We start from the raw sequence: 125563 nt of genomic DNA, 5'->3' as shown, positions 1-125563 counted from the left end.
TGTTTTTACAAAAATACAGAAGTTGCATTTATTATGAAAATGTCCAAACACTTGTTACTACTCGAAATTGGCTGCAAAGTTTTTCCCAAACTCAAACTGATAATATTTTTTTATGTGAATTTAAATGTTATTAGTTTTTAAGATTTAATTATTCTTAATATTTAACTAATTAATATTGCATATGAATTGTAGATGTAGATGAAAGTGAAGATGTTAAGACAACCTTGTCACAAGCGGATTCAAATATGTTTGATTAAGAAGATGTGTTTGTATATCCCATAAGCGTCATGGACGTTCTTTTGAATAGTTTATTTTGAGTTTTAACTTTTAGTGAATGAAATATAGTTTTATCTTTTACTTTTTTTAGTGTTTATTGTGATATATTGGAACATTATAAAAAGTTATTATGTTTTGCGAAAATTTTTCAATAAGATATTTTTTTAACTTTTAAATAATTATCTTTTTTTAGGTCAGAACTTAAAGAAAAATATAAAATTACATTTTTAAAAATTATGGACCGGTCCGTGGGGGCCCACATCTCACATAGGAATGGGCGGACCATTATAAGGCCCATCAAAATGATGGACTAGCCCAGCCCAGTCCGTCAATTACTAAAGTTCACGTGAACTGGACTAGCCCGGCCCAACCCATATTGACCGCTCTAATTTTGATATTACTAGTTGAATTTGCTAATGTTACATGAATGATTAAATGAAGAAGTGGTCATTTAATAGAACATTGATGCCTATGCTTTATCCTAGCAAACATTTGTCGATATCTATTGAGTTCAAGGATGATCTAACTAAAGAGATATTTCAAGTCGACCTAACTCAATTAGATTGGGACTTAGCTCTTTGAAGCATGTGGTTAAGAAAATCTCAAATGCTTACTTGAAAGAGGAAGAAAGTAACGACAACTTTTATTTGTGGCTAATAATTTAGGTTACCATATAAGAGCAAACTCTTGGTGAAGTGTTCGATAAGTAATCATTACCTCCAATACATCTCTTATTTGGTTTTATAAACTTGTTACGTTGTTTTTATTCTTCACTTTGTTTCACCAACTTGTTTATTTGTTTAGTACATAAAGTCTCTTGGAATGATCAATTTTCAAATTGGTACCTCCTTTGCTTTGTCGGCCAATGAATAAAATATTCTATCGTTTTGATTAAAAATAAAAATAAAAACTCGTCTATTTGGAAATGAGGACAAATAAATTTGTATATAACGCATGCAAAACGGACATGGACGATATGCATTTCCTCTATAATTGTCACATTTTGCAGGTTGGTACTGCAGAGAAAAAAAATACTTTCACCTCCTACTTTTTTAAATGAAAAGTGGATCTTTTTCTCAAGTATTAGGAAAGTTTTTTCATTCTTTTCGTTATCAAACATCAATTGACATAATTTGATAGACGATTCATTGGGACATATGTAAATGAACGAAATCCCAACGTATAGAAAGCTTATTTTGAACGTTCATGAAAGATCAGTCGTAAAACTTTTATAAGTGGCGTCAACATTTAGTTAAGAAAGAACATGAACTAAATCAAGAACACAGCAGATGAAGACATAAAACAAGACATAGCTTTAATGTATATGACAAGTCTTAAAATTTCTACACTAAGCAAATTAAATGCATACAAATAAAGTAACTGCAAACTATAGCAAAAGGATACATCCTTTCGATGAAGACACTCATCATCTCATTTAAACATTTAATTATTAACTATACTAAAACAGTTTTTAAAATTAATTAATTAGATGCAACTCAAACACATAAAAATATAAATGTCCTTGACAAGCTTTTAGACTTATCAGTTTAAGCGATCATGATCATGCTGGCTTTAATGCCAAAGCGAGGTCGTAGGTTCGAATTTTCATTATTTGCTATTCTAATATTGCAATTTTAATTTTTAAACAAATTAGTCCGGAGTTATTTATCTATTTCTCAATATATATAATTCTTTTAATTTGTTTGAACAACTTCTTGCTAGTCCAAATGAATGAGATAATTTATTGACACAAGGATCCAATTGAGGAAGAAAGTTATAGAAAACTGCATTTGTACGTGGAAAGGATAAATTCGCTTTTTGCTTTCCGAGATTCAAGGTTCTTAATTTTGATCGGATACTTGAACATAGAATCTTTAAATTTTTCGAAATAAAATTTATATATTTAGAAATTACGTAAAAGTACTAAGTCACAATAATTAATGAATTAAAATATTTAAAAGGCATATAAAAAAATACAATCAAATTAAAGAACAATTTGTTTGGCTCTCAAAATCCGAACATCTTCACATAAATTGAGACGGAAGGAGAAGTAAGTATTGCCAAAAGAAAGGATCATGACACAAAATTATGATCAACTTGAAACTCGAAATTATGGAACACAAAATTTTCTAAGAAGCTACCACATGATCATCGATCTTCTCATTTGACATGCATGGAAAAAATGTTTCTTTTCTTTTTCCATGGGAGTACACATTCAGGAGAAGCCACTATTTCAATTTATTGTTATTTTTTTCTTATTGCGAAATGAATGACGAAATGGGCAAAAGCTATTCTCTCTTAAAGTTTAATTTTTTTCAATCATCGAGTAATAAGAGATCAACAAGCTCCATCTCCTCAACGAGCTCTTTGCAGCCAGGTACAGGCTTGTCCTTTTGGAAGAAAAGTGGGTTAGTAAATCGAACAGCATTGTGCATTCCAACATTTTTACTGCACACAACTCTTCCCTTAACCAACTCACTAACAATTTCCTTGCAATCCTCTCTTGGGCTATTCACCACTGTTACTTCGCAAATGTCATTCTCATGATCACCTTCTACTGTGAGTGTATATTTGCCAATCATGTCGGTTTTGCCCTCTGTTGAGTATGTTTCATTGTGTGTCTCTATGTCTCTGCATGTCAATCCCACGGTCGCACCTGCAACCAAAAACAAAAGTGATTTTCTTTAAGGAAAATAAAAAGGGTATCCTAGTGTTAGTGGCAAAGTCAAATTTCTAGTAAGGGGATTCCAAAAAATATAACAATGTCAGCTTTAGGTTTCAAAATCTACAATCTAAAGTAATTTTTGAATCGTCTTTCGCCTACACTAGTATTCTATTTTGTACGGGTATAAATTTACAACAAAGGGGTTCAATTGTACCCCAATCACGCAAGGTAGCTTAGCCCCTGTTCAATACATTAAACTTTCCTTATGCACGAGATCCAAGAAAAAAGTAGCACCAAATATTGTATGCAATTTTGTATTTTTTTGTAAGAGGTTATTTCTATAACTTGTACCGGAGACCTTCTGATTACGTGACGACAACCTGTTATCGCGCCAATGATTATGTTCTCTTTAAGAAAAATAAAAGGGGTTAAGGAACACTTATTATTATTGTTCATACCTTGAATAACCTCGCTAAGGGAGGTGGCGAAACCAAGACGGCATGTGTCACAGAAGACTCTGCCTTCAACATCAAAGACTTCGGGCTCGGCGACGGCGAAATTGGCAATGGCCAAAAAACAAAGGGCAGAGAGGAGAACAATAGCTTTTGCCATTTTCCCTTTTTGTGTCTTTTTTTTCTTTATTGTTTGTTCTCCTTTTCTGATGTGTCACGGATGTTTGAATACAATGAAATATCCTATTTATAGGAGGAATGGATTTGTAGGAAATACGGTTGAGCGTTATTTCTGGTTTTCTGTTGTCGCAGTGGATGATCACATTTCTTCTATGAGGTTACAAAGCAAATGACCCGTTCTTTTGTTTTACACTTGTATTTAGTGCTTGAGAATAAGTAGTACTTTGCATTTGAAGCCATGAATACTAATTGGTGGAGACCTGTGTGTACCTATATACACAAATGTTCAATTTTATTTTTATTTTTTAAAATTCAGAAAGAAATTAACAGCCACGAAAGTGAAAGTGCTTGTCAAGTAAAAAGCTTATGAAAAAGATTTAAAAATAAATAAATTAAAAGGGTATTAATTAACTTATCATTTTTATTTGTTGCATGATAACATGAAAGAATGTTCAAACATAGTGAATCTAAGCTTTAGAAAAATTGAACTTAGCGTTTCATTAATTTTCATTGCCCCATTGTGAGTCATAGTACTCTCTGTTTAATTAGTTTCTCTCTCTTTGGATAATATAAATTGTTACTGATTTCTCTTATCTTAGTGTGACAACAAAAGTAAACCGCATGAGTAGGAACACGTAGAAATTTTAATATGTGAGTCACATAAACAACATTACTTATGATGGCTAGTTTATTGCTTTACAAGTGTATTCATGTTTCTATTTACTTGTTTTAAAACTGTTTACCCTAAAAACGGATAACAATTGAATTTATATGTGTTTTATAGGATATGTAAATTAATTCAATACGATTTGATTAGTGATGTTAGATTAAGCAAATAAAAAACGTAATAAATGACCAAACCAATGATAAGGGTGACTCCTAGCTCAATTGATGGCTCGATGAAGAACTTGTCCTCGATTCCAAGCTTATACTTATGAAAAACTTAAGAACAAGAATAAGAACTTTAAACAAAGAGAATTGAAATAAATTGCCTTGATATGCGTGTTACAATGTGTCATGAATAATAAGCTTTTCCCTTTATATAGTAGGGGAATTTTACCTGAGTACAATTTTAAGAAAGGTAAAAATCTTTCGTTTCGCTAATTACTGATTTTCTGATGATACGGGCTGAGATTCACGCCATGATATCCGGTTAGACATGGACATCACGACCATTTGTTAGTCGTGTGCAGTTATTTGGTAATGCTCTCCGAAATCTCAATCCTCAGATCGGGCCCGGAGGATATGGACCCGATATCCCCGAGGGTAAGTGTTTTGCCCGAGCCCTGATACGAGGGGCTCCTCGCTCTGACTCTAATCTATTACGGTCACGTTCCTACTCCGTTTGACTCACTGGGAAGTCGAGTCACGCAGTGGGCTCATTTTTACCCGTATACAAATAGTCCCCTCATTTCTCAGAGAATAGGCTTGCCGAAATGATGAAAAACGACACATGACTCTGGTTCCTTCCTTTGTACGTTACGACGGGGAAGCCGAAACGTCCTATCAATCGCGTCGTTCTGATTTCGGACACGTGTCGCTCACCGGCAGGTCGCCTCCGAATGCGAAGCGTCGACTGTTTCCCTATAAAAGCCTTCTTCCTTTGTCCTTTTTCTACTTTCCGACCAAACCGCTATCTTCGAGCTTTCCAGCCATTATCAAAACCCTCTTCAAATATTCATATCTCCATACCTATTCTTCAATCTCCATGGCAATCTCCAGATTTCTACCCAAAATTTCTTCAAATCTTCATACTTTGTTCTTCATCTTCAAAACTCGTTTTTCCAAAACTTTGCATTATTTTCTCAAATTTTCAAACACTTCCCCAGATGACAATGGCTAAAACATCGAAAACCGTTCCTCAACAAGTTGCCTCTTCATCTTTTAAACCGGTTGTTGGTACTGAAGCGGTCGCCCCTGAGGTGGTTGCCCTTGAAACGGCCTCCCCCGTTATGGTTGCTAACGAACCGACCGCCGAGCCTCCGTTGTCGGCATTCGTTCCCGGGGGTTGCTCAATTGCAGATGACTTTAAAGTCAAGAAGCCTTCACGCAAACAAGACCGGGGCGAAGGAGTCTCGAGATATATATGTTTTGTGACCGAAGACGTTCTTCCCATAATTTGTAAGGACGGCAATTGGGAAGGCAAGGATGTAGTAGTCCCCGGGCCCGAGGACGCGTTACTACCCACGTGGAGGGGTACTTAACTATTTACACTTATCCCTTTACATTGGGCCCGATGGATCCGATTGTTTTAGATTTTTACAAGAGGTACGAGGTGTGCCTCAGGCAAATTCACCCATCATTGTGGAGGATCGTGACCCTCCTCCATTACTTTGTGAACAAAATCGAGTCTCGTCGATTCACAATCGATCACCTGCTTCGATTATACAGTCCCCGGATGTTCTGAGGGGGACTGATTAAGCTTACACGCCGGGCCAGCAAGGCCCCCTTCTCCAGTATCGACCAAGACCGAGATCGGGGATGGCAGGGATGCTTTGTCCGAGTGAAGACTGAGGATTTTATCCCCCCGGAATACATGTCATTCCTTGAGAAATGGAATACGTCTCGTAAGTGTAGCTCCTTCTTTCAACATCAAAATTTCTTCTTCTTTCATTTCTATCTTCCCATTTATGCTTGTGGTTGTGCAGCCGTTGCCCGGGTTCCGAATGTGGTCCCCGGTTAAAGGAGTGGATCGAGGACATTTGTACTCAGATGTCGTACTTTGAGCGCACATGGCACGGACTATCGACGTGCCGATGAGAGACATGTTCTCATGGTAAGGCCTCTTTCTGAGTAGCCAATACTATATCTACACCTTTTATTTTGCTAACTCTTTTTCCCTCTTTGTTGTTGCAGGTTTGCCTAAGACTATTGAACTTAGGCCTTCGGAAGGGGATGAAGATGTGCCCCGTCCGTTGATCCCTCTATTGCTGCCACAAAGGGAAAAACGAAGAGAAAAAGAAAACCCTCGGGCTCCCCGAGTTCCGAGGTGAAAAAACAAAGAAGTGGGTGCTCCGCAAGCCCAGGAGGGGCTCCAATTCCTGGGTGCTAGCCTCCGACTCCCTCCTCCGTCATAGGGATGAGCCGGAGGATGAATCTATTTTCATAACCCACGGGACAACCTATCACGTGGATTAGGATGCATCCGAGGGGGAGACTCATGAGATCGACCCCCCTCAAACTCAAAAAACCGATGTGAATACCCGAGGTGAAACTTCCTAGGATGCCGGTATTGCTCCAAAGGAAGCACCCGACGTAATTGAGATCTCGGGGACGCCCTCCTACACCGAGTTTATGCTCGAAGAGGCCCAAGCGAGGAAGGAGAAATCTAACGAGGGTGGCCAGGGTGCGGAAGATCCCCTTCACTTCTTTTTCGATGGAGTGGATTCGTCCGAGTTTGGAAGACTTCTCCAGTCTGGGTGACTTGAAAGTTCCAAAGAAAGACATTTCCTCGGAAGCTGGCAAGCTGAGCTCAAGCCTAAAATTAGTCAATCAGTTCCCTATTCCGAGCGTGGACCCTGGCCGCAAGAGGTCGATTATACTGACCGTCCCGGAGGATGCCCGAGTTTTGTCCGCTCCTTTGGGGATAGCTAGCTACCTCCGATGCCTGGTGACCGATGAGGACCAGGCGAAAATGAACGTTGTGAACGTGCCATGCTTTTTTAATGAGGCGCAGTAGGGGCTGAACCGGGTAAGGCATCGTTTTCTTCCATCTGTCTATAGTTATATGTGCTTGATGTTTCTCATATTTTCTTTATCTTTTTTCAATCCTTGGTATATCACCATGAGAGTTTCCTCCGATACCGGGTTGAAGTCAATCAACTCGAGCTCGAGATCAAGGAGCTTGCCCAAAAAGATACATGTACAAGCTTCTTAGCGAGCAGTAGGAGGGGGTCGTCAAGAACCTCCAGGCCGAGCTGGATGTGACTCATAAAGAGGCATCGGCCTTAAGACATGAACATGCCAACTTGGTGGAAAATGTAAAGGTTTTCGAAGTTAGAAACGAAGGTCCGGTCGCAGAAGATCGACCAACTCCGCAAGGAGATGGATGGGATCCAAGTGATGGCCGCCGGGTGGAAAAACAAGATGAACCTGCTGGCCTCGGAGAAGGAGACTGCCCAGGCCAAGTTAGCTCCGGTGGAAGTTCAGTTCCAGGTGGCAAAGGAGAAAGCCGATGTACGAGCTCGACAAATTGAGGACCTCCAAGCTCAACTAGGCTTGGCCATCACTGAATGGGATGCCCTTGGCAAGAATCTCGAAATAACGAGGTCCTAGTTGGAAGCAACCTCGGTTGATGATGACTTGATGGTGGCCCAATATAAGGCCTATGTTGAAGCAGCCGAGGCTCGCCTAAAGACTACTGCTGATTATGTGAGGCGGCTTTCTCGAAGGGAGACCCTCGAAGAAATACATGCCCGAGGCTAAGAGGCTAGTTGAACCCCAAGGTGAAGAGGGCTCCGAGGGCTCTGAAAAATCTGAAGCCCCCGAAGGTTCTGGTGATGAGTCGGGTTCTGGTGAAGACCAGACGGAAATGCCTTGGGATTTCTTTTTGTTTTTGTATCTATTACATTTATTTTGTTGAGGCCATTTTTAATTGGCCTTTGTAAAGATATTCCAGAATATATGAAGTTTTCCCTTTTGGCAATTTTCAAGTCTATTATCTTCTGCATCTTTTTACAATTGCAAATATTTCTAATTCCTTATCACAGAATCAAACGTAGTAATAAGTCATTTTTTGAAGGTCCGAACAAGACCTGTCCTCGATGCAATTTTTGTTCGAACTTATGGAGGCTCGGGGTGACCGAAAATTTCCCCAAGATGCTTGTTTAAATGTTTTTAGACTATATCTTTGCCTAGGGTAACCTTTGAACTTGTTTAGAATTTGTTGAAAGCCTTACGTTTTGATTATGGGTTTCGTACGTCTCCGAACCATTTTTTAGGGCGGCTGTAGCCTTTTAGGTTTAGACACTGCCTAATAGGTTTTGTGCCTTCGAGTTTCGATAACCCAAGGTGCCCGAACTTGTCTCAGATGGCAGTCCCCGAGTGGGGATAGCTTTTTGGGCTCGGATAAGGGTGGTCCTTGGGCTCGAAAGTTCCCGGGTAGGAATAGCCCTTAGGCTCGATACTTTAAATAAGCAAAAAATGTTTGTTAGCAAGGTAGAAACTTTCTTTCATTTCTATGCATAACATACAAGATTGTAAGCGTGTAAAAGCTTGTATTAAGGATGAGGTGGCCTACGCGGGCACGATTTACTTGACCGTTTGGTTCTTACAATAAATCCTAACCACTGAGCCTAGATCGTTCGAGCACAAAAATTCCTTCCTTGCTAAAAATCTTGACCCGAGGGTGATGGCCCCCAATATTCGAGGTCGATGTTCAAGAGGGCTCGGATACTATTGATGCAACCATTGACTCCGATTTAAAATCGGTTTTCGACTCTAAGTTAGCATGGTTTATTGTTGTCTTATTAAAAACCTTGTTGGAACACCTATTTGGGATAAAACCGGTTCAAAGGATAAAGAGTGCAACGCGTGCTTTCAGACCTAGCAGCTACATTCTCCTTTGGTTATTGCCTGCAAGTGTTAGTCCAATTCGCAATATTAAAAAAAAGTGATTGAGGTTGTACCTTAGCAGTAGTATCATTTTAAGTGGGTCACGTTCTAGTTGTTCGGTAGTTGTGCATCGTTTCCTGCTTCGAGTTTGTACGAACCTTTATCGGTAATCCCGATGACTCGATATGGACCTTACTAATTCCGTCCTAGTTTTCATTCATTCGGGGTTCGGGTGTTCAGTGTTACTCTTTCTAACACCAAGTCCCCGATATTGAAGTGTCGGAGATTGGCTCTTCGGTTATAATATCTTTCCATCCGCTGCTTCTGGGCGGCCTCGCACCTCTCATCCATTAGTTCCAGTCTCGTGATCATGGCCTCACCGTTTGATTCTTCGGTTGCATATTAGAACTTGAGGCTCGGTTCTCCCACCTTAATCAGTATTAGTGCTTCGGTACTGTAGACCAACGAAAATAGAGTGGCCCTGGTACTGGATTTTGAGGTCGTGCGGTATGCCCACAAGACTTCGGGCAAAATTTCCTTCCATTTTCCTTTGGAATCGGTTAACCTTTTCTTACGGTTTTGAAGGATAGTTTTGTTCATCGACTCTGCCCCATTAGGGTGATACGGTGTTGACAAGATCTTTTTGATCTTATTGTCCTCGAAAAATTTGCTTACCTTGCTGCCGATGAACTGTTTCCCGTTATCATATACTATCTCGTCCAGTATACCAAATCGGCATATTATGTGGTCCCAAATGAAGTCAATGACTTCTTTTTCCCAGACCTTCTCAAATGTTTGAGCTTTGACCCATTTAGAGAAATATTCAGTCATAACTAGTATAAATTGAGCCTTACCGGGTGCCCATGGTAGGGGACCGACGATGTTTATTCCCCATTTCATGAATGACCAAGGCAACATGACTGAATGTAGTAACTCCCCGGGTTGATGGATCATTGGTGCGTGCCTCTGACAACCGTCACATTTTCGCACAAAGTCCTTTGCGTCTTTCTCTATGTCGATCCAGTAAAAGCCGGCTCTGATTATCTTACGAACCAACGATTCTGCCCCCGAATGGTTTTCGCACGTGCCTTCGTGAACTTTCCTCAAAACATATTCGGTGTCTCCCGGTCCCAAGCATATGGCGAGTGGGCCATCTAACGTTCTTCTAAATAGAGTATCTTCGCACATGCTAAACCTGGCTGCCTTCGTGCGCAAAGCTCTCTATTCTTTGGGATCCGAGGGAAACTTCCCAGTCTTCAAGTAGTCTATATACTTGTTTCTCCAGTCCCAAGTTAAACTTGTTGAGTTATCTAGGCATGGACTTCTTCCACTGCTGATTTCATGAGTTGTACGACCGCTTCCAAGCAGAATTCATCGTCATCAACCGATGACCCCAAGTTAGCCAGAGCATCAGCTTTGCTATTTTGATCCTGGGGCACGTGTTGTAGGGTCCATTCCTTGAATCGATGCGGTGTTACCTATAGTTTATCCAAGTATCTTCCCATTCGTTCCTCTTTCACTTCGAATGTCCCATTGACTTGGTTTACCACAAGGAGGGAATCACATTTAGCTTCGATCACTTCGGCCCCTAGTCTTTTAGCAAATTTGAGACATACAATCATGGCCTCATACTCAGCCTCATTGTTAGTCAATTTCACAGTTCTAATAGATTGACTAACTACGTTACCCGCAGGCGGCCTTAACACGATGCCGAGTCTGGACCCCTTTGCTATCGAGGCACCATCCGTATAGAGGGTCTAGATTCCCGAGGAGGTCCCCGAGGTTAACAACAATTCCTTTTTGACTTCGGGTATTAAGGCCAGCGTGAAGTCGGCCACGAAGTCTGCCAAAATTTGAGATTTAATGGCGGTTCGGGGTCGATATTCGATATCGTACCCGCTAATTTCTACGGCCCATTTGGCCAATCATCCTGAGAACTCGGGTTTGTGCATTATGTTCCTCAATAGGTAAGTAGTTACAACACATATGGGATGGCCTTGAAAATATGGCTTTAACTTCCTGGAGGCGCATAGCAAAGCGAGCGCCAATTTATCTAGGTGTGGGTACCTAATTTCAACCTCGCCTAGAGATAGGAAATTGCGTACCTTCCTCTTCCCGGACTTATCGCTATCTCAGATACAACTAAGTATAGGTACAATTGCTCGTCTGCCTTTGGAGTATGAAGCAAATGTGGACTCGAAAGGTACCGCTTAAGTTCTTCCAAAGCTTGCTGGCACTTCGGAGTCCACGAGAAGATATTCTTCTTCTTTAATAATGAGAAGAACCGATGGCTCTTATTAGAGTATCTTGATATGAACCGACCCAGGGCGGCTATATGCCCGATTAGCCTTTGACCGACCTTGACATTGTCCACCACAATGATGTCTTCTATAGCTTTGATTTTGTCGGGATTGATCTCGATCCCCCGGTTGGACACCATGAATCCAAGGAACTTCCCGGACCCGACCCCGAATGTGCATTTATCCGGGTTCAGCTTCATATTATATTTCTTCAGTATGTTGAAAGTTTCCTGCAAATGTTTGAAATGGTCCTCTGCTCGCAAGGACTTAACTAACATGTCGTTAATGTAAACCTCCATTGATTTTTCTATTTGTTCTTCGAACATCCAGTTTACTAGGCATTGGTAAGTGGCACCGGTGTTTTTAGTCCAAACGGTATTACGTTATAACAATATGTGCCGAATTTAGTGATGAAGGAAGTTTTTTCTTGATCGCCCGGGTCCATCCGGATTTGGTTGTACCTAGAATAGGCGTCGAGAAAGCTGAGTATCCCGTGGCCGGCCATCGCGTCGATCATGCGATCGATGTTAGGAAAAGGAAAAGAGTCTTTAGGGCATGTCTTGTTCAAGTCTTTGTAATCTACGCACATTCTTAATTTATTTTCCTTTTTAGGAACTATCGTTTTTAGCTAACCAATATGGGTACTTAACTTCCCGAATGGAACCTATTTTAAGGAGTTTGGATACCTCATCTTTGATGAATGCATGCTTGACTTCGGACTGAGGCCTCCTCTTCTATTTAATTGGGTGGAACTTCGGATCCAAGCTCAACTTGTGAGTAGTTATTTCTGGCGGGATCCCTGTCATATCAAGTTGGGACCAAGCGAAACCATCTATGTAGCTATAAGGAATTCAATGAGTTTTTTCCTAAGCTCGGGAGTTAACCCTGTGCCCAGGTATACCTTCCGATTGGGCAAGTGTTCGATCAATATAACTTGCTCCAGCTCCTCGACCATTGACTTGGTGGCATCAGAATCGTCAGGGGAGATGAACGACCTGGGAACTTCGTAATCATCATCCTCGCCTGCTTTTTGCTTCTCCGGTTCGGTCGGGGCCGGTATCGGTGATTGCTATTTAATTTCTTCCTTCCTAACCGACTCTGGGTTTTTTGATGTCGAGAGGGTGGAAATCGGGATCACCTCATCGACCGCAAACATTTCTTTTACGACCGGCTATTCTCCGTAAACTATTTTGATACCTCCTGGTGTGGGGAACTTCAATACCTGGTGCCGTATCGAGGGTATTGCCCTCATGTTGTGAATCCATGGCCTTCCGAATAGAACGTTGTACCTCATATCCCCCTCGGTGATGTAGAACTTTGTTTCCAAAATGGTTCTGGTGGTGTTTACTGGTAGGGTTATCTCCCATTTAGTAGTTTCACATGCCATGTTGAACCCGTTTAAGACCCGGACCGCAAGCATTATTTGGTCTTGTATACCCAGCTGTTTCACGACCCTCGATCTAATGATATTGGTCGAGCTACCTGGATCAATCAACACACGCTTAACTCGAGATTTATTTATGAGTACAAAAATTACCAGGGCATCGTTATGCGGTTGCACGATGCCTTCAGCGTCTTCATCGTTGAAAGAGATGGTCCCCTATAACATGTAATCTTGGGTTCATTTTTCCCTTATAATGGATATCTTAGTGCGACTCAGCATTGGCCCTTAGGGATGTCGACTCCACCAATGATCATGTTGATGACGTGCTGATGTTCCTCTCGCTCAGTCTGCTTGTTGGAGTCCCTATTCATGAAGTCATTTTGGGCTCGATCGCTCAGAAACTCCGAGAGGTGTCCGTTATTGAATAACCGGGCCACTTCTTCTCTTAGTTGTCGGCAGTCTTTGGTCCTGTGGTCTCTTTGGGCAAGATCAGACTGCAATGGTCGAGGCCACTTGGTGTCTTTGATGCTTCCGATGACTGATACGATGCCGACAACATAGACGCTGAAGTTGTACTCCGATAACCTTGGTGCCTCCATGTCCCCGATTGGCATGTAGAAGCCGTTTTTGCTCATGAGTCCTCGGTTATTATGACCTAGATCGCTTCTTTTTTCATTCCTCGCTGGGTTACGTCCAGATCTGTTGCCCTTTCAATCTCCGCTATACGGTTGGTACTGATCTCTGCCCGATCTTGGTTCATGATCGACGACTCTTTTAGACTTGTCATTAGTTCTGATAGGATACACGGACCCATAACCCTCCCCCCCCCCGGAACTAATCATCCTCCACTTTGATTTTTGATTGGTACCTATTATGGACGTATACCCAAGTTACCATCGGGTACTCTATCAAATTCTATTTCAGCTGCTATGAAGCCAAAGAGCTTTGAGGGTTGATCCCTTCAGTGAATGCTTTAACAACCCAATCGTCCGCAACCGGGGGCAGATCCATCCTTTCCATTAAAACCTTTACACGAACTCCCTGAGCATTTCGTTATCTCTTTGTTTGATTTTAAAGAGGTCTGATTTTCTGGTCTCCACTTTGATGGCCCCAGCATGAGCTTTTACAAAGGCATCCGCAAGCATAGAAAATGAATCAAGGGAGCACGTTGTGATACCATATCATTGCTCCTTTAGACATGGTTTCCCCGAACTTTTCCAGTAGAACCGACTCAATTTCATCATCTTCCAAGTCATTTCCCTTGATGACACACATGTAGTAGGTCACGTGTTCATTCAGATCCGTAGTCCCATTATACTTTGGAATTTCGGGCATACAAAACTTCTTTGCGATCGGTTTTGGAGCTGTGCTCGGAGGGAAAGGTTTTTGGACGAACTTCTTGGAATCCAAGCCTTTTAATATCCGGGGTGCTCCTGGGATTTGGTCAACCCTGTAGTTATAAGTCTCCATTTTTTTGTCGTTGGCTTCGATTTTCTTTTCTCCCAATTCCACCCGTTTAGTCAGTTCCTCAAGCATCTTTATTATCTTGGGGTTGATCTCAAGTTCAACTTCACCCGGCCTTTATGTGGCCGGTTCATTTCTGCGAGTGTTTTTGTCACGACCCAAACCGATAGGCCGTGACGAGTGCCCGAGTTCTATCTATCGAACACCCATAAGCATTCGTCTAAGATATAAATATGAAATAAGTGTAGGTCATGCATAACGTCTGGAAATAAACTATTAATTCATATGAACAACCTACGTGGGAAAACAGGCCCAAAAGACATATATACATACATATATATATACCGTAGGGAGAGCCGACAAGGCCACATACTATAAAACTATACATAACTGTATACATACCTCTAATAGAGTGTACAACTGTATAAAGGAAGAGACTGGGCCCCGTCGTACCCATATATATATATATATATATATATATATATATATATATATATATATGTAAACACACCGTACCAAAACTCAAAGCAACTCCGGATCAAATGGAGCACACCAACTCTCGCTGATCAAGGATCCTAAGAAGGAGGACCGTCAGCCTGTCTACCTGCACCTGCGGGCATGAAACGCAGCGTCCCCAGGCAAAGAGGGACGTCAGTACGAATAATGTACTGAGTATATAAAGCATAAAAATCAGTACATAAAAGACATAGATGAAACATGGGGTAAAGAATTCCACCTGTGAGTCTAAATAACTTTGTGAATCCTGAAATATTTATAATATTATGCATGTGCGTGTAAATGTCATATCATGCATAGGTATAGGTGTACATAACATCATCAAGCCTCTAAGGGAATCCCATCATATCATCTCGGCCACTGTGGGCAAAATCATCAGTATATACCAGCTGATCAGGTGGTGGTGCATATATAACGCCTTAACCTTTTCCCATATCCCATATACATATAATATACTCGTATATAACACCTTCTGGTCATGGGTCAATGTATATGTATAAATACCTGAAATGCGATAGAAATATGTTAATAAGATTTTTCGAATATCATAAAATCAATATGCCTTTCGGACAAACTTTATCAAATACGTATTTTTCAAAGATGCATGAATAGAGGATATAATAATAATTCACATGGGGAATCAAGAATATAGACACTTCTAGTATTTCTATGAATAGAGTCATTTATGAACGTTGAGTATTTTGCTCGTTTCGTTTGTATCATTTGGATCATGCCAGAAAAAAAAGGGATAGCCTTAACATACCTTAAGTCGTCAATGCAACTCAACAAAAAGCTTATGACAACTAGAGCGCCAACCCTATAGCAAAGAAATACATGTACAATTTAGATGGCGGTAGTATATTACGTATCTCAAACGATAATTCGATTCTAAAATAAAATGGGCAGCATTTTCCCTGATTTTACTGCTCCCTCAAGCCTACTATAGGCGAGATACAAACATAATACAATCAGCAACTCAAAACCAACCTAATTACAATCTGGGACCTTTAATACAACAAAACCCCCAAATATACCATAATACACCCAATCAACAAATTATCAATTAGCCTGCAATTACAACGACGAGCGACCAACCTACTACCCTACCACATGTGGCGTTTCTCCACGCCATTTTTATCCTTACAAAATCCATAAATCAGAAGCACAATAGACATCCCAAAAGCAACACAAAACAGCCCACAAAATAGTCCACTACAATTCAAATAACTCGAACTCACGGCTTCCGATCATCGTCCCGTGAGGTCTAACTATTAGGAAACGAATTTATCAACTTTTCTTGATATTTTAAAGCTTAAGTACAGAAATTAAATTTTTTTATTAACTAATAAATACATTCCAAAACTTAAACTACAAAGAAAAAAAAAGGTGATATAGTGATACTTACGTCGTAGGGATCGTTCTGATGTTATCGCTTCTCGATTTCGTACCCGGGATGTTAGTATTATTTGAAGCTATTAGAGAGCTCAAGGACCATTATTTTATGGTGTCTTTGGTCAGATTCTATGTAAAATGAAGAGAGAGAGACGAGTTAAAACATATTTATCAAACTTTTGAAAAGTTAAAAGGTGCTAGCTTGGCACCCTTTGATTCGCCCATTTTTCAATGCTTATATATTTTTATCCGGATATTGTATGAATGAATGGTTAATAGCGCTGGAAACTACATTCCAAGACCTTAAATTTGGTATATAATATGTCCCAAAAAGACCTCATATAGCATATGAAATTTATTTCTCAAAAAGCTCTCTTATAGGGCAAATTCTTAGTCGGCTTTTCCGCAACTTTAATCCGATTTTTTCCAAACTTTATGTGTTTTGTCCAACCATAAAATATAGTCATATTATAACTTTAAACTCATTTAAATCAGTATTAACAAGTCTCATATTCATTATACGTCACCTTCGGACGTATAGGGTGAAACAATCTTCCCCTCTTAGAAACATTTGTCATCGAATATTAAACTCCTAGAGATTTATAGAAATTTAGGCAGAGTCTCCTCTGTAATGGTATCACTACCAACCTATCAAACATAAACCCAACAATACAAAGCCACACAAGTCCACAATCATCAATAACACCAATGGTCTCTCACAACCAATGACAATAACTAACATAAGAATCAAATACCATATACGTACCTAAGGTTGTGATGTCTCAGTACGATCCTCCTTCGGAAACGAAAACAAGTAAGGATACCTAGACTTCATGTCTTCTTCAGCTTCCCAAGTCATCTCATCCATATTATTGTTCCTCCAAAGTACTTTAACCGAAGATACGTCTTTAGTTCTCAATCTCCGAACTTATCTATCTAGTATAGAAATGGGAGCTTCCTCATATGATAGATGCTCTGTGACCTGAATATCGTCAACTGGAATGACTATAGAAATATCTCCAATACACTTGACACGTGAAAAACTGGATGTACTGACTCCAAGTTGGAAGACAAGTCTAACTCATATGCTACCTGGCCTACTCTACGTTTGATCTTATAAGGTCCAATGTACCGAGGGCTAAGCTTTCCTTTCTTACCAAATATCATAATGCCTTTTATCGATGATACCTTTAGGAATACCCAGTCATCTACCTGAAACTCCAAGTCTCGTCGTCGATTATCTGTATATGACTTCTGACGACTCTGAGCTGCTAATAGCATTTCCCGTATAAGCTTAATCTTCTCAACTGCATGTTGTACCAACTCTGGTTATACTAACTTAGTTTCCCCAACCTCGAACCATCCGATAGGTGACCTACACTTTTGTCTGTAAAGAGCTTCGTATGGAGCCATATGAATGCTGGAATGATAACTATTATTATATGCGAACTCAATAAGTGGAAGATGATCATCCCAGTTACCCCTGAAGTCCATCACACAAGCCCGTAGCATATCCTCCATTGTCTGAATAGTACGCTCCGCGTGATCGTCTGTTTGGGGATGAAATGTTGTACTAAGACTTATTTGAGTCCCCAATCCTTTTTGGAAGGACCTCCAGAAATTAGCTGTAAATTGAGCACCTCTATCTGAGATAATAGATATAGGGACACCATGAAGTCGTACTATCTCCTTAATGTAAATCCTTGCATAATCCTCTGCTGAATACGCAGTCCTGACAGGCAAAAAATGGGCTGATTTTGTAAGCCTATCAATAATAACCCATATAGAATTGAACTTACGCTGGGTACGAGGTAAGCCTATGATGAAATCCATGTTAATCACTTCCTATTTCCAAGTCGGAATCTCTATTGCCTGCAATAATCCACCAGGTTTCTGATGTTCAATCTTAACCTGCTGACAATTTGGGCACTGAGCAACAAACTCTGCTATATCCTTCTTCATTCCGTCCCACCAGTATATTCCCCTGATATCATGATACATCTTCGTCGCTCCTGGATGAATCGAATAACGAGAATAGTGAGCTTCTTCCATAACCTGCTGGCGTAACCCTGCTACATTAGGAACACATAATCGACCTCGATATCTGAGGACTCCATCTCCTGTAATCTCCAATGGTGTCTTCTCCTTTTTAGGGGTTGTATCTATGTAGTGAGCTAGCACAAGATCTTCATATTGGCATTCCTTCACTTCAGTTACTAGAGAGGATGTTGCCGTGTCCTGAATAGTAACTCTGGTACCACCTGAATCTAATAATCGAACTCCAAGATTAGCTAGTTGATAAATCTCATAAGTTATCTCACTCTTCTCTGGCTGTAAATATGATAAGCTACCCGTAGATCTACGACTGAGGGCGTCAGCTACTACATTCGACTTTCCTGGATAGTATAAAATATCAACATCATAGTCTTTTAGTAGCTCCAACCATCGTCTCTGACGTAAATTCAATTCCTTTTGCTTGAATATATACTGAAGGCTCTTATGGTCAGTATAGATATCAACATGAATGCCATGCAAATAGTGCCTCCACATCTTTAGTGTATGAATCACCACGGCTAACTCTAAATCGTGGGTGGGGTAATTCTTCTCGTGGTTTCTTAGTTGTCTAGAAGCATAAGTAATAACCTTACCATGCTGCATCAATACACAACCCAATCCAATGCCCGAAACGTCACAATAGATAGCATAACCATCGGTCCCTTCTGGAAGTGTCAGAACCGGTGCTGAAGTCAATCTGTCCTTCAATGCCTGGAAACTCCGCTCACAAGCATCAGTCCACTAAAACTTGGTTGCCTTCTGAGTCAACTTTATCAATGGTGCTGAAAGGGAAGAAAACCCCTCTACAAATCTCCTGTAATAACTTGCCAAACCCAAGAAGCTACGAACCTCTGTCGGTGTCGTGGGTCTAGGCCAAGTCTTCACTGCCTCAATCTTCAGTGTATCGACTTGGATACCCTCACCCGAAATAATATGACCAAGGAAGGCTACATAATTCAACCAGAATTCACATTTAGAGAACTTTGCATACAACTTACTTTCTTGTAGACCTCTGAGCACAGTACGCAAATGATCTGCATGCTCAACCTTTGAACGAGAATAAACCAAAATATCATCTATAAATACAATCACGAACAGATCTAGAAAGGGTCTGAACACACGGTTCATCAAGTCTATGAATACCGCTAGGGCATTAGTCAAACCAAATGACATAACATGAAACTCAAAGTGTCCGTATCTAGTCCTGAATGCTGTCTTCGGAATATCCTTCTCTCTAACCCTTACCTGATGGTACCCCGACCTCAGGTCTATCTTTGAGAAACACCTGGCACCCTGCAACTGATCAAATAAATCATCAATCCTCGGGAGTGGGTACTTATTCTTGATCGTCACCTTATTCAACCGTCTGTAATCAATACACATCCGTAAGGAACCATCTTTCTTTCTCACAAATAATACAGGTGCTCCCCACGGTGATGTACTGGGTCTGATAAAGCCTTTTTCAAGCAAATCCCTCAGTTGTTCTTTCAACTCTCTCTGCTCTGCAGGTGCCATTCTATAAGGAAGAATAAATATCGGCTGAGTATCTGGTAATGTGTCAATAGCAAACTCAATCTCCCGCTCTAGCGGAAGGCCTGGAAGCTCATCGGGAAACTCATTAACCACCAGAATAGATTGAAGGGTCGGTGACTCTGCTTTCACATCCTGTACCCGAACTAAGTGATAAATATAGCCCTTTCTGATTATCTTCCTTGCCTTGAGATAGGAAATAAACCTACCTCTCGGCGATGCAGTATTACCTTTCTACTCTAGAACTGGCTCCCCTGGAAACTTGAACTGAACCATCTTTGATCTACATTCAACGTTAGCATAACAAGAAGCCAACCAATCCATACCCAGTATAGCATCAAATTCTACCATATCTAGCTCAATCAGGTCCGCTACTGTAGAACGACTAAGAACTCCTACTATACAATCTCTATATACCCGTCTAGCTATCACTGGATCCCCAACAGGTGTAGACACCTCAAAAGGTTTAATCAACTCAGGTTCTATCCCAAACTTGCTAGCAACCAACTGAGTGACATATGATCAAGTGGAACCTGGATCAATAAATGCATATACATCATATGAAGAGACTGATAATATACCTGTAACAACATCAGGTGACGACTCCTGATCCTGTCGACCCGCTAATGCATAAATGCGGTTCTGAGGACCGCTCGAGCTAGATGCTCCACTTCTGCCTCTACCACGACCGACTGGTGTCTGTGATCCTTGCCCGGGGGGCGCACTGATGATGACGAACCAGTTATAGATCCCATTGACTGAACTATACCTGCACCACCTCTCGTTGGACAATCTCTCATAACGTGGGCTGGATAACCACAAGTATAACAAACACCCAACCCCACGAGACACTGCCCGACATGATGCTTACCACACTGAGCACATCGTGGCAAGGGTGGCCTCATCTGACTTGACTCACCCCTATACTAAGAACGAGAGGCCCTGGAACTCTGACTGGGCCCTAAATATGTGGAACGATCAAATCTCCTACCGAAAAACTAAGGGGGTGCACTAGCTGATGGTTGAGCTGGATACCTCGGGTACTGCTATCTCTGACCACCTCGAAACTCACCAGAAGTGCCTGAATATCTCGCTCTCTTACTCTAGCCCCTATCATGCTCATGATCGGCCCTCTGCTTCTACTTACGCTCCTCTATACCCTGAGCGTATGCCTGAATACGAGAAATATCAATGCCTGGATGAAGTGAGACTGACATACAGTCATTGAGCAGGTGTGGCTCTAACCCCATCATGAACCGGTGAACCTGATCCTCTATCTTAGCTACAATAGTGGGAGCATACCTCGCCAAAGAATCAAACTGAAGGTTGTACTCCCGAACACTCATATTACCATGTCGAAGGGTCAAGAACCTGTCAACTCTGGCCCGTCTAAGATCTGGTGGCAAATAATGATGAAGAAAAGCCTTTGTAAAATCCTGCCATACTGCTGGAAGGGCATCCTCGCCTCTGGACAACTCCCAAGACTCGTACCAATTAATGGCAGCATCCCAAAGTCTATAGGAAGCTAGCTCAACTGACTCAGTCGCATTGGCCTTCATTACCCTCAAAGTTCTCTGCATCCTATCGATAAATACCTGAGGGTCCTCATTTGGATCTGCTCCAGTGAATATCGGAGGGTCCAAATTAATGAAATCACGAACCCTCGCGCTAATGGCCCTATCTGCATGACCAATACCAACCTCCTAACGTCGAGCTTGTGCTGCCACTAACCGAGTCAATAACTGAATAACATCTCTCATCTCCTGACCTGGTGCATCTGGATGAGGAGCTGGGGGTACTGGAGCGAGTGCTGGAGTTGGTGCCCCTCGTATTTCCTATGGAAAGGGCAAGGTATGTGAAGTCTGAGATGGAGTCTCACTATGCGACTCTCCTCGAGACCTGGTAAATCGTGGCGCTCTACTTGTAGTCTCATCATCCACGGACCTGCCCTTCTGGGCGGCTGTAGCCTTCTTGGGCATCGCTGAAAACATAACATGTCGTTAGGAAAATGAATTCTTATATCGCACGATCTAAGATAAGAAAGAATAGTAACCATCCTAAATATCTTGTAGCCTACTGTCTATAAATGTGGTGTACAACACACCCATAAATAAGACTCTACTAGACACGGTCTGTAGACAACCCTAGGACAAAACTACTCTAATACCACTTTTGTCACGACCCAAACCGATAGGCCGTGACGAGTGCCCGAGTTCTACCTATCGAACACCCATAAGCATTCGTCTAAGATATAAACATGAAATAAGTGTAGGTCATTCATAACGTCTGGAAATAAACTATTAATTCATATGAACAACCTACATGGGAAAACAGGCCCAAAAGACATATATACATACATATATATACTATAGGGCGAGCCGACAAGGCCACATACTATATAACTATACATGACTATCTACAGACCTCTAATAGAGTGTACAACTGTATAAAGGAAGAGACTGGGCCCCGTCGTACCAATTGTATAAATGACAGTACTGGGCCCCGCCGTACCTATATATGTATGCAAACACATCGTACCAAAACTCAAAGCAGCTCCGGATCAAATGGAGCACACCAACTCTCGTTGATCAAGGATCCTAAGAAGGGGGACTGTCAGCCTGTCTACCTGCACCTGCGGGCATGAAACGCAGCGTCCCCAGGCAAAGAGGGATGTCAGTACGAATAATGTACTGAGTATATAAAGCATAAAAATCAGTACATAAAAGACATAGATGAAACATGGGGTAAAGAATTCCACCTGTGAGTCTAAATAACTTTGTGAATCCTGAAACATTTATAATATCATGCACGTGCGTGTAAATGTCGTATCATGCATAGGTATAGGTTTACATAACATTATCAAGCCTCTGAGGGTATCCCATCATATCATCTCAGCCACTGTGGGCAAAATCATCAATATATACCAGCTGATCAGGTGATGGTGCGTATATAACGCCTTAACCTTTTTCCATATCCCATATACATATAATATACGCATATATAACACCTTCTGGTTATGGGTTAATGTACATGTATAAATGCATGAAATGCAATAGAAATACGTTAATAAGATTTCTCGAATATCATAAAATCAATATGCCTTTCGGACAAACTTTATCAAATATGTATTTTTCTGAGACCCATGAACAGAGGATATAATAATAATTCACATGGAGAATCAAGAATATCGACACTTCTAGTATTTCTATAAATAGAGTCATTTATGAACGTTGCGTATTTTGCTCGTTTCGTTTGTATCATTTGGATCATGCTGGAAAAAAAAAGGGATAGCCTTAACATAACTCAAGTCGTCAATGCAACTCAACAACAAGCTTATGTCAACTAGAGCGCCAACCCTATAGCAAAGAAATACGTGTACAATTTAGATGGCGGTAGTATATTACGTATCTCAAATGATAACTCGATTTTAAAATAAAATGGGCAGCATTTTCCCTGATATTACTTCTCCCTCAAGCCTACTATAGGAGAGATACAAACATAATACAATCAGCAACTCAAAACCAACCTAATTACAATCCGGGACCTTCAATACAACAAAACCCCCAAATATACCATAATACACCCAATCAACAAATTATCAATTAGCCTGCTACTACAACGACGAGCGACCAACCTACTACCCTACCACATGTGGTATTTCTTCACGCCATTTTTATTCTTCCAAACTCCATAAATCAGCAGCACAATAGACAGCCCAAAAGCAACACAAAATAGCCCACAAAACAGTCCACTACAATTCAAATAACTCGAACTATATATATATATATATATATATATATATATATATATATATACGGCTTTCGATCACCGTCCTGTGAGGTTTAACTATTAGAAAACGAATTTATCAACTTTTCTTGATATTTTAAAGCTTAAATACTGAAATTAAAATTTTTTATTAACTAATAAATACATTCCAAAATTCAAACTACAAAGAAAAAGAGAGGTGATATAGTGATACTTACGTCGTAGGGATCGTTCTGATGTTATCGCTTCTCGATTTCGTACCCGGGATGTTAGTATTATTTGAAGCTATTAGAGAGCTCAAGGACCGTTCTTTTATGGTGTCTATGGTCAGATTCTATGTAAAATGAAGAGAGAGAGACGAGTTAAAACATATTTATCAAACTTTTGAAAAGTCAAAAGGTGCTAGCTTGGCACCCTCTGATTCGCCCATTTTCCAACGCTTATATCTTTTTATCCGGATATCGTATGAATGAACGGTTAAGCACGTTGGAAACTACATTCCAAGACCTTCAATTTGGTATGTAATATGTCCCAAAATACCTCATATAACATACGAAATTTATTTCTCAAAAAGCTCTGTTATAGGGCAAATTCTTAGTCGGTTTTTTCGCAACTTTAATCCTATTTTTCCCAAACTTTATGTGTTTTGCAAACCATAAAATATAGTCATATTATGACTTTAAACTCATTTAAATCATGATTAAAAAGTCTCATATTCATTATACATCACCTTCGGACGTACATGTTGTAACAGTTTTCCCGGGATGGTTGGGGCTCGACTCTGCTGGGTGCCGTATTTGGTTCTACAACTGGGCTATCATTTCCTGTTGAGCCTGTAACATTTCTAAGATCACCCGCAAATTGATTGCATCACCTTCGCTGTCGTGTGTACTCCAGGCCATCGATTAGGCTCCCCCACGAACGTTATTTTCGGGGTCGGTAGGCAAGTATGCGTCGATAGCTACATGTGAGTTAGCATCGATCGGGTCCACGACTGGAAATCTGTTGGGATCAATAAGGGGCACTTCGTTGCTGGGCACTACTTTGTTGTTCTCGCCATGGTGGCCAAACTCAGCATTAACGTTCAAATGAGCAGATTGAGAGTTTGACATTTTTAATTTGACCTGAAATTAAAATCTCAAAAAACAAGTGTAAAATAGAGTGCATTGTGAAAACTTGTATCAAATTACCACTATTATCCCTTTCTCCATGGTGGGCGCCAAACTGTTTACCCTAAAAAACAGATAATAATTTAATTTATATGTGGTTTTAAAGGATATATGGATTAATGCAATACGAGTGATTAATGACGTTAGATTAAGCAAATGAAAAATGTAATAGATAACCAAACCAATGATAAGGGTGATTCCGAGCTCGGTTGATGGCTCGATGAAGAACCTGCCCTCGATTCTAAGCTTATACTTATGAAGAACTTAAGAACAAGAATAAGAACTTTGAACAAAGAGAATTGAAATAAATTGCCTTGATATGCATGTTATAATGTGTCATCAATAATAAACTTTTCCCTTTATATAGTAGGGGAGTTTTACCCTAAGTACAATTCTAAGAAAGGTAAAAATCTTTCGTTTTGCTAACCACTGATTTTCTATCGATACGGGGCGAGATTCACGCCGTGATATCCGGTTAGGCACAGACATCACGACCCTTTGTTAGTCGTGTGCAGCTATTTGGTAATGCTCTCCGAAATCTCAATCCTCAGATCAGACCCGGAGGATATGGCCCCGATATCCCCGAGGGCAGGTGTTTTGCCCGAGCCCCGATACGAGGGGCTCTTCGCTCTGACTCCAATCCATTACGGTCATGTTCCTGCTCCGTTTGACTCACCGGGAAGTCGAGTCATGCAGTGGCTCGATTTTATCCGTATACAAAAATACAAACTAAAAAAGATAATCTTTAAGTCTACTTCCCCCTAATTAGATGCTTACCTGGTGGACAATAAAAGAAAACTAAAACTGAAAAAGATCTCCCAAAATCGACAATCATTGGAATGTTAACAAAATTAGCAAATACTCTTCCATTATATTATTAGGTTTACTCAAATAAAAAAAATTCAAGAGTAAAATTTACTTTACCCCTTAAGCTTTAAGGATTGTGAAATAATACCCCTTCACTTTTTGAATGGGAAAGGCAATCCCCCTTATGCAAGATTTTTTTAGTGAGAGTTTATTTTTTAAAATAAAGATTTTTTCTCTCTCTATCCTTTTAAAGGTGAAGAATAATATTTTTTATCCAAACCAATACTTGAATTTCGTCTTTCTTACTTGTAAAATTTAAGATATTTTTCTATTATATTGAGGTTATATTGAAGCCATTATTAAAAATTTTGCAATAAAGAAAATAATTTTGCATACGAAATTCAAGAAATATGTTGAACGCACATTCACCATGGATGCTTTAGCATTTCATAAAGGAAAAAAGATACACTGAAATAGTCAATTCTCTAATATTTATTAGCTGAAAAAATTGTTGCTATGAGTATTAGTAATTTATTTATGTATTTTCTTTGAATATTAAAATTATTATACTAAAGAGATTATTAAACTTTACTTATTTTTAAAACTCTTTATTGAACAGAAATTATAGTTGATAATGTCATATTTGAAAATTTATTATGAAAGCGTTTTTATATTACATCATATCTTAATAAACTATGCAGGAAGAATGCTAACGGGGAACTCCATAATTAAATTATATAGATCCTAATGTTTGTCATATGTTGAGATTTTGGCTATAATTAAAGAAGTTGGTTATTCTAAAAATTATCTATTAAAAAAAGAAATTTTTTTTGTTAAGAAAAATTGTTTCACCGAAAATCTATTGCACAAGGGGTTTCTTTTCCCATTCAAAACGTGAGAGGGGTATTGTTTCTCAACCCTTAAAAAGTAAGGGGTAAAGTGGATTTGACTCAAAATTTAATTGAAAAACTTGGATTTGAGGATCCAAGTCAATCCATAAATTTGCAAGATTTAACCCACCATATCTTGAGCTATTGAACCAAAGTAATTTTTTTGGTAAAAAGCTAATACAATAAGTGAAAGAGGTAGAAACATAGAAATGTTATTGGTAACTTTCAATCAAAAAATATTTCTTTTATTGTCCACCAGCTAAGCATCTTAGGAAAAAATAGACTTGAATTTTTCTTTTTTAGTTAATGTCTTAAAACAAGTAAATAGAGACCTGAGCATACTTGTCAAAAAATAAACTAACCTTGCATAAATAATGTTGATTATGTGACTCACATAATTAAATTTCTCGTCACCACTAACTAAGAGGAAAAAAGAAAATTAAATAGTTCAAGTCAATTTATTTTGCCAAAACAGAAAAGTGTGTCGTGTTCTATTTTTCCTAAAAATAGCAAGTCACACTTGTAGCTAGGGGTGTTCAAACCGAACCGAAAAATCATACCAAACCGAAAAGTCAACCTAAATCGATTAAAAAACCTGAGTAGGTTTGGTTTGATTTGGTATTAAGTAAAATAACCCGAACCAAACCAATATATAAATGTATAATTTTTATTTATACTTTTAAGATTTTATATAAAATTTTCTTCAAAAAATATCTAGAAATACTTGGGATCCTCTCATGAAATATAATATTTAATAGAACTATGAAGTGCTTCTATTTTTATTTAATTTAAATTATGGATTCTATCATCACTTTTTTATCACGTGTTATTGAAATGCGTCAATCTCTTTATTTTTTCATATTCATATATCAAGATCTGTTAATTCTTATATTTTTTCGAATTTGAAATAGTATTTAAATATTTTTAAAATTAAATAGAATATATCATTATTTAGGTTTCATATTGATTTTTATGTTTAATTATTAAATTCGGTTAACTTTAAAAATATACATCAGCGAAAAATTATTGTTAGACGATTAAGAAAATAACTATCATGTGTTACTAAAACAATTATGCCATAAGAATATATTAGTAGATCATATGATTGTAAGTTCTTTCGATTTTTATTAAATATATATTCATTTATTAAAATTTTACCTATAACTTTAACAGATTGAAATAATATTTATATAATAAAAAAATTTAAAAAACCCCAAAAAAAAACTATAAAATCGAACTAATCCAGATCGATATACATTGGGACGAAAACAGAACCAACCCGCTCAATTGCACACCTGCTTGAAGCCGTGCTCTTCAAAACTTCAACTCCCACCGACTTTCCAGATCTCCCTGTCTCTTTGTCTTTTCAACTAAAATCTTGAAAAAAAATTCTGGATTTCAAAGAGTACTATTTCTTGCTTCTCTCCGTTAATGGCTTCTAAGTTCAATCCTCTCCAATATCACCCACCTCCAAATACCTGCGCTTGCTTAATCCAGGACCCTAAACAACTCACTCCTTCTCCCAAAACTCTCATTCAAGATCCAAAATTAGTTATCAATGGGGGGTCCACACTCAGTGGCCATGTCAGCATTAGTGGGTCCAAGAACTCAGCTTTACCTATTCTTGCAGCTACCCTTTGCTGCTCTGGATCTTCAAACCTTAAAAATGTACCCTGTTTATCAGATACTAGAACAATGGCTTCAATCTTGAAGTCTTTGGGTGCTCAAGTTACGACTTTTAATGGAGAAATAGTGGTTAATACTGATGGACTGCTGTCTTTAGAACCTGATTCGACTGAAATTGGGAAACTTAGAGGTGGGTTTTTTGTGTTAGGGCCATTATTGGCTCGATTTGGTGAGGCTACTGTTGGGTTACCTGGTGGGTGTGACATTGGAGCTCGGCCTATTGATCTTTATATTCATGGTTTCCAAGCTCTTGGTGCTACAGTTGAGTTGAGGTTGGTGTGAGCTCATTGAATTTCTATTTTTTTTTTCACACCAGGTGTTTTCACCAAAATAAGCAAATTTAACCTTAGTAGGCGTTTGGACATAAAAATTACATAATTTTAAAAATATTATTTGAAATTTGAAATTATGTTTGAATATGCATTTCACTTGAAAAAATATTACAGTTTTGTGCTGTGAGAGGCGAAAAAAGTTTTTCCAAAAAATTTGAAAAATTGGTCAAAATCACTTTTTGATTTTTGAAAAACTCATTTTTTTTTTAAATCTCCAAAAATTTATAAAATTTTATGGACAAACACATTTTTGAAAAAATATTCCGGAAAAAAGGAAAAATAAATCTATGGACAAACGGGTCCTTAGTACCTAAGTCCCAATTTATGTGGCACCGTTTTAATTTCAAGAGTCAAACAAGTTTTTCTTTGACTGCAATTTTTTATACATGCTTTTTAAATATTTTGAATTGTTATTATTGTGATTTATAGTAGTAATTTTTACATCATTTTCAAATGTTTATTTAAAAAAACTTAAAGATTCCATGTCAAATTCACGGTCAGAATTAAAAAAGGTTGACTCAAAATCCGAACAGTGCCACATAAATTGAGACAGTGGGAGTAGTAAAAGATTAAACTGAGAGTATATTGGTTTGGTGATAAGTGTGGATGCCAGACATATTCTCTTCTATTTATTGGTTTGGTGTAACACCGGGTGCGATAATCTCTTACCGGCAGGAAGTTCCAACTAGACACTTAAATTGGAACTCGTGACACTACAATTTGAAACTGAAACTGGCCTCCTTAGGGACTGTTGGATTTCTTATATGTGAAGTTCTCTTTTAGCTTTTTGACATGGTATTATGTCCAATGGTTTCAGTTTGATTGTGCCATAGTACTGATAGCATGTGAGTTTCTTCAGAATGAGTAGTGATTAACTTTGTGAGACCACATAGGGATGGAAAAGTGCAAGCACATGTATCAAATGGTAAAGGTTTGACTGGTGCAAGCTTCCGACTCGACTGCCCCAGTGTAGGAGCAACAGAAACTCTTATGATGGCAGCATGTTTGGCTGAGGGAAATACTGTAATCTCAAATGCAGCTCAAGTATGAAAGTGTATTGTCTTTCAACTTCTATAATAAATCTGTAATCTTTATTATTAGCCCTTCATTCTGAAATGCACCGAGCATTTTTTTTTTTATTGTTGTACTTTGATATGTACGATGCAGGAACCAGAGATCATTGACCTTGCTGGCTTCTTAACAAATTGTGGGGCAGTTGTGGAAGGAGCAGGAACAGACACACTGTATATTAGTGGAAGGAGAAGGTTGTATGGTTCTGAGTATAGTATAATGCCCGACAGGATTGAAGCCGGAACTTATATGTTAGCTGCTGCTATTACTCGGTCATATATCTCAATGTCGCCTGTCATTTACAGCAATTTGACTTGTTTATTAGACAAGCTTTCATGTGCTGGTTGTAAAATATTACAGCTTAGTGATGACACTTTGGAGGTATACGAAATGTGCTAATCTCTTAATTTTCTTCCATCTCGTGCACGTGTTCGTATGATAATTTGGTTCATGAGACCAGCTTTCAGCAGTACCTGGGGCAACTAGAGACAATTTGCAAGGGTTCAGTATCAAGACACATCCATTTCCTGGATTTCCGACAGATCTCCAGCCTCTGACAATGGCATTGCTTTCAACATGCAAAGGCATAAGCGTTATTGAGGAAACTGTCTTTGAAAATCGTATGAGCCATGGTATGTGGTAATTATGATGCCCGGCTACTTTTGGTTGTTTGTACAGTCTAGTTGTTTCGAAAATCACCTGCATAGCTCATGTCAGAAGTTTATCCCTGTAGAAGTTATTCCACAATCTGGATTATTGACTTGTCTAGTTGACCCCTTAGTGATGAAATATATCACTGTACTGCTCAATAAAATGTGACTACTAAATGCTACTCATTGTGTTGATTTCCATCTTTCTTGAGAACTACTTGGAATCATGAAACCCCTATTGCTTTGGTAATTTTAAGTTTGTACCCCAATGAATCAACATTGATCTCTTTATCGAGGAAGCAAACATGTTATTATGTGTATGTTGCATGATCATGACTCTTTCCAAATGTACTGCCAATTTTTAGCAAGAAGAGTGTGCTCAAGATTCTATTCTGTCCTAGTTTTCTTTGGCCTCTTTACACTGACACATATGTATTCCATTCCCTTTCTCTTATTCTGGTGCTTTGCATTCACCAATCAGGGATGCGGTTTATGTTTTCTCCGTAGAATCTGAGTCATCTCACATGATTGTCTTAGAATATCTGGTCAGAATGCATAGAAAATGTTTGATGCCTTTTCCACTGATTATTTTACTTAAAATATTTCTGAAGTGTTTCATGATTTTCTACTGTGCAGTAACAGAACTGCAGAAATTTGGAGCTAAAATTCAGGTCTGCGGAAGCACAGCATTAGTTTTTGGGAAGGGAAATGCAAGGTAAGTCTCTAGTCCTTGATTGATTTCCTGAAACAATTTATTCAACCGAGTATGGGAAATTGATTATATTCTTGTATGGACCTTTTTCTAGTTCACTATGTGGTTCTCAAGTTATTGCAACTGATTTGCGTGGGGGGATGTCATTGGTTTTGGCGGGTCTAGCTGCTGAAGGATGTACTGAAATCAGTGGAATCTCCCATGTAGATAGGGGCTATGAAAGTTTGGAGATGAAACTTCAGGGTCTAGGTGCCAATGTCACAAGGATGACTTCCAGTAGCGGTCCTAGCTAGAATTTTGGTATCAGCTTTGCAAGTCGGTAATTTATCTTTGATACAAGACTTCAATCGCAAAGCTCATTGTTCACTAACCTACTAATTGTACTGTTTGTTTGACCACAGAGATTGATTAGGGGAGGCTCTTTTCTTTTGAGTTTTTTTTCGAATTTGAACTTGAACTTGAACTTGAACTTGAAAGGATTTAGGATAGATGTCATGAGTAGTAGTTTTGGCAAGAAGTAGTATATCAGAGGAAATGCAAGTTGATTTTCTACTTCTTGGTTGAATTCCAAAACATGTTACTCAATTGAATAGACATCAATAAATTTTTGCTATACCCCCTAAAATTTTTGTTGCTCCTTGGTTTGCTTCCTACTTTTGCCAATTGATATTTCACCTTCCTGAACGATGTCAGAATGAGGCAATGGAGCCATTGGCCAATCATTTGCTAACCTACTAATTTATATATGAGCATTTGCCTGACCTTACGAATTTTGTGGTCAAGGCATTTCTGTGAGTTGTGACTTTATATTCTGTTGTTGTTCTTTTTACAACTACTAGCAGTACATTTGGAAAGAGTCATGATCATGCAACATACACATAATAACATGTTTGCTTCCCTAATTGTAGTTTACTAGCCCTCCCCAGTCACAAAATTGTACTGTTGGAGATATATGGTCCCCAATGTCAGATAGTAAAGATCGTCAAAGGGATTTAAATTAAATTACTTAACTTATTACCTTCTTGTCATTCGAGTTATTTCAATCAACTCATCAGTTAATACAGTATTCGTTTCTTCCACCAATAGCAACTAATGCCATTAAATGCAGAACCTCTAGTTTTACTTGAATTCTGGTTTTATGGCTGTCGAATTTACCCAAATATACAGAGGTCAGATATGCTATGAAAATAAAATAGCCCTGGAATTCCATGGAAATGAACTACGACTGTCCTTTTGCCGTCCAGCTTTGTAGAACCGGTGATTTTTAGTTTAAATTTGAACAAGTTAAAACTGTTGAATCAATAACGAGTTGGTTATACAAAAGTTTACTTTGACAAAATGGCTTAGATCAATTTAAGCTAAACATTGGGTCATAATTCAACTAACCCAGGTTCCAATTTTTTCATGTTGTTTGTTATCTATATAACTTGTTCAATTACAAAACCAAAATAATAAAAAACTTTTTTCCTTTATCATTGTATTTATAAAAAACCAAATCATGAACGCTTGTTTCTACTGCCGATAAAAGACTTTGACATCTTGCTTCCACATTAAAGTTCAAACATTCATCTGTGTAATCTACACTGATAAAAAGAGTACAAAATCTGACTTTCAAACTAATGGAAAACTTGATCCAATTACCAAAATCAACTGGCTGCTCTTACAAGAGCTACTAGCTAGTATCAGACTACAAATGTGACCTAGTCGATTTTAAACTACTAAAGCTCAGGCACATCAAAAGTTGCTGGACAATAGAAAATTCAGCTTGTACATCTGCAATCACTTTGGTATTCTCCTAAGTAATCTGTACTGGCCAAATACATTCTTCTGCTGCCAGTGATATGGAATAAAGAACGACCGATACAATGGAGGAGATAACTCCCTGTCCAGATATGGAAGTGCTGCAACAATCTGCAGGCAACATTCTTAAAAGTCAATAACATGCAGCATGGTAAGAGAGAGATGAGCTTACGAGGATGAGCCAGTACCTCCCATGTAGACAAGTCACTTCCTCGTGTAGGATAAGGCCGTTGAAGTTGCAGCTCTATCAGAAAAGTGCATTGCTCAGGATCCGTAAGCTGTAAAATTATTACCAAACAAAGCTGAGTGTCATCCTCGAGTTGATATAAATTGTACACTACAATAGAAACAAAATACAGACTTGCTAATATGCCAAACTGTAAAAGATGGACATTGTTTCTGGTTAAACATAATAGGAATTGTCCGCTTACATATTGCTCCTCTGATGCCTTGTTCTTATTATTGAAGTAAGATGGTGCTGCCGAGGTCCCACCCAAGCTAGAATTGAATGGAATTGGAAGAAGGCCCGTGAATCCATCATCCAACCATCTAACTTGGCCCACGTAATCAGGAATGAGGAACGAAGAAGGGAACCGGTGCCACTCACTTCCAACGCAAAGGACAGAACCTGAACCACATGGGGAGTTTAAAATGTAATGGAGAAATGAATAAAATGTAATGGAGAAATGAATACTGCATGTGAGTCTTTCAGAATATGAAAAGATGCAGCATGCGTCCAGCCTCGTATGCTAAACAAAGCACCTGGAATGCACTGCATCTAGCAAGAACAGGGTAAATGGAGAAAAAAGAACATAGCTGTAACTTTAAAATGAAAAATATCACACATAGATGTTCTTAGTGTTTCTGCTCGCATTTGACAAATGCTGATATTAAAGGGCGATTATCTAACTGACCAGATAAATGGAGAACCACATGATAACAGCAAATCACCTCTCATATCTCGACCTTAATAATTTCATCTAGGTTCAAATCATTAAATCAGGTATTCACTTTCAACCCTATGCCAGAAAGGCACACCTTTGGCTCCCAAAAATCAGATTTTAAAAGAGAAATCGTTTCATCTGCTCGTTTATCCAGGATTTGCTAATGTTACTGGATAAAAATACTTTATACAACAAAAATAAGTTCAAGAAATAATTATAAGGTCTTTTTAATCCAACAAATAAAGATCTTAATGCCAGGATCATAGAATACATGTTATCCTCAGGAAAAAATTAACTCATGCATCAAGATTTTTACACCATTCACCAGAGTCTTAAACATTCTAAAGATGAAAATCTAACAAACAGATATTCAACTCTTCATTAAACAGGCTAATACTCACCTGTTCCAGCGTCATCGTAGTAGTCTAAATGCTTGTAAATCTCAATAGGAGCTGAATAACCATTAATAAGGGAAAATGTCCGAGCATGGGAGGAACAAAGAATCAAACCAAGAGCTAGAGGTCGGAGAAATTTTGCTATCTGCATAAGCAAAGCAAGTGAATACTATAGGCACTGAAAATTGAAGCTTGATAATTTCTCTTCGGGCATAGGAAATTACCATAACTAGAACGGATGTATCGTTGGGATTATACTTATCCCTGAACAGATCAGGAAAGCTCTCAATCACAGCAGAAGCAGCAACACAGATAAGTGGATATATTGGGTACAGAAATCTGCACAGGCAGTAAACTATGAGTTGCTACATCAGATTCCAATTCGCAGTTCATGTTACAACTTTCAATCTCAGATGCAGTTAAAGATAGATTCACGTTTCTTGGCTACAAATATGATTGCCTTATCATGAGCAATGACACTAGCATCTTCCGGGCAATTATCATTTCGTGTGAAAAAAGCTAATGCATCAGCTATCAAGAACAATGCCAAAATTTAAACGCTAATATGTGGATTCCATACAACCCGAACAGACATACAAATCCCTGATAAATGAAATTTCAGTATAGTACTGCAAATAAGAAATTTGAAGAAGCCAAATATAGCTCCACTTTTCCTAAAAAAGGATTTTGGTAGAGCATGTTGACCAAAAATATCTTTTCAGCTAGCAACTTGTCATAGACGAGCCACTATAAAGGTCCTACCGGGTTGAACTCGGGAAATCAGGAGTTTTGGCATAACAATTTCAGTCTGACTTTTAGTTATTTGCTATGTTACCTTGCCATATTCAGAAAACATACTTATTTCCTCTTGTTATATCTTCAGCGGCACATGAAGCTCTACAAGTAGACATGTAATATATGATCTCTCTCTCTCTCTCTCTCTCTATATATATATATATATATATATATATATATATATATATTATATTCTCGTGGCAAGAAGAAATCTTGAAGAGGACTAACCTTTCTTCTTTGTGCGGCTGTAAGGACATAAAGGCAATCCAGATATAGACAGGTGAAACAACGACCAACAACTCAGGAGCATACTTCTTCTTAGCAATGGGTAGTATTGCTAAGAACAGTAGAGCAAACACAAAACAGAAGTTGAAATTGTTAAAGCCATTCCTCAAATAAAACGATGGCCCTTCAGTACCATAGAGATGACTTTCACCACCCCCTAAAACATTGTATACCATCAAGTTGATAACAGAGGATGTCCACCTCTTATAGTAGCGGTAGTCAACAAGAAGTGAGAGTACCTACAACAATTTGTACAACAAGTCGAGTCATCAGGCAGCACAGATATGTGTTCCAGGGAGGGAAAAAAGCATGCCAGCAGCACTAAAACGGGCAAACTAATAGGTTAAGTGGAATTTTGAAATTTCAATTTAGGAAGATGGACTTGCATATTGAATTTTAGCAAAATGACCATTTGGTTGGCGATCTTCCTGCATCTTGCACAGTAAGCATGAATAACTCCATATGTTGGAAACTAAGTTGCTCCGACAGGGCAGTTTATGTACCGGATCTGGTCAAACAATTTTGGGTACTTTGACCATAATGGACGGAAAATTTCAAGACGAGATACAATTTGATTCACGAAATCAGAACCAAAACTAGGGTAAATTTGAAGAAAATAGCATACATTATCTGTGAAATCAATCCTTTACTTATCTACAACTTGAGAATAAAAATAAATTCACACTTTACAAGTTATATTTAAGTATTCCACAAAATTTCTCATAATTTAGAGATATTCTTTTTATTTTTATATTTTTTTGAATTATTTTTAGCCGGATCCCCGCACCCTTATCTGTACTAGGATCCGTATCCCCGAATCTTAAAATTTATAGCTTGAAGGATCTGACCTCTAGATACGCACCCCTATTGGACACCCACACCCATGTCCGAGCAACTTATGTTGGAAATGTATAATTTTGATTCCCTTTAAAGAAAACTTCCCAAGTTTTAAGTTTGAAACACGAGAACTCAACATCACAAGAGACTTAGCTAGCGTTTGGCCATAGATTCCCAAATTTGTTCTGAAAAATCTGATTTGGGTGAAGTTTGGTTTGAAGATGAAAATGTGTTTGGACATCAATTTTCAAAACATATTTCTTAAATTTATTTTGGAAAAACATGAAACATGGCTTATACCCACAAGTTCTAAAAACTATCACAAATAACCAACACTACTATTATCAATAACATTCATTATATTATCGCAAACCATAGTCCTGAACATAAATAAATTTGATACAAAATTATCATTTTTATAATGAACTACATAATACACTATTAGGTGACCGAGAAGACGAAGCAACATTGTTACAAAATAATAAATGGTGGGCTCTTTTATAAAATACAAAAGTTTGGGGCAATTTTTAAAAAATATAATAGTGATATTTTGGCCCAAAACCAGCTATTGGGATTTAGGATTTTGCCAAAATGTAGGCAAAATCTATGGCCAAACATGTGTTTGCCAAATAAAATCCAAATTTATTTTGGCAAAATCTATGGCCAAACGGGTCCTTAATATGATCAAAACTTACCATAAGGATGACAGAAGTGACAACACCTGTAAGAAACACAGATTTGAATCTCTTAACCAGTGAGTAAATTGTCAGTGGAAGAAAAGCAAGGATCGAAAACGGCCAGCCCAGAATCACTCCAGTGGCAGCAACAGAAACTGCCATGGCAGGCTTATTAAAGAGGAATAGTGCTGAAGAAAGAGACATGGCATACATTGAGAATGAACTCGGCAGGAAACCTGCGCAAAGGACACATAATAGGCCTTAGTATTATGAGAAAAACGGACCCAATGTACATGTGGTTGAAAGTTGTGAGCAAGACCAGATGTGTTAGCAACCAATATTAAGGAGTCACCAGTGCATGTCTAGATCACACATAGTATGAAAGCACACAGAAAAAGCTAAAATTTAAAAATCATTAATTGTTTAACACCAGAAAATGAAAACCTCAAATATAGTTCACAGAAAGAACATACTTGTGCTTCATTAATTGTTTACCACCAAAAAAGGAGAAACCTCAAATATAGTCTAGCGAGAGAACATACTCGTGCTAGCAAAGAAACAACCACTTGCTAAGCATAGCATTGCGAGTGTATATGATGCAAGACGCTTTCCATACTTCCGGGAAAGGGCTACAACTAGAGCAGCATCGCTGATCACAGAGAGCACTGCAAGAAAGATTCTCACAGCATAAAATACTCTCACCTGACATGTTGAAAGATGGAGAAATTTGAGAAACAAATAAATGAAATGACTAACGATGGGAAATATTTCTGGAAACAAAAACAATCTCACCTTCTCCTCCCCAAACCACAATGAAGCAGGCCAACCCACCAGTTTGTGAAGTAGGATATAAAGATATGACCGCAAGGCAAACTGTGAACTGCAAATAACATGTTACCCAACTTTGTAAAGTACCATCAAAACAAAGTGAACTCTAGTTACTAAAAGGGAATCATACTAATATCATCAACCAATCAATTGTGCTTCAATCCAAATCAAAGTTGGGGTCGGCTATAAGGTTCCTTTGTAACCATTCCTCTCTATTTGGCCATAAGTTATTTCAATACCAATTTTCTTATAAATAATTCATCTAATAAGGCAAATAATGGGTTCTCTAGGTCACACACTTATCCCCACACCAGCACACAAGTCTTGAACCAAATTAAAGGACTCTCGTCAACTACTAACCTAATGTATGTGTGACAACAATGACTAAACCTTAATCGAAACTACTAGTTTGTATACTCTATATGAATCACTTGCTGCCAATCCCAAAATATATGTCTTGTCATATGTGCCAAAGGATGAATATTTAAACTACAATATGTGGTACTATAAGTAAAGTACATACTTGAATATTTAGATATCACAAGGAAGTAGAGATAAAGTACTCCTTCCGTCTCAATTTATGCGGCACTATTAATTTAAGAACGAAAGAAACAACAACAACAACAACAACAACCCAGTAAAATTCCATTAATGGGGTCTGGGGAGGGTAGTGTGTACGGAGACCTTACCCCTACCCCAAAGGAGTAGAGAGGCTGTTTCCGAAAGACCCTCGACTCAAGAAAACAAAAAGACAAGGACAAAAGGAGACAATATTAGTATCACCACAACAATCATAGGAAAAATAGAAACATCATGAAATGCAGAAGAAAGATGCAAAGCAAAAGCGATAGCTAGTAAATAGGACATGCACTGAAAAGCGAAGTAGTAAAACACAACATTGTCACTAGCTATCTTAGACAAAACTCTACCTGGCTAGTCCCACAATGGTACGAAGTAAGTCAAGACTCAACTATTGTTGGGATTTTAAGCTTGTGTAGCTTAAAGAGGGTGAATGAGAAATGGGGGGAAAATGAAATATTTGAGTTTCTCTCCTTGGCAAAGGGACATTGTCCTATATTGGAGGAAGAAAAGGCTTTTGATGGGTATATATATAATTGCTCTTCTTCTAGCTCTTAAAGAGTTAAGAAGAAGGCAAGCCTCGCGCCGTCGTCGTCGCTCGCTCGGCTCGGCTTCGGCTTCGGCTTCGGATTTGGTCAAAGGTCGATTGACTGATTAATATTTTTGGACAAAATTCCTTTCAATTATTTAATTACTTAATTAAATAATTAAAGAAAAATTCAATCCGGAATAACCCATGACCCGCGATCCGGTCAGGGAACCGACAAACCTTTTGCCTCCAGGCATCTCCAGAGAACTTCTCTAGGAACCTTGTCATACGCTTTCTCTAGGTCAATAAAGACCATGTGCAGATCCTTCTTCCTCTCTCTGTACAGTTCCACCAACCTCCTAACAAGGTGTATAGCTTCTGTAGTCGAACGACCCGGCATGAACCCGAATTGGTTGTCGGATACAGACACTGTCATCCTCATCCTCACCCTCACTTCAACCACCATCTCCCACACTTTCATGGTATGACTCAGTAATTTGATACCCCTATAATTGTTACAACTCTGGATATCACCTTTGTTCTTATACAATGGGACCACCGTACTCCACCTCCACTCATCCGGCATCCTCTTCGCCTTAAAAATAACATTAAACAACCTAGTCAATCACTCCAAACCTGCTCTCCCCACACACTTCCAAAATTCCACCGGAATCTCGTCTGGCCCGGCCGCTCTGCCCCTACTCATCTTACGCATAGCTCCCACGACCTCATCAACCTCGATACGCCTGCAGTACCCAAAGTCACGGTGACTCTCGGAATGCTCCAATTCGCCTAGCACAATATCCTGATCCCCTTCTTCATTCAAAAGTTTATGAAAGTAAGTCTGCCATCTCCTCTTAATCTGGGCATCTTCCATTAATACTCTACCATCTTCGTCCTTGATGCATCTCACTTGGTCCAAATCCCGAACCTTCCTCTCTCTCAACTTGGCCAGCCGGAATAACTTCTTCTCCCCGCCTTTTTTACCCAGTTCCTCGTACATACGACCATAAGCCGCAGTCTTAGCCTCTGTGACCGCCAGCTTAGCCTCCTTCCTAGCTGTCTTATGCCTCTCCATGCATGCTCGCCTCTCCTCCTCATCTATGCTCCCCACTAACTTTAGGTACGCCGCCTTTTTAGCTTCCACTTTACCTTGAACCACTTCATTCCACCACCAGTCTCCTTTGTGCCCACCAAAGATGCCCATCGAGACTCCTAACACCTCTCTCGCAGCCTCCCTAATACAGTCTACTATCGCTGACCACATAGTGCTCGCGTCACCACTGCTCTTCCAAGCTGCCATAGCCGACAACCGCCCCTCCAACTCTTGGGATTTATCCTTAGTTAAGGCTCCCCACCTGATTCTCGGACTTTCTCGAATAGACCTTTTACTCCTCTTTAACATAATACCAACGTCCATCACCAAGAGCCTATGTTGCGTCGCGAGTATCTCACCCGGAATCACCTTGCAATCCTTGCACAGTCCTCCGTCACCTCTCCTGAGAAGGAGATAGTCAATCTGAGTCTTCGCCACCACATTTTGAAAAGTAACCAAATGCCTCTCCCTCTTTGAAAAGCTAGAGTTCGCAATCATCAACCCAAAAGCCTTAGCGAAGTCCAACAACGATGTACCTCCTCCGTTCCTCTCCCCAAAACCGAAGCCTCCATGCACCTCACCATAACCACCTGCAGTCAACCCAATATGCCCATTGAAATCCCCTCCTATGAATAGCTTCTCAGTAGGCAGAACCTGACGCACAATCTCATCTAACCCCTCCCAGAAGCGTCGTTTAACCTCCTCATCTAGGCCCACATGCGGCGCATAGGCGCTAACAACGTTTAGAGTGCACTCTCCAACCACCAACTTAATAATCATCAATCTATCATTCACTCGTCTAACCTCGACCACAGACTCTCTAAGTTCCCTATCCACCAAGATGCCCATTCCATTCTTACCTTTCTGGACTCCTGAGTACCAAAGTTTATACCCCTCCGCGTCCTTCGCCCTCGACCCTACCCACCCAGTCTCCTGGACAAACGCTATATTGACCCTCCTCTTCTGGAGGATCTTCGCCAACTCTATAGACTTACCCGTCAATGTACCTATGTTCCATGACCCGATTCTCAACCTACAGACACCCTTGTTCCCTTTACCTCCTTTGCCTCCCGCCCCACCCCCTAGCCTGCCCTACCTCCCGTCCCACCCCCCGTTCCCCCGAGGACATGACCTCACTCGACCATCCCAGACCACAGCCACTATACCTACGACAGAGTAAGAGGAATCACTATCACACACAATATAACCGACCAAACCAGAAGAAGACAAGTTGCAACTACAGGCACACTAATACGGTGAATAAACTAATACGAACTAAGCTGACAACAATTTAACTAACACAACAAAGGGAAACTGGAAAACGGGAGGTACCAACTCACACGAGTCCAATATTAACAAATAACAAATTCTAAGCAAAAACAATAGAACCTGAAGTCACAACGAGTGCCGAGAAAGGTGTTGTCCACAGTAGCTATGTTTTGGAAGTTCCCGCCCGCTTCGCTCGAGGCTCGCTGGAAAATTGTCTCAGCCGCCGCCGCCGCTAGGCTAGGTCAGTGCGCCAGAAAATAGGGGGACGAGGTGGAAGAGACGAGGTATGTGGGAGAGAAAGAAGGGAGAAGAAGAAAAGGGAAATATAGGGGAGGGGGGGGAGGGCAGATCTGGAAAGCAAAAGGGGGACAAGAAAACAAGAAAGAAAGGGAGGGGGAAAGGGAAGTAACGGGGAAGAAGGAGAAAGCAGGAGAGAGAAAGATAGGAAAAGAAGACAAGGGGTGGGGTGGGGGCCGGGGTCTTACCTGGTCCGGTGTTCGCCGGAGGTTCGGTGATATGATGGAGCGACAAGAGAAAGACGTTAGAGAGAGAGAATCAGACGTTAGAGAGAGCTCAATCTCATTACTCGTAATAAGAAGAACGAAAGAAAGACTTCTGAAATTTGTGGTCTAAAACAAGCCATAAACATTTTTATAGTTATAAATCATCTCATTAAGGTTAAAATAAAAAGTTAAAAGGTAAATGTTTCTAAATATAAAAAGGTGTCACTCTTTGAAATTTTTACACCATCTGGTCACCTTTACTTGGTCACCTTTACTTGTTGTAGTAGGTAATTTGTCTTATTTTCAAGATTACAACTCTCACAGTGTAAGGAGGATTACATGTAGCTATCCTTTGGATGACCTTATAGTGCAAGAAAATGTTTACATTGACGGTTATATAACTAAACTCTTCTTTTTGAGACAAAGTGTGCCACATGAAATGGAACAGAGGAATATCACTTAATACTACATCGACTTTGTTTGATGGATCCAGAAATTATCACTTAAGAGACAGAGAACAAAAATGCTACGCATCAACTAAAATAAGATATTCCAAAAACAACATTTGACTATGCATTAACTGTATAGTACTATGTAATTGAAGAAGGTGAACCTGTACTCCCAAGTTTGGAAACCGGACTTATAGAGCAAGTAGTGAAGAGGCTCCCAGTAATTGAACACCTCATCACAATCGTGAATTATATTTGACGTAGCGCTCATGTGCCTTAGCATCCCTAAGCAAATCAACGGCAGAAGCCAACCTAGTCCTTTATCGACGCCCTCATTCTCACCATCCGATCTCTTCGGCTTATCTACCTTTGAATACGACGTCGTTGGCGATGACGCCGTCGCCGGAAGATCCGACGGTAAAGGTCGTCTCTGCCTCGTCGCTAGAGCCATTTCACTGCTTAGCTTCTCTCTTTTCTGAAAATTTGTGCTTTCTTCTCCTTCTTGTTCAATAAGCGGCTTTCCGGTTGTTTTGAACCGTTTGGGGACTCCGGTTCAAGGAGATCCTTTGCTTCTTCTTGAAGTTAAACTCATGTTTGAGCTAAAAGTGATATCCTATTTTATTAAATTGCATATGATAGGTTGAAAATTTCCATCAATATTATGAGTTTATGTTTAATATCTCAAGTTTTAAAAGGTTATAGTCACACAAGGGCTAGGACATGATAAAATCACAAGTTTCAAATTTTTTTTATTATTTTGTCAAATTTTGTGACGAATCAAGTTACATCACATAGATATTGAAACTGATGGAATAATTTTCATTGGATTAAAGTAACAAAAACCTACTACTCTGTCACAAAATCACTTATTCGAAATTTCAATTGTGACGTTGTCTAAATTAAGAATACCTTACTTATTCGGGGTGTTCAACTTTTTTGATAAAAAAGAAAGGATTTCTTCTTATTTTGTTACATCATATAAGATTGACTTATTCAACGTATGTACATATTTATCATATATTGGGTAATTTAGGTATTAAATTTAGAAATACCAAAATACGCATTATTTTGCGAAATTAATGGCTAGACTAGGCTCTGATTATGGTTAGCATAGATTCTTTTGGGTCAAATTGATCAGTCTTTGGACACATACTACATGCAATTCAAAAGTACAACAATTAAAATAGACAGTTCTTTTCTCACATTTCTATCTTTCGATTTTTATCCATTTCTTGGGTAAATGTCCTAATTATATTTTAAAATGAAATGGTTATCCATAAAGATAAAAACTTAGTAAGATACAAACTCGAAAATAAGCTAACACTGCTGAACTCAGGGCTGTCTTTCATTTAGCAATTAGTTTCTATTTTAATAACCGCTAAAATTCAGGACTTCCAAAATCATTTACTCCAATTAAAAACCATAAGGCAACTGGAAAAGATTCTTGAATTTTGAAGCATAAAGAATAAGAAAATCAAAAGGAGAAAAGCTAACATAAGGTGCTAACTTGTAAGGTTGGAAGTGACATTGATTATTCTGCACAGAGAAAGCATTTGGTATAAGAAAGAAAAGTGCTCTTCTTGCAGCATACTTGTATTCAAGAAGCTACAGTAAACAAGAGGCAATAATTATTCAGCCATTAGATGTATTACTAAACTAGAAGTTGGAAACAAAATGAAGTTGAGAATACATGATTCTTAATGTATACTTTCAGGTAATAGGGTGGGCAAATACTTCACCACCACAAAACACAAGAGGAGCAATGCTTTTTAAGTACAAATACTAAAACATAAAACAGAATAGATTTAACCAGTGTTCTGCATTCCAGCAGCAATACCCTTCATGGTCAAGATGAGTGTATCTTCCAAGCCAGGGGCGTAATCACTTCGTGGGTTCAGTTTCACAAGTTCGGCAGCAGGCTTTGATTCCATATATTCCTTGGTAATGTGAGGCCTCAGTGTAACGCGGTAGTTTGGATCACGAACTCGCTTTAGTGTGTAAGCTTGGCACACATTTAAGGTAGTGATATAGGAATCACGCAACCTGAGTCGTTGTTTTAAGTAGGGGTCTCCCTCCAGAAGATCCTTGTGTCCAGCAATCTATATAAAAGCAGCATAGAGAAAAAAAGTTGTTACGCGACCCAAACATGATAAGTAAAAACGCATGCCAAATGCAAGAACTTAAGTCATAAAATATTACCTGAAGCAGGAGGCTCTTTGTCTCCTCATAATTGGCCCTCAAAAGCTCACCGAAGGACCATAAATCTTCAGAAACCAAAAGCTTGTCGTACAAAGCAGCAATGCCTGGGTCTCCCTTTGCAAACACCATCTCAACCAAATCAATAGTAACTCTAAAGAATGGCCATTTGTTGTACATATCCTGCAGTATATGGAGATTCTTGACATCCTTGTTAAGCGCATACTTAAATGCCGCCCCAAAGCCAAGCCAGACTGGCAGATGAAACCTAGTCTGAGTCCACGCAAAGATCCATGGAATAGCTCTAAGTGTTTCTATGCCTCCACTGGGTTTACGCTTTGATGGACGGCTGCCAATGTTCATTCGACCATACTCCAGCTCAGGTGTTGCCTGCAATTATGATCCAAAAGAAAAAAACAAAAAAATTAACTTACTAAAGTTAAAGGAAATATTTGTTACCCTTTGGTAACACATACTGTTTGAGAACGAATATAATGCATTTTCCCAGCACACTGACCAGGCGGAAGTACTCAACAAATCGGGGTTCCTTGAATACTATTGACCTATACTTCTCAGTAGCAATGACTGCAATTTCATCCAGAAGCGCACGCCATTCCGGTTTTGGAGAGAGAGGTGGATTCATCCCATGTTCTAGGGTGGCAGAAGTAAAACGCTGGAGTGTCCTAAAACACAAGTGTTCCTCCCCAAATGATTGCTCAATAACCTCACCTTGAACTGTTACACGGAGAGATCCCTGAATTGTATCAGGTGGCTGAGATAATATAGCAAGATGGCTGGGACCACCTCCTCTTCCAACTGTACCCCCTCTACCATGGAACATAGTTAGCTTCACACCGTATTGTTTGGCAACTTTTATAAGCTCCTCTTGAGCCTTGTATAGCTGCCATGCTGCGGACATACGGCCAGCATCCTTGCCAGAGTCTGAGTAGCCAATCATGACCTCATGCTTCCCATTAATGCGGTTTTTGTACCACTCAATAGAAAAAAGACGTGCAACAGCAGCAGGAGCAGCCTCCAGATCATCCAATTTCTCAAAAAGTGGAACTACCCGTAAAGGTCGCTTCACATGGCATTCACGCTGTAGAAGCTCAACTGCAAGCACATCAGATGGTGCAGTGGCCATTGAGATGATGTATGCGCCGAAACAGTCTGATGGAAGTTCTGATATGACATGGAATGTGGCCAAAACATCAGCAATTTCTTCGGTTTTTGGAAGATCGGGTCCAAATAGAGGTCGCTTGCCGCTGAGTTCAGACAGAAGCCACTCCTGTCTACGTTCCTCAGACCACTCTCGATATGAACCAATTTCCAAATGCTGGGTAATGGCATCAAGGACATCAGTGTGGCGATCCGACTCTTGTCTTATGTCAAGTCTCACAAGTGAGAGTCCAAAGGTGGAAACTTGTCTTAGAAAATCTAGAAGGCTTCCATCGGCAATGGGTCTATCACCACAAGCACAAAGAGATCTGTAGCAGAGCTCAAGAGCCTCTAAGAACTGCGCAAAATGCAACAACATTAGCACCTTAATATTGATGCAAAAGGAATCATTGTGTGACAGCGTTTCCTCTGTAAATCCTCTGCAGCATTTTGCTGCTCTCTATTACATATTCTTTACCAATCAAAAAAAAAAATCATTGTGCGGCAGAAAATGGAGATTGTACAATTCTGGTGGAATACAAATGAGCATGCCAATGCCTAGACAACAAATTGGAGATAAGTACAATTCTGGTGGTACTCTGTAGTCTTTTGATCAGGAATAACATGTCAAGTTGTTCAACAAAGAATAACAACGTTGATTAATTCTGAATTCTACATATTGGTCACAGGAAACGATATAAAAGTAAGAAAGGTGAGAAAATACTGAAGTGTTGCCCACCTGCTCAATATTAGTATATGTTGCCTCCTCTGGAATATCAGAGAATCCATTAGATAACAGTTGGCGAGTACGCTCACGCGTATGATACAACTTATCTCTCACATCGCCGAGAATTACACGATATGGTTCACTTGGTGGAATTTGTTTCCAGAACTCTACATCAAAGAAAAGTTTGCAGGTCAGGAGTTATCAATTGCTCTGCTAAAGAGACGTATACAGACAGTCTCATGCGACTTCTGAAGACTGACTGAGCAGAAGACGATGAAATCACTTCTTTGTTCTCTCTTTAAATCATGCGACAACACCCTTTGCTCACTTGAAATGGAAAACATAGAAAGCATCCATAAAAACAGCATCAACGCAGTGCATTTGAATTTATATGGAAGTACGAAGTTCTCTTTTTCTTTATATTGGCATTCATGGAAAACCTCAAGAGGACTCATGCTTAGTTACCTATGTTCACATGAAGTGGAGAACATGCAAAAGGTTACCTCAGGCCAGAATTCTGTGCAATGCTATCAAATTTATATGAAACTAGCAGGTTATCTTTATGTGATTCAAATATAAAATAAAAACCTCAAAGGTATTCAGGTTAGTTACCAATGTAGTGTTTTTCATCTCTCTTCGATGAACTGTGGAGTTCATCTGCTCGAACGCGAAGCTCATCATTGCAACGCCACATAGACATCTGAAACAATGTGCTAGTTCGAATCATATGTTGGAAATGATGCAAGGTTTTCAAAATAGACCAAGAGGAAAGTCAGAAAGATATATGAGTAGTTAAATACCTCAAACATTAGATCATCAATTTGAGAATAGTACAAATTAGCTGCCATCATTCGGGCCAATAAGCAAACATCCCTAGTGACCTCTGGAGTTACTCTTGGATTACCTGCATTTAATAGAAAACACATGCTGAGCGAGTGATGGAAGAAGTATTTATGAGATCTTCTACCAAAGATATCTAGTAATCTTAAAACCCGACTTCCATTTCAAAAGAGAAATTTATGTAGCAAATCCTTCCAAGTGCCCTTCAAATAATGTATCATGACAATATCAAAGGTTTCGAATGGTTTGTTTTCTCAACTTAGAAAATAACACCATTAAAAGGAGAGGAATTGTACCGTCACGATCGCCACCCATCCAAGAGGAGAACTGAATAAGAGGAGCACTATAAGGAACTCGTTCATTAATCCCTATGTTTTTAAGAGCTGTGTCTACACGGCGCAGAAACTTTGGAACACCCTTCCAAATTGTTTCATGGAAGTAGCTCATTCCAGCTCTCATTTCATCTTGTGGAGTAGGAGGAGTCCTCCGAATTTCATCAGTACGGAAAGCAGCTTGAATCTGCACATGTTGTAAGCAGGATGCATTGTGAAAAGAGAACATATCATTCTTCTAGAAATGTTCAAGTTCAAAGCTTGAGTTCTTTTCTTTTTCTGGAATGTCACTCGTAGAGTATCAAGTAAAAGATTTCAGCACTGCTTCATTTTCCAACTTTATTGGATTCATGTAGCAAGACAAAGTTTTCCCAGAATTACTCGCTATTTCCAGAGTGAATTCAGTCATTCATCACATATTCCACAAGTATCATGAAAAATGAAAGAAGTGAAAGACAATAGTGGCACTGTTGGAGTAGAATTTGAGTATGACTATATGAATATATACTAACACAGAGACAGAGGCTGAGAAGCAGTTACGAACCTGTATAAATACAATACATAGCATCCATATTCTGGAGAACGACAGAAATGGCCTAAATTCTAAAACCTACTTGAACTCTCTACTTTCATAAAATAGAACACCTCATTTAAAAAATGCAACTGATCGTGATTGAATTTAACTGAATAGAAACAATGTTATATAAGCTTCTCAAACTAAAGTTTTACAAAATTCTTTTACTTGGAACAGAAATCTGACACCCTAATAACTGAAAACCAAAGCTTGGTTGCTATATTATTAGTCGAGGTGACTTATATGTCTATTGGAATTAAGTTAAATAAGTGGTGAGAGATGACTTTGGTTCGACCAATTCCTCATATCAGCAGTTAACAAACAATATGTTTAGTGTGGTTCTATGTGGGCTCGATTGGCTAAAAAACTGGAAAGCTTAAATTTTTACCCTTAGTTAACCTAGTAAATGCTTTATGATGTTGTTGTTGTTTAGGGGGTACAGTAGTGCTTGAGATGATGCCCAGTTTTAGTGCTGTTTTTTTTCTTTTGAGCTGTACAAAGATTACTTGGTAATTAATAAAAAAATTATTTACCAAAAAAATATGTTTAGTGCATCACATTAAGAAAGCTTAAAAGGTACTGGACTTTGAAAGTGCACAAATAGATAGTGACAGTCCGACAGATGAAGACAACTTTGATAGGACATTGCACCCATGTATCTACTATAAGAGCCGGACAGTCTACAGAAAAGCATCAAAAAATAAAGAAGCAAAATGATATAAATCAGTCTAGGCACTTCACTTGCAGCTAGTAAATGCACACTGATATTTACCTCCCTCTGTAAAGCCTCATCAAGCTCCTGTTTATCATCAGGTGTAATGTCCTTAGCATACAACTGCGCCAGGCAATTCCGGATCCTAAACAGAAGAAAAGTCAGCACTAAACAAGTAAAACAACTGAATAAAAAGGGAATAAGAAGATTCCCATGGATTATGACTAATACTATAGAAGGAATAAACAAACAAAAATCAAACTTGTATAAAAGTGTAACAAATCTAAGAGTCCTCTGGTATTTAGTAAACAAGAGACCAGACCTTGCATGCTTTTGAAGCAAAGATCTTCGAATGGATTGAGTAGGATGAGCAGTAAAGACCAAATCAACAGTCTGATTCTTGAGAGCATCAAACACTTCTTGAGGAGACTTCTTCAAGTCCACCACAAGTCTCTTGAGAGTTTCTTCAATGTCTGATTCAGTCATCGCATTGTTCTCGTCTAAAAAATCACCTTTTTTCAACTTTTGCCTCCGACGATAAGCAATCTGAACTTCTTCAGCCAAGTTGGCCAAGTTAAGCATGTGAGAGATAGATTTAGCGACAACAATTGAATCCCCTGGATCCAAACTTGTCAACACATTGCCGAGCTCCTCAAGCTTCTTCTTATCACGCTTGCTTTCATACTCAGCAGAAAGCTCATAACACTCTTGGACCTAATATCACATTCAACAAATGAACTTTAAAACTTGACCAGTTTTTTCTACTACCTATCAATTAATTTACGTAGATGAAGTAACAACTATTCAAAAATAACTTTAGGATCCCCAATAACTACACAAATGTGAACTTTTTCTGAACCTCTAATATAGTCAGACTACTCAAAAACCAAACAGACTTTTTGTTTCACCCAAAAGCTTTCTTTTGTGATATGAGTGGTGTTCAGGACTTGTGCACACCTCGACTAATTCCATCAGATACCTAATACCTCCCACCAACACAGTTAGCACGTAACTCTATCTATCCAAACAACGTTGTAAGATTACTTTGTTTAAAGCTCATGTTTATGTTCAACTTTAAGTGCTTTTAAGCTCTTTTTGTCGTTGTCAAACACCACAAAAAGTAGAAAAGTGCATAAAAGTCAATAAACACTCAAAATAAGCTAATCCAAACACCCTCCAAAATCTGTACAAACATAAAAATAAAAACTTTAGTTCAAAAAACAAAAAACAACATTAAAATAATGAAGAAAGGCACGAACTTGTGGATCGAAAACCAAGCAAAATCACAAAGCTTTACTCCATACAAAACTCCGGGTACACAGCATAAAAACAAAACACCTAGTATTATGAATAGTTGAGGCTAAACATAGTACCTGAAAAATCACAAAAAATAACGAGAAAAGAAGAATGGTATTGGAAAATGCATACAGTTTCTTTGAGACCCTCGCCATGCAAATCCTGAAGAATGTCAAGAAAGCGATCCAAAAGCAAAGCATCATACTCAACCAGCTTGTCATCCTCAGATACCTTTGCTGGAACCAAAAGCCTTAACTGCGCATCTATTGATGCCAATTTCTCCAAATTACGAGTCGCCATCCTTTTAAGTTAAACTACAAAATCAAGATCCTGTAAAAAAAAGTGGGGCATAACATGAAAAACTGAAAATAATGGATTTAGTACAAATCACAAGCCCCACAGTATCTGATCATATGACCCCATAAAAACAGAAAAAAATATGTGGGGGCCCCACAAGATATGAAGGAGTATCCTTTTTAATGCCACGTTCCTATGGCTCAACAGAACCCAGATGCAACTTCATATGAGTTAAAAATTCTTATATTGTTATTTTTCCAATTAATTGGATTTAGAAACATAGGTAAACAAAAACAAAAGAATCATAGAGAAATGATGTGCAGAAAATGAAAGATCAAGCTTGAACATTTTTTTCTAATTTTTTTTTTTTTTTGAACATTTGAGAATGGACAAGTGAGTCTCAAGTGTAACATAAATTACCTGAATCTCGGTATGTCAGAATCCAGACGAAGAAGATGAAACGAAAAAAATACAGACGAAGAAGTAGGAAAGAAAGAAACTCCTCTTCTTCTTTTTTTTGGTTTTGAGTGAGAGGTATGATCTAAAGTTACGGAACTGGTTCGATATATATAGACAAAGTGGAACTCTTTTGTTCTTCTTTGTGACATGTGTTGACGGATAGTATCATGTGTTGAATTGAATTAATGCGACTGCCTGGTTTCACGCTTTTACTCTAATTTGAAAAAAGAGGATGGTCAAACTAAAATAGTTACAGTAGTTCAGTTTACAGTACTGTCCTAACATGCTAAAGAAATGCCACTAATTTCTCTTCCGAATATACCTAAAGATCCTTCATTTCTTTTCCATAGGAGGCCACCTATATATGCTAGTAGTAATTTTAGATGGTAAGGGAGAAATTATGGGCATATATATTCCGTATACAGTGAATGATTCACAATTTAATTTTGAAATATTACTACAACTCATATGTCTTTAAGATTTGAACTTCATGAATTTTTGTTTGGAATTAATTACTGTTGCAACTCATTTGATTTATTATGTTTGAAATTAATTATTTATACTTGTAAATAAATTGTTTAACACATATGTCGGGACCAAGCCAATATTATTGGGTACCAATGATCCCATAACTTACGCTCTGCCCTAGTTAATATCACCGGGGTAAAGACAAAAAAAATTACTTACACTTGATATTTATATAAATTAAATTAATTCAAGATATGTGTAAGTTTTAACTTTTAATTAATTAACCATGGTTAATGCATTGTACTCATATTTTAATGAAGTTTGTAGGTTGTTTAATAGAGTAGAAGACTTTATGAATTGTGTAGGTTATTAGTTAAACCACAATTTTTCTTAACTGTGACATCTATATTTATTTTTCAAGTGTGGTGTTGCTGATCCAATCCCACAAGCTAGTTATGTTGTTCTAAATTTTCGAAAATATCGTCGGATCCGTGTTGGATCTTTTAAAATAGTATATTTTTATAGGATCCAACATAGGGGTGCATCCTGTGCAATAGCTACAGGTTCCTATGAACCTAGTAACTTTGTTTAGATTTTGAATTTATATTGAAAAATCCGTTGAATGAAAAAAAATAATTTGTTTGGAATCCAGTCCGTTAATTCAATTATTATTGTATATTAACTTAAGATTTTGTAGGAATTTATAAATTTAAAATCACGGATCCTCCTCTTTCAGGCTGAGGTGCAACAAAAAAATGAAGAGTCCACTTAACATAGCTAGCTAGTAAACTAAGTAAGCAGTAGATGTATTAAAAACTAAAAGAGGCACTTTTTTGGGTATTCTGCTGCTCTATTAACATAACATGTGGCCTAACCAGCAAGAAAAAGTATAGGTTTTTAATAGAATAGAATATAAAGTCTAACCCAAGAAAAAATTAATTTGAAAGATGGTTTATACGTGACAAAATTAAAGCAGAGGCTGATCGTTTACTAATGTGAAGCATAAAAAGGACGTAAGACTCTTGCAACTCTCTATATTTTAAAGCGTAGTGGTATGAATCAACGCATAATTGTGATTTATGACACACTTTCAATTATCAGTAGTCAGTTATTCTCATTGTAGATTTTTTATTTGAAAAAAAACACAATTTTATAGGGCTTGTAATAACTTTAAAAGACAAATAATATGGACATATATAGAATAACATCATCTATTTCTTTAATTATGTCATACCCAAATACATCTGACTTTTGCTCTTGGACTTAACCCCCAAATAATAGTGTAGAGTAATCTGTACGACTCCTTATACTTTTTAGGCTCAGCTTATCAGGGGTGGACCATGTTAGGCGCATTAATTTGATTGTCTAATTAACAACTTGTTCCATGTCTTAAGTTTGGATCACAAAGTTGACAGGAAAAACAATTGAAAAGCAATAGATGTGTGGTCTATTTTACTAGCATGAAAAGGACATCATAAAAAGGAAGTCGAATTGAATTATGAACGTCGCTGGTTTGATACTCTAGCCTCAAACCTTACTTATGACGTTCTTATATTTACACGTGCCTTTGTTACGTAATACCATGTAAAAGATTACAATTACAACACTGATTAAGTCCTAATCTCAAGTATATTGAAGTTGGTTATATGAATCTCAAATATTCATATTATCAGTGGCGGATCTAGAAGTTCCACCGAGGGGTATCAAAATATTGAAAAATATAAACACTGAAAAGTTTAGGAAAGTCAACGTATAATAAATATACATAAAATAGAAAAATTTATCTAATAATACAATGTAATTTATCTTATAGTTTACTGTGTTCGAAATAAACAAAAACCAAAATAAACAGAATAATTGGGAAAAAAAGAATAAGAATGAACTTGAATTAATCCGAGCCCATAAAATTCATTATGTATCCTTAAGGAATTTAATCCTCTAATAATTATCGATGTGTTGAATTATTTTCTCCCACGATAAAACATATTTACCTTCGTTGGAATAGTGGTACTTCAAATTCCAACAAACTTCGAACGAAAAGATGGTAACAAATCACATACCCACTGACTATATATTTTTTGTTCGAAAAATTAAATAGAAGTTGGAAAATTTATAACCTACGAATTGGTTTGAAGAAAAGGTGCAATTCAATTTGCAACCTCTTTTGGTACCTTTCTGGTACTGAGCACCTTCCACTAGTGAGTTGCTCTAGTGGTGAGCACCCTCCACTTCCAACCAAGAGATTGCGAGTTCGAGTCACCCCAAGAGCAAGGTGGGGAGTTCTTGGAGGGAGGGAGCTGAGGGTCTATCGGAAATAGCCTCTCTACCCTAGGGTAGTGGTAAGATCTGCGTACAAACTACCCTCCCCAGACCCCACTAGTGGGATTATATTGGGTTGTTGTTATTGTTGTTTTAGTGCCTTTCTGGAACAATCAGGTGTTTTTATGACAAAAGTCATGAAATAAAAGAAAAAGAATTTGTTAGTCTACTGAATCGGAATCCAAGTTTAGCAAAGACGATACAAAGGCTTGCCTTCTTCCTAAGTTAATGTTAAAATTTCTTCTCGAGGCAATATTCCTTCCTTTCCTATTGACAACTCAAATGGCCAAAACATAAGCTCCAAATATGTAAGTAATTACTTGCATAAAAAACTTCCTTGTAAATTGGGCACACTTAAACTTGCTGGCTGCTGCCTTGGGTTCTCAAGCAGCTCAATCGAATAAGGGAATACCAAATTGCGAAGGTTTTAACTTTTATTTGTACTGTTAGTATAACAACAATTTCACGTTATTTGTAAATTATATACATGCAAGTTGCAACTACATAGTAATTAAATATGAGTACAAACCTTGAAAAAGATAAATCATATACTCACCTCTTTTTTATAAAACATTAATTAGCCTAATGACGGAGACAAATCAACTTTAAGTACAGTTTCAAAGTGTCTTGAATTAGAGAATTAAAGTTGTTAAGCTTCAAATATTTCAAGTACTACAATAACTAAATTTCGCTCCTCAAAAATTATAATCAAGACAAGAAATATAGCGACAAATATTATATTCGATTTCAAGTGATAGGTTACAATCTCTAAAATATCATAAATCTAAAGAGATGTAGTCCTCTGATTCTTCTCCTCACGAACGATGGTTCAAGAGCTTGAAAGCTTGATCTTGAACTTGACGGACTTCAGATTTTTAGTATGTCACGAACAATTTGAAGGTCGTCACGAACCAGGATTTGGTGTTGGGTTATCACAAACGGAAGATTTGAAGTCGTCCGCCTATGATTTGAGTTCGCCTTTGGTATTTGACCACAAACGACGATTACAGATGTGGATGGAGACTTTGATGCTATTCTTCAGAGCTTCTTTAGCCTTTCCTTCTGCTTACTTGATTGTTGTACTTTCGGCCGTGTGATTTCTTCCCCCTTCAAATGAGGGGTGTGACCTATTTCAGTGGCGGACCCAGAACTTTATGCAAGCGGGTTCAATCTTAGAAGTACATAACTTTAGTCGTAAAATAGTAGTTGTCAAGTGGGTTCAAATAAAATATTTATACAAAATTTATGCAACTTTAATCGTAATTTATACATATACACAATATTATTTTTTGACAAAGCGGGTTCAGTTGAACCCGCTTTCCACCATGTGCGTCCGCCACTGGCCTCTTTATATAGACACGCGGTGGAGTAGCCAGCAAGAAAACCTCATAGGTCATTGGGCTTGGGGCTTTATATGGGTCGATCCATTTGGTAGCCCAATAAAATGGGTTAGTCCAATAGTATTGAACTTTTATTTAAATCAATTTAATTAGATTTAAATAAATAACCCAATTATACTAGTCCAAAATATTTGGTTGGACCAATATATGGTAAAATCCAAATTTATTATGGATTTAAACTTAGTAAAATTTTAACTGTTTATAAATGCCCCTACTTTAAAGTTTATCGGGATGTAGGCTTGCTGAAATGAGAGACGAGGCTTGAAGTACCTGTGAAGACAACGTCTCTTTTGTCGTCCTTTTTCTTCTCGTGTCTCCTTCCAAAGATGCCCTTGTCACATCCTCATGTACACTTTAGTTTTTTTTTTTTTTTTTTGTGTTGTGTCTTGGTGATCAAATGAAGAATTTGTAACTTGGAGCAATTTCAACGCTTTAGTCACGGAAAATTCAAACCACAACTTAAACAAATCGACCAGTATCTTGATTTAACCATGTATGACTTCATTCATGTTATTTCCATATAAGAAAAAAAAGATCCTAAATTCACACGGGACATAGTTTCCGTCAACAATTGCTTTCCTTCTTAAAAAGTAACTCAGTTTTTTCCTGCCTTTTGAGTTATTTGATTTGCAATTGTCTCGCACTTGATATTTATTGTGCAAGTCATTAACAATACCAAGTTCACATTCATATCAAACTTTCCGCGTTCCACGTCGGACTTATGGAAAAAAAATCTCAATACTTAGATTTATAGAACTTAAAATCCTTTCCTTTTTTGTTGCTGGTTTAATTTGACTAATTCCCGTATGAACACGACAATTTCCTTGTTTGCACGCCCTGGTGACTTGAGTGCCAAGAATTCCTTTAATTTTCCCCCCTTTCTTTATATAAATTTAGACCTCTGCCTGCATTGTAGTCACAACAGAAACCTTCTGTATTTGATGAAAGCAGTACTATGTCCTCCTAAATTTTCTTTTGGTTCATGTTTCCTTTGTTTTTTTTTCCAGGAAACTGATGGCATCAGCAAAGAAAGCTCAAATCAGCAAACATTGTGCAACTGTTTTGACATTAAACTTGGTCATAGCTTGAAGCTTCGTGTCGTTGGGCACCGTTGCCTGTCACGCAGATCCGAAACTTCGAGTCACTAGTACCTTTATCTATCGTGACGAGTTGAAACCTCGTGCCATTGGCACCGCTACCTGCTACTGAATTAAAGCTCCATGTCGTTGACACCGATCAATTAAACATGACCAAAAGGTTCGTACTGTTAGCACCGATGGCTCCAAAATTTTCTCTTTCGCTGCAAAAGCTGTCTGGGATATCCATCTTTGCACATCTGTGGAGAAAACAACCATATCTTGTCGTAGGAGAATCAGAAATACAAGACGTTTGATTCTTTTGAAACTACACTTCAAATACTTCAACGTATCAAAATTTTGGGGCAAAATTCCTTTTGTAGCTTCTCATGTATTCTTTTGAATTTTCGTTTCAGATGCTCCCGCGCTCGACTTTACAGCTTTGTGCGCCTTCACCAAAATATTCATATCTTGACGTAGGAACGTCGAAATCATAAGCGGTTTACGATTCCGAAAATTAGACTTATAGAACTAGGACATATGTGAAAATCAAAATCAGACTGTGCATAGATCTTCCCAGATACTTGTCAGAAGTTAGGAGACGAGTTCCGACCAGCTAGCTCCTTCAGCTTTGTGCGCCTTCACCAAAGAATTAGTATCTTGCTGTAGGAACGTTGAAATCTCAAGCCGCTTGATTGTACTAATTCTAGACTCAAAGGACTACAACATAACAAAATTTCACCCCCCAAACACTTTCTGGATCGGATGGAATTAATTTTTGACGTTGACCAATGCATCTGGCCTGCTGATCTCACAGCTTTGTGCACTCTCGGTGAAAACGTCATATCTCGAGATAGGAGCGTCCAAATCACGAGTCGTTTGTGCCGTTGAAAAGAAGACTCTGAGAGATATAATATATATGAAGCTCGATGCTCCACCATCTTTGATCTAGTTAGAGTAAATCTTTAAATCAAAGGCCGAAATTGGAAGGATTATTCGGGCAACATACTTCTTATTCCTTTTTTGTAGGTTTGGCGAGAGAAAGGTTGGTGCCTCCCCATCCTTGTGGATTTGGTGACAAAATTATATGGAGAACTTCTGTTTGTAACCTTTGGCTAGCGAGTTCGTGGAGCATCCCTCACCTTCAAGCTTTGGCGTGGGATAACTCCTTCTTGCAACTTGGTGAAGAAGTTCATGGAGCTTCCTATTTTTTAAGTTTTGACGGAACAATCTGTGGAGTATTCCATCCTTCAAGATTCGGCAAAGAAGTACACGTCACAATGATCACCATCCGTATTGAAACGTCATGTCGCCGACACCATGGGTTGCACTTTTTTTCTTATCTTGCAGGTTTATAAATAGGCGCAATCAGTCTCAATATCAGTCCAAGAAGACGAAAGTGATGTCCACATGATTGGTGGGGAACCACTTGGTGTCTCTTCTTTACAATTTTGTGACTTTGGCGAGATACTAGTTGATATGTCACCTCTCTCGAAGAAGTATATTTCGCGTCTCCTCTTTGCTGCTTGATAAAAAGACACATGATGCATCCCCTCCTTGCGACTTGGCGAGAAGGAGGTTTGGAGCGACTATATACCATCCTTGGTAGGCGAGCATGTGGCGTATCCCATGCCTTATGGAAATGAATTACATGTAGTGCCTCAACCTTCAAGATTTTGGTGTCGAACCACATCTTCGTTCAGTTTGGAGAAGTCCATGGAGCGTCATATGCTTCAAGCTTTGGCGTAGAACAACACCTTCTTGCAACTTGATGAAGAAGTCCATGGAGTGTCCTAACCTCCAAGCTTTAGCATAGAACAACGTATTCTTGCAATTTAGAGAAGAATTTTATAGAGCATTCCATCCTTCAAGCATTGGAGTAGAACAAGCTCTTCTTGCATATTAGAGAAGAAGTGCATAAAATATTATTTTCATAACTCGATGAAATGATAGATATAGTGCTCCATATTTCTAGCTTTGGAGGAGAGCATCATCAACTTCTCTTTGTCATCGTGATAAAATAGACTTTTTTTAAAAAATTTATGTGATTGAACTTAGAACAAAATTCTAAATTGCCTACGTACCTCCGCAAAGAGGATCAAGTCATTACGTAGTTCAAAAGAAGTACAATTTTTTTTTTGTATGCAGTTTATACTCGTGCAGACAAGGAGTATTGCAACTTGAAGACTTTGCTCAAATTTGAATAGCTTTACATCTTGAAGACTTGCTTAATTTGAAGAACTTTGCATCTTGAAGACTTGCTTAATTTGAAGAGTTTTGCATCTTGAAGACTTTGCTCGAATTTGAAGAGCTTTGGACCTTGAAGACTTTACTCGAATTTGAAGAGTTTTGGACCTTGAAGACTCTGCTCAAATTTGAAGAGCTTCACAACTTAAAGTCTTTTCTCTAATTTGAAGAACCTTGCAATTTGAAGTCTTTGCTTGATTTTGGTGAGCTTTGCAACTTGGAGATTTGTTTGAATTTGAGGAGTTTCGTAACATACAATCTAAGCTCGTGTATCAAGGAGAATCACAACTTGCAGTTTAGGCTCGTGAGTTGAGGAGCATTTTGCAACTTGCAGTTTAGGCTCATGCGTCAAGGAGCGTGATGACTTGCAGTTTAGGCTCATGCGTCAAAGAGCACTGAGACTTGCAGTTTAGGCTCATGCATCAAGGAGCGTTGCGACTTACAGTTTAGGCTCATGCGTCAAGGAGCATTGCGACATGCATGGACTCTTCGATTTTAGTTTCTGATGAATACTTTCCCCCATTCTCGGCATCGTCTACTTATTTTTCGTCGTGAGTCTCAAAGACAGACAACTTTTGATCTCCATGTGTAGCCATACTCAATTCCATATCATATACACGGTTGGGCAACTTTTCAAAAGTTTTAAACTTTATACCTTGCAAGATGTAGCGAAGGCCCCAATGCATACCTTAGATGCACATTTCGATGCCAAAAATTTCGCTAAGACGATCTTTGCAGTTGAGGCTTAAACCCCTCCAGCGATTGATGAATTCGATAACTGGCTCCTCCTTCTGTTGGCGGGAATTTGTTAGTTCAATCATGCTCACAATGCGCCTTGTGCTATAGAAGCGATTGAGAAATTTTTGCTCGAGTTGTTCCCAACTATTAATGGAACCAGGTTCAAGATCTGTGTACCAATCGAAAGCATTTTCTTTAAGAGATCGAACAAACTGCTTGACAAGGCGATCATCATAAGTTCCAGCATCATTGCACGTCTTGACGAAGGGTGTAACATGTTGCTTGGGATTCCCTTTACCATCGAATTGTTGAAGCTTAGGAGGTTGATATCCGCTTGGCATCTTCAAGTTATCAATCCTTTGTGTGTATGTCTTTGCGTATGTAAGGAATGATTTAGGCGAAGGATCGATTTTATCTTTGATGGCCCCTATGAAAAAGTCTTTCAATTGCTCAACATGAATCTTTCCATTAGAAGAGACTTGGAGCTCTTTGGTCATTGTTACTAGCTTTGCAGAGGACTCTCCCTTTTCTTGAATTTCTGGAAGCTTCATAGGTGCTTGGCTTGATTTTTCCTCCGTCATACTCTCCACCTTATTCATCAACTTGGAAAGTTTATCATCTTGATATTTCATGTATTTTGTCAGGCCTTCAACTGCTTTTGTCAAATTTGCAAGTTGTTTTTCTATGGTAGAAGCTTCAATCATCGTCGTTTGCATGACCAACACAGAGGACGAAGAATGGTATGGATCATCACTTGGATAGAGAGCAGATTGTGGAGTGAAATGAGGAAAGACTGGAGAAAATGGGCTGGTCAACACATCATCATCTTTCTGCATGAAAGTATTGTGGGACTGGCAATGACATTCTTTTGAAAGGCTAAATCATGCCAAAGTTCGTTCAACCACCTCAGCGATGTTGATCCCTTCTTCTAGCATGTACGAAGAGGATCTTACTTCTTTTGGAGAAGATGAACCAAAAACATGAGTTGTGGACGATACTTCAAGCATTTGTTGTCCTAGCATCTTGGCGTTTCTTCTTTTGATTTGGCTAACAATCTCCATGGCAACTTCCAATCCGCTTTTGGAGTGAGATCTAGGGTTGATTTTCATTAAGATCATCTTGGTGTTCTTAAACTTCGAAGAGAAGAGATGAGAGGTAGAGATCGTCCCACTGGGCATGCCAAAATTTGTAACAACTAAATTTCGCTCCTGAAAAATAATAATCAAGACAAGAAATGTAGCAACAAATATTATATTCGATTTTAAGTAATGGGGTTACAATCTCTAAAATATCATAAATCTAAGAGATGTAGTCCTCTAATTCTTCTCCTCACGAACGATGGTTCAAGAGCTTGAAAGCTTGATCTTGATCTTGAACTTGACGGACTTTAGATTCGTAGCACGTCACGAACAATTTGAAGGTCGTCACGAACCAGAATTTGGTGTTGGGTTATCACGAACGGAAGATTTGAAGTCGTCCGCCTATGATTTGAGTTTGCCTTTGGTATTTGACCATAGACGACGATTGCAGATGTGGACGGAGACCTTGATACTTTTCTTTAGAGCTTCTTTAGCCTTTCCTTCTGCTTACTTGATTCTTGTACTTTCAGCCTTGTGATTTCTTTCCCCTTCAAATGAGGGGTGTGGCCTCTTTATATAGACACGTGGTGGAGTAGCCACCAAGAAAGCCCTCATGGATCATTGGGCTTGGGGCTTTATATGGGTCGATCCATTTAGTAGCCCAATAAAATAGGTTAGTCCAATAGTATTGGACTTTTATTTAAATCAATTTAATTAGATTTAAATAAATAACCCAATTATACTAGTCCAAAATATTTGGTTGGACCAATATATGGTAAAATCCAAATTTATTATGGATTTAAACTTAGAAAATTTTAACCGTCTACAAGTACAATTGTTGAAACATATATACTCGTATTGACCTTTTAAAAAAATATATATGATTCCGTTTTTCCAAAATTCACTTTTGGTACTGCAATGATTAGTAGTGTTAGTAAAAAAGACATTTAAAAGATAGGTAATGAGTATCTTAGACAAATGTTCTTATAAATAATGGTATAAAATGTCTTTTAAAAGAGTCCAGTAACTTTAAAAGATAAGTATGAACAGAGAATATCAACGTCTATTTTTTCAATCATGTCATACGCAATTACATCTGACTTTTGCTCTTGGACTTAACCCCCAATTAATAGTATAGAGTAATCTGTACGACTCCTTATACTTTTTAGGCTCAGCTTATCAGGGATGGACCATGTTAGGCGCATTAAATTGATTGACTAATTAACAATGCCTTAAGTTTGGATCAGAAAGTTGATAGGAAAACAAAAAAGAAAAGTTATAGATGTGTGGTCTATTTTCCTAGCATGAAAAGGACATCATAAAAAGGTAGATGAATTGAATTATGCACCTCGCTAGTTTATACTCTAGCGTCACATCTTATAATGTTCTAATTTTTCCACATGACTTTGAGATCTAACAATAACAACAATAATAATGAGTAAGTCTTAATTTCCAGAAAATTGAAGTTGGTTATATAAATTTTAACTATCTATATAGCTCAAAATATTACTTGCATAAAAGACTTGTAAATTGTAAATTGGGCACACTTAAACTTGCTGCCTTGGGTTCTCAAGCAACTCAATCGAATAAGAGAATACCAATAGCTAAGGTTTTATTTGTACTGTCAGTGTATATATATATATATATATATATATATATATATATATATATATATATATATATATATATATATTAATTACACACATGCAATTGCATGTAACAGTTAAATATGAGTATTATGTATGGGATAAAATTGGGGATAAAGTTACCCCAATTTCCCGATGAAGAAACAAGAGACAACGTGGTTCAACGCAGTTTCGGGTAAAGTCGAGGGCTCCCACAGATCAGAGCCCGGGAGGACGAATGGCGCACCAAGAATCGGACATGGCCAAACATGTAAAGAATCGAGCTCGAGCAAATAAAGAATCGAGGTTAAAAGGAAGACGGTAAGAGAGGACGGACGAGGGGCCAAAATATCCGCCATCAACCGGATATTATGGCGCAAATCTCGCCCGATATCAACTGCGAATCATGATTTACCAGAAGAGAAGGATTTTTACCTTATTTAGACTTGTACTAGGATTGAAACTCCTCTACTTTATAAAGGGGAGAACCTTTTCATTTTTCAACCAATGTTGGTACGCATATCAAAGCAATAAAGTTTATTTTTGTCTTTTAACTAATGTTCAAAGTGTTCTTCAGCTATTCATTTCTTTAGTTGCAACCGAGCTCATTTAGAGGGCTCGATCGAAACCAGTTTCAACGTTCAAACTTAAAGCCAAGCTTAATTGTTCCATCACGTTTGGATTGTTCCGTTTCCCTTTGATTTAACTATTTGTTATTCTTCGATCATTCGTGTTAAATTAAATCATGTATCCTTAAATTGCGTATACATTTTATTGTTACTCATTTTAAGGGTAAACTGTTTGGCGCCCGCCGTGGGGCTAAGGATAATAGTGATGATTTAATATGAATCTCTATAACACACCCTATTTTACACATTCTCTTTGAAGTTTGATTTAAGGTCTATTCAACATGTCAAATTCTTAGTCTGCTCACTTGAACGTTGACGCTGAGTCAAGCCACCACGATGAAAATAATAACGTGGTACTAAGCAATGGCGTGCCCCCTGTTGACCCTATTGGCGCTCCAATCGTTGACCCAGTCGACGCCAATTCACAAGTTGCTATCAACATCAACCTACCAACTGATCACGAAAATAGCATTCACGGGGCACCCCAGCCATCGGCTCGAGAAGCGCCCAAAGGGGGAGGTGATGGAGTTAGCTTACGTTTGGTTTTTAAAATACTACAAGCTCAGCAAATGGCAATAGCACAACTGCAGAGTCAAAATCACGCACAGAACACGGCCCAACCCGAGCGGGTTGGAGAAGATGCTCAGAGAGATGAACGAATTGTCATAGAACCAGATGGGTTAGGACCCGGGGAAACTTTCGAGGTGATGAAAATACTCGAAGCACTAACAAAACAAGTGGAGTCCGGTGAAAAAAAATGATAGAGGCAAATGACAAGAAGGTGGAGACTTACAATTCAAGGGTCGATCAGATTCCGGGAGCGCCTCCGATATTGAAAGGACCGGATTCCAAAAGTTCATTCAGAAACCTTTTCCTCGAGTGTGGCACCGAAGCCAATTCCGAAAAGGTTCCAAATACCTAATATTCCCAAATATAATGAAACCACAGATCCAAACGAGCATGTGACCTCCTACACGTGAGCAATAAAGGGCAATGACCTCGAGGACGACGAGATTGAGTCGGTGTTGCTGAAGAAATTTGGAGAAACCTTATCCAAATGAGCGATAATATGGTACCATAACTTACCTTTAAAGTCTATTGATTCGTTTCCTATGCTTGCAGATGTCTTCATTAAAGCCCATGACGGCACTATCAAAGTTGAGACAAGGAAATCAGACCTGTTCAAAGTCAAGCAAAAGGACAACGAGATGCTTAGGGAGTTCATGTCAAGGTTCCAGATGGAAAAAATGGACCTGCCCCCGGTTGCAGATGATTGGGCCATTCAGACGTTTACTAAAGGACTCAACCCTTGAAGTTGTGTTGCATATCAACAATTGAAGCAAAACTTGGTAGAGTATCATGCGGTTACTTCGTCCGACATTCACAACAGGTACCCGTCAAAGATCAGAGTCGAGGACGACCATCTAGGAGCTCCCCCGGGGTCTATTTACCCCAATAGAGTGAACAACAGGTCTAAAAGAATTATGGATCAGGATCTGAGGCCACCCCGAGATCGATACCAGCAATACAACTCAGATAGAAGGGGAAACGAACCCAATCTCCACCCTACTAGAAACGATAGGAGAAGTGACCAGGGTCCAATCAACCGAGGTTTGGTGAGTAGAAACGGTTTCAACGGATCACTCGGGGGTAGAGAAGCCCCGAGACTATCAGAATATAACTTTAACGTGGATGCAACTAGTATAGTGTCGGCCATCAATCGCATCAAGGAGACTAAATGACCAAGGCTACTCCAGTTTGATCCCGCACAGAGGGATCACAACTTGATATACAAATATCATGGTATTCACGGTCACAGGACCGAGGATTGTCGACATCTAAAGGAAGATGTGGCTCGTCTATTCAACAATGGACATCTTCGGGAATTCCTAAATGAGCGAGCCAAAAATTGTTTAAAAAATAGGAACGCCAACAAACATATTGAGCATGAAGAATCTCAACATGTGATCAATATGATCATCGGGGAGTAGATGTCCTACACGGGCCAATGATAAAACACACCAAAGTTTCTATCACAAGAGAAAAACACACTCGAGACTATGTTCCAAAGGTGTCCATCTCGTTCAGTGATGAGGACGTCGGGGGCATCATTCAACCTTACAACAATGCATTGGTAATACCCGTACTTATTAATAAATATCGAGTTAAGGGTGTGCTAATTTATCCAAGTAGTTTGGCCAACATCATCCAATGGAGAGTCGTGGAACAACTGGGTTATTAGACCAAATCGTACAGGTAGTTCGAGTATTGAACGGGTTCAACATGGCGTACGAAACAACAAAGGGTGAAATCACCCTACCTGTCAACACAGTCGGGATCAACCAGGAAATAAAATTTTATGTAATAGAGGGGGACATGAGATAAAAACGCCTTGTTCAGGAGACCATGGGTCCACATCATGAGGGCAATGCCTTCGACCTTGCATCAGGCATTGAAGTTTCCAACTTAAAGCGGATATCAAAACGGTCTATGGGGAACAAACAACCGCAAAAAAAAATGTTCTCTATCTAGGAAGTGATCCAAGTGCCCGCAATCACGACATCAAAAGGTGAGGGGCTGGTCGAAGAGAAAGGCAACAAATAGCAATCACTGATTCCGACACCGATCGATCCGGAGAAATAGGAGGAAACCAATGAACGAGGAAGACAATTTCGGGATCCCGAGATCATTCGTAGCACCCGATGACACCGATGCATCCAAGATGACGATCGAGGAACTAGAACAAGTCATACTGATTGAGCGCCTACCAAACAGAAAGGTATACCTGGGCACTCCCTGCTTCATTACATCGAACATTTTTTACATGTATTTTTTGTGGTTTTTGTTCATGATGGTGTGCACTCCCTGCTTCATCGCTTATTCCCTGTGTGGGTTTGTGGTTTGGCTTTTTCCGTCTTGCAAAAGTTATTGTCTTCCATCCGTCCTTGTCTTCTTTAGGATTATGCATTTCTGAGCATTCAAGTACTTCTTGTGATGATGTTGTTGCAACTTGTCTAAACTTGTAATTTTTAGAAATGTGACCAATCCTACCACATATTGTACACAAAGTTCCTTCTCTTTCATAAATCACTGCCTGTTTATGATCTCCGATGATGACTGATGTTTCCACCGGGATTTCAAGTGAGACTTGGATACAGATGCGTGTATACCTTTATGTCCGAGCGGAGGATATGCTTGAATTAATTTTTAGTAGTTTCCCAAGCTTTCTCCCAACTTTTTCCATAATTTCTTTATCATAGAAGTATGTTGGTAATTGTGGCAGATGGATCCAAATGGCCGTGGAAGATAGTGTAGCTTCTTGTGGGACGAATTTTGGTTCCCATTTACGTACTGATTGGAAGTTCCTAGAAATGAATCATGGGTCTATGTATAGTTCCTTAGCCATATTCTCCTCTAAACCAAACTTGACAATGAAGAAATCCCATCCTAGGTCAATCAAGATTAACTGTTCAGATAGTTTCCAGAGGTCAGTTAGTTTAGATCGGAGTTAATGGTAGTATAGGCATTTATTGTCTTCATGAGATACGGCAATTGAGCCATCAATACATTTCCCTTATCATCTTTGATGTTTGGGGAGGGTGCCTCTTCGTAATATTCTGTTTGGCTTACTACCTGTTTATCTAGTAACATTTCATTGTAGGAGTGTGTTGGTGTTTCTTCCACGTCCCTATGGTTGTTTTTATCTGATGAGATAATTGGTGGTGTAGTGTTTGTGTACATGTAGGTATTCTAGAGGGAGGGAAGATCTTCTCTCACTAGAGTTCTATTTTTGGTTAGGATATACCTCAACATTCACACAACAGAAATGATACTTAAATTTGTTTATTGCAAGCGAAACTATATTTCACAAGTTTCAGATCCGCATTAACCGGCAATACCATTACACAAATATCTGGTTTTTTGTGGGTTTGCAATAAAATAATACGTTCTTAGGTCCATAATAAGTGACTTTTTGGCCTTTGACACATCCCTTGAGAAAATACAAACTCCTAGAGAAAAATGGTATTTTGACTATATACCCTATTTAACCCTTGATTAAAATTTGCATATTGTTAACTTGACACTTTAAAATATGTAAATAAGGGTAAATTTTGAAAAAATAAAATTAATGCCTTCTTGATAATATAAAATGACATTTATTTTGGACCAAAGTAAAGAAGCAAAAAGGTCGTTTATTATGGACCAGAGGAAGTAATAAAAACTTTGCGCAATATTTACGTTAAACCTATGAATATAAGATATGTGTTTTTTCATACAAACATTTATCATTTTACAATAGTTAGATTATATGTATTTTCACTTATATTTGTAACAATTAAGATTAATTAATTTCTTGGTTTAATGTGTTAGGATCGGGAACTCGGGTAGTGCGAAATTTAGCCAAACAACGGTATAATGACAATAACAAAGGCAGTGGAAGTTGATAACGACGACAATTAAAGCAGATAAAGAAGACACCAATTTAACGTGGTTCGGTCAGTGTGACCTACGTCCACTAGCGAATATGAGCAATTTCACTATACCAATAAGAGTACAAAATTAGAGTAAATACTCTAATTAATCCCAAATACCCTAAGAGAATAACCTCACAATATCACTCCAAAGAAAGGGTTCACACAAGTGCTTCCCAATACTAACTCTCATACAAAACACTCTTAATAAAGGGGGAAAGGAAGAAACAAGAAATGAAGACTCAAGTCTTGTTGGTGTGTCTAAAATGAACTAATGGCCTTCCCTTTTATAGGCAAAAAAATTTTGGTCTTTTTGGTGTAAAAGAAGAGATACAACTTGTGCAAATGATGTCCACCACAAAATGTAATATTTTTGGGTCCCAAAGAATATTGCCAACAAAGTCTACACTTTGCAAAAATGCTTATTTGAGATGGACTCCATTAGCCAAAATATTGGCCATAATTACAAATCTTCACCTTGGCCTAATTTTGGCTGATATAGTAAGTTTGCTCCACCTTCTCCGCAAAAGCCCCAATGGGCATATGTCAAAATTTAATGCCATCAAAATCAGACAAGTTATCTGATACCAAAATTGTAGTAGAGCCTATAACAGTGGAGCCCAATAAAGTATACAACGAACCAGATCTGTGTGCTTTCATGATCACAAGAGCATCTTGAAAAATCTTTAGAACTCCACCTTCACCAGTGAAGTTGTACCCAAGGGATTCTAAAGTGCCCAAAGAGATGAGATTTTTCTTCAACTCAGGAATATATCTAACATCGGTGAGAGTTCTCACCACACCATCGTGCATTCTAATACGAATTGTACCTTTGCCATTAACGTTACAAGTAACATTGTTACCCAGTTGGACAACTCCACCTGCAACTGAATCATATGTAGAAAATAAGTCCCTGCTAGGACACATATGATATGAACAACCGTTGCTAAAACTATAGCTCCCTCAATCTCATCAGTTGCTACACTAGCTTCGGCGGTGTCAGTATTCTTGTGCTCATTTTTTCTTTCTTCATGTTTTTCTTTATTTTTTATTTTATAGCATTCAGAGATAATGTGAACTTTCTTATGACAATAGCGACACTCTAAATTATTGTATCTGGATATAGAGTCGGATTTTCCCCGAACAAACAAGCCAATTTCCACTTGAGTTCCACTAGCTTCCCAGTAATATCACTATCTATCTGTTCTTTTGATTTTAAGATAGATTTAATATCCGTATAAGAGATATTATCCTTTGCATAAAGCATAGTATCTCTTATATGCTTAAAAGATGGGGGTAGAGAACAAAGCAGTAACACAGCTTGATTCTCATCTTTAATTTCAGCATCTATATTACTAAAATCTATAAGAATGGAATCAAAGTTGTCAAGAAGATAGAGAATAGAGGTACCATCACCCATACGAATAGTATAAAACTTCTGCTTACGGTAAAGTCTATTTTTCACCGTCCTCTTCATATATAGGGTTTTCAATTTTTTTCCACATGCCTTTGGCTGTGATTTCTACAGAAACTTCACGTAAAACCTCATTTGAGAGATTTAAGATGATACCTGATTTTGCCTTTTTATCTATGATGGCAAACTCATCTTCATTCATTTTATCCGCTTTTTTTTCCTTTCCTTGCAACGCCAAATCTAAGCCATCCTGAATTAGGATAACTTACATCTTTAACTGCCACATTCCGAAGTTTGCATTTCAGTCAAATTTCTTAACATAGGTCTTTGTTAGAGTCATTTTGGCTATTAAAACTAACCCGGTTAGATCCGGCTCTGATACCAATTTGTTAGGATCGGGAACCCGGGTAGTGCAGAATTTAGTCAAACAACGGTATAATGACAATAACAAATACAATGGAAGTTGATAACGATGACAATTAAAGCAGATAAACAATACACCAATTTAACGTGGTTCGGTCAGTGTGACCTACGTCTACAAGCGGAGATGAACAATTTTACTATACCAATAAGAGTACAAAAGAGAGTACAAAATTAGAGTAAATACTCTAATTAATCTCAAATACCCTAAGAGAATAACCTCACAATATCACTCCAAAGAAAGGGTTCACACAAGTGCTTCCCAACACTAACTCTCATACAAAATACTCTTAATAAAGGGGGAAAGGAAAAAACAAGAAATGAAGACTCAAGTCTTGTTGGTGTGTCTAAAATGAACTAATGGCCTTCCCTTTTATAGGCAAAAAAGTTTTGGTCTTTTTGGTGTAAAAGAAGAGATACAACTTGTGCAAATAATGTCCACCACAAAATGCAATATTTTTGGGTCCCAAAGAATATTGCCAACAAAGTCTACACTTTGCAAAAATGCTTATTTGAGATGGACTCCATTAACCAAAATATTGGCCATAATTACAAATCTTCACCTTGGCCTAATTTTGGCTGATATAGTAAGTTTGCTCCACCTTCTCCGCAAAAGCCCCAATGGGCATATGTCAAAATTTAATGCCATCAAAATCACACAAGTTATCTGATACCAAAATTGTAGTAGAGCCTATAACAGTGGAGCCCAATAAAGTATACAACGAACCAGATCTGTGTGCTTTCATGATCACAAGAGCATCTTGAAAAATCTTTAGAACTCCACCTTCACCAGTGAAGTTGTACTCAAGGGATTCTAAAGTGCCCAAAGAGATGAAATTTTTCTTCAACTCAGGAATATATCTAACATCGGTGAGAGTTCTCACCACACCATCGTGCATTCTAATACGAATTGTACCTTTGCAATTAACGTTACAAGTAACATTGTTACCCAGTTGGACAACTCCACCTGCAACTGAATCCTATGTAGAAAATAAGTCCCTGCTAGGACACATATGATATGAATAACCGGAATCTAAAATTCACTCATTGTCTAATCTGAAACTAGTTTCAGTTGCTAAAACTATAGCTCCCTCAATCTCATCAGTTGCTATACTAGTTTCGGCGGTGTCAGTATTTTTGTGCTCATTTTTTCTTTCTTTATATTTTTCTTTATTTTTTATTTTATAGCATTCAGAGATAATGTGAACTTTCTTATGACAATAGCGACACTCTAAATTGTTGTATCTGGATATGGAGTCGGATTTTCCCAGAACAAACAAGCTAACTTCCACTTGAGTTCCACTAGCTTCCTAGTAATATCACTATCTATCTGTTCTTTTGATTTTAAGATAGATTTAATATCCTTATAAGAGATATTATCCTTTGCATAAAGCATATTATCTCTTATATGCTTAAAAGATAGGGGTAGAGAACAAAGCATTAACACAGCTTGATCCTCATCTTTAATTTCAGCATCTATATTACTAAAATCTATAAGAATGGAATCAAAGTTGTCAAGATGATAGAGAATAGAGGTACCATCACCCATACGAATAGTATAAAACTTCTGCTTAAGGTAAAGTCTATTTTTCACCGTCCTCTTCATATATAAGATTTTTAATTTTTTTCCACATGCCTTTGGCTGTGATTTCTATAGAAACTTCACGTAAAACCTCATTTGAGAGATTTAAGATGATACCTGATTTTGCCTTTTTATCTATGATGGCAAACTCATCTTCATTCATTTTATCCGCCTTTTTCTCCTTTCCTTGCAACGCCAAATCTAAGCCATCCTGAATTAGGATAACTTACATCTTTAATTGCCACATTCCGAAGTTTGCATTTCAGTCAAATTTCTTAACATAGGTCTTTGTTAGAGTCATTTTGGCTATTAAAACTAACCCGGTTAGATCCGGCTCTGATACCAATTTGTTAGGATCGGAAACCCGGGTAGTGCAGAATTTAGTCAAACAACGGTATAATGACAATAACAAATACAATGGAAGTTGATAACGACGATAATTAAAGCAGATAAACAATACACCAATTTAACGTGGTTCGGTCAGTGTGACCTACGTCTACAAGCGGAGATGAGCAATTTTACTATACCAATAAGAGTACAAAAGAGAGTACAAAATTAGAGTAAATACTCTAATTAATCTAAAATACCCTAAGAGAATAACCTCACAATATCACTCCAAAGAAAGGGTTCACACAAGTGCTTCCCAACACTAACTCTCATACAAAACACTCTTAATAAAGGGGGAAAGGAAAAAACAAGAAATGAAGACTCAAGTCTTGTTGGTGTGTCTAAAATGAACTAATGGCCTTCCCTTTTATAGGCAAAAAAGTTTTGGTCTCTTTGGTGTAAAAGACGAGATACAACTTGTGCAAATGATGTCCACCACACAATGCAATATTTTTGGGTCCCAAAGAATATTGCCAATAAAGTCTACACTTTGCAAAAATGCTTATTTGAGATGGACTCCATTAGCCAAAATATTGGCCATAATTACAAATCTTCACCTTGGCCTAATTTTGGCTGATATAGTAAGTTTGCTCCACCTTCTCCGCAAAAGCCCCAATGGGCATATGTCAAAATTTAATGCCATCAAAATTAGATAAGTTGTCTGATACCAAAATTGTAGTAGGGCCTATAACAGTGGAGCCCAATAAAGTATATAACGAATCAGATCTGTGTGCTTTCATGATCACAAGAGCATCTTGAAAAATCTTTAGAACTCCACCTTCACTAGTGAAGTTGTACCCAAGGGATTCTAAAGTGCCCAAAGAGATGAAATTTTTCTTCAACTCAGAAATATATCTAACATCGGTGAGAGTTCTCACCACACCATCGTGCATTCTAATACGAATTGTACCTTTGCCATTAACGTTACAAGTAACATTGTTACCCAGTTGGACAACTCCACCTGCAACTGAATCATATGTAGAAAATAAGTCCCTGCTAGGACACATATGATATGAACAACCGGAATCTAAAATTCACTCATTGTCTAATCTGAAACTAGTTTCAGTTGCTAAAACTATAGCTCCCTCAATCTCATCAGTTGCTATACTAGCTTCAGCGGTGTCAGTATTTTTGTGCTCATTTTTTCTTTCTTTATGTTTTTCTTTATTTTTCATTTTATAGCATTCAGAGATAATGTGACCTTTCTTATGACAATAGCGACACTCTAAATTATTGTATATGGATATGGAGTCAGATTTTCTCCGAACAAACAAGCCAACTTCCACTTGAGTTCCACTAGCTTCCCAGTAATATCATTATCTATCTGTTCTTTTGATTTTAAGATAGATTTAATAACCTTATAAGAGATATTATCCTTTGCATAAAGCATAGTATCTCTTATATGCTTAAAAGATGGGGATAGAGAACAAAGCAGTAACACAACTGGATCCCTGAAAAATCACACAAAAAGAAGGTTCTTATTTTTCTATCGAAAATATAAAAAGATTTAAATTCAGATTTTAGGGATTAGTGAAGAATTCGCCAAAGAACCCAAGGAAAAAAGGAACTTCCGTTACCGGGAATCGAACCCGGGTCTCCTGGGTGAAAGCCAGATATCCTAACCGCTGGACGATAACGGATTATGTGTATTGTCTCTAAGTTATTTTAATTAGTCAACAAAACTGCATAGACCTCACCTTTTACCGGATAGTGAGATATAAGATGGTTTGGAAAATATTTGACTGGCAAGAATCAATGATCTTGGGGCGATATAATAAATCAATTGTCAATATCTTATCACTGGTTTAGATCTAAGCTATTAACTTGATTGGACAAGATATTAATTCTAGTAAATAACTGATGAGGGGCAATAACCATATTATTTATTAGTTACTTGAATAATCATCATTAGTAACCACCAAGTGCACATTGCATCATTGGAGTGCGTCTCCCTTGAAACTAGTAAATAAAGAGGTAGTAGTAGTAGTACAAAAATTACTCATGTCTCATTAGTCATTACCCAAATTTGTTGCCTATAAATGTGCTATAATCATGTACAAGGAAGGACAATAAATATATATATATATATATATATATATATATATATATATATATATATATATATATATATATATTGTACTTTCCTTCAAGTTAGGTTAGGAGTTCGACTCTGAATTCGACCTGTATTTTTACTTAATATTTTCGTCTTTAGTTGTTTTACAAATAATGCTAAAAAATCGAACCTAGGACATATTTAAGGGCGAGTGCAAACCGAACCATATCAACAAAAGTGGTACCTTCACCCATACGAATAGTATAAAACTTCTGCTTAAGGTAAAGTCTATTTTTCATCGTCCTCTTCATATATAAGGTTTTCAATTTTTTTCCACATGCCTTTGGCTGTGATTTCTACAGAAACTTCACGTAAAACCTCATTTGAGGGATTTAAGATGATACCTGATTTTGCCTTTTTATCTATGATGGCAAACTCATCTTCATTCATTTTATCCGCCTTTTTCTCCTTTCCTTGCAACGCCAAATCTAAGCCATCCTGAATTAGGATTTTAATGAGGCTATTATAATTTTAAAAGGTGTAAATCTATTGAGCCGAATTATAATTATATGCTTGAATTAAGTTTTATTATTATAATTTGAATTTTATTTCTTTTAAAGTATAGTGTCAATGATTTGTTCACGTATTCACCTTTTGAATGTCCATATGAAAATCCCGCGTACACCCTAGTCATGTTGATTCGTATCATGGGTAAAGTGACAATCAATATTGGTATGTTTAGTTCTATTATGGTACACTACTTTAAGGCATGAGAAGAGCAACTTGATTATCGTAATAAAGTTTTGGTGACAAAGGCTTCAAACCAACTTAAGCTAAAAGGGAATGATCAACTTAGACAGGGCATAGCTATACTCAAATTCTACTCTAGATTACATCTTTAATTGCCACATTCCGAAGTTTGCATTTCAGTCAAATTTCTTAACATAGGTCTTTGTTAGAGTCATTCTGGCTATTAAAACTAACCCGGTTAGATCCGGCTCTGATACCAATTTGTTAGGATCGGGAACCCGGGTAATGCAGAATTTAGTCAAACAACGGTATAATGACAATAACAAATACAATGGAAGTTGATAATGACGACAATTAAAGCAGATAAACAATACACCAATTTAACGTGGTTCGGTCAGTGTGACCTACGTCTACAAGCGGAGATGAATAATTTTACTATACCAATAAGAGTACAAAAGAGAGTACAAAATTAGAGTACATACTCTAATTAATCTCAAATACCCTAAGAGAATAACCTCACAATATCACTCCAAAGAAATGGTTCACACAAGTGCTTCCCAACACTAACTCTCATACAAAACACTCTTAATAAATGGGGAAAGGAAAAAACAAGAAATGAAGACTCAAGTCTTGTTGGTGTGTCTAAAATGAACTAATGGCCTTTCCTTATATAGGCAAAAAAGTTTTGGTCTTTTTGGTGTAAAAGAAGAGATACAACTTGTGCAAATGATGTCCACCACACAATGCAATATTTTTGGGTCCCAAAAAATATTGCCAACAAAGTCTACACTTTGCAAAAATGCTTATTTGAGATGGACTTCATTAGCCAAAATATTGGCCATAATTACAAATCTTCACCTTGGCCTAATTTTGGCTGATATAGTAAGTTTGCTCCACCTTCTCCGCAAAAGCCCCAATGGGCATATGTCAAAATTTAATGCCATCAAAATCAGACAAGTTATCTGATACCAAAATTGTAGTAGGGCCTATAACAGTGGAGCTCAATAAAGTATACAACGAATCAGATCTGTGTGCTTTCATGATCACAAGAGCATCTTGAAAAATCTTTAGAACTCCACCTTCACTAGTGAAGTTGTACCCAAGGGATTCTAAAGTGCCCAAAGAGATGAAATTTTTCTTCAACTCAGAAATATATCTAACATCGGTGAGAGTTCTCACCACACCATCGTGCATTCTAATACGAATTGTACCTTTGCCATTAACGTTACAAGTAACATTGTTACCCAGTTGGACAACTCCACCTGCAACTGAATCATATGTAGAAAATAAGTCCCTGCTAGGACACATATGATATGAACAACCGGAATCTAAAATTCACTCATTATCTAATCTGAAACTAGTTTCAGTTGCTAAAACTATAGCTCCCTCAATCTCATCAATTGCTATACTAGCTTCAGCGGTGTCAGTATTTTTGTGCTCATTTTTTCTTTCTTTATGTTTTTCTTTATTTTTCATTTTATAGCATTCAGAGATAATGTGACCTTTCTTATGACAATAGCGACACTCTAAATTATTGTATCTGGATATGGAGTCGGATTTTCCCCGAACAAACAAGCCAACTTCCACTTGAGTTCCACTAGCTTCCCAGTAATATCACTATCTATCTGTTCTTTTGATTTTAAGATAGATTTAATATCCTTATAAGAGATGTTATCCTTTGTATAAAGCATAGTATCTCTTATATGCTTAAAAGATGGGGGTAGAGAACAAAGCAGTAACACAGCTTGATCCTCATCTTTAATTTCAGCATCTATATTACTAAAATCTATAAGAATGGAATCAAAGTTGTCAAGATGATAGAGAATAGAGGTACCTTCACCCATACGAATAGTATAAAACTTCTACTTAAGGTAAAGTCTATTTTTCATCGTCCTCTTCATATATAAGGTTTTTAATTTTTTTCCACATGCCTTTGGCTGTGATTTCTACAGAAACTTTACGTAAAACCTCATTTGAGAGATTTAAGATGATACCTGATTTTGCCTTTTTATCTATGATGGCAAACTCATCTTCATTCATTTTATCCGCCTTTTTCTCCTTTCCTTGCAACGCCAAATCTAAGCCATCCTGAATTAGGATAACTTACATCTTTAATTGCCACATTCCGAAGTTTGCATTTCAGTCAAATTTCTTAACATAGGTCTTTGTTAGAGTCATTTTGGCTATTAAAACTAACCCGGTTAGATCCGGCTCTGATACCAATTTGTTAGGATCGGGAACCCGGGTAGTGCAGAATTTAGTCAAACAACGGTATAATGACAATAACAAATACAATGGAAGTTGATAACGACGACAATTAAAGCAGATAAACAATACACCAATTTAACGTGGTTCAATCAGTGTGACCTACGTCTACAAGCGGAGATGAGTAATTTTACTATACCAATAAGAGTACAAAAGAGAGTACAAAATTAGAGTAAATACTCTAATTAATCTCAAATACCCTAAGAGAATAACCTCACAATATCACTCCAAAGAAAGGGTTCACACAAGTGCTTCCCAACACTAACTCTCATACAAAACACTCTTAATAAAGGGGGAAAGGAAGAAACAAGAAATGAAGACTCAAGTCTTGTTGGTGTGTCTAAAATGAACTAATGGCCTTCCCTTTTATAGGCAAAAAAATTTTGGTCTCTTTGGTGTAAAAGAAGAGATACAACTTGTGCAAATGATGTCCACCACACAATGCAATATTTTTGGGTCCCAAAAAATATTGCCAACAAAGTCTACACTTTGCAAAAATGCTTATTTGAGATGGACTCCATTAGCCAAAATATTGGCCATAATTACGTAATGTAAGCATCAAATACGTAATAAAAATAAGAGCGTTGTGCGCCATATGTACTGAGATTGTTCGGGAGACCTTTGTATAGGTTGGGTTGCTGGATACGGGATCCTCGTAGTAGGCTGTGAGAAATGTCAATTGCGAGCTCTAGCAGATGTCCCATCTTTAATTTCAGCATCTATATTACTAAAATCTATAAGAATGGAATCAAAGTTGTCAAGATGATAGAGGAGTCAATTCTCAATGCGATGCATCCGTGAAATGGAATATTTGAAAATTAGAGTTGTATTTCGACATGAATATAATTTTGGGTTATTTTTGAATTTTTGTGAGTGATCTGAGTGAAAATTTTGAAAAACAGCATTTTGGAATTTTTTAAATTTTCGAAAAATTTCAAAATTCATCTTTAAGTGAAAATTGAAAATTTTATGGCCAAACACTGATTTCGAAAAAAAAGTGAATTTGTTTTTGAAAAAAAAGTGAAAAAATTTTAATGGCCAAACGGGCTCCTAGTAGAACTAACTGAACTTTTTTAAGGGAGGAAATTAAGGCTTGGAAAAGAATATTTTCGGGATCAATCGTTTAAAGTTGCTAAAAGGAGAAAACATTAAAATTCCCAAACGAAAAACTGCATTCATGAATCCAGATATCATCATTTCTTTATATGGATTTAGTTTATTTGTTGTAGGAAGATTACTTGATTGAAGATCAAATTGAATATTTGAATTGACATAGCAATTATCATGTTGGAGACATAATTAAGTAAATAAAAGGTTAATAAAAATGTGTATTGTCGGTTTTTTCTTTTGGTTTGCCTTTTCTCAGACGATCTTTAGTATTTTTTTAAACTATTTCATATTGATCCAGCAGCAGCAAGATAATGTTTTCTTGGTTTTTTTTGTAGAGGAGTCAGAATCAGATGTGGGACTCTAGCGCAGTGAACATTCCAGCGAGTGTAAATGTATTCAGGGATATGATAAAATAATATTTGACCTAAATATATAGTACAATATAATTTTTGTTGAAGAATGCTCAACTGGCCACCCTTAGCCGACTATAGCTCTGCCCCTGCTGTAATCCCACATCATAATCTCATATGATAAAGACGCGCTGTAAATCTTGTTGCTCTTATCTCTCAAATCAAATGAACTCTTGACACTAAAACCATGTTGAAGCATGTATCTAAGTCTGAATAAACTCTACTAACATATTGTACAAGACACCTTTCACAAGTACCAAATTATAGCTTGTGGAAAATAAGTGGAGCACCATATTGAGGCTGAACGGTTAATATGGACTGAGGGGCATGTGCATAAGACGGAGACAGTTCAAAAGAGAAGCGTTGCAGGATCATAGACAGAGCCATCTTTGCTTCTAACATGGCAAAATTTTGTCCAATACATATTCTAGGACCCCAGCCAAATGGAAAATATGTAAGTTGACCCTTTGTTGCACTTGACAATCCTTCTCTAAATCTCTCTGGTTTGAACTCCTTTGCATCTTCACCCCATATCTCTTCATCATGATGCAACAAAATCATTGGCAAAGAGACTAGGACACCAGCTGGTAGAGATAGTTCTCCTAATACAATGTCTTCATTACACCGGCGGGTAAGTGTTATTAGTGAGGGATATAGCCTTAAAGACTCGTACATGATCATTGTCACCTGCAACAATTTATAACGCTCCTCCATTAGTTATAATTAGTATGAACAAGACATGTAAAAAGTCCGTAGATTCTTGAAGCTAAACTAATTCCTATAGGTGGACTACTCCTCTAGCTTGTAACCAATATAGAGAGAAGTTTTGAAAATGAGATAATCCCCACTGTTGAAGACATAATTAATTAATTAAAAGTATGCTTTCTCTAATAGCTTAAACTTATAGCTAAGATGGTCACATAATTCAATATGGTGTCAGAGCAAGCATAAAAAAATTCACACACGCTTGGAAAAGAGTCACCTTTCCTAAGGAAACCATGGCATCTTCTAGTCCAGTATCAAATATTAGTATCAAAGCTCTAGTCTTTTCAAATTAAAGCACTCAAGCAATAGCAATAACAATCAGAGTTCATACCCATGGCATAGAAATTGAACCAACCAACTAGAGTACTTACAACTTTTAGATGATTTAATTCATCAAAATCTGGTTTCCGACTCCCAAAGACATGCAAGACTTCTTCTCTGGCCCGTGTCTGCCAATCTTGATACCTGCTCAACAACACTAGAGACCATAGGAGCAACACTGATGTAACTTGCATTCTTCAATGACATCTTCAATGCTCATTCCAAAATCCTTGTTTCCGCGCTGTTCAATTTCTTTAAAATTTGATTCCAGCAATATGCCCAATAGATCCTCATTATTGGTGTCCCCTGCTTTCATTGCCTTCAATCTTTTATCAATAATACCTTTAATTGACGCTCGAACCTCCTTTTTTATTTCCTTCATTCTTCTATTCCTCTTTGTTGGCAAAAATCTTTGAAGTAGTTATATAAACCAGAAAATCAGAAGGCATTAGATAAGAAAGATGAAGGGAAAGCGATGTGCATTAACAAATTATCATGCATTCACTAGAGTCAGAATTAATTAATCAAGTTGAATTTCCTTCTCTGGCAAAGCAATTTACCTCCTTCCTGGGATATAAACAGAGCGGAAAGCTTCCACAAGATGCTGAGCTTGTTCCTTTTGAAGTTCAAAAATCTTTCTACCTTCTTCATAACTACTGCCAAAAGCTGTCCGAGAGATCACATCGCAACTCAATTGCTCAAGGTGAGGCCATACATCTATCTCATGTGAGCCTTCAGCTGAAACAATGTCTTCCCATTTGCTCAGCATCTCACTACAGCTCAAGCGAAAAGCTGGAAGCATATGCTGTCCGAGAAATGGTGAAAGAGGAAAAATGTCAATGACATGACACTTCTACAGAATTACAGAATACAACGTGGTACCATCACCATCTAGTGTAAGTTGCTGGTTCAATAAAAAAAAAGAGTGTTCAAATAACAATTAAGGTGAAGCAAGCTTAGGATGATGAATCCCTTTATAATAAACATATCCATTTTGTTGTAATCCATCCAAGATATTAACACACGAATGTAAACATAGACCAAGGAACTTACGCAAAAGAATCTTGACAAATTACAACCATAAAATTTTTCTCTTCTCTTCTAACACAAGCTAGGTAGCAGAAAGCACTCGAGGTAGTCATATGCACGCCCAGATTAGAAGAAAAGGAAGGGAAGTTAAAGCGGAAAGAAATCTTTAGCCGGAACAGTAGCCAGAGAAGCAACAACAAGCATTTTATCTATTGGTGGATGAAGAATCGTGAACATGATAATTCTTGGTTGAACATATTCCAAGAAAAAAGATACTTGCGAGAAGACGAGCACTGAATGTAGTAGCTATGGACAATTTAATCAGAATTTATTTTAGCTAGCATGAATGGAAAAAAATGATTTTCTCAATCATGAAGTGGAAGGAAGAAGAGAGGAAGGAAAGCAGTGACAAAACCTTTAGCTTCTCTAGATGGAAAGCGGGATAGATGATTTTTCTATGTTTGGCCCATTTGTCTTCCTCATAGGTTGCTAATCCTTGTACCAATAGTGTTGCTAATGGATTTCCACCGGGCTTTTGATAAAGATAGATTTTGGAGAGTACTTCCTTTATAAGCTCAGGATCCATGATCAATACTAGTGGTCTTGGACCGAACCATATAAAGGATCTTTTTCCTGCAAGCAGTTTCAAGATTAACTACTACAAATTTGGAAATGAACATTTATACAACAACAAAAAAAAGACACGAACAGAGTCTTCAAAGGACAAAAGAAAGTAGGAGAAGAAGGCTCGTTACAAGTTCATCAAATTAGATGCTCTAAAAAAACAATAAAGGGCAGCTCGGTGCACAAAGCATCCCGTGTTCATGCAGGGTTCGGGAAAGGGCCGCACCCCAAAGGGTGTGATGTAGGCCTCCTACCCTGATGTAAGCATCAGTGGCATATTCCATGACTCAAACCCGTGACCTATAGGTCGCACGGAGACAACTTGACCGTTGCTCCAAGGCTCCCCTTCAGCTCCAAAAAACAATAATGTACAATTTTCTATTAAATCAGCTTCATTAAACACAATTCACAATGAATGCTTGAATACAACCACAAACCAATTTGATAATCCAAAAGCAAATAGGCAACATCTAAGGTGGACGAGAGAATGATTTTCCTTCCAAACGAAGGTAAATGATTAACTTCTTTTAAAGAGATTTACATAATTTATTCTGAAAAAGTTAAAACAAAACTACATACACACTACAAAATTTTCCTACACATGAAGGCCAGGAATTGAGTAAAATCATGCAAGTCATTTTCTTCTTTCAAGGTTAGTGCCTAAAAACAAAGTTGAGGAGGTTAACTAAAAGAAAAAACTTTTGAGTACACACTATAGATGTTATGGAGACAAACTTTACTTTACCCCTAACAAAATGCAAGTCTTTGAGATGAAACATGGTTTTCTTTTTAATACAACTAAAATAAACTTGACTTCAAAATCTTGACCAACTCTTTATCAGAGGTGAGTTGGAAAAACTAATCAGAAACAAAAATTTCAGTACAAGAAATGTATAAGGGATTTGTGAATGGACTTTTAGTTATATCCACTTAATAAGTAGTATAAAGATTGAACAGGAGCCTTGCTCTCGCAAAAATAAAGGGTAATCTTATGGCCTAGCGGAGCTTAGTGCACCTTTTTTTTTAAGTAGTATAAAGATTAATGTATTTTAACAACTATAGTAGGCCAGTTACCATTTACCTATAATTACCTAAGAACTGACATTATTTTGTAAATATTTGTATCTTTGTTAAAAACATACCATATTTCTTGATGGTTTCAAGAAAGAAAGGCATCATTCGTGGTGCTACATCATCAGACAGACTCATAGGCTTTGAGTATGCTTCCTTAATCATCCCAGAAAACTCTTTCATGTCCCCATACAAAACCTTGTAAGAATTCCCTTTCAAACCTTGTTTTCTCAACAACTTCTCTAATTTCTTTGGTCTGAACCAAACCCAATTCAGCACTCTCCATAGACACACCAACAGAGTAATTACTATGGCAGCACAAGATACTTTTACTATCATTTCAACTGTTTCCATTTTCACTCACTAGGTTTGTCCCAGTAATTCTTCCCTACGTCCCTCCATATCATATCTACCATTTTCGTGGGGAAGAAAACAAAATGAAGTCGTCATCAATGACGAGCAAAGGCAAATATCTGAGGTTTAACGTGTGAGTACGGATCTGACTATTATAATTTATAGCCACACATTTCATCTACTATGATTTTTTCTTCTTCTTCTTCTACAAAACACCATATGTGGCTACATTTAATTTATCTATAATTTATCTATCTAAAATAGTAAAAGCATGAACCCCTAATTTTAAATTACTTAAATGTCCTTTCTAAATACCTAATTTCCGTAATTATTAGAAGGAAAAAACGTTATATAAACAGACACAATTAGGGGTGGACGTTCAGGCAATTCAAATTGAATATGAGAATTTCGGTTTAGATTTTTGGTTTTCGGATTAAAGATATGAAAATTCAAATCCAATCCAAATAAGTTCGGATTGGATCGAATTTTTTAAGTTCGGTTTCAGATTAATGGGTTTGCATATTATTGATTTTCGATTTTGAGCGTATAAGTTGAGATGTTTCTACTTTTTGCAAAAATGAATATTCAAATGAAGTACTCATGTTAAATTGCCTGAAAAGTTCCTCATTATTGCCGCAATCATCCAAATAAAGTATTCATGTAATGGAGTTATTATTTTAAAATATACAACAGAGACATTAATACGATCGATAAGAGATAGCAATAGTAAAATCATTTCCAAATAGAAAATATTCTGACAGTAACTTAGTAATTAATATTGAATATATGAGATAATATCTAATGGGTAGGGTGTTGAACTTATTACTATTGGCATGTGAATAATTGACTAAATATAAAGTATAAAAATTTCGAATTTTCGGATATCCAAAAATTCGAAGTACCAAATCCAATATCCAATATCCAATTTCTAATTTCCAATCTAAAATTCAAAAATTTTAAAAATTAAATCCAAAATCTAAACCGTAATCCGAAAATCCAAACCAAAAATCTAAAAAATTCGAATTTCGGTTTGGATTTCGGATTTGCTCAAATTATGCCTACCCCTAGACACAATGCTTCAGACTTTTGTTTAGAAGAAACATGCCAACGTTTCGCAGCCTATTTTAAAGTAAATGACGGGATTGAAATTTTGGCAACGAATGTAACGACCCGACCGGTCGTTTTGAGCATTTGCACTTCGCTCGGTGGTTTGAGGGCATGAGTAACTCTGTATGATGTATTATGATTTGTGTGTATCGTCGGTTTTGGTTTTCAGGTGATTCAGAATTGATTTGGAAGAATGATTCTCAACTAGGAAGCTTTAAGTTGGAAGAGTTTGACTTTTGAGTATTTAACCTTCGATCGGAGTTTTGATGGTTCCGTTAGGTCCGGATGATGATTTTGGACTTGGGCGTATGCCCGAATTTGCATTTGGATATTTCTACAAGGTTTCGGCACTAATTGGCGAAAGTTAGCAATTTGTAGGTTTAGAATATTCATAAGTTTGTTCGGGAGTTGACTTTGATGATATTGGGTCCGGATTTTGGTTCTGGAAATTAGAATATTTTTATTATGTCATTTAGGACTTGTGTTCAAAATTTGACTTCATTCCGAGTAAGGTTCGACACGAATTTTGGAAGTTGAAAGGTCAAAAGTTTATTTAAGCTCGATTTGAGGTGCAATTCGTGGTTTTGATATTGTTATGAAGGATTTGAGGCCTCGAGTAGGTCTGTGTTATGTTATGAGACTTGTTAACATGTTCGTACATGGTTTCGACGGGCTTGAGCGTGTTTCGGATTGATTTCGGACCATTTTCTTCATATTTGCGTTGCTGGTTTCTTCTAGTGTCTAGTGCCCCAATTGTCCTTATGATCGCGAAGGTGGAGGTGCGATCGCGTAGAAGAAAAATATGGAGTTGGGCACTTTCTTCATCATGGTCACGATTGGATGACCGCATTCGCGTAGGGTTGTGTTGGTTACTGTTCGCGTTCGCATGCAGGGCACCACGATAGCGTAGAGCAGAGATGGGGAGCTAGGAGTTGGTGAGTTTTCCTCCCCATTCGCGGAGAGTTGTCATCTGTGGGCATTGCATTCGCATGAGTAAGATTGCGAACGCGTAGTGCATTTTCAGGGGCAATGCATTTTCTTCTTCGCGATCGCGATAGTATTTCCGCGATCGTGACTCATTGTGTCGTCAAGTGATTATAAGTACTCTATTTTTAGGGGTTTCAACTATTTTTGCATATTTGGAGCTATGAAGCTTAGATTTGAGATTATTTTTTAGGCGATTTTCACCATACAGATTGGGGTAAGTGTTCTCTACCCGGTTTTGATTATATTTCATGAATCTATCTTCGTATATAGCATTTGGATTATGAATTTCAAAGAGGAATTTGGGGGTTTTGTCTAAAATTTCATAAGGTGAATTTTTTAGTTTTGTACATCGATTCGGAGTCGGATTTGAGTGAAACTAGTATGGTTGGACTCGTAATTGAATGTGTTGCCAGATTTTGTGAGTTCTGCCGGGTTCAGAGGTGCGGGCTTGGGTTTGACATTTTGGTTGACTTTGGGCTTTTGATTAACGATTCGACCTTTATCGATTGGGTTGGTTTTCTTTAGCATTATTTGATGTTCTTGAGTAACTTTTGGCTAGTCTCGATCCGTTCAGAGGTCGGTACGCGCGGGATGGCATTTCTAGAGTATTGTTTGGCTTGCTCGATATTGGATTCGACTTGTTCGAGAAAAGTCACAATTCTAAACTTAGTGTTGAGGGTATGAACCCCTGAATATACATGTTATGTGTTTGGTGTTGAGGTGACACACATGCTAGATGATGGACGTGTAGGCGTGCACCGTATGAATTATGACTCGGTTGATTATGTGGTATTATGTAGTGACCTAATCTTGTTTCTATCCATGAAATTTCTACGTGCTAGAATACTTGAGCCGTGATCCATGTTAGAAACTATGTTTAAGTTATATGCTTATCCTGTTGGGACCTACTGAGGTCATTTCTGTTGTTGTGTTATTTGCTTAAATAGCAATTATATACTCGGTCATACTCTTTCATTTGCATATCATTTCTCAGTCTCTATTAACATTTGTTGTCACATCATGTTATCATTGTTTGGGCTAAATGGCATGAGATTTGTGAGGCGGAGAGACTGGAGAGGATGATGACTGAGTGAGGCTGATGGCCTGATTGTGAGTGATATTTATAGGATCGGGCTGCACGCCATAACGGGCTTTATTGATTCATGATGGGATCGGGCTGCACGCCGCAGCATGCCATGATTGGATTATATTAGCGCTTGGGCAGGATCCGCCCCTTCAGAGTCTGACATACCAGCAGTGAGTGCAGGTACCTACTAAGTGTGAGTGCCGAGTGATTGAGAGTCTTGAGTGATTGAGCATGATGGGTGAAGTTGAATAATCCGAGAGCATGAGCACATGAGTTTATCACTACAGTACATTACATTTGACATGCGTACTTCGCATGTAGGCATAGAGATGCATTTCCTCATGATGTACGATATTGTGACATTTATGACTTCACATGCACATTGACATGTAAGCATAGAGATGCATTTTCCTCATGCTATCTGATAATGAAACATGTTATCAGTTGTTGAAAGTTTTTGGGAAAAATAAAGTTTTCTGATATACTCATATTTTGGTGATTCAGTGAAAGATTTGGGCTTTTACTGTTATATGTGGGAAGCATGCTTATTTTCCGTAACTTTGAACGAGTTGAGCATTATATCTTTGAGTATTACTTGTACTATTTTCATTATATTGTTACGAGTTGTTCTTGGCTATTGGTGTTGTACTCTGACCGTTTTCCACGCTTGTCACTACTTTCAACCTAAGATTAGGTTTGTTACTTATTGAGTACATGAGATCGATTGTACTCATAATATAATTTTGCACCCTACGTGCATATTTTGGAGCTGATGTTGCTGTGTATGGAGGGAGCTGGCATTGAAGATGTGCCTGCATTCCGGTTGTAGCTGCCTCTTGTTCATGGTAGCTTTAGATTTATAAAAATCTGTTTATGTACATTTCGAACATATGATGCATTTATTTCATACTAGGTTTGTAAACTCTAAATCTTAGAAGCTTATGATTTGTACTAGCAATCCTTGAGATTTTTGTATAGAAGTTTAGTTATATTATCATTATTTCTCTCAGTAATCTCATTTGAATTGGATTATTGCTATTTGGCTAACCTAGCGGGTCAGGTTAGGTGTCATCCCGACTAGTTGGATTTTGGGTCATGACAAGTTGGTATCAGAGCTCTAGGTTCATAGGTTCTACGAGTCATGAGCAACTACCTAATAGAGTCTTGCGGATCGGTATGATGACGTCCATACCTATCTTCGAGAGGCTACCGGGCATTTAGGATACATTTTCCATCTTTCTTTCGTTATCGTGCGACTTTGATTCAACTTGAAGCGTATCTCTTTGAATTCCTTCCACTCATTCGTTTACGTATGTGAGTGCTTGGTATCAACTGTACATCGACGGCTTGTGGATTCCATGGATGAGGTACGAGATGTGTTTTCTGTGTTTTGATGATGGGCCAGTTTGGAGGACTTGAGGCCCGATTTGGACCGCAACTTAGGCTCAGTAGTTTTAGTTGTGTGAGCATGTGCTTTTGGATTTCTATGTCCAGTGGTGTCCCTATGAGTGGGACTGGTGGCTCGGTGAGTGGTTGGATGGCTATATGATGAGTATGACGTGATTGCGGTATGCATTCAGATAGTTTGGATATGGCGAGAAAAGTTTGTTTGGGATGTGGAAAGGACTACTGGGTGCTTGATTTCTGTCTTAATGTGTTGTATAGTCTCGAGTTATGATCGTTTTTAGGGATCTTTCATGTTGTTTTATTTGTGGAGCGAAGTAGATTCTCATGTCTTGTTGATAAGTTCAGAATCAAGAAGATTAAGTGATTTCATAGTAGTTGTGGCTGCGTAGTAGTTATGGTTTGTGTTACATGAGCTTATTAAGGATTTTGTTGAATCTCACTGCGGTATTATGGCAGTAATAAAGTATGAGCATTGTGAGTTATCGATTGTTTTAATCTATGGCTTTTAGCCAAGTGGGGGAGTCTATTATCGACGATGTGATTGCATAATTATGTGTTGTGTTGGTTTCGGCCTGAGGCATACTTGTGGATCGGTTATGACTTGCAGAGGTTGGTTTTAAGGATGACTTGAGTATGAAATTTTTGGATGCATGATGTATTACACTTTATGGATATGTGGAAGTCTTGAAAATGGTCTAGAGTTATTGTTCGTAATAGATATAATGTACCAAGAAAAAGGATTCACTCGGTTGCTTAGAGGTGTGGATTACTTCTTTGGTTGTTATTGTACTAATGGGGTACAAGTCGTTCGGTTCGTTTGGGCGGTGCAATTGAGATTTGAGCAGGATAGATGACTCTCGAGAAGGTTCTAATGGATTCGAGATTTATATATGGCAATTGAGAATTTTTTTGAATTTGTATATAGCCAAGATCTGATATTAGAATCGGATGGTGTCGAGACTCGCGGTATTTCTATATCATTATGGATTCTACATTTCAATATCAGGAAGGTGAAGGAAACAAGTGAAGGAAACGGCTTTAGATTCATGGGAGGCCTCTTCAGAGTGGATGTCTCGGTTGTAGTACTTTTGGGGTGCTTGAGAGGGAATACAACGGCTTATGGGCCTTAGGGCGGTGTGATTTTATGCTAGGATCTCTTGTGGTGAGATTTAGGTAAGGATCGTGGTGTTTTGGCAAGGAGAAGTGTGAACTTAAGGGTAATTCGGAAGGAACTTGGAGAAATAGGATAGCTTGGTAGTAGGTTGGATCAACACGAGAATGGATATGGTTGGTTCTTTGGGTACTTATGATGCGGTGAGTCTCTACAGGTGTTTTGTGGCAATACTATTAGGAGTGGCGACCTGCATGGCTTAGTTAAGTTAGAGAGATCCAATTCTAGTGGCTTGGTTATGTGCAAATGGATTTTGAAGTGTTCTCGACGATTTCTGCCACGACTTGAGATAGATATTTCTTACTAGTGTGAGGATCATGTTGCGTATTGTGACTTTCTACTGGATGGGATCAAGCCGAAGGTTTCTAGCTAATTGAATATGTATTCTAGTTGTGACTCAGAGTTGATAATGAGGTTCTCATATTTTTATATGATGGCATGATATAGGTGGTGTGTGGTGTGAGATTGGGATTCGCATGTGCAAGTACACGATTCAGTTTCAAAAGGGTAGTCATGAATTGTTAGGCAGCATGGGCAGTTTCAGATGATTATATGAATGCAATTACTACTTGGTATTGCCTGAGAAGGGTGCGCGTTTCAGAAGGGGCACTGTGTTTTGACTTACGGATGCTTCATTGGTATTGCGGTACTCGCCTGGTTGATCGACTGTTGATGTTCAGATTTTGCTATTTGGCACAGAAGAATTATGAAAGTATTTCTCGTGGGATGATTGTGTATGTGAGATGTGTTAGCCATTCGAGTGGTGGAGTTGGGATCGACTATTGTGATCCATGTAAATTATGGATTTGGAGGCTGGGAGTTCTCGGAGGCAGATTGTTTCATGGCTGTGGACTGTGAAGGTGTGGCCAAGTTAGCTAGATGGTAGTACATGCTATGGTTAGGTCATTGTAGACTTCTGGAGGGCCATTTATCCATTTTGAGAGCATATTGGTAGGCTTGGGGAGGATGTGTATCCTACATCAATCTCGAATTTGTTGGCTTAGAACTGTTAGTGTTGAGGGGTGAGCTATTCGGTTAGAGTTGACCTTGTTCGTGCTTTGATATGTTCTATGTGCTACTCTTCTATGCTACGAGGAGTGGTGTTTCGTTTGTTATATGCACAGATGGTGCGGTTCTGTTTGGGCCTTATAGTGGAATTTGAGTGAGATGGTGATTGGGTTGTTGAATGGTTGATTGCGCCTTGGTTATGGTCTTTCCGGGCTGTGGTGTATTGTGTTATTCACTTATCCATGATTATGGTCATGCACTTCGTGTGCTTGATGTCGATTTGCGTATAGTTGTTGATTTTGAGCATTGTGGATTTAGGTATTTCCTATGGACTAGTGTTTGGATGGGTCACGCATTGCAGCAGGGCTATGTTGAAATTTGATCCTTTGTGTTAGGTTCATATGTCTTGGTCCTACTATGTGTGATGGGTTCATAGCATTGCGTTGTGGTGGTACTTGTTGAGCTTGCAAGATAGTTCTCTCATCTCTGTTATTTTTCATGATTGAGTACATTTGACTTGTTGCTTATTAGTGCACAGATTGCACGGTTTACGGGTTTAGGTTGTATTAGTATGGCATGTCAATAGCATAGTTATTTTTGATGAGATGAGGTCATTGGACCTAGAATGGGTACTATCGGATTTGATTACAGTATGTATGGAGGAATAATATCTGAAGTCGGCTTAGGATTTGGCTTTGGTTCTTGTCGGACGAGAGAGGGTTCCATGAATTGTTGATTTGATGAGTGGTTATAAGTTTTTGTATGTTTCTTTCATCATCGGCAGTGTACGAAGGTTTTGAATGAGGTTTTATTTGATATGAGGTTTATTACCGGTATTGGGTTTGTTTTGAGCAGCTAATGTGATCGAGAATTATTGCTACGAGTATGCGAGTTGTGTGGTATATCAGGTGATTACGTCTTGGGTTAGGGGTATGGCTTGATACAACTTGCTTCGACATATACGGTGTGTAGATGCGAGATTCAGGTCTTGTAAGGGATTCCGGATGTAGGAAATTGGGTTCTAAGGCTTATGAGCTAAGGTTGAATTAAGGATCTTTAGTTATGTTGTGTTGGACTTATATGGGTTGGGGTGACGTGGGATCATCCCCGTGTATGTGCATGGTAAGGTTACGCAGAGATTTGATGGCTTTGGAAAAACTCTTGGCATGTTCGAGAACAAACGTATGTTTAAATGGGGGATAATGTAACGACCCGACCGATCGTTTTGAGTATTTGCACTTTGCTCGGTGGTTTGAGGGAATGGGTAATTCTGTATGATGTATTATGATTTGTGTGTATCGTCGACTTTGGTTTTCAGGTGATTCAGAATTGATTTGGAAGAATGATTCTCAACTAGGAAGCTTTAAGTTGGAAAAGTTGATCGAGTTTGACTTTTAAGTATTTGAACTAGGATTAGAGTTTTGATGGTTTCGTTAGGTTCGGATGGTGATTTTGTACTTGGTCATATTCCCGAATTTGCATTTGGATATTTCTAGAAGGTTTCAGCACTAATTGGCGAAAGTCGGCAATGTGAAGGTTTAGAATGTTCATAAGTTTGACTGGGAGTTGACTTTAATGATATCAGGTCCAGATTTTATTTCCAGGAATTGGAATAGCTTTGTCATGTCATTTGGGACTTGTGTGCAAAATTTGAGTTCATTCCGAGTTAATTTGTTAAGGTTCGGCATAAGTTTTGGAAGTTGAAAGTTCAAACGTTCATTTTAGTTTGATTTGAGGTGCGATTCATGCTTTTGATGTTGTTATGCGTGATTTGAGTCCTTGAGTAGGTCCGTATTATGTTGTGGGTCTTGTTGGCATGTTCGGATAGGGTTCTGAGGGGCTCGGGCTTTTTAGGATTGATTTTGGACCATTTTCTTCATATTTTCATTGTTGGTTTTTGTTGGTGTCTGGTGCCCCAATTGTTCTTCGCGAAGGTGGAGGTGCGATCACGTAGAGGAAAAATCTGGAGCTGGGCACTTTCTTTATCGCAGTTGCGATTGGATAACAACGTTTGTGTAGGGTTGTGTTGGTTACTGTTCGCGTTCGCATCTAGGGCACCGCAATAGCATAGATCATAGACGGGGAGCTAGGAGTTGGTGAGTTCTCCTCCGCGTTCGCGTAGGTCAGTCCGCATTCGAGGCGAGTTGGAATCTGTGGGCATCGCGTTCGCATGAGTAAGCTCGCGAACGTGTAGTGCATTTTCAGGGGCAGTGCATTTTCTTCTTTGCGATCGCGATGGTATTTCCGCGATCCCGATTCATTGATTCGTCCAGTGATTTTAAGTACTCTATTTTCGGGGGTTTCGACCATTTTTGCATATTTGGAGCTCGGATAGAGATGAATTTGAGGCGATTTTCACCACACGGATAGGGGTAAGTGTTCTCTGCCCGATTTTGATTATATTTCATGAATCTATCTTCATATTTGGCATTTGGATTATCAATTTCAAAGAGGAATTTGGGGGGTTTTGTCTAAAATTTTATAAGGTGAATTTTTTTAGTTTTGTACATCAATTCAGAGTCGGATTTAAGTGAAACTAATATGGTTGGACTCGTAATTGAATTCGTTATCGGATTTTGTGAGTTTTAATGGGTTCCGAGGTGCGGACCCGAGTTTGACTTTTTAGTTGACTTTGAGTTTTTGATTAAAGATTCGACCTTTATCGGTTGGGTTTGTTTGTTTTGGCATTACTTTATGTTTTTGAGTTGCTTTTGGCTAGTTTCGAGCCGTTCAGAGGTTAGTACGTATGGGATGACATTTGTAAAGTTTTGTTTGGCTTGCTCGGTATTGGATTTAACTTGTTCGAGGTAAGTAATACTTCTAAACTTAGTGATAAAGGTATGAACCTCTGAATATACATGTTATGTGTTTGGTATTGAGGTGATACACATGTTAGATGACGGGCGTGTGAGCGTGCACCGTGTGAATTATGACTCGGTTGATTTTGTGGTACTGTGTAGTGACCTAATCTTCTTTCTATCCATGAAATTTCTACGTGCTAGAGTAATTAAGTTGTGATCCATGTTAGAAATCATGTATAGGCTATATGCTTATCCTATTGGGACCCACTGGGTCATTTCTACTGTTGAGTTATTAATTTAAATTGTAATTATATACTTAGTCATACTCATTCATTTGCATATCATATCTCAGTTTCTGTTATCATTTGTTGCCACATCATGTTATCATTGTTTGGGCTGAATGACATGAGATTTGTAGGGCCGAGAGACTGGAGAGGATGATGTGAGTGAGGCCGAGGGACTGATTGTAAGTGATATTTATGAGATCGGGTTGTGCACCGCATCATGCTTTATTGATTCATGATGGAATCAGGCTTCACACCACATCATGCCATGATTGGCTTATATTATCGCTTGGGCAGGATTTACCGCTCCGGAGTCTGACATACCAGTAGTGAGCACATGTACCTATTGAGTGCGAGTGTCAAGTGATTGAAAGTGTTGAGTGATTGGGAGATGCTGAGTGATTGAGCGTGCTAAGTGAGGTTGAATAATCTGAGAGCATGAGCACATGAGTTTATTCACTCTGGTGCATTACATTTGACATGCGTACTTGGCATGTAGGGATAGAGATGTATTTCCTCATGCTGTACGGTATTGTGACATTTACGACTTTACATGTACATTGACATGTAGGCATAGAGATGTACTTTTCTCATGCTACCTAATAATGAAACATCTTATCTGTTGTTGGAAGTTTTTGGAAAAAATCACAATTTTCTAATATACTCATATTTTGGTGAAAGATTTGGGCTTTTACTATTATATCCAGGTAGCATGCCTATTTTCCGTAACTGTGAACGAGATGAGCATCATATCTTTGAGTATTACTTGTATTGTTTTCATTATATTGTTACGAGTTGTTCTTGGCTGTTGGTGTTGGACTATGACCGTTGTCCAAGCTTGTCACTGCTTTCAACCTAAGGTTAGGTTTGTTACTTATTGAGTACATGGGATCGGTTGTACTTATAATACACTTTTGCACCTTGCGTGCAGATTTTGGAGCTAATGTTGTTGTGTATGGCGGGAGCTGGCATTGAAGATGTGCCTGCATTCCGCTTGTAGCTGCCTCTTGTTCATGGTAGCTTTAGATTTATAAAAATTTATTTTTGTACATTTCGAACAGATGATGTATTTATTTCATACCAACTTTGTAAACTGTAAATCTTAGAAGCTCATGATTTGTACTATCAATTCTTGGGATTTTTTTAATATTAAAGTTCTGTTATATTATCATTATTTCTCTCAGTAATCTAATTTGAATTGGATTGTTGCTATTTGATCTGCCTAGCGGGTCAGATTAGATGCCATCATGACTAGTTGAAGTTTTGGTGGTACAACGAACAACCACCTAAGCAAACAACGGCTGATGCTTATTGGAAAAGGCATCATGATTAAAAATTCTTTCCATATAAGAACTGTATTTGTATTAAATTCATCACAAATTTAAGGCATGGATTTTGATTACTAAAAGAAGTGAAAGAAATCTTGGAAAAGCCTAATATATTCTAACTAATTAATTACTGGCCTTTGTTGAGTACGGAAAGAATATACGCCTCAACTTTTCAAGTTTCGACCGTCCATTGTTTTCCCATTGTATAATTGGTTCTTAGAGGTAATAGCCTTAATATTGTACTCTTAACTTTTTTATGTTTTCTTTTGAGCAAAAGGCACGATTTATTACCGGTTTCTAATTACTATTTATTTCTCATGGTTAGAGGACAAGATTAATATAACTTGTGTACATGAGACTAAGTGGGTAGGAGATAAGGTGTGGGATGTGGGCAGTTTCAAACTTTGATATTCTGGGAGGGTGGGGGTAGGAACGGGGTAGGTATCTTGGTTGATAAGGACATACGTGAACTAATGGTAGAGGTTAGGAGGGTGAATGACATGCTGTTGACTATTAAGCTAGTTGTTGGAGGTTTTACATTGAACATAATCAGTGGGTACACACCTCAAGCAGGCTTGGATGAGAAAGTTAAGAGGCGGTTCTGGGAGGATTTGGATGAGATGGTGCGTGGTATCCCGTATACTGAGAAGTTTTTTATAGGAGGAGATTTCAACTGCCACATTGAAGCGACGTCTGGGGGGTATGATGATGTGCATGGTGGCTTGGGTTTTGGAGATAGAAACAGAGGAGGAACGCCTCTGCTGGACTTTGCTAGAGCATTTGATTTGGTGATAGCAAACTCGAGTTTTCCGAAGAAGAAAGAGCACTTGGTCACCTTCTGGAGTTCGATGGCCGAGACTCAGATTGATTATTTACTCTGCAGGAAGTCCGATAGAGGACTTTGCATGGATTGCAAAGTCATCCCGAGTGAGAACCTCTCGACCCTTCATAGGCTCCTGGTCACATACCTTGAGATAACGAGGAAGAGAAGGAAGAGGGTAATATTTAGTCAACATAGGATCAAGTGGGGAGCATTAACGGAAGCTAAAGCGCAGGAATTCGGGGTCAAACTGGTGAATATGGGGGCTTGGAGGAGTAGTGGGATGCAAGCACCATGTGGACCACTATTGCGCAGTGCATTAGGAAATCCGTAAGAGAGGTATCAGGGGTCTCAAAGGGTTACTTTGGTGGTCATAAGGGAGACTGGTTGTGGAATGAAGAGGCACAAGGAAAAGTGAAAACCAAGAAAGCAGCGTATCTGAATCTAGTGGAAAGTGTAGACGAGGAGGCAAAAAGAGAGAGTACGGAGAATTATAAGTTGGCTAAGAAATAGGCAAAGCTAGCAGTTACGGCGACCAAAACTGCAGCTTTTAGTCATTTATATGAGGAACTCGAGGTCCGAGGTGGGGATAAAAGGTTGTTCAGGTTAGCCAAGGCGCGAGAAAGGAAGGCGCGTGACTTGGACCAAGTAAAGTGTATCAAGGACGAAGAAGGTAGAGTTTTGTTGGATGAGGGGCTTATCGGTCGGAGATGGCAGACCTACTTCTATAGTTTCTTGAACGAGGAGGGGGACAAGAGCATTGTACTGGGTAATTTGGAACTATCCGGGAGTCGTTGTGACATTGGGTATTATAGGCGGATTAGAGTTGATGAAGTTGAGAGGGCTATGCGTAAATAATCAGGGGAAACTAGATTAAATCCCGGTGGAGTTTTGGAAGAGTGCGGGTAAGGCAGGCTTGGAGTGGCTCACTAAGATATTTAATGTCATTTTTAGAACGAAGAAGATGCCCGAAGAGTGGAGGTGGAGCACGATGGTTCCTGTATACAAGAACAAGGGTGATATCCAAAATTATAATAACTATCGGGGTATCAAGCTGCTTAGCCATACTATGAAAGTCTAGGAGAGAGTGGTAGAGATAAGGATGAGGAGGAGTGTGTCTATTTTCGAGAACCAATTTGGATTTATGCCAGGGCGTTCGACTACAGAAGCCATCCACCTTGTTAGGATATTGATGGAGCAGTATAGGGATAAAAAGAAGGACTTGCATATGGTGTTCATCGACTTAGAAAAGGCGTACGATAAAGTTCCGAGGGAGATTTTATGGAGATGTTTGGAAGCTAGAGGTGTACCTGTTGCCTAAGTTAGGTTGATTAAGGACATGTATGATGGAGTAAAGACCCAAGTGAGGACGGTGGGTGGGGACTCAGATCATTTTCCGATTATGATGGGGTTGCATCAGGGGTCGGCACTCAGTCCATTTTTGTTTGCTCTGGTGATGGACGTACTGACGCGCCACATTCAAGGGGAGGTGCCATGGTGCATGTTATTTTCAGATTATATTGTATTGATTGACGAGAAGCGAGACGGTGTGAACGCGCAATTAGAGGTATGGAGGCAGACCTTGGAATCTAAAGGTTTCAAGTTGAGCAGGACCAAGACAGAATACTTGGAGTGTAAGTTTAGTGGTGAGACTCAAGGAGGGGAAGAAGAGGTGAGGCTGGACTCGCAGGTCATCCCTAGGAGAGGGAGTTTTAAGTACCTTGGGTTTATTATTCAGGGGGATGGGGAGATTGATAAAGATGTCACACATCGTATTGGGGCGGGATGTGTGAAATGGAGACTCGCTTCCGGTGTTTTGTGTGACAAGAAGGTGCCACCGAAACTTAAGGGTAAGTTCTATAGTGTGGTGGTCAGACCAACGATGTTGTATGGGGTTGAGTGTTGGCCAGTCAAGATCGCTCATGTCCAGAAGATGAAGGTAGCAGAGATGATAATATTGAGATGGATGTCCAGGCACACCAGGTTAGATAGGATGAGAAATGAGGTTATTCGCGACAAAGTGGGTGTGGCTCTATTGAGGACAAGATGCGGGAAGCGCGATTTAGGTGGTTTGGACATGTGAGGAGGGGGAGCACAGATGCCCCAATGAGGAGGTGTGAGAGGTTGACATTGGAGGGCTTACGGAGAGGTAAAGATAGGCCAAAGAAGAGGCGGGGAGAGGTGATTAGGCAAGACATGGCGCAACTTCAGCTGACCGAGGACATGACCCTTGATAGAAAGGTATGGAGGCCGAGGATTAGGGTAGTAGAGTAGGTAGTCTAGAGTGTTCATAACAATAGTATGGGCACGTAGTCTCGCTTTCTGTTGGTAGTAGGTTTATGTTATTTTCTTTCATTGTTGACCACCTTACTATCTTGTTGTTTTATCCTGCTTTTATATGACATTTTGGTACTGTCCCTTCTTGCCTCTCTATCCTCACAAGATAGAGGTAAGGTCTGCGTACATATTACCCTCTCCAGACCCCACGGTGTGGGAAATACTGCGTATGTTATTGTTGTTGTTGGTTAGAGGGCACGAGATATTATTTTGGATGATATCTTCTCGGGTATTGGGTTGGTGTAGAAATTTTATGATCACTTGAAATCCTTTTAGTCCCAAATATCATCAGGTAGAAAATATGAGAAAGTAGAGGTATGAAATATTCAGGAAGAGAAGAGACTGATATTGCGTATATATTTATGATTTTTGTCTACGCCAACAGGACTTTGATGGTTATAAACATTTTTAGGAAGAATAGGTAATTTATAACAAAACCACCAAACATGCATTTAGGCTATATATATATATATATATATATATATATATATATATATATATATATATATATATATATATATATGTGTGTGTGTATAATTAATTAAATATTAAATAGTACCTATAATTTTGGCTAATACCGACCGACTTCGGGCATACTGACGGCCTTAGAAAATTAAATACTGAGTTTTAATGTGGGCGATCGAGTGTAAGTATCAGCATCCAACACACTATCACACAATTAAAAATAAAATGTATAGTGCTATAAGATGTAGTGCTATATTAAACTTAAGTTGTAGCAACAACAACATATACTCGGTCAAATCACTTGATTGGGGAATATATATATATATACATACACACACAATTAATTAAATATTATATAGTACCAATAATTTGGATCTTGGCTAAAACCGACCGACTTCGGTCAATTTTTTAAATAAATAATTTTTTAAAATTTTAAAATTATATTACCGATCGATTTCTGTCACGATCCAAAATTCAATATAGGTCGTGATGGCGCCCAACGCCGCCGTCAGGCAAGCCAACGGTGATTAATCAACTTTGTTACTCATTTTATTATTTTCGAAATCATGAATCACGTTGAATAAGTAGTGTAAAATCGAGTACTCGTAGAACACCCGTGATTTTATTTTCCAATTTCCATATAAGGTATAAATTACAAGGTGAAATGATAATAATTACGCGAACTACAATAATGAACACCCAGTAGGTACCCCCAAAATTCGGTGTCACAAGTGCATGAGCATTTACTAAGGAGTACAATAATAATATAACATCTGTCTAGAATGTAAATAAGACATGATAAAATAAAAAGTACGATGGGGACTCTGTGGACTGCGATGTGTAGCATGGAATGCAGCTTACATGAAGTCTCCTCAACAGTTGCGCCTACGCGCCAAGATGATAATCAAATAAACTTTTTTTAGATCCTGCACGTTTAGTGCAGAAGTGCATCATGAGTACATAAATCAACGCGTACCCAGTAAGTATCTAGCCTAACCCCGGAGAAGTAGTGACGAGGGATCAACATCGATATTTACTAGTGGTCCAATAAATCAATATGGTAAATCATAAACAGATAAGAGTACAACAATAGTAGTGAGGTAAATCTGTAACTAACACAATCTTCCAAAAATTCTTTTAACAATATCAATTTCTCAATCTCGTATTCTATCTCGACAACTCAGAAATATCAAGTGCCAATAACAAACGGATAAGAATTCCCATATAAAATGCAAGGCATCCGTGGAAGGAAAATCTCGCGAATATTCGGGTTGCTAGCGATATAACGCACGATTATACTGAGGTCGTACGACCAGATCTCAGAAAGAATATGATACTGCCGAGGCGATCGGCCCGATCACATCATAACCTGTACATTGCCGAGGGTCGAGCGACACGAACCATAGATGCGTCTAATTATACTGCCGAGGCGAACGGCCCGCTACCATGAGACTGTGGTACATAATTCCGCCGAGGCGTTTGTCCCGCTCCACAAGAAAGGAAAGAAATTATCAAATTACGAGACACGAGCTTACGATACAGTATATGAACACAAAGTGAGTATTACCTTTACCGTTTCTCAAATAACTTGCCAACAACTCAAGGTAATAAGGCTTGGCCTAATAAATATGTATATATTTCTAAATCAAGTTCAATTATAATTTCAATTAATTAAGCCAACAGAATGAATTCAAATATTCCAAATATTACATGGTAAAGTCCTAAGTACCCGGACAAAACTTATCTTTAGCTACGTACGGATTCTCATCACCTCGTGCGTACGTAGCACCCACAACTAATATCACATAACAATTACATCACCTAGGGGGTAGTTTCCCTCTCACAAGGTTAGACAAGAGACTTACCTCGCTGCGAAGTTCTATAACCGGGTTCAACGCCACTCTAACACTCAACTCCAAACCAAACGTTCTAAAACTAGTCAAACAATTACATAAGCCAATACAAATATACTCTAACATCATAATTAATTAATTCATAAGACTTCCTAACTCCTCTCGAAAAGTCAATAAAGTCAACCTTCGGGCCCACGTACCCGGATTCCAAATATTTTGAATATAAACATTACTTATAACACCACGAACTAAAATATATAATTTATTCTTAATTCTATGTCCAATTTTATGGTAAAAATCACAAAATACCAATTTCTAGGTTATCTATTAAGATCCCATAATTCCCAAAAGTTTTCATGCATTTACAAGCCCAAATTCGTATATATAACTCACAACTTGTAGAAATTACTTACCTCATGATTGATGATGAAAATGACACTCCAAAATCTCTCTAAGGCCGGCTCCCATGGAAGAAATGAAATGAAAATAAGCCAAACCCACGTACTTAACAAGGCCCTCTATCCGGGGATCATCGCACCTGCGGTTCTGCAGGTGCGGTCCAAACATCGCATATGCGAAAACCCCTGACTCCCAGCACTTCGCTATTGCGGACAAGAGTCTGCTTCTGCGGAATTCCTCTGCTTTTGCGCTCCTTCAGCCCAAGGCCCTTGAGACACCATCCAAATGTACCAACACTTTCTAAAATGCAATACGGATTTAGTTGAAGCCTCGAATCACTTCAAACAACATCAAAATTATGAATCGATGACCAAAAACCTTTCTTCCAACCTTCAAACTTTGCCGAAAGCGTTTGAATTACACTTAAACAATCCGAAATTTTCTGCAGGTGCGAGTTTTCTGGCCTTAGTTGGAACCATACCTGCAATGGACTTTTCCACAGGTACAACATCGCAGGTGCGACTCTATGCCTGTAGAAGTGCATATCGCTGGGCAGAAAGGCTTAAGTCGAGGGTTTATTTCATTTTCCATCTTTTGACCTAGAAAGCTCGGTTTGTGGCGATGTTCAGAGGGATTTTCATGAAAATCATCAGGGTAAGTGATTCTAACTCGGATTTGGTTATATTACAAGAATCCATCATTATTTTTGTCATTTAATTAGTGATTTGAGTTGCAAAATTGGGAAGAAAATTGTGAAACTTCTTAGACTAAATTTTGGGGATTTGAAAGGCGATTTGAAGTCGGATCTGAGCAATATTTTTTATGGTTGAACTTGTTATCAAATGGGTGTTCGGATTTTGTAAGTTTGGTTGGGTTCTGAGATGCGGGCTTGGGGTTGAAGTTTGAGTTGACTTTTCGTTTCTCTTTAAAGATTACAACTTTATTGTTCGGAATAGCTTCCTATAGTTTGTATTTATGATTTGAAGTTGTTTTGGCTAGATTCGAGCCGTTTGGAGTTCGATAATCGCGGGAAAGGCTTACTAGCGGATTAAGTTAGCTTGTTTGAGGTAAGTATCTTGCCTAACTTTGTGTGAGGGAATTATCCCTTAGGATTGGTATTGTTTTGTGTTAATTGTGATATGTGGAAGCCGTGTATGCAAGGTGATGAGTATGTACACAGGCTAAATGTGGTAATTGACTAGTGTTAGCTATGTAGATTCCTTTCATGCCTTTAATCGAGTTACCATAATATCTTATATTCATCATCATTAGTTTATCTTCACATGCAAAGCATGTCATCGTCAAAACTTATTTTAACTCTTACTTGCTAAATATTTTTACATGTTTAGTTGAAGTTATTGTTCTCTTTATTCTATATTCATTATTTAACCGTTGAGTCACTCACTTAAAGTTGCTATTTATTGGAATATCTTATTGTGAGATTTGGTATTGGGTTATAAAGGTCATAATTCACATTGATGCAAAGTTGTAAATTGTTGAAATACCTTTCTTGTTGAGTTATTCACTATCGGTTGCTATTGTTGAGACTCTTATGCATATTGTGGTTGAGCCTTGGGCTATTTATTTTGGAAACAATATTATTGTTGACTTCTTTGGTAAATTGTGATATTGGGCACTTGCGGTACAATTTGTGATACGTTTGTGATATTGATATGCGTGCGGTGGTATGAGGATTAGGGTTGAAACGCATGCGGTGAGATAAGGTGGGCTTGATACGCGTGTTGCTAGTAGGGGAACTACTTGAAGCCATGCGGTCTGATAAGGTGGGCTAAAACGTGAGAAGCTATTTCGGAAAAAATAATTTTCAAAACTAAACGTAAGGCTCCCGCGGTGATATAAAGAAAGATTGTGATTTGTTTTGTGTTATAAGACTACGAGGCGGTACCTTGGTAGTGATTCTTGTTGATACTTTTCTATTACATCACTTGTGTTTGGTTTCTTTTTTTCCTTGGCATATTGTTTCTTGTTTTCTTCCGTGATGCCTTATTTTCCTTAGTTCAGTGTAGCTATTCTTGTTATATTTTTTCATTGTTTCATTTCCATTGCCTATCATTATCACACTGTTATATCAGTGTACTCATGCTACGCTTCTGCACATCATTTTGTGCAGATCCAGTTACCTCTTACCGGCCTAGGCACCAGTGAGTCGAGCTCGAATTTGGAGACTTCAAGGTATACCGACCGGTGTCTGCAGCCCTCGGAGTTACCCTCTACCTAGTTCTGTTTAATTTTTCTCTTTTTATAGATATTATTCTATATGGATGTTCAGCACACTCTTGTAGAGCTTGCGACTTGGTATTACCGGATTTTGGGAGTTTTTGTTATGTTGAGTTGCTGAGTTCTTTTATGAGAGTTGTTGAGTTATTTGAAAGTTGTTTTTATCATTTTCTTAGTTAAAATCCGCATGTATGTTAGGCTTACCCAATCTTAGAGACTAGGTGCCATCACGATATCCCATAGAGGAAAATTGGGGTCGTGACAAGTTGGTATCAGAGCTCTAGGTTAATAGGTGTTTCGTGTCACAAGCCGGTTTAATAGAGTATCGTGAATCGGTACAGAGACATATGTACTTATCTTGGAGAGGCTATGGAACTGTTAGGAAACTTCACTTCTTTGATTCCTTATCGTGTGAATTTGTTGAATTCGAATTCTGAATCTTTGTCTTTCTATTCTCTCATAGATAGTGAGGACACGCGTCGCTGGATCCAATTAACAGACACCTGTGCCCCCTGCTAGAGCCGTGAGAGGTCAGGGCTGGGGCAGAGGTCGAGGAGGGGCACGTATTGCAACCAAAGCACCTGCCCGAGCAGCGACATATGAGCCACAATAGTTTCGGTTGGCACCTGATGCGTCTATTGCTACCCCTGCACTTCAGTAGACTCTCATCCAGTTCTTGAGCATGTTTGGTACTCTAGATCATGCGGGGTTTATTCCACTTGCACCGGCCACTTCTCAGGCTGGAGGAGGAGAACAGACTCCCGCAGCCCGTACCCCAGAGCAGCGGGTCCATATTGACTAAGTGTTAGAGGTCATACCAGTGCAACCGGTTGTCCCAGTCTAGCCCAAGGTTAGGAAAGCAACATATGAAGAGGAGCATCTCGGGCTCGAGAGGTATAAGAAGTACCATCCTCCTACATTCAATGGCTTAGCTACAGAGGACGCATATGGCTTTCTGGAGAAGTGCCACCGTATTCTCCATACCATGGGTATAGTGGAGACTAACAAGGTTGTTTTTACTACCTTCCAGCTATCAGGACTACCATACCAGTAGTGGTGGGCTTTTAAGGAGGGTAGCCCTGCCGAGGCAACTTCACTCATCTGGGCTCAGTTTTTAAAGATGTTCTTGAGAGATTTTGTTCCCTAAAGCCTTCGGGATGCATGGCGCGTGGAGTTTGAACAGTTGTGCCAGGGTGCTATGACCGTATCAGAGTATGCTGTCAGTTTTAGTGAGTTGTCCAAATATTCACCTGCCTTAGTTTCCACAGTCAGGGAGCGAGTCCGTCGATTTATCGAGAGGCTCAACTATGGTATTAGATTCAGCATGGCTCTAAAGTTGGAGACTAATACTCCATATCAGCAAGTGGTTGAGATCGCACGAAGATTGGATGGTATGCGGGGCCAAGAAATAAAGGATTAAGAGGCTAAGAGGACTCGAGATTCTGGCACATATAGTGGTGCCCGTGTCCCAGTTGCAGCTCATCATGGTAGAGGCTGTGTGAGTCGTCCAGTTCATTTAGCACTTCTAGCTTCCAGTGGTATTCCGGCTACTCCCAGGTCCCAGGTTGCCCATTATGCACTGTCACTGTTTAGTGCACCTCCTGCACGGTATGCTTTCAGCGATCAGTCTAGACGACCAGGCTCGAGCCAGTTTCAGCAGCCCAGTCCTCCGAGAGCTTGTTTTGAGTGTGGTGATACTCGTCATATGGTGAGGGACTTCCCAGATTCAGGAGGGGTTCACCTCCATAGACTACTCAGGATCCACGTATTCCACAGGGTCCCCAGACTTCTCAGGTTGTGGTTACCGTACCAGTTGCCACTCCTCCTACTCAGCCAGCTAGGGGTGGACGTCAGGCGGGTAAGGGTCGCCCTAGAGGGGGAGGCCAGGCCAAATGTTATGCTCTCCTAAGTAGGACAGAGGCGGTTGCATCAGATGCCGTTATCATAGGAATTGTTCTGATTTTTCATAGAGATGCATCAGTCTTATTTTATCTAGGCTCCGCTTATTCATATGTATCATCTTACTTTGCTCCGTATTTGGGTTTATCCCATGATTCTTTGAGTTCTCCTGTCTATGTGTCCACGCCTGTGGGGGATTCCATTGTTGTTGACTGTGTGTATCGGTCGTGTTTAGTTGTTCTTGGTGGTTTTAAGACCATAGTTGATTTATTGTTTCTCAGTATGGTAGATTTTGATATTATTTTGGCATGTACTGGTTGTCTCCCTATCATGCTATTCTTGATTGTGATGCCAAGATGGTGACATTGGCTATGCCAGGTTTTCCGCGGTTGGAGTGGAGGGGTACTTTAGATTATGTTCCTAAGAGGGTGGTGTCTTTCCTTAAGGCACATCGGATGGTTGGGAAGGGGTGTGATGCATATCTAGACTTTGTGAGAGATGTCAGTGTTGATACTCCTACTGTTGAGTCAGTTTCGGTAGTGAGGGACTATCCAGATGTATATCTGGCGGATCTTTGGGGCATGCCGCCCGATAGGGATATTGATTTTGTATTGACTTGTTGCCGGGGTTTTCAGCCCATTTCTATACCACCATATTATATGGACCTAGAGGAGTTGAAGGAGTTAAAGGTGCAGTTGCAAGAGTTACTTGATAAGGGTTTCATCTGGCCTAGTGTGTTACCTTGGGGTGTTCCTGTTTGTAAAGAAGAAGGATAGTTTTATGCGCATGTGTATTGATTATAAGCAGTTGAACAAGGTTACAGTCATGAATATGTATCCATTGTCACACATTGATGACCTATTTGATCAGCTACATGGTGCTAGAGTATTCTCAAAGATTGATTTGCGGTCAGGTTATAATCAGCTGAAGATTCGGGATACAGATATTCTGAAGACTGCTTTTAGGACTCGGTATGGTCATTACGAATTCCTCGTGATGTCATTCGGACTGACCAATGCCCCAATATCATTCATGCACTTGGTGAACAATGTATTCCATCCCTATCTTGACTCATTCATCATTGAGTTTATTGACGACATCTTGGTGTACTCCCCGAGACGGGAGGATCATGAGCAACATTTGAGGATTGTGCTTCAGACCTTGAGAGAAAATAAGTTGTATGCAACGTTTTCAAAGTGTGAATTCTGGCTTGATTCGGTGGCATTTTGGGTCATGTGGTGTCGAGTGAGGCGATCAAGGTAGATCCAAAGAAGATTGAGGCAGTACAGAGTTGTCCCAGACCATCATCACCTACAGAGATCCAGAGTTTTCTTGGCTTGCGGGGTATTACCATCATTTTGTAGAGGGTTTCTAATCTATTACTGCACCTATAACCAGATTGACCCAGAAGGGTGCTTCGTTCAGATGGACCGGGGAGTGTGAGGAGAGCTTTCAAAAGCTCAAAACTGCTTTGACTACAATCCCAGTATTGGTATTGCCTACGGGTTTAGGGTCTTACACTGTGTACTGTGATGCGTCGCGTGTTGGCCTCGACGCGGTGTTGATGCAAGACTGTAGGGTTATTGCCTACACGTCTAGACAGCTGAAGGTGCATGAGAAGAATTAGCCTGTCTACGACTTGGAATTAGCAGCTATTGTTCATGCCTTGAAGATTTGGCGGTACTATTTGTACGGTGTTCCTTGTGAGGTCTATATCGACCACCGGAGTCTACATCATCTGTTCAAACAAAAGAATCTTAACTTGCTGCAACAAAGATGGTTAGAGTTGCTTAATGACTATGATATCACCATTCTATATCATCTACAGAAGGCCAATGTGGTGGCCGATGCATTGAGAAGAAAGGCAGAGTTTTTGGGTAGTTTAACATATCTACTGGCGGTAGAGAGGCCATTAGTGTTGGATGTTTAGGCCTTGGCCAACCAGTTTATTAGACTGGATGTTGCAGAGCCGAGTCGAGTTATGGCTTGCGTGGTTTCTCGGTCTTTTCTATATGATCGTATCAGAGAGCATCAATATGATGACACTCATTTGCTTGTCCTCAAGTAAACGGTTCAGCACGGCGATGCCAAGAAGGTTACCACTAGGGATGGCGGCGTGTTACGGATGCAGAGCCAGCTTTATGTGCCCAATGTGGATGGGTTGCGTGAGTTAATTCTATAGGAGGCCCACAGTTTGTGGTACTCTATTTATCCATGTTCCACTAAGAATTATCAGGACTTGAGGCAGCACTATTGGTGGAGGAGGATTAATAAATACATCGTGGAGTATATAGGTCGGTGTCTAAATTGTCAGTGGTGAAGTATAAGCATCAGCGGCTAGGTGGGTTGCTTTAGAGGCTTGAGATTCCCAAGTGGAAATGGGAGCGAGTTACGATGGATTTTGTTGTTGGGCTCCCACAGACTCAGAAGAAGTTTGACGCAGTATAGGTGATTGTAGATAGGTTGACCAAGTCGGCTCATTTCATTCTAATGGTGACTATTTATTCTTCGAAGTAGCTAGCTCAGGTTTATATTCGCGTGATTGTACGACTTTATGGCATGCCGGTATCCATCATATCTGAACGGGGTATGTAGTTTACATCGCGATTCTGGAGGGCCGTACAACGTGAGTTAGGCACACAGGTTGAGTTGAGTACAACGTTCCACCCTCAAACGGACGGACAGTCCGAGTGCACTATTCAGATATTGGAGGATATACTTCATGTCCGTGTTATGTAGTGCGGGGGTTCTTTGGATTAGTTCTTGTCGCTTGTAGAGTTTGCCTACAGCAATAACTACCAATCAAGTATTCAGATGGCGCCGTATGAGGACTTGTATGAGAGGCTGTGTCGGTCTCCGGTGGGTTGGTTTGAGCCGGGTGAGGCTAGGCTATTGGCTACGGACTTGGTTCAGGATACTTTGGAAAGGGTTAAGTTGATTCAGGATTGACTTCGTACAGCACAATCTAGACAGAAGAGTTATGAGAATCGAAAGGTTCGCGATGTTGTATTCATGGTTGGAGAGCAGGTCTTGCTCCGGGTTTTGCCCATGAAGGGTGTTATGAGGTTCGGGAAGAAGGGCAAGTTGAGCCCTAGGTGTATCAGACCTTTTGAGATTCTTGAGAGGATTGGTGAGGTGGCCTACAAGCTTGCATTGCCACCTAGTTTAGCTACAGTTCATCCAGTATTCCATGTTTCTATGCTCTGGAAGTGTCACGGTGATCCGTCTCATATGTTGGATTTCAGCTCAGTCCAGTTGGATAAGGATTTGTCTTATGTTGAGGAGATGGTGGCCATCTTAGACATGCATATCCGAAAGATGAGGTCGAAGGGCATTGCTACAATGAAGGTTCAAAGGAGTGGTCAACAGGTCGAGGAGGCAACTTGGGAGGCCGAGCATGATATGCGTAACCGTTACACGCAGAAGCGCAAATCACTGGGCAGAAAAGGCTTAGGTCGAGGGTTTATTTCATTTTCCATATTTATACCTAGAGAGCTCGTTTGTGGTGATTTTTCGAGGGATTTCAAGGAAATCATCGGAGTAAGTGATTTAACTTGGATTTGGTTATATTACATAGATCCATCATTATTTTTTTTATTTAATTAGTGATTTGAGTTGGAAAATTTGGGAAATATTTGGTTTCACTCGTTATTAAATGGGTGTTCGGATTTTGTATGTTTGGTCTGGTTCTGAGATGCGGCCCCTGGGTTAACGTTTTGAGTTGACTTTTCGTTTCTCTTTAAAGATTGCAACTTTATTGTTCGGAATAGCTTCCTATAGTTTGTATTTATGGTATGAAGTTGTTTTGGCTAGATTAGAGTCGTTAGGACTTGGATAATCGTGGGAAAGGCTTACTAGTGGATTGAGTTAGCGTGTTTGAGGTAAGTGTATTGCCTAACTTTGTGTGGGGGAATTATACCTTAGGATTGGTGTTGTTTTGTGTTAATTGTGATATGTAAAAGCCGTGTACACAAGGTGACGAGTGTGTACACGAGCTAAATGTGGTAATTGACCGGTTTTAACTATGTAGATTCCTTTCATGCCTTTAATTGAGTTACCATAATATGTTATATTCATCATCATTAGTCTACCTTCACATGCTTTACTTGTCATCGTTAATACTTGTCTTAACTCTTACTTGCTAATTGTCTTTACATCTTTAGTTGAACTTATTGTTATCTCTATTCCTTATTCATTATTTAACCATTGGGTCCCTCACTTGAAGTTGCTATTTCTTGGAATATCTTATTGTGAGATTTGGTATTGGTTTATAAAGGCCGTAATTCACATTGAGGCAAAGTTGTAAATTGTTGAAATACCGTTCTTGTAGAGTTATTCACTTTCGGTTGCTGTTGTTGAGACTCTTATGCATATTGTGGTTGTTCCTTGGGTTATTTATTGTGAGCCTTAGGTTATTTATTGTGAAAACAATATTATTGTTGACTTCTTTGGAAAGTTGTAGTATTGGGCACTTGCCATGCGATTTGTGATACATTGTGATATTGATACGCATGCGGTAGTATAAGAATTGGGGTTGAAACGCATGTAGTGAGATAATGTGGGCTTGATACGCATGTTTCTAGTAAGGGAACTACTTGAAGCCACGCGGTGTGGTAAGGTGGGCTAAAACACGGGAAGCTATTTCGGGGAAAATAATTTTCAAAACTAAATGTAAGGCTCCCGCGGTGATATAAGAAAAGATTGTGATATATTTTGTGTTATGAGACTATGAGGTGGTACCTCGCTAGTGATTCTTGTTGATACTTTTCTATTACATCACTTGTGTTTGGTTGCTTTGTTTCCTTGGCATATTATTCCTTGTTTTCTTCCGTGATGCCTTATTTGCCTTAGTATTTGCCTCGGAGTCACCCTCTACCTAGTTCTATCTCATTTTTCCTTTATATAAATATTATTGTATAAGGATGTTCAATACACTCTTGTAGAGTTTGTGACTTGGTATCACTGAATTTTTGGAGTTTTTGTTCTGTTGAGCTGCGAAGTTCTTTTATGATAGTTGTTGAGTTATTTGAAAGTTTTTTTATATCATTTTCTCAGTTAAAATTTGCATGCATGTTAGGCTTACTCAGTCTTAGAGACTAAGTGCCATTACGACATCGTATGGAGGAAAATTGGGATCGTGACAAAGGTATAGGGACTTCCGCCGAGGCACTTGATAGGTCGACTCTCTCGGCTATGGAGAAGAAGACCGTAAAGCTGCCACTAGAGCTTGAAGAGGCAAAGGCTAAAGAAGAAAAGAGAAATAAACAATTTGATAGCCTTCAAGATCAGCTAGAAAAGAGGGACCAACAATTTAATGTCCTTCAAGGTCAGCTGGCCAATTTTCTTATTAGTGGTGTTTTCCCGATTTCCCGGTCTCATGAGTCTTCCCCAGATGCTAATCCTTCTCTTCGTGATCCTTCGAACCATGCCTACGATGAAGTTTCTAGTAGTGGAGATAGAAATGATGTAATAAAAAATACTCATTGAATGATGTTTGTATTATACTTGAAGTTTTAACTTGTGAAAAGTTTAGTTGTTGAAATTTTTAAAACTCTATAAATGTTGTTAATATTGTTTTGATAGTTGTTATTGTTGTTATTATTGTTGTTGTTGTTATTATCGTTACTAGTTGAATGGAGTAATGTAATACTGTCATTGTAAGTTGCTATTGGTTGTTGGCAGGTGGTGCAGCTGTATAACAGCCATATTATGTCAAAATGTTACCCAGAAAATCGACTGGATACCGACCGAAGTCGGTTGGAAATGTTAACATTAAATTCCTAGAAATTTAATATTACCGACCGATTTCGATCGGTAAAAGCAATAAAAAATTTTCAGGTTTTGAAATTACCGACCGAAATCGGTCGGAATTTGTATTTTTAAATTTATTTTTTAAAATAATTCCGACCGACTTCGGTCGGAAAGGTACAATTTTAAAAAAATTAAAATATTAAAATATCGACCGATATCAATCGCTAATGTGAAAAATAATTAAAAAATTATTTTCCAGAATATCGACCGATTTTGGTCGGTATTTTTAGTTTTTCAACATCTAGTATTAGATAATTTGGTCAAAGTATGGTTGAATTTACCGACCGATTTCGATCAAAATTTCCAACCGGCTTCGATCGCTAGACGTTAGCGACCACTCATTTTTGACGAATTGAAGTCAGTCAAAAATCGGTCGGTATTGCTTAAATTTCGACCGATTTCGATCAGTATTCCTGGACGTTTTTTGATAGTTTTCTAGTAGTGTTACTTTAAAGTAATGGAGTGATTTACATTAAGTATTTTGTTTTGATATATAATAATTTGAAATCTAAGGAAAAATATTGTTTTATTAGTGTATTGTTTAGTGTTTTATTGAAGGCATGAAAATCTTTTATAAGTATTTTGTGCATTATGCTTGGGAACACTTATTCAAACTTAAATTTAAAAGACATACTCCAACAATTACGTTTTCCGAAGTAGTAGTTTTGTGATCTTCGATTATTTATAAAGGAATAAACTATATGTGAAAAATAGTTAAATAATATGAAGCTGAATATTGTTCGATTTAGACAATAGCCAATCAAAGTACGAACATTAATTATTATTATGGCCTCTTGGACATCATCATTTTTATCTTAATTGATCACATCATTTTATCTTTATAGGACAAGAAAAAATTGTATATAATATTCGTAGGGTGAAAGAATATGTTGCATCTAAAGCATTAGAGTTAAACATGGCAAATAATGATAAATGTAAACACAAAAAATAGGTAAATCCAACAAAGTTATTATTTGTTATCGCTAACGTTAAACGTTTGCCAAAATTACTAAAATCATCACATAATAAATTTGACCAAATACAATATCATATTTATTTGATGAAGATGTAAATTGTGCTACAAAGTAAATATAATAGAGTGACTCGGTATACACCTCGAAAGACTAATATACTACATTAAAAGCACGTGGGTCCTTAGCGAAATGTCGTTTGCCCCTTTTACCATTTAAACATATATTTTATTCTATATACTATATTAAAAGCACGAAGGTCCTTAGCAAAATATTGTTCGCCTCTTTTACCCTTTAAATATATATTTTATATTAGATAAAATTGTACAATCAAAAATAAATTTCTAATATTTAGGAGTTTTAAATCAAAGAAGTTTTTTCTAATATAATTCAGTGTTTGATATTTTCTCCTAATAAGGATACAAAATATTAAGAAAATAAAAGAATACAAAAAAGTAGGAGGAAAGTTTTTTGTTGGTTTCCAACAAGGAAACTTCGCACTTTTGTGTAATAATTTTATTCTTTGTACTTGTTTAATCATAAAGAAAAAAATTTTGCCTCTTTATTTTCCTTTCAATGATTTATTTGTTGTTTTTATAAATTAATCTAAGTATTTTTTTTAGAAGCTTTGTTTCTAAATTTTTTTATTTCTATTCTTAAATTTACTACGGTATTAGGTTTTAAAATAGTAAATATTGCCTGAAATAGTAATTATTAATTTATGATAAAAAATTAATTACTGTAATATAATTTACAGAAATACCTAAATTCCCTCAATGCATATTCCTTTTAAATAGATGGAAAATATTTTTTATTTTTTGGTAATAAAAAGAAACTAATATTATTACTAAAAAAGTTTATTACATAATTTAACTTTACAAAACATGAATTAGTTACGAAATTCATCTTGTAGCTGATTTTAAAAAAAATAATTTGTCACTAATTATGTCACTAAATAGGATTAATGATGAATTTGTATTATTTAACTACTGAATTTGCCCAGCGCTAATTGTTTTGCTTTTTATAGTTGACATGTCTGGAATATATGGTACCTAGACGATTATTTTGATACGATGTTAATATAAAAAAAACGGGATACATAATAGAACACTAAACTTCAAAATTATCTTGGTTGTTTTCGTGCTTAGCTAGGCCATTCGCTACTTCTTTTATCGAATAGGCTTAATATATGTCATTTTTAAGAGCTTATATTTTCAAAAAATTTATTTAAAAGGCTTATATTTTTATAATTTTATCTGCATCGATAAAGGGTACATGCGTATTCTAAAACTAGTTTAATAAAAGATCTCATATATGGTATTGGTATCTTTTTTATCTGGCCTTTAAATTTTTGGGTTAAAAGGACACTAAATTAAATATATTAAAGGTCATTACAGACAATTGTGCTACTAAGAGCACTTGCTTTGCCACAAAAAAAAAAAAAAAAAGATTAGCAGATAGAATTCTAATTAGTGGATCCTGATATATCAGTTGCAAGAGCTCACTTTAGTACATAACAAATCATCTTTCACAAGTACCAAAATAGTTTTTGGAAAACAAGTTGAACTTCATAATAAGGTTTAGTTAATATGGACTTCGGAGATTCCAACCAAATGGAAAAGGAGAAATAGAAACGGCCCCTTTAAATAGTTCTCATCGAACATGTGAACAACTTAACTGAACCTATTTTCGATATTTCAAGCATTTAATAAAGTAAGTCAACTAAAGACTAGAGACCAACAAACCTAGGCATGTGTTACAATTGTGTTAAACGGACAAACATTAAATAACACGTGCATTTGTTTTAAAAAAAGACTATGTATTAACTTTCCCTACCCAAAAAAACATCTGCCCACCCCAATTATTTGGTCACCGTCGCCCGCCAAACACCCTCCACTCAAAAATCTTCCTAACCCACTTAATTGAAGATTTTCACTAGCGAAGAGCCAATTGCCAAATTCATTTGTGGTGAAATTAGAAGGTGGGGTAAAGGGAGAATATGGAGGACATCAAAGGTCATATGCTGGAGATGATATGGAGGACATCAAAGGTCATTGGTGTGTGTTCTGTGAGTGATTGGTGTTTAGTCTAATGGAAAATGGTGAGAGGAATGTGTTATCGTGGTTTGGTGTATGTGATTGAGGTGTATAATTGTTTACCCTCAAAATCTGATAACAATTGAATTTGTTAGTGGTTATAAAGACATGTGAATTAACTTGATACAAAGCGATAATTTAGATTGTAATTAAAATAATAGCGATAAAATAAACTGCAAACCACAGGAATTGGATGATTTCAATTTAAGAATGCTAGTCACCCTTGAGTTGAATATACTTTTATTGACAGAAAGAATATCAAAAGAATAGGAGTTTGGAAAAATGTATTGCTTATGAGCGTATGTTACAATATCCTTTAGGAATTGTCAAGTCCCCTTTATATATCAGGGGCGATCTACCTTTTAAGATATTATTTTATTATTCTATAAAAGGTAAAAAGGACCGTTGGTTCCCTTTTCCGTAATTTCTGTCATAATGACTAGTTAATGGCGAGAATTACGGACCCCTATCGGACGAGTTGGCAAAGCTTTCTTCGAGGCCGTTAGAACAGGACTGGTCATGCCTTCGGTAAACTCGAGGGCATATCTGATGGTTTCTCGATGGCTGGTTTTGATGATGCTTTGGGTCCGATCTTGAATATTATATTCTGCCCTCGGCTGATCATGTTGGATGTCAGATCGAATCTCGGATTTCGATTGCTACCATGTTGTAGATGTACTGACCTTGGCCGTCCATTTCTCAAGCTCGATCGACCATCAAGCTCGATTTTACCCGTACACAGATAGTCCCCTCGTTTTTCAGAGAGTAGATGACGAGAAACGATATGAGCCTCAGATTCTCACTTTGATATATCATGACGCAAGCGACAAAAATATGACGTCAAGATCCCCTTATGTTTCGGAGGGTAAATGATGAGAAACGATTCGAGCTTTCGCTTCTTAAAAACGTGACGACGAATTCATGACGTAAGTGATAAGAATAGTGAAAATATCCCGTCGTTCTAGTCTTGGAGGCATTAAATGTGTGTCAGTCAATGGTCGGCCATATTGGGATATGAACCGCCGTGATGTGAATCACCGTTTGGCAACACTATAAATACCATTCAACCCATTCATTAGAACCTTTTCCATTTCAACTCTTGCGTTTTAAAAGAATTTCATCATCCTCACCTTCTGGTTTTTTGGTTTTAAGCTTAAGAACTTTCTTCCTTGTAAGTTCTTTGAAATTTCTTCATAAGCTACGTGCTAATTACAACTCCTCTTTTACCAACATATTTTACTTTCCTCTATTTAGAAAAAATGGCAAAAATTTCAAAATCTGTTCCTAAAAAAGAAACCCTTTCTTCTTCGAAACCATCAGAAAATGTTTCACCTGCTGCTACTGAGGAACCAACACCGGAACCCCTTATAAAGTTGTTTGTACCTTCGGGGTGCCCAACTGGAGCCGACTTTAAGACCGAGAACACCCCCTTGGTACTGGGTCGGTGCGAGCCGGTCTCGAGGTATATATTCACTATTACTCCTAGCATCCTCGATAAGGTCAAAGAGGACTGTCACCAGGAAGATAAACTTGTTGTGATCCCTACCTCCGAGGAATCGATCACCACCTACATGGAGGGTTTTCTAAGTGTTTACACTTACCCTTTCCCGCTCGGTCCCTTACATCGAGTCATCATAGCCCTTTGCAAAAGGTACAAGGTAATTCTCGGGCAGATTCACCCCTCATTTTGGAGGATTGTAATTCTTCTGTGTTTCTTTGTGAGCAAAATCGAGGGGTGTCCATTTACCACCGACCACATCATGCGCATGTATAGCCCCAGACTTTACCGAGGGGGACTAATCAAGATCGTACGCAGAGCCACTAAGGCCATATTCTCGAGCATCGACGAGGATCGGGACCGGGGCTGGTTGGGCCGATTCGTTCGAGTGAGGACCTTGAACTTGATCCCAGCTGCGGATATGCCATTTCCTGAGAAATTAAATATGAAACGTAAGTATAACTTTGCTTTCAACATTTCTTTTATTACTTTTCTTCTTCTTCCCTTTGATGGCACACGTGTAAGAAGTTACATGCTCGTTTGGATCGGTCGTTCCGTTATACTTAGGTATTTCGGCCATACAAAATTTTTTGGGGATTGGCTTTGGAGCCGCGCTCGGAGGAAAAAGTTTTTGCACGAACTTCCTGAAATCCAGTCCTTTCAATATCGAAGGTGCTTCTGGGATTTGATCCACCTTGAATTGTAGGTTTCCACCTTTTTGTTGTTCGCCTCGATTTTCTTTTTTCCTGATTCTACCCACTTTGTCAGCGCCTCGAGCATCTTTATAATCTCGGGATTAGTACCCGATTCTTATTCATTTGACCTTACTATGATCGGTTTATTTCTGCGGGTGACTTTACGGGGCGGATCGGGTCCAACCCTGCTCGGCGTCTGGGTTTGGCTCTGCAACTGAGCTATCGTGCCTGTTGAGATTGCAACATTTCGAAGATCATCTATAGTCTCATCCCGTCTTCTTCATTATTTTGTGTGTTTCGAATCGCCGATCGGCCCCGACCGCAGATGCTATTTTTGGGGTCGGTAGGCAAGTTAGTGTCGATCGCCACATATGAATTAACATCAATCAGATCTGTGATCGAAATTCCAACGGGACCAGCGGGTGGCCCTACGTCACCGGGCGCTATGTTGTTATTCTCACCCTGGTGAACAGACTCGTTGTCGATATGTAGGGGTGCTAATCGAGAGTTTGATATTTTTTGCCTTAAATCAAAGATACTTCAAAGAGCAAGTGTAAAGTAGTGTGTGTTATGAAGATTTGTATCAAATAACCACTATTATCCTTAGCCCTACGGTGGGCGCCAAACAGTTTACCCTCAAAATCAGATAACAATTGAATTTATTAGTGGTTATAAAGACATGTGAATTAACTTGATACAAAGCAATAAATTAGATTGTAATTAAAATAAATAGGGATAAAATAAACTGCAAACCATAGGAATTGGATGATTTCAATTTAAGAATGTCAGCCACCCTTGAGTTGAATATACTTTTATTGACAGAAAGAATATCAAAAGAGTAGGAGCTTGGAAAAATGTATTGCTTATGAGCATATGTTACAATGTCCTTTATGAATTTTCAAGTCCCCTTTATATATCAGGGGCGATCTACCTTTTAAAATATTATTTTATTATTCTATAAAAGGCAAAAAGGACCGTTGGTTCCCTTTTTCGTGATTTCTGCCATAATGACTAGTTTATGGCGAGAATTACGGACCCCTGTCGGACGAGTTGGCAAAGCTTTCTTCGAGGCCGTTGGAACAAGACTGGTCACGCCTTCGGTAAACTCGAGGGCATATCTGATGGTTTCTCGATGGCTAGTTTTGATGATGCTTTGGGTCCGATCTTGAATATTATATCTCGCCGTCGGCTGATCATGTTGGATGTCAGATCGAATCTCAGACTTCGATTTCTACCATGTTGCAGATGTACTGATCTTGGCCCTCCGTTTCACAAACTCGGTCGACCATCGAGCTCGATTTTACCCGTACACAATAATTGAATTGAGGCTATGGACATGGCAGTGGAATTAGCTATCAGATTTGATACTTTTGGATATGTTTAGTGGTAGACATTGGTTGTGATGGTGATGAAAATTCTGTCAAGAATGTGTTTTTTCTTTATGGGTTTCTATGGAACGAAGAAAAGTAAAAACATTTGCCTTCCCTGTTTAATTGCGAAAATGGTGAAGCTCGAGTGATAGCCTGCCGGTGGCAGTACCTGGTGGTTTTATGACATGGAAGGGGAAGGTAGAGAGAAAAAAAGGAAGTGGGGTCCATATTGAGTTTAGGAAGAAACAAAGGATAAACATCATTTTAAAGTGTTGAGCTCCCCATTTATGTATTTCGCGAATGGAAAATATGTGAGTTGACCCTTTGTTGCACTTGAAATCCCTCCTCTAAATCTCTCTGGGTCGAACTTTTTGGCATCTTCACCCCATATCTCTTTATCGTGATGCAATTGAGATCGCAGGTAAAAAGACTAGCACAATTGGGAAATTTGGAATTTTTCTCTTTATTTTATTTGTTGTAGAAAATTATTTGACTGAAGATGATGCTTAATTCTTTCTCTTAAATGAACTCTTGACAATAAAACCATGTTGAAGCATGTATCTGAGCTAGTCTAAATAAAACTCTCATATATTACAAGGCACCTTCCACAAATACCATATTATAATTAATGAAAAATAAGAGGAGCACCATACTGGGGCTGAACGGTTAATATGGACCGAGAGGAATGTGCATAAGACGGAGGCAGTTCAAAAGAGAAGCGTTGCAGGCAGCGGCGAAGCCTAAAAATTGAACAAGGGTGTTCAAACCTTTGCCAGTGAGCTATGTAAGGGTGTTCAAAGTCTATTTTTAATCAATAACAAGAAATATTTTACCTTATACGGAGTATAATTTTCCGACGAAGGGTGGTCAGTTGACCACCCTTGGTTGCACGTAGCTTCGCCCATGGTTGCAGGATCATAGACAGAGCCATCTTTGCTTCTAACAAGGCCAAATTTTGTCAAATGCATATTCTGGGACTACATGCAAAAGGAAAATATGTGAGTTGACCCTTTGTTGCACTTGGCAATCCTTCTCTAAATCTCTCCGGTTTGAACTCTGTTAGCCCAAGTGAATGTTAGTTTTGAAGATTGACAAAGGAAGCTCAGGCATGAACCAGGTCCATACTTTGTGTGGATAGACACGGGCAGATTTGAGCATGTGGGATGCACGTGAAAGAGATAAACTTAACTTGGTCTAATTAATATCTCTTGATCGAAAAGGGTTGCATAATTGATAAGGAGAAGATCTCGTGATCGAAAAGGATTGCATAATTGATAAGGAGAAGGACTCCTTAATCAAAGAGAACACTATCCAAGATAAGGGAGGAGTTAGAGGTTGAGATCAACTAGAACTCTTCCACCAAGGAAGAGTAGCATTAGAACTCTAGTTATTTTCTACTCTACTAACTCTATAAATTGCAGGATATTCTCATTCTACAGGTGACATACAAAAGCAGAAGTTAAACGTGAATTGAGAGCAAAATAGCAAGGCATTTTGCAAGCAGTTCGTGTGTGATTCAAGTGTGCGAACCTGAAGCTACATGAACCAGATAGATGAACCAGCTCCAAGGGTATATCTTTTATTCTAGTTCAATTGTAGTAGGTGTTTTCATATTGTACCTTTCAGCTTTATCTAGAGGAAATTATAATAGGTACTTAGAGTATTCAAGTTAGAGTTAACTTGAAGTTGTCGCAGCAGTTAGAGGTTGGTTGCCACAACAGGATAAAAGTTAATCCTAGGTTTACAAAAGTATTTTGTAAATACAGTTTTTGACTCAGTGATTTAGTGAAGAGTTTGGAAAAATCCTACTGGGAAGTAGGTCGTGGTTTTTTTACCTTTTGAGCTAGGTGTTTTCCATGTAAAATACTTGTGTTCTTTAATTTCAGCATTTATTATTTCGCAACAGTAGTATAAGAAATACATAGAAGAACCAGGTCCTTTTATAATCTGTGCACGCGAAAAATTGGGCACCCCACAAATCATCCCCTCCCCCTCTTGTGTGGTATTGAAGTTAAAACATCAATTGGTATCAGAGCAGGTTATCCTTGAAGAGGTTAGCACCTTAGGAGAAGATCAAGATGAGTGCACCACCTGAAAACTGGGAAGGGCAATTCACTGCTAGGCCACCACTCTTCAACGGGCAATATTACTCTTGGTGGAAAAACAAGATGAGAGATCACATCATAGGAGAATACTATGAGCTATGGGGCATTATCACAGATTGTCCACTGGCTACCATGAAGATAAATGCCGATGGAGAAGAGGTGCCAAAAACAAGAGCTGACTGCACTGCTGACGAATTGAGGAAATGGGAGAAGAATGCTAAAGCCAAAAAATGGCTTGTTTGTGGACTCGGTCCAGATGAGTATAGTAGAATACAAAGTTGTACCACTGCCAAAAAAATTTGGGACACCTTTCAAGTGGCTTATGAAGGAACTGCTCAGGCGAAGAGGTCCATAAGTACTTTACTATATTCTCAATATGAGAATTTCTCTATGAAAGAAGGAGAGACTATCCAAGAGATGTATACAAGGTTCATCACACTGACTAGTGAACTGAAGTCTCTTGGAAGCTCTTCTTGAAGAAGACAAAGTTGAGAAGATTCTGACTAGGGTTCTACCAGTTTCTTGGGAAAGCAAAATCACTACAATTCAGGAATCTAAGAATATTGCAAATCTTAAACTGGATGAGATGATTGGAAATCTCACTGCGTATGAACTTAGAAGGCAGACCATGAAGATGGATGTGCCCAATAAGGAAAGGAGCCTGGCACTCAGAATCACTGAAGGTGCTGATCTGGAGGAAGATGAAATGGCTATAATCACCAAGGACTTCAAGAAATACCTTATGAGAGGGAAATGGTCTTCAAGAGGTGAAAATTATAACAAAGCAAGGGTTCCTGAAAAAACGACCAATGAGGGTTGCTACAAGTGTGGGAAGACTGATCATCACATCAAGAACTGCCCTCATTGGGAAATTGAATGGAAGAAGGAAAGATCTGAACGAAGGAACAGGAAGAAGGAACATGTTCATCCCAAGAAGAACAAAGGATCAACAAAGGCTATGGTTGCTGCTTGAGAAGAAAGTTCAGTTGAGGAATTAGATGATGAAGATGGAGATGAACAAGCACTTATGGCAATTGGAGAATCAGATGGGGAATCTCATGAGGAATCTGAGGTAAGTATAATTCATCTCAAAGACAAGATTAAGATTTTGTCTAAAGAAAAACTCTCTGAATTATTGCTAGATATCATTGATGAATCTGAGGTAATAAATAAAGAAAAAGAACATCTGTCTAAGGATTGTGTGATTTTAAAAGCAAAGTGTAAGAACTTGGAACTCAGAGTTAGTGAGACTGTGAGTGAAAATACTTCTCTGAAGAACTAGATTCATACATTTGAAGCAAATGTTCTTGAGTTAAAATCTGAAAATCTAAAACTGAAACTAGGAACTAGTAAGAAGACAACTGATTACACACAACTCACTTTAGAAGAAAATGTAGGCAAACTGAAAGATGAGTTGTATAGGAAGGATGAGCAGGTAAGAGTGCTAAAGGAGGATCTAGGCAAGGTCAAGCATGAACTAGACAGAATTAATAAATGGAACAGGTCCTCCGATGCTTTGTCATGGCTACAGGAACATCACAGTAGCAATAGAAGAGGACTTGGCTTTGGGAATCAGCTACCTAAGTGGGATCCTAAAAGCAAGTGCCTCACTCTTCCTGAGAACAAGATTTGTACTCACTGTGGTAAGACTAGTCACTATAAAAGTGAATGTAACACAAAAGAAAGGGCCAGTCAAAAGAATAAAAATTTTGTTCAAGGGAAGAATTGTTTACCAAGTTGGGCTAAAAAGAATTTAATTCATCCTTTTGCATATAGAAAGGGACCCAAACTAGTTTGGGTTTCTAAAACTAACCCATGATTTCCTTTTATAGGTTCAAGTGAAGGGGAGCAGCCAAATATGGTACATAGACAGTGGCTGCTCAAAGCATATGACAGGAAGCAAGGACCGGTTCCTTTCACTTGAGGACCTCAAATGAGGAAATGTCTCCTTTGGAAATGAAAAGAAAGGTGAAATCATTGGGGTTGGTAAGGTAGGTAAGGATGACTCTCATTCCATTGAGAATGTCTACTTGATAGACGGCTTGAAGTATAGCCTAATCAGTGTGTCACAATTGTGTGATAGAGGTAACTTGGTAGCATTCACCTCTACTAAATATTTTGTGATAAATCTTATCACTGATAAGATTGTTTTGTAGGGTAAAAGAGTAAATAATATATATTATAGATCTGTTCACACTCTCAGAGAATGAACTAACTTGCTTAAGTGTGCTGGATAGTGATCCCCTCCTTTGGCATAAGAGGCTTGGACATGCAAGTCTAAGTCAACTCAACAAATTAGTCTCCAGGGACTTAGTGATAGGACTGCCTAACATTAAGTTCAAGGAAGACAAAGTTTGTAAGGCTTGTGCAAGGGGAAGCAGGTAAGATCCTCTTTTAAATGCAAGAAAGTGGTAAGTACAACCAGAACTATGGAACTGGTTCATATGGATCTTTGTGGTCCAATGAGAATATTAAGTAGAGGTGGTAAGAGATATGTGATGGTGCTTGTTGATGATTATTCTAGGTTTACCTGGACACTGTTTTTAACATCTAAAGATGAAGCATTTGACATGTTCACTTCCTTTGTTAGAAAAACTCAACAACAATTAGGAAATCAACTTACATCAATTAGGTCTGATCATGGCACTGAATTTGAAAATGCTAAATTTGCTTAATTTTGTGATGCGCATGGCATAAATCATAATTTTTCTTCTCCTAGGACTCCACAACAAAATGGAGTAGTTGAAAGAAAGAATAGGACACTTGAAGATATGGCTAGGACTATGCTTCTTTCTAGTAAACTGCCCCATAGCTTCTGGGCAGAAGCTGTAAATACTGCATGCTACATCATAAATAGGTGCATGACTAGACCTATTGTAGAGAAGACTCCCTATGAGTTACTTAAAGGGAGAAAACCAAATATATCCCATCTTAGGGCATTTGAATGTAAGTTCTTTGTGCACAATAATGGTAAAGACTCCCTAGGCAAGTTTGATCCCAGAAGTGATGATGGAGTATTCTTGGAATATTCTTCACATAGTAAAGCATATAAGGTATATAACAAAAGAACTATGTGTGTTGAAGAAAGTATTCATGTGGTTTTTGATGAAACTAACATTCTTTCTGATAGACAGGAACATGATAATGAAGCAATTGGGCTGGTAATAAACTTAAATGAAACCATAGCCCAGACTGAAGCTGCACTGGAAGAAGGAACGGGAGATGGAACAGGTCCTTCTACCCAGGGCAACCTGACAGGGGGGAATAGAACAAAGAGGAAATGATTCTCAAACCTCAAGGGAACCTGTCCATGAACCTGTTCCACAGCAACAAAGCATTGAAAGAACATCAAGGGGAAACTAGTTGGTTGTGAAACCTTACAAGTATCAAATTTCTCATCCCATTGAGAACATAATTACTGATCCAACCTCTGGAATCAAAACAAGATCTTCATTAAAGAATCTTTGTGCTTTTGATGCTTTCTTATCTCTTATTGAACCTAAAAATGTTGTTGAGGCTTTGCAGGATGCATACTGGGTAAATGCAATGCAAGATGAACTCAACCAATTTGAAAGGAGTCAAGTTTTGCATCTGGTGCCAAGACCCTTGGACAGATCAGTAATTGGCACAAAATGGGTCTTCAGAAACAAACTTGATGAAGATGGAACTATTACAAGGAACAAGTCAAGATTGGTGGTTCAAGGATATAGCCAAGAGGAGGGCATAGACTATGATAAAACCTTTGCTCCAGTTGCAAGGTTGGAAGCAATAAGACACCCCATAGCAACAACCACAAAGTTGGATATAGATGAACCTGGTTCATCTGTTGATCAGAAGTTGTATAGGGGAATGATTGGTTCATTATTGTATCTCACTGCTAGTAGACCTGACATTGTTTTTAGTGTAGGACTTTGTGCAAGATTTCACGCAAATCCAAAGAAATCTCACTTGATTGTTGTAAAGAGAATCTTGAGATACCTAAAAGGCACTACTGATCTTTGTCTTTGGTATCCAAAAGGTAGTAATTTTAATCTTGTGGGATATGCTGATGGTGACTATGCAGGTTTTCTAGTGGACAGAAAGAGCACCTCAGGTATGGCACACTTTTTTGGCTCATGCCTTGTATCTTGGGCCACTAAAAAACAGATTTCTGTGGCCTTATCTACTGCTGAGGCTGAGTATGTGGTTGCAACCTCATGTTGTGCTCAACTATTGTGGATTAAATAGCAATTGAGGGATTTTGGAATTGATGTTATATATATCCCTATCTTTTGTGATAACACTAGTGCTATTAGTATGACAAAGAACCCCGTTCATTATAAAAGAACAAAGCACATAGATATTAGACATCACTTTTTAAGGGACAATTATGAGAAGGGATTGATCACTATAGAGTTTTGTGCTACTGATAAATAGATTGCTGACATCTTTACAAAAGCACTAAGTAGAGAGCACTTTGAAAGGAACAAGTTAGAATTAGGGATGATTAAGATCACCTAAAAGTGAACCAGTTCAGATTGTACATAAAAAAATGAAAAATGAAAAAAATAAATAAAATTTGGTTAGAAAATTTGTAAATTGTGTGTAATTAGATTAAATTTTGTTCAGTCTCATACTTTCAATAGTATACTCTTGTGCCATGTGCTAAAATGGCTCATTAATCTCTAATGATATTTTCTCTATTTTGGCAATATTAGACTTACACAAGAGAATTCTCAGTGAAGAACCTGGTTCATCAATATTATTCGGTATGTTTTCTACACTTTGTATAATTTGAAATAATAATATTTGGATCATGAGCTGATGTTAAATACTCTCATCTTCCAAACACAATCCAATTATCTTCTCTCCCATACCCAAGCACAAAAATGGCTAACACTCCTGAAAATCCTTCATCCCTACCCAAGGAAATCTGAAGACTCATTTAAATCTGCTAATGAGGGGGAAGAAACAGTTTCTTTTGAAACCGAACATGTATCTTCTGGCCCTAAAGTTACTCCTGAGATAATTTCTGAAGTTGATACAAATTTGAAGAATAGGTTTGTGCTGGTAGGGTCTCTAGCAGGTGTTGAAACTACAGAGTCTGGAGGAATTGGTGGTAAAAATAAAAAAGAAAAAAAAAGATAGCAAGGGTGTTCGAAGTGCTGTGAGGGGAAAGGGAAAAAGAGTGGTTGACTCTTCACCCACTCCTGTGAGTTTAACCAAAGACACAGGTGCAATAGTTGTTTGGGAAGAAAAATCTGGTGGAGTAGACGAGGGTGTACAGAAAATAGGGGGAAGTGGGTTTGGCGAAGCTGCTAAAGGGCTGGTTCAACTTGGGAAAAATAGAGGTGAACCTGGTTCATTTGTAGAGGAAACCCTCGCAGACCTACTGAAGAAAGTGACTGAGAGCTATAATCCAAAGAAGAAAGAAGGCACATTTGTGCTTGCACATTTTAAGGTACCTTTGAAGAAGTGGGATGTGGCTACAAGCAAAGATCACTTTGGGGAAAATACTCTGATTGCTTGTGACTATGAGGTTCATGCCACTCCTAATGAACCTAGTTCATCCAAGAAGGTTCAAGTCAATAGCAAGGTCAGAGCCTTGGTGCAAGAGAGTGGGGCAAATGATGTTGAGATTGAGAGGATGAAGAAAAGGTTGGCTGAGGTGGAGACTGAGAGAGATGCTCTCAGAACTGAGCTGGCAAGAGAAAATGAGAAGAATAATGTCATTCTTCAGGATACGTTGAAATTCCTCCAAACCAAAAATCAAGCACCCAGTTCTTCCCAGCCTTAAGCATCCTAGCCTAGTGTAGATCAACCAGTGACCCAGTTCAGGATGTTTTGCTCATGTTTTCGGTGTTTTTATTTCTTCTTATGCTTTGTGGTAGAATCTTATCAATTGTCAATGGAATTCACTGTTTTTGCTCTAACTGTTTGTTTATATTTCTTTGATGGTTAAAATTCTTAGCTTGATCTATGCTGATTAATCCATGATTGCATTTGAAGTAGCCCCAGTGGCCATGAGTAAGTTTTAAAATCTGGTTATCTCACATTTTTTATGCAACTTTTCGATGATGCCAAAAGGGGAAAAAAGGGTTGTGCTTTACACTTTGAACAGTGATGTTTATAACCTAATGTACCTGATCCTTGATGATAAGTGATTAAAAGAAAAAATATTTCTAACATTGTGTTGATGTTGAGATAAGTTGAAACATGGCCTAAGCTTATGAAAAGCACAGGGTTTGTCATCATCAAAAAGGGGGAATTTGTTGGCCCAAGTGAAGGTTAGTTTTGAAGATTGACAAAGGTAGCTTAGGCATGAACCATGTCCATCCATTGTGTGCATAGACACGGGCAGATTTGAGCATGTAGGATGCACGTGAAGGAGATAAGCTTAACTTGGTCTAATTAATATCTCCTGATCAAAAATGGTTGCATAATTGATAAGGAGAAGATCTCCTGATCGAAAAGGGTTGCATAATTGATAAAGAGAAGGACTCCTTAATCAAAGAGAACACTATCCAAGATAAGGGAGGAGTTAGAGGTTGAGATCAACTAGAACTCTTTCACCAAGGAAGAGTAGCATTAGAACTCTAATTATTTTCTACTCTACTAGCTCTATAAATCGCAGGATGTTTTCATTCTACAGGTGACACACAAAAGCAGAAGTTAAACGTGAATTGAGAGCAAAATAGCAAGGCATTTTGCAAGCAGTTCGTGTGTGATTCAAGTGTGCGAACCTGAAGCTACATGAACCAGATAGAAGAACCAGCTCCAAGGGTCTGTCTTTTATTCTAGTTCAATTGTAGTAGGTATTTTCATATTGTACCTTTTAGCTTTATCTAGAGGTAATTGTAATAGGTATTTAGAGTATTCAAGTTAGAGTTAACTTGAAGTTGTCGCAGCAGTTAGAGGCTGGTTGCCACAACAAGATTAGAGTTATTCCTAGGTTTACAAAAGTATTTTATAAATGTAGTTTTTGGCTCAGTGATTTAGTGGAGAGTTTGGGGAAATCCTACTGGAAAGTAGGTCGTGGTTTTTTCACCTTTTGAGTCAGGTGTTTTCCACGTAAATTACTTGTGTTTTTTAATTTCTGCATTTATTATTCCGCAACAGTAGTATAAGGAGCACATAGAAGAACTAGGTCCTTCTATAATATGTGTACGCGAAAAATTGAACACTACACAAATCACCCCCTCCCACTCTTGTGTGGTATTGAAGTTAAAACATCAAACTACTTCGCATCTTCACCCCATAAATCTTCATGATAATGCAACAAACTAAGATCATTGGCAAAGATACAATGGCAAGCTCTGAGTGTCATTAGTGGGGGATATAGCCTTAAAGACTCGTACAACATCGTTGCGATCTGCAACAAAAAAAAAAGAATTCTCCTCCATCAGTTATATATCTACCATGAACAAGACATGGCAATTGGCCAAAGTTTAATCTGTGGCTAAACTAGTTACTAGGAGTGAAATAATCCTCTAGCTTACAACCAACATAGAAAGAAGTTCTGGAATTGAGAAAACTTTCATCTCCGCTTCCTAGGGAAACCATGGCATCTCTAGCGCTATAATACTCTTAGATTCTAGTGAGCTAGGTGCGTAAACTTACTTGGATAAGGCTTGACTGTCTTACCTTCTATTATATTATCAGTATCAAACAAGAGTAAAAAAGCTCATCCTCTCAAATTCAAGCACTCAACCTAGGATAAATTGAACAAACTCGGGTACTTGCAACTTTTAGATGATTTAATCCATCAAAATCTGGTTTCTTATTTTCCGTGCTGTTCAATTTCTTTGAAATTCGATTTCAGCAATATGGCCAGTAGATCCTCGCTATTGGTGTATCCCGCTTTCATTGCCTTAACTCTTTTAACAATGATACTTCTAATTGACGCCTGAACATCCTTTTTTTTAATTTCCTTCATTAATTCTTCTGTGCCTCCTTGTTGGGAAAAAAATCTTTGAAATACTTTTAAGAAAAGAGAAAACCAAAAAGCATTAGATAAGAAAGATGATGTGCATTAATAGATTATCATTCATAAGAGTCAGACTTAATCACGTCGCATTTCCTAATGAACCTTTTAGTTTATTAGAGTACTAGAGGTAGAGTTTTTCCATTCTTAGGCAAATCAATTATCTATGTACCTCCACCCTGGGATATAAACGGAGCGGAAAGCTTCCACATGATGCTGAGCTTGTTCCTTTTGAAGTTCAAAAATCTTTCTACCTTCTTTATAGCTACAAAGTTGTCCGAGAGATCGCATCACTACTTAGGGTATGTTTGGTACGAAGGAAAATATTTTTCAATTTTTTCATGTTTGGTTGGCTTAAATATTTTGGAAAATATTTTTTTCGTGAACTCATTTTTCTCCAGTTGGAGGTCCCTATCAAGAGCAAGAGAAAGGAAAATATTTTCCAAAACTTTTTTCCAATCTTCCCCACCCTATTCCCCATTACTATCAACCCACCCCCACCCCTCGCCTCCACCATAAATTAAAATATTATTAATAGTACTTTTTTTTCATGTTGTAGATAGGGTACTTTCTTTTTAATTCAACAAATGAGTATTTTCTTTTTCTGATATAAAAAAAGTATATTATTTTCCTAAAATAAAAAATTTATGGGGACTTGGGGGAACGGGGCGAGGAGGGTAACATAAAAAATTATTTTCCTAAAAAAAAGTTTTACTCTCTAACCAAACACTAATTAAGCTAGCGTTTGACCATAAATTTCCAAATTTGTTTTGAAAAATCTGATTTGGGTGAAGTTTGGTTTGAAGATCAAAATGTGTTTGGACATCAG

The 125563-nt window shown here is 38.3% G+C and overlaps 6 protein-coding genes, 1 non-coding gene and 1 pseudogene across 8 annotated transcripts; 3 read left to right on the top strand and 5 right to left on the bottom strand.

Annotated features, from left to right (window-relative positions):
• Positions 1-2567: 2567 nt before the first annotated feature.
• On the bottom strand, positions 2568-3627 carry LOC104094699 (anther-specific protein LAT52-like). Its single transcript, XM_009600674.4, has 2 exons — positions 3400-3627; positions 2568-2932 (listed from the first exon to the last, which is right to left on the bottom strand). Exons 1-2 carry the CDS (start codon positions 3551-3553, stop codon positions 2592-2594), a joined length of 495 nt encoding a protein of 164 aa, XP_009598969.1. The 5' UTR covers positions 3554-3627; the 3' UTR covers positions 2568-2591.
• Positions 3628-27662: 24035 nt separating this feature from the next.
• On the top strand, positions 27663-31474 carry LOC104101424 (uncharacterized). Its single transcript, XM_009608864.3, has 6 exons — positions 27663-28356; positions 29310-29460; positions 29584-29868; positions 29948-30119; positions 30774-30852; positions 30944-31474. The coding sequence occupies exons 1-6, from the start codon at positions 27830-27832 to the stop codon at positions 31140-31142; spliced, it is 1413 nt and encodes a 470-aa protein (XP_009607159.1). The 5' UTR covers positions 27663-27829; the 3' UTR covers positions 31143-31474.
• Positions 31475-32355: 881 nt separating this feature from the next.
• Positions 32356-42448, bottom strand: LOC104101423 (alpha-1,2-mannosyltransferase ALG9). Its single transcript, XM_009608863.4, has 10 exons — positions 42000-42448; positions 37375-37462; positions 37125-37284; positions 36601-36818; positions 35012-35307; positions 34213-34327; positions 33995-34133; positions 33081-33277; positions 32838-32927; positions 32356-32760 (listed from the first exon to the last, which is right to left on the bottom strand). Exons 1-10 carry the CDS (start codon positions 42284-42286, stop codon positions 32629-32631), a joined length of 1722 nt encoding a protein of 573 aa, XP_009607158.1. The 5' UTR covers positions 42287-42448; the 3' UTR covers positions 32356-32628.
• Positions 42449-43463: 1015 nt separating this feature from the next.
• Positions 43464-50538, bottom strand: LOC104101422 (phosphoenolpyruvate carboxylase-like). 2 transcript variants are annotated; one of them, XM_009608861.4, is made up of 11 exons: positions 50388-50538; positions 49803-50000; positions 48697-49088; positions 48435-48519; positions 47053-47275; positions 46717-46820; positions 46529-46616; positions 45929-46083; positions 44549-45547; positions 44035-44421; positions 43464-43934 (listed from the first exon to the last, which is right to left on the bottom strand). In XM_009608861.4, exons 2-11 carry the CDS (start codon positions 49968-49970, stop codon positions 43641-43643), a joined length of 2895 nt encoding a protein of 964 aa, XP_009607156.1. In that variant the 5' UTR covers positions 49971-50000; positions 50388-50538; the 3' UTR covers positions 43464-43640. The 2 variants fall into 2 exon arrangements, with proteins under 2 accessions (XP_009607156.1, XP_009607157.1); XM_009608862.4 differs by having other exon boundaries at positions 49803-49984; positions 50388-50536.
• A 21312-nt stretch (positions 50539-71850) lies between these two features.
• Positions 71851-71922, bottom strand: TRNAE-UUC (transfer RNA glutamic acid (anticodon UUC)). The gene has a single exon. It is a non-coding gene; the product is annotated as a tRNA-Glu (tRNA).
• A 4913-nt stretch (positions 71923-76835) lies between these two features.
• Positions 76836-81151, bottom strand: LOC104120399 (cytochrome P450 CYP72A219-like; annotated as a pseudogene).
• An 11536-nt stretch (positions 81152-92687) lies between these two features.
• Positions 92688-93547, top strand: LOC104120402 (uncharacterized). Its single transcript, XM_070180199.1, has 2 exons — positions 92688-93287; positions 93350-93547. Exons 1-2 carry the CDS (start codon positions 92688-92690, stop codon positions 93545-93547), a joined length of 798 nt encoding a protein of 265 aa, XP_070036300.1.
• A 7977-nt stretch (positions 93548-101524) lies between these two features.
• On the top strand, positions 101525-103852 carry LOC138895507 (uncharacterized). Its single transcript, XM_070180198.1, has 4 exons — positions 101525-101717; positions 101799-102034; positions 103033-103196; positions 103624-103852. Exons 1-4 carry the CDS (start codon positions 101525-101527, stop codon positions 103850-103852), a joined length of 822 nt encoding a protein of 273 aa, XP_070036299.1.
• The last annotated feature ends 21711 nt before the right edge of the window (positions 103853-125563 follow it).

Source organism: Nicotiana tomentosiformis, chromosome 7, assembly GCF_000390325.3.
Source record: "Nicotiana tomentosiformis chromosome 7, ASM39032v3, whole genome shotgun sequence".
Classification (NCBI taxonomy): domain Eukaryota; kingdom Viridiplantae; phylum Streptophyta; class Magnoliopsida; order Solanales; family Solanaceae; genus Nicotiana; species Nicotiana tomentosiformis.
The sequence above is the reverse complement of the archived record's forward strand: the minus strand, read 5'-3'. Positions and strand labels throughout refer to the sequence as shown.

What these genes read in the sequence shown, in the direction of transcription:
- LOC104094699 (XM_009600674.4), bottom strand. Translation starts at nt 3,553, where the DNA reads ATGGCAAAAGCTATTGTTCTCCTCTCTGCCCTTTGTTTTTTGGCCATT. An exon ending in CCTTAGCGAGGTTATTCAAG is followed by an intron (nt 2,933 to 3,399) that starts GTATGAACAATA and finishes TTTTGGTTGCAG; the next exon opens with GTGCGACCGTGGGATTGACA.
- LOC104101424 (XM_009608864.3), top strand. Translation starts at nt 27,830, where the DNA reads ATGGCTTCTAAGTTCAATCCTCTCCAATATCACCCACCTCCAAATACC. An exon ending in GGTGCTACAGTTGAGTTGAG is followed by an intron (nt 28,357 to 29,309) that starts GTTGGTGTGAGC and finishes GAGACCACATAG; the next exon opens with GGATGGAAAAGTGCAAGCAC. An exon ending in TAATCTCAAATGCAGCTCAA is followed by an intron (nt 29,461 to 29,583) that starts GTATGAAAGTGT and finishes TGTACGATGCAG; the next exon opens with GAACCAGAGATCATTGACCT.
- LOC104101423 (XM_009608863.4), bottom strand. Translation starts at nt 42,286, where the DNA reads ATGGCTCTAGCGACGAGGCAGAGACGACCTTTACCGTCGGATCTTCCG. An exon ending in TTCCAAACTTGGGAGTACAG is followed by an intron (nt 37,463 to 41,999) that starts GTTCACCTTCTT and finishes TGTTATTTGCAG; the next exon opens with TTCACAGTTTGCCTTGCGGT. An exon ending in TCACTTCTGTCATCCTTATG is followed by an intron (nt 35,308 to 36,600) that starts GTAAGTTTTGAT and finishes AAATTGTTGTAG; the next exon opens with GTACTCTCACTTCTTGTTGA.
- LOC104101422 (XM_009608861.4), bottom strand. Translation starts at nt 49,970, where the DNA reads ATGGCGACTCGTAATTTGGAGAAATTGGCATCAATAGATGCGCAGTTA. An exon ending in ATGAGGCTTTACAGAGGGAG is followed by an intron (nt 47,276 to 48,434) that starts GTAAATATCAGT and finishes CAACATGTGCAG; the next exon opens with ATTCAAGCTGCTTTCCGTAC. An exon ending in CATATACTAATATTGAGCAG is followed by an intron (nt 45,548 to 45,928) that starts GTGGGCAACACT and finishes CATTTTGCGCAG; the next exon opens with TTCTTAGAGGCTCTTGAGCT.
- LOC104120402 (XM_070180199.1), top strand. Translation starts at nt 92,688, where the DNA reads ATGGTAGAGGTTAGGAGGGTGAATGACATGCTGTTGACTATTAAGCTA. An exon ending in AGGAATTCGGGGTCAAACTG is followed by an intron (nt 93,288 to 93,349) that starts GTGAATATGGGG and finishes ACTATTGCGCAG; the next exon opens with TGCATTAGGAAATCCGTAAG.
- LOC138895507 (XM_070180198.1), top strand. Translation starts at nt 101,525, where the DNA reads ATGACCGTATCAGAGTATGCTGTCAGTTTTAGTGAGTTGTCCAAATAT. An exon ending in GATCGCACGAAGATTGGATG is followed by an intron (nt 101,718 to 101,798) that starts GTATGCGGGGCC and finishes CCCGTGTCCCAG; the next exon opens with TTGCAGCTCATCATGGTAGA. An exon ending in AAGACTGCTTTTAGGACTCG is followed by an intron (nt 103,197 to 103,623) that starts GTATGGTCATTA and finishes ACCTATAACCAG; the next exon opens with ATTGACCCAGAAGGGTGCTT.